The 116,363-nt window shown below is 42.8% G+C and overlaps 11 protein-coding genes across 21 annotated transcripts; 6 read left to right on the plus strand and 5 right to left on the minus strand.

The window, feature by feature from the left end:
* Window positions 1-10,912: 10,912 nt before the first annotated feature.
* LOC118116843 lies at window positions 10,913-13,492 on the plus strand. Its single transcript, XM_035168774.2, has 3 exons — window positions 10,913-11,852; window positions 12,021-12,106; window positions 12,554-13,492. Exons 1-3 carry the CDS (start codon window positions 11,346-11,348, stop codon window positions 12,654-12,656), a joined length of 696 nt encoding a protein of 231 aa, XP_035024665.1. The 5' UTR covers window positions 10,913-11,345; the 3' UTR covers window positions 12,657-13,492.
* Window positions 13,493-13,573: 81 nt separating this feature from the next.
* LOC118116842 (kelch domain-containing protein 1) lies at window positions 13,574-17,885 on the minus strand. 3 transcript variants are annotated; one of them, XM_035168770.2, is made up of 14 exons: window positions 17,746-17,885; window positions 17,395-17,504; window positions 16,816-16,886; window positions 16,577-16,694; window positions 16,183-16,295; window positions 15,773-15,860; window positions 15,590-15,673; window positions 15,366-15,446; window positions 15,198-15,256; window positions 14,916-15,025; window positions 14,760-14,832; window positions 14,524-14,608; window positions 14,104-14,156; window positions 13,574-13,915 (listed from the first exon to the last, which is right to left on the minus strand). In XM_035168770.2, the coding sequence occupies exons 2-14, from the start codon at window positions 17,500-17,502 to the stop codon at window positions 13,771-13,773; spliced, it is 1,188 nt and encodes a 395-aa protein (XP_035024661.1). In that variant the 5' UTR covers window positions 17,503-17,504; window positions 17,746-17,885; the 3' UTR covers window positions 13,574-13,770. The 3 variants fall into 3 exon arrangements, with proteins under 3 accessions (XP_035024661.1, XP_035024662.1, XP_047197712.1); XM_035168771.2 differs by having other exon boundaries at window positions 17,395-17,578; window positions 17,746-17,884; XM_047341756.1 differs by having other exon boundaries at window positions 17,395-17,882.
* Window positions 17,886-19,706: 1,821 nt separating this feature from the next.
* pole2 (polymerase (DNA directed), epsilon 2) lies at window positions 19,707-24,731 on the plus strand. The gene is made up of 19 exons (XM_035168186.1): window positions 19,707-19,828; window positions 20,568-20,668; window positions 20,791-20,866; window positions 21,069-21,146; window positions 21,259-21,352; window positions 21,436-21,510; window positions 21,601-21,684; window positions 21,832-21,888; window positions 21,994-22,042; window positions 22,160-22,232; window positions 22,603-22,775; window positions 22,860-22,949; window positions 23,045-23,099; window positions 23,186-23,245; window positions 23,344-23,421; window positions 23,612-23,720; window positions 24,051-24,227; window positions 24,384-24,451; window positions 24,548-24,731. Exons 1-19 carry the CDS (start codon window positions 19,758-19,760, stop codon window positions 24,564-24,566), a joined length of 1,587 nt encoding a protein of 528 aa, XP_035024077.1. The 5' UTR covers window positions 19,707-19,757; the 3' UTR covers window positions 24,567-24,731.
* A 2,506-nt stretch (window positions 24,732-27,237) lies between these two features.
* Window positions 27,238-35,229, plus strand: klhdc2 (kelch domain containing 2). Its single transcript, XM_035167723.2, has 14 exons — window positions 27,238-27,390; window positions 28,000-28,305; window positions 29,205-29,284; window positions 29,375-29,492; window positions 29,599-29,711; window positions 30,166-30,250; window positions 32,071-32,154; window positions 32,317-32,397; window positions 32,515-32,573; window positions 32,778-32,887; window positions 32,983-33,055; window positions 33,140-33,227; window positions 33,303-33,355; window positions 33,477-35,229. Exons 2-14 carry the CDS (start codon window positions 28,021-28,023, stop codon window positions 33,598-33,600), a joined length of 1,353 nt encoding a protein of 450 aa, XP_035023614.1. The 5' UTR covers window positions 27,238-27,390; window positions 28,000-28,020; the 3' UTR covers window positions 33,601-35,229.
* On the minus strand, window positions 35,228-45,564 carry LOC118116241 (ribosome quality control complex subunit NEMF). 2 transcript variants are annotated; one of them, XM_035167719.2, is made up of 32 exons: window positions 45,362-45,564; window positions 45,158-45,226; window positions 44,379-44,481; window positions 43,908-44,033; window positions 43,668-43,816; window positions 43,506-43,573; window positions 42,978-43,067; window positions 42,783-42,856; window positions 42,623-42,693; window positions 42,430-42,505; window positions 42,167-42,307; window positions 41,811-42,019; window positions 41,561-41,734; window positions 41,401-41,464; window positions 41,157-41,245; window positions 40,957-41,060; window positions 40,796-40,858; window positions 40,549-40,661; window positions 39,536-39,593; window positions 39,370-39,428; window positions 39,178-39,298; window positions 38,905-39,097; window positions 38,761-38,800; window positions 38,616-38,665; window positions 37,713-37,875; window positions 37,279-37,356; window positions 36,967-37,164; window positions 36,686-36,721; window positions 36,490-36,596; window positions 36,369-36,412; window positions 36,203-36,282; window positions 35,228-35,532 (listed from the first exon to the last, which is right to left on the minus strand). In XM_035167719.2, exons 1-32 carry the CDS (start codon window positions 45,418-45,420, stop codon window positions 35,455-35,457), a joined length of 3,147 nt encoding a protein of 1,048 aa, XP_035023610.1. In that variant the 5' UTR covers window positions 45,421-45,564; the 3' UTR covers window positions 35,228-35,454. The 2 variants fall into 2 exon arrangements, with proteins under 2 accessions (XP_035023610.1, XP_035023609.1); XM_035167718.2 differs by having other exon boundaries at window positions 38,761-38,803.
* Window positions 45,565-45,585: 21 nt separating this feature from the next.
* On the plus strand, window positions 45,586-50,896 carry LOC118116242 (MAPK/MAK/MRK overlapping kinase). Of its 3 annotated transcripts, none has more exons than XM_035167722.2 (12): window positions 45,586-45,923; window positions 47,444-47,558; window positions 47,927-48,016; window positions 48,094-48,164; window positions 48,260-48,338; window positions 48,615-48,663; window positions 48,760-48,938; window positions 49,083-49,184; window positions 49,297-49,470; window positions 49,615-49,771; window positions 49,964-50,100; window positions 50,350-50,896. In XM_035167722.2, exons 1-11 carry the CDS (start codon window positions 45,767-45,769, stop codon window positions 50,093-50,095), a joined length of 1,305 nt encoding a protein of 434 aa, XP_035023613.1. In that variant the 5' UTR covers window positions 45,586-45,766; the 3' UTR covers window positions 50,096-50,100; window positions 50,350-50,896. The 3 variants fall into 3 exon arrangements, with proteins under 3 accessions (XP_035023613.1, XP_035023611.1, XP_035023612.1); XM_035167720.2 differs by having other exon boundaries at window positions 45,590-45,923; window positions 49,903-50,100; XM_035167721.2 differs by lacking the exon at window positions 45,586-45,923 and adding an exon at window positions 46,178-46,348 and having other exon boundaries at window positions 49,903-50,100.
* Window positions 50,897-52,498: 1,602 nt separating this feature from the next.
* wdr20a (WD repeat domain 20a) lies at window positions 52,499-59,614 on the minus strand. The gene is made up of 4 exons (XM_035168177.2): window positions 59,237-59,614; window positions 57,198-57,380; window positions 55,416-56,780; window positions 52,499-53,612 (listed from the first exon to the last, which is right to left on the minus strand). The coding sequence occupies exons 1-4, from the start codon at window positions 59,498-59,500 to the stop codon at window positions 53,559-53,561; spliced, it is 1,866 nt and encodes a 621-aa protein (XP_035024068.2). The 5' UTR covers window positions 59,501-59,614; the 3' UTR covers window positions 52,499-53,558.
* A 30-nt stretch (window positions 59,615-59,644) lies between these two features.
* LOC124852599 lies at window positions 59,645-63,005 on the plus strand. The gene is made up of 5 exons (XM_047341686.1): window positions 59,645-60,254; window positions 60,447-60,504; window positions 60,584-60,658; window positions 61,110-61,199; window positions 61,608-63,005. Exons 2-5 carry the CDS (start codon window positions 60,478-60,480, stop codon window positions 62,247-62,249), a joined length of 834 nt encoding a protein of 277 aa, XP_047197642.1. The 5' UTR covers window positions 59,645-60,254; window positions 60,447-60,477; the 3' UTR covers window positions 62,250-63,005.
* A 537-nt stretch (window positions 63,006-63,542) lies between these two features.
* On the minus strand, window positions 63,543-90,226 carry dync1h1 (dynein, cytoplasmic 1, heavy chain 1). The gene is made up of 78 exons (XM_035167264.2): window positions 89,841-90,226; window positions 88,503-88,590; window positions 88,225-88,398; window positions 87,838-88,093; window positions 87,537-87,723; window positions 87,178-87,449; window positions 86,858-87,085; window positions 86,067-86,720; window positions 85,537-85,959; window positions 85,223-85,402; window positions 84,929-85,078; window positions 84,647-84,793; window positions 84,387-84,527; window positions 84,064-84,240; window positions 83,809-83,919; window positions 83,602-83,721; window positions 83,252-83,491; window positions 82,950-83,105; window positions 82,696-82,809; window positions 82,486-82,596; window positions 82,173-82,382; window positions 81,879-82,025; window positions 81,627-81,793; window positions 81,358-81,531; window positions 80,886-81,240; window positions 80,606-80,800; window positions 80,238-80,520; window positions 80,049-80,149; window positions 79,766-79,925; window positions 79,315-79,555; window positions 79,052-79,235; window positions 78,685-78,897; window positions 78,296-78,534; window positions 78,024-78,180; window positions 77,702-77,926; window positions 77,385-77,615; window positions 77,135-77,275; window positions 76,793-77,026; window positions 76,479-76,685; window positions 76,262-76,383; window positions 75,969-76,134; window positions 75,674-75,837; window positions 75,403-75,532; window positions 75,165-75,298; window positions 74,932-75,046; window positions 74,683-74,844; window positions 74,339-74,553; window positions 74,035-74,239; window positions 73,753-73,926; window positions 73,508-73,627; window positions 73,241-73,361; window positions 72,776-72,971; window positions 71,907-72,024; window positions 71,602-71,817; window positions 71,304-71,516; window positions 70,875-71,002; window positions 70,630-70,783; window positions 70,368-70,514; window positions 70,105-70,255; window positions 69,682-69,935; window positions 69,456-69,590; window positions 69,270-69,364; window positions 68,979-69,153; window positions 68,801-68,876; window positions 68,558-68,718; window positions 68,360-68,471; window positions 68,207-68,267; window positions 68,000-68,123; window positions 67,768-67,881; window positions 67,487-67,657; window positions 67,153-67,370; window positions 66,949-67,052; window positions 65,792-66,000; window positions 65,424-65,577; window positions 65,096-65,238; window positions 64,793-64,961; window positions 64,132-64,256; window positions 63,543-63,991 (listed from the first exon to the last, which is right to left on the minus strand). Exons 1-78 carry the CDS (start codon window positions 90,088-90,090, stop codon window positions 63,863-63,865), a joined length of 13,923 nt encoding a protein of 4,640 aa, XP_035023155.2. The 5' UTR covers window positions 90,091-90,226; the 3' UTR covers window positions 63,543-63,862.
* Window positions 90,227-91,367: 1,141 nt separating this feature from the next.
* tmem30b (transmembrane protein 30B) lies at window positions 91,368-96,668 on the minus strand. 2 transcript variants are annotated; one of them, XM_035169001.2, is made up of 8 exons: window positions 96,537-96,668; window positions 95,909-96,104; window positions 95,375-95,482; window positions 95,165-95,272; window positions 94,793-94,880; window positions 94,261-94,398; window positions 93,819-94,025; window positions 91,368-92,428 (listed from the first exon to the last, which is right to left on the minus strand). In XM_035169001.2, exons 2-8 carry the CDS (start codon window positions 96,095-96,097, stop codon window positions 92,250-92,252), a joined length of 1,017 nt encoding a protein of 338 aa, XP_035024892.1. In that variant the 5' UTR covers window positions 96,098-96,104; window positions 96,537-96,668; the 3' UTR covers window positions 91,368-92,249. The 2 variants fall into 2 exon arrangements, with proteins under 2 accessions (XP_035024892.1, XP_035024893.1); XM_035169002.2 differs by having other exon boundaries at window positions 95,909-96,110; window positions 96,537-96,656.
* Window positions 96,669-97,024: 356 nt separating this feature from the next.
* Window positions 97,025-109,387, plus strand: kdm1a (lysine (K)-specific demethylase 1a). 5 transcript variants are annotated; one of them, XM_035168293.2, is made up of 22 exons: window positions 97,025-97,112; window positions 97,848-97,899; window positions 98,337-98,633; window positions 99,260-99,446; window positions 99,643-99,776; window positions 99,885-99,963; window positions 100,070-100,162; window positions 100,345-100,451; window positions 100,721-100,802; window positions 101,127-101,221; window positions 102,255-102,272; window positions 102,881-103,023; window positions 103,117-103,207; window positions 103,451-103,585; window positions 104,870-104,943; window positions 105,312-105,423; window positions 105,625-105,757; window positions 105,856-106,043; window positions 106,966-107,080; window positions 107,238-107,365; window positions 107,872-108,018; window positions 108,380-109,387. In XM_035168293.2, the coding sequence occupies exons 2-22, from the start codon at window positions 97,855-97,857 to the stop codon at window positions 108,578-108,580; spliced, it is 2,604 nt and encodes an 867-aa protein (XP_035024184.1). In that variant the 5' UTR covers window positions 97,025-97,112; window positions 97,848-97,854; the 3' UTR covers window positions 108,581-109,387. The 5 variants fall into 5 exon arrangements, with proteins under 5 accessions (XP_035024184.1, XP_035024185.1, XP_035024186.1 ...); XM_035168294.2 differs by having other exon boundaries at window positions 99,649-99,776; XM_035168295.2 differs by having other exon boundaries at window positions 99,260-99,428.
* Window positions 109,388-116,363: the final 6,976 nt, after the last annotated feature.

Genomic DNA, 116,363 nt, shown 5'->3' on the forward strand with positions numbered 1-116,363 from the left:
TTTGCACCGACACAGACTGCACTCTGTTTGATCTCTGTTTCCCTCTGTGTTCCCCGCATGTTGAAAAATCTGACCTGTCTTCCACACAGCAGCATGAGGACATTAATGAGGAGCACAGTATTGATTTTCTATGAAAACACTACACTGCTTTTGTTGCATTTCCTTAACCTTGGCTCCCGTGAACCCGGGGCTGTCCAATTCAATTTTTGTTTGTTGGATTTCTCATCTCTCTCTCTCAAGGGGAAATTCCATTAACTCTTTACTATGGTGCTTGGCGTATGTTGTTCCAGCCTTAGTTTAGTGGAATGTGAGACGGACAACGTGACTGAAGCCAAAAGTGAAGTCAAAGCATCTCGACCGCCATCTGGTGGCCGGCTGCAGTATAGGTCATAAATCCCGCCTCCTCCATGCTAATAGATGAGACATGAGTCGTGTCTCAATTCAGGGGCTGCATCCTTCGGAGAATTCGAGGAAGGAGGCGGTCTTCGTGGGCCGTGTAGACCAAATGAGATGGTCTCGTCCACAGAGGCTTCTCCAGCTCGTCTTATTGCTGTTGCCTAGCAACAGAGCTTAAGTTGGACACGCAGAGAAAGTTTAATGCCCACCGTGTTTTTTTGACGTATGTACAGTACCATTTGCTGTTCAGTTTAGTTGAAGCGTGATACTCAACCGTTGGACATCTTGTCCCTGGCCGGTGCCATTACTTCTTTAAAAAAAGGTTTCATCACTGAAGTGCAATGAATCCTGGGATAGGTTGAGCCAGGAAGGATCCACATCCAATAACATTTTCTCTAATATGTTTTTTCTAGTTTTAGGTAGTTCACCTGCATGTTTGTTTGAGCGCAAACTTTTCCAGTAATTTTGGTTTCAATCATTTATTTAATTCTATAAAAACTCATCATGTTTAACAGCTGAGACTGACTCGACTCCCCCCACCACAAATAGGCAAGATGGCAGCATTTGTATCCAGGATGATTTAGCTGATTTTCCTGGATAGCGGAAGGAAGTGAGACGTGTCGTCCATCTTTATATAGAGCCTTTGGTCAATGCTCAGAGGGAAAGATGTCATCCGCACATTTACAATTCCAAAACCTCTGTGTTCCAAGACTTGACAGATCTGTACTGTCAACTCTAAAACAACCCTCCGTTCCAAAGCTTGTGGCAAACAGACACCCACTCACAGATGAGTATCAACAGCCAGCGTTTCATGCTGCGTTTTAAGCTCGTTTGAGCTCAACTATCTTGGCAGGTCAACGCAGCGCTGTGAGCACCATCAGGCTTGTCACTGAGCTGAGGTTTTGGATGGTTGGAGGTCTGTTTAATAGGCGTAACATTTCTCCTCTGTCGGCCTGGCAGGTGGTTGAACTAACTCTGTGCCTCTGGATGCAGCTTAAAGTTAAGTCCTACGACCTGTTTGGCTTGTGTCGCTGCGACTGTTGTCTATCGCTCTGAGGACAGACTAGAAACTGTGTGACACGGACATGAAAAAATTCAACATCTAATAATACATCCCAACTTGAATTTCCAATGCTGTCAAAGCCCGGACCAAGTTTTTGTCTTTTTCTTTTTGATAGCCAAGGCTACACGACTACAATTCTCCAGCCCCCTGCCCAACCTGTAAACTCCTGATGTAAACTAGGTCGGTGCAAAGAGAGCGAGCGAGAGAGCGAGCGAGAGAGAGAGAGAGAGAGATAGGGGGGTGCTTCTGGGAGCATTGAATTATTCAGCCCAGTCCACTGAGCTCTGATAACACAAGCAGCACAACAGCAGCATATGAGCTCTGCGCAAGACAGCCGGAGAACCAATCACTTCATATGGGCAATACCTCACAACCCTGTTTGGAGTCCGAATTGGCTTCACTCGCTTTCTCCACAATCCGAGGAAGGTGAAAAGAGAGAAAGGCCACGAACGGCTGAGCGTTTAGAGCGGCTGCAGATCGAGGGCCTCTTGTGCTGACATTAAATAAAAACCCTTTCATAAACACACGTCATCACATTTCTTTCCAATTACACATAGCATCCAGATTTCTTAGACAAGAAAATATCATAGCGTGAAGAAACGCTGGAAATCTCCCTCCCCTCTGCTTGGCCCCCATCTAAACCCCATTGTCAGGCTTTGATCAGCATAACCTGCCATATGTCAGAGTATGTTTACTGCATTCCTATTATATGCAGAGGTTGTTAACTTTTACAACCTCTTTTGAATGACGGGGGAAGTGCACACGTCTTCACAAAAAACTGTTGAGAAAATCTCTTTTTTTTTTTTCTTCCCCCCCGTCCTCATCACGGACTTTCTGCCGTGTCTGCCAGATCCGAGTGAATTAGATGTGGATGCAGTCGAGCTCATAAATCTTACAAACACTGAGGTAACGTGTTTCAGACTTGCTTACCAGGTGTAATTTGTCAAGAATGGGTAACTCTATTCCACACAGAGCGCGCCCTTATGCTTCAGTGGCTCACTACAGCCGTCAGGGTTTGGTGTTCCGCGTGGCATCGCTGCATCAGGCCACGGCAGAGCTGTTATCAAGACAAGACAACGGAGGGTGTCTCAGAGGCAATATCACAACAACACAACATGCCATTATTCTTTATTTTGTGTTATCATACCGTGAATAATTATGAATAATTTAATGTTGCACAGGTTTACACATCAGTACAAATCTCCAAATCTATCAATTACTATATTTATATACTTTGAATTGTAATCCCTAAGTAGAAGAAAGCACATTTAATCAATCAGTTTACTTGGAGAGGAACATTGTATTTTTATTTCAGTGTATTTACTTTACACTTTGCTCATCAAATTTATAGTAAAAAATATATATAATTTAGGATATTGACAGGCACATGCCTAATGAACATTTTAAATACGTTATGCAAATGTTGTCTATATTTTTGTATTTTTATTTAGGCACCATTTTTTTTATTATCAACCTTACTCAGGCAATGGATCTGAACACTGCCACTGGGGCTGCAGATAATAATAAACTCCAAGGTAAGTCTGGTCCATTGACAGTATTTAAAGATGGACGACATGGCTGCTCTCCAAAAGTGGAGCCAATTACCACCTGGTGGCTGGCTGCAGCGTTGGTCATAAATCCTCTATGTAAATGGTTGGGACATGATGCTATAAGAATAGGGGCTAAACGTCGTGATTGACAGCTGAGACGGACTCACAATTGGTCGAGTGACTTTGTTGCTACTAGGGCTCCACCCCCTGATTGTCGCTGTGCAGACTCTGGCTCCAAATGTACAAGATCAGGGATATTTTAGCTGTATTTCTGGAGAGTGGGAAAAAGTGGAGACACGTCCATTTTTTATATACAGTCTGTGGTCTGGTCCAATATAATGAATAACAAAGTTTAATGGCAATATTACATATGCTCCTATGTCCATCACTATTTACAGCACTAATGTCCTCTGTGAGTCAATTAAGAGCTCATTGTCTAAAACAAGTTTTATGTCCTGCAGACAAACCTAATGACAAACATCTATAAAATGTATTTCTATTGACAGGAGGGTGTGTGAGGCAAGGTTTATGGATGCTGCAAATAACAATATGGTGGTAGCGTCGACTTTAACAGCATGTTAATTAGGAGAAACGTTTAGTCAATAATGCTGCTCTAAACATAATTGAGTAGATTCCCTCCCCCGAGTCCCGAGTCTGTGCGAGCTCCAGAATGTCACTCTCAGTTTCCTCAGTTCTAACAGATGCTGCTACATGATGCACAATTGCTCTGTTGCTGTTATGATTCAGTTGCACGATGTACAGGTGAAACGATTGGTATTCCCACCAGTTGTTAATAAGTTGTATTGCAGAGTCAAGCCATTTCCCTGAAGTATTAGAAGAATAAAAATCAATGTACAGGTTAAAAGGTTCATCAAATGTTTGCTTTAGAAAAACATGCAGCAGCTGGAGGTTAGACTTAACTCCAGGGTCATTTTTCACATTATATCCTGTATTTCCTTAAATTAACTAAGTTATCAAATAATGTGCTTTTAGGATGGGGTTGCTTTTAATTCAATTCATTTTTATTTGTATAGAAGGTCAAGACCTTGCTTTGGAAGCATTGCTGTGTTTTGTACTGTTAGTAGCTAATAATTGCAGTTTATATTTGATTATATTATATGTACTTATATTCAACAAACATCATTGCTGTGATTTTCTTGTATTTTATCTTTTGAAAATTATATATATATATACAGGACCTGTATACAATAATCTCACATCAAGGTCCTTTCACTAGCTTAAACATGAGCAAAATGCATCAAGTTCTTTATTAACTTAAAAGATTAAATAACAAATGAATTTAGTTCTTTCAATTTCAAGTTCTCAACTGTGTTTACATAACTAAGCTTTATTCATTTGTGTGTTAAAGTAATGTTTTAAGTTGATTCAACTAATTTCTTTTTTCATCAAAGAGTCAGTAAAGACTGTAACATTCATAACTCAGATATTCTGTTACGGTGCGGTTTATTCAGATGTAAAAGACAGGGGACTTCCAGCATAAACAAACAGGCACACAACTGTCAGGTTGGAAATGCTGCTAAATTCTGATTGGTGCACTGAAGTATGTGACACCGTTTTCCAACTTCAGACCACTGAGAAGAGGAAAAACTAAAAACAAATACACTGAATTTCTTTTGTCGAAAAATTGTTTGGCATTAAATTGTGCTTCATGCAGAGGCTGACTGAGGAAACTATGTTTCAAACCAAAGTATAAATTCTACTGGGATTGTCCTCACACTGACCTGTGACTTTAATTTGCTGAATTCTCTCTACAAGATGAAATTAATTTAATTTCTGCTTTCAGTTGGCAGTTTAAAGAAATATCCAGCAGACGAGTTAAAGTTTCTTTGTAGGCGGCCGCTGCGGGAAGACATGTTAAAATGTGAGCTGCAGACACCTTCACCTCCTCCACACCTCTGCCACTACTTTCTCAGTCTTACTCCACACACACACACACACACACACACACACATAATTCCCTCCCGCTCTCTTTTTGCTCAAGTTTGAATCTTTCCTCCTCGCCCGCCCTTTCTGTCACACACACACATTTTCTGTCACAGGAACAGCTTGTGATCCAAACCCCTCTCCTGTTCTCTTCAGCTACATAAATGCCACATACTGTTGGAGTCCTAAACAGTATTTTTAGACCGGCACAGACAGGGCCGATAATGATGCCAGCCATCAACAGTGCCATTACATAACAAGGAGGGAAGAGAAAGGGGGGAGCAACCGCATGGCACTTTTTCCCCTTGTCTGTCAGGCTCACTTCAGGACATGTTGGAGCTTACAAACACTGAGCTGTGTTACTGTACGTCATGTAGGGCATCCACTGTTGTTGTTGTGGGAAGCAACACACTGTGAAAAGTGATCTTTCTGCAAACCCGTCACATGCTCTGTTGTCTGGCAACAGAAACCAACATGGACGTTACTTTTTGGTTCCGTCACCTATGGATGTTTTATTTTCACAAATCAGTTTTAAAGAAATTGATTTTTTTGAACACAACCTTTGAAAAGCTGCTGCAGAAGGTTCCCGAATCCACATCAATTTGAAAGAACTTGCCGTAGCTGCTAACCCACCAAGACTTTATCAATTAAATAGTGAGGATTTTAGTGCAGCTGTCCATTCAACGTCACCTGTGGCCTGTCAGACATCAGACCGGTGCAGCTTTTCTTCTGGACCCCCTGTACTTTTCCTCCACCTTCAAAATGTTTTGAAAGAGAAATACCAAGGGAAGGAATCAGTTCAAGTTTTCTGCGTGTTGCTCTGACAGAGAGTAAAAGAGAATAGACAGAAAATCACTGACTAAAACCGTCTGAGGTGCTGTTCAGCAGCTTGTTGTGTCGTTGTAGGGACACTATCTTAGCAGAATGTCTTGCTCTATGTATTTATTTAGTTTAATTTGAACCATTTCATTTATGATCAAGATAATTATGATTGTTTGAATTTAATAATAGGTTTCTTTGGATGTGATGATACATCTAGAGTGCAGCATGCTCATAATGACAATGTTTAGCTGGTGTAATGTTACTTGGTTTGCAGGTTAGACAAAATTAAATGTTGGCCTGGTGGTGGCGCTAGAGGAGAAATGAAGGGATCAAGTAAATTATGACGATTCATCCTCAGGGACATTCCAGGTTGCAATCCACAGAGTAGCTGTGGAGATATTTCACTCAAAACCACAATTTACTGGTGTTGCCATAAGAATAGTCAGGGGATCGGCTGATCCTCTGGAGAACATGAATGTCTGTACATAACTTCATGGCAATGTTACCCAGTAGGTTTCCGCCCCTTAACGTCATACCACTCGCATAGTCATAGTTAAAAAGAAGCAAAACTTGTTTGTAAATATATTCAACTCATCTTGAAACATTCGTATCCAGTATTTTATGTTTTTTAAGGTTTTTAAATTGTTTCCAACACACTATTGCAAACGCACAAAGTCACTCACAGCAGCAACATAAGGGATTTCTGGAGACAGGGTGCGCTACGGCTTTATCATCGCATATTGCTTCCACGTCAGCGCTGGAGCCAGGGCTTGACTGAGGCAATGCTTCACAGGAACTTGCTCTAATCCACATGACACACTGTCTGCCAAAGGGGGTATCTGGAATTCCTGCAGAAAAAAAGGCCCTAAACAAAGGAGAGGCATTTAAAACAGAGTGCTGTGAGGGCAGAAGCAGGTTAGCACATGGCCTGTGGGGAAAACACTGGTGAAATGAGCCCGAGGAGTGAACCCTGATTTACTGCCAGGTTACGAGTTTGGATAAAAATAGAGGCGAAAGCATAAATAATGGGCCACACAAATAAAATGCAAGTAGAGGAAAAGTTAATCAGTAGAGCAGACCTGACACTTCCAATCTGACACATTAGGATGCTGACGAACAAGCCAAGTATAATGCAAGGATTGATTGCTGTGAGTTTCTCTCCAAATGAAGCCTCTTACCTAGTAGGTAATTAGGAAGTGAGCAGATGCTGGTATTGAGCGCTCTGAGTGCCGGAGAGAGGCAGTAATTGTTTTCTGTTGATTACATGGCCTTTTGACAGAAAAATGGGTCACTGCAGTGGTGACCACAACCTTGGTTGAGTAGAGCTTCCACTACACGTTGTTACAACAAATACGTCAGCAAGTGAAAGTGTGGGGAAGTGGATGGAAATCCAATCAAAGGCCTGAGACTGTTCTTCGGGTTCACCTTCGATCCAAAGGTTTTATTTGTGGTAAATTCAACGGTTATAGCCCCTAGAAGGTGAGGACAGTGCTTGTTAGTTGAAATTTAAAATAATAACAATGTGAAAGGAGTTGCTCCCAGTGATGAAGCTGTGAATCATCACCTCAATCTGCAGCTTCCCGTAGCTTTACAGAGCTTCATATAACAAGTTACAGCTCACTGCTTCACTGTGTGTGGGCTCCCTCTGCCCTCATAGTGTTGTTTTCAGCCACAAGAAATGTCTAGAAATATATATTTTACATCATATTTTACCACCAATTATCAGACAGCCACTGTTGGCAAGTTCTTGGTGAATCTAGTGGAGCTTTTAGCAGCTAAACAACCATATATTTCCTTCATTAGAATGTAGAGACCAAACATGGAGCTAGAAGAGAGTAAACACTGGATCTATTTATCTATTTTTACATATACGTCAGTTTATTGATTGCCAGTCCTCATTGGCTGCCAGCAGTTACAGTTGTTAAGGTTCCTCTCAGGTCATTGGTTTTTAATTTAAATTTTGAATTGGTTTTACATAAGTCAAGATGTTTTACAAATTGTTTAACATACTGTGAAGTGTTGCTTCTATGTTATAAAAAAAATAGAAACACTATAAAAATACTTAATATTTTAGCATAAACAAAACCTCATAGAAGCATTTTGATTCAAATTGGCTTAGCAGATCTGTCCTCACATATTCATCATACAAATTAAAGTCATCGTTGAAGAGTGTCCCTGTTGTCCTGTAGGAGAACCCTTCAGTTTCTCTATTGGCTGAAATCAATAGGGAAGATTCAGTGTAATGTACTTGTATTGAACACTGGCGCCATCTCCTGGTGACATTAACACTCCCTTCACCACATGCTGTGAATCATGAGGCAGGTCAGAACCTTATATCTGCTACAACAAACTGTAAGTCTCAATGAGAGATGTATAAAGTAGCCTATGTCATTGTTCGTGTGATGACAGGGAACAAAAGATTTGCGGTGCGAGGTCACAAGTTCGTCTCTGTGACGTAGTTTCAACGTCAACACAACGGCAAAGGCCTTAATTTACATTTGGTAATCTAGCAGATTAAGAGGGATAGCTCAAAGATAAATAGGGCTGCCCCCGGTTCTCTTTCTACGGGTGAACTCCTCTTGGCTGTACTGAATGTTGCCCCGACAACCTTATGTCACTGTGTCAGAGTTACAATATCCCTCTGTCTCCGCTCCGCTCATCTGTTCGGTCGCTCAGGTCTCGATGGATCTTCTCTCTGAAGATGTTTGTGTTTTGTAGTTCAGTATGTAAATGTTACGTTGTTTTTGTGGCTGGTAAATTTGTAAAAGAGAAAGGAACTATATCCTCCAATTCACACACACACACACACACACACACACTCTCTCTCTCTCTCTCTCTCTCTCTCTCTCTCTCTCTCTCTCTCTCTCTCTCTCACACACACTCTTTATGACAGGTTTTACGCTGCATGCATTCATGTACTGACTGATCGAATATCTCTTACTTTGATCATCTTTAAATTAAGCCTGGTGGTTTTATGAACAGATTCAATTAGTTATCATTAGTTTAAAAAGTTTTAATGTTCAACAAGTGATTGAACACATTTTTACTGTATTGTTAAACTCATACGACCTTTATCCACTAGAACAAAAGTTGGTTTCAACAGTAACATAGACACTAAAGAAAAATACATATTTCTTGTTAAAGTTAACCAAGAATTAACATTTTACATATTCTTATGTTATTTATATACTGGTTCGTCAAAATGTGTGTGTGTGTGTGTGTGTGTGTGTGTGTGTGTGTGTGTGTTCCTGTACTTATATCTTTGTAAGGACTATTTTAAGCATAGACCCTGAGGACACTTTTTGAAAGTGAGGACATTTTGACCGGTCCTCACTTTTTCAGAGGGCTGTTTGAGGGTTAAGACTTAGTTTTAGGGTTAGGTTTAGAATTAGGGTTAGGTTAGGGTAAGGGGCTAGGCAATGTATTATGTCAATGAGTGTCCTCACTAAGATAGAAGTAAAACCATGTGTGTGTGTGTGTGTCTTTTCCCTCTTGACCCTGTCGCGCTGCATGTTTGTGTACCTGACAGACTAAGAGGCCCAGACAGTTTTACTGGAATGCCTATGCCCAGTGGGCAGCTGTCTTGTTAAATACTCTCCAGAGATTTGGTTTCACCGGACGTACAGGAGAAACGTTTTTTGGCTCCAAAGCGGCCACTAAAGTTTGATCTGTTGCCTTTTAAGCGGAGCAGTTGAGTCATGATAATTAATCTGACTCATGCTCTCCTGCTGTTAGGAGGAAATAAAAGTATCCACAGCCCACTAATCATTGTACAGAAAACAATATGATTCAAATAGTTGTTGAAGATATGATGCAAAACACAAAACCCGACGGTCGTACAGAGCTTTCACTGAGTCTTTCAAGCCTCGGCCCATGCTGGAGGAATATTCTTGCAGCGGGGAGAAACTCAGAGAAACCACAGATATGTAGAGAGCTGGGCTGTGGCCTTCGTCCTGCAGCAGATCCTCCTCCCCCTCGTCTGGAAGCTGTTGAGTTCTTCTCCAGATGTGGCCGCCTGATCTTTTTAATGATACACTGGCGCAGGCAGAGCGTGACAGAAATGGGGGCCGAGAAAACAACACAAACAAGGCTGCAGGAGAAGCGGTGAGGCAAGCTCGCTCGTGTGCTTGAACTTTTATGTACAAGCTATAATGAGCAATTCAACTTTCAACTATAAGTGGGATTTATTGCACTTATGGAGGGGGGGGGGGGACTGCAGGATACAATTATCCAGTTATTGCACAAACAGGAGGCTGTTATCCAAGATGATTCCATCCTTGACACACATGTAACTGCAGATGAGAGTTGCTGCAAAACAGCTACTTTTGTAGTTTCACATGAACATGTTCCGCTTCAGCATGTCAAGGAGAAGAAGCCTTGACTTTTCCTCTTTGATGACAACATAACATCCACAAATGTTCTCTAAAACTCAGCCAGTAAAGCAGGAATGTTCTTGATGGGACATCTGGATCTTGCAGGCTGAGCCGCCCCCCCCCTCTACAGTTAGAAACTTGCCGGTTGCTCAACCAGCAGGTGTCTTTGACTTGGTCATCCTCCAGAGAGAACAGGTTGCACAGCTGTCTGCCGCACACACAAATGTTTGCACTCACATGCGAGGGAAAGAGGGGCGAAGGACCTGCTTAATGAACGATGGCAAACAAGGTCTTTGCTCGGGTTGGACTCTGGGGTTTCTTGTTGGGACAGCTCTGGCAGGGAGATGCCCCTGCTCCGTCTTTTGTACGTGCAAGTGGACCAGACAAAAGCTTATTGAGGAATCTCTGGGAAGCCCGGGCTGTTGGAAAGGAATGCCCCCTCTGTCTTGTGACTCAGTGCTTCAGTCTTAATCAGTCACCGGAGGGGCTGGTGAGCTGGGGGCCTCTCGGGCCCCGGGCGGGCGGACAGGAACTCACTCACTCTTGACCTCTCTTGGCACAATAAAACGTGTTAGCTGTGCACAGACGGGCAAAAGGCTGGTGATTGTTGCTGATAAATCAAACTAACTGCCCCTATTAGCCTTTTCATCCTCATACTGTCTCAATCCTTATGTAACCTCTTTGTCAGGCCAGGGAATGACTACGGATCTTGTTTCAGTTTTCTTTTCTTCAAACAGAAATCATTAAAACTCACATGAGAGACTCAACAGTCCCGCTTCGACAGAGAAAGTTGCTTTTGTTCAGTAGAAATAATGGAAACATAAAGGGTGAGTGTTTCCCACTATATGAAGGCGGAGTTTTCTCCCTGAGGTCCTGAGCCAAACTGGTGTTATGTAACTGATTCACCGCTTCTCATCCTGATGTTGAGTTACTCCAAAGTTTACAGCCAGTCAGAGCATTGGAATAATGTCACCAGAGCTCAGTTCTGCAGATGAGGAGAAGAGGAGTTTAGGGAAATTGGCCTTTAGAGCTGATTTCTAGCCAAAGATCTGTCTCACTAATTGAGAACTGACCTTAAACACAGCCAAGGATCAAGTTATTGTTGGTTAATATTCAACTCTGGCAGCTTCTCGCTGTGCCTGAAGGGGGATTTGGAAATGGCACTTTAGATTTTGGGAGCAGCCAGACACACTGAACATGGGCAGCGGTCCGAGCCGAGGGAAGAAAGTCGCTCCTGCGTGTATCAGCGAGGTGAACGTGACCAAAACAACCGCCGGGGTCCCGTCACCCAAACAGGACAGCCGCATATTCAAGCCCCTGAAGATCCACGCGGTTTTACGCAACGCGCGCAACCGTGCGCAACCGGACTGCCACAGCCAGGGGCCCGACTCCGACTTCTCCGGGGAGGACGAGGACATCGATGCAGAGCTGGACACGGTCCTCGCGGACTATGAGGAGCGAGAGAGGATCACGGCGAAGAAACAACCTCCCAAGAAGACTTTTATGAAATCCAAAACGTACGGACTGTGCCACCTCGGCCGGGAGGACACGGAGGACGAAGTGAGCGCGGCTCCTCGGCTCAGCGCGTCTGGAGGAGCCGAGGAGCCACGTGTCCCCCGCGGAGGATCTGAAGATGTAAACAAGAGGAGCAATGATGCCTTCACACACTTAAAAAAACCCACAGTGTGCACCAGTCAGCACAATGTAAGGACTTTTATTTTTCTAGTATTTTGATTGTGTTTATTATTGGAATACGCACAACTTCTAAGATTTTAATCCCAGTTTGTCTGTTTTTGAATTTTAAATTTTAAATGAACAACGTTCCTGGATAAACGATCAGGTTGTTTTCTTTCTGTCTCTGGTTTATGTCAGTCCTCTTCCTCCTCCTCTTCCTCCTCACGGGGCTTTTTGAAAAGAGGGTCTCCGCTGGACTCTGTGCCCACATCAGAAAAACAATCGTAAGTAGAAAAACTCTGATCAATAATTAAATGATGGAGCTCAGTGGAGTTGTAAAAACCGAGCAGGGCCCAGATCGAGTTTAACTCAGAGGGATCCAAATACCAAGTCTTTGTTGTCAGTGCAGATCAGATTAGTCAGATGTCTGCAAACAGGACAGAAACAAGCAAGAGCGTTGCTGTGTTGGAGCTGGGTGTGAAAACTGGAAGCACGACTGTGAAATATGAAATTTATAAAGCCTTGACCACAAAAACATGTATTTCATACCACAGGCCTTTTCTCCACGATGCCTTTCTTACCATATCCAGTGGGGAATCTTCATTTGATTGTTTAAATGTTGTTTAACTCAATAAATGAGGCCATATCTGGTTTGAAAGATAACAAATATGTCATTTAGATTCCCTATCCTTATTCGGCATCCTGTTGACATGCTTCCAAACTCTCCCCAGGACTTTTGGCAGCTGCCACAGCTCTTCTCTCACCATGCCAGTCATCCTGTACGATGGATCTGAAGAGAAGCTGATGGACACTATTGAGCGAGAGTTTAGTTGACCCCCCCTCCCCCCCAGCTGATGAGCTACTGTCCCTGGGATTATGTCTTTATATGGGATACAACAGTTTGAGAGAGGGGACCAGGGTTGATTCAGACAAACTCCCTGCGACACGGGGAAGGCTACACTTCACTGTATTCATGCAGGGTCTTAAGTCTTACTTAACAACAAGAGACAGTGTAATTCCAGAGTTAATACAGCAGCAGCCTGAGCAGATGGCAGGAGGTTTTTCCTCTCAGACACCAGAGCTGTGGACTGACAGAGGCCTGCTTGGTTTGTTGTCTGCAGTGGTGAGGTTTCACCCTCTCAGTCCTGCCGACCTCCCACAGAGCATGCACCTTATTACTTAACCTTACTTTAACTTGTCTGTTAATAGGTGAAGGAGTGAACGCAGACATTTCTCTAATAGCCGGAGCTGCACTTTCTGCACATTTCGGCACATTCTTAAGGGCGTTATATATGCAAAGATAACATTTTCCACCAGCAGCACATCATAAGGTTATATGTTCTCATGAGTGGCAGCAACCGTGCAGAGGTATGAGCTGACATCGTTTATTTAAGGTTTCCTTCCTGACCACAGTTCTTGCTTTTCTCCACCCTGGAGAAGAAGGAATGTGTGGCAACACAGAGACTTTGAGTCAGACCCAGGTTGACACATTCAAGCATAAGGGCCTGCTGCCGCCTAGTGGTGGAACCGAGTAGCTGACATGCATGAAAGATTCTGTAAATTCTTCATCAACAAAACTTGTCACTGTTCGAGGAAAAGTACATTTCAAACAGGAGGATTTTGTAATTTTTTGGTTTATATTGCAATTAAAAATGGACTAGATCATGTGATCGTGGTGGAGAGAAACTGTGTCTGTGTGTGCGTCCGTGTGTGTGTGTGTGTCCTTTCCAAAAATGCACATCAGGCAAAACCAAACTTCCCACTGTGTTATTTGATCATCACAGTCATCACATGAACACAATAAACAATAACATATAACACTATAAAATATTTTAAACTACTACCCTGCAGTGTGAGATAGATATTCTCACTGAAGGGGAGAACCATTCATAAATAAAAATTGTAACGATATTGCATTGTTGTTGGCATTTAGGTGAATGTTGGTCGTTTAGGTCAGTTTTTGCTTCTTTGAAGTCCTGTAGAACGACATCCTCTTCTTTACTGCTGCCAGGAGTTTAGGAGGCAGGAGTGGAAACTGGTTTCTGAGTATCTCATGGCTCTTCACGTTCTTTGCAATGAAATCCTCACAGATCCTGTCAAAAGATTTAAAAAAAACAGACGTCATTATTACATCATTGGATTATTTATAACATGAGCTATAAATAAAGAGCCAGCTATTTTTAGCTTTTTGCCAGAGCAGGAGAAGTACAGGTGCAACTATAACATCGTTAAAAGTAAAATTGTCTTTTTCATGAAAGAAAAAATACAGAAAAAAAATTACCTGAATAGAGGATACGGCTGCATCTGGAAAACGAGTGCATCATTGCAGTGACCCTGAAGCGAAATATAACGTAATAAGGTTTGATTTGAGACAATGAATAGTGAACACAGTTTGTTAAAGGGAGATACTTTTTTTTTTAATTTACAGGGTTTTTGAGTATTGATTTATTTTTGATATTGTTGATTTGAATGGTAAAGAATACAACCTGCATAAAATGTGCATCAAAAACGTTTAATTGTCTCTTAACATAGTTTTGTGCCTGTGCTCATGTGAAGTCAGAAAGGCTTTCGATATTTGTTTTTGTTGAGAAAACAGCAACTTAATTTCTCGGGACGATTTTTCCAAAAGTGTGAAAAATTTCGAAATTTTTTCCCATCTGTTTTTTTAAGGTTGTGTTGTTTTTCTCTCAGTGATACTCACAGTATCAACAAGGAGGATGTAGTCACAACTTCCACCAAACACAATGACGTCAGAGTCTTTCCCTGGACACGCTGTGTGCCACAACCTGGAGTCGGAGAAAACGGAAAAGACACAAACTTAAAATCTGCTCATATTCTTACAAAAAGACCATCTTACCATCTGTCAACAAGCGATAAATAAACCAGACAGCACATTCATAAATGCACCGTGACAACAAAGTACTGAAGTGTTGCTACCTTGGCTTATCCTTATAGGGATGTTCGACTTCTCTCCATGTTTTGGTTTCAACATCAAGCAGCCACCCGTCACCTGATGGAGGAAAGTGGTTTTTTTTTTTAAACAACGGAAGAGAGGCAATAAACATAAAAAAACAAACAGGTGCATTTTCTTACTCATTGGTTTGCAGTCCAAGCTGAGACCCCCGAACAGGAACAAGGTGCTGTCTGATACCGCTGTGAGTGTGTGCCACGACCTGCCCACCGGAGCATTGGACACCGGATGTCTGGAAAACATGTTTTACACGATGTTGTCAAGGAAAAACTTGGCAAAAACATAATACACACCATACATTTAAAAACAAGTTAGAATGAGAAAATAAATAATAATAAATAAGCCAGTACGGGATGGAAATGTCTCATGATTTAATAGTTTCCTTGGTTACACTACACACTCACATTTCTGACCAGGTCCATGATTCAAAGTCCAGACAGTGAATGTCAGTTGTTCTGGTTTCCTGTATTTAAACAAAGTACAGTTACAAATGGCAGACTTTGACGTTTTGTGTGTATCAATAACTGAATGCAGATAAGAGAGAAGAAGTCAGTAGCATGTAGAGATCTCACCATGACTCTGCCTCCACACACGTATCCTCTGTGACCAGCGGTGGCGCAGGCGTGGGCAGCCCTGGGGGCGGGAGCACGGCCCTGCCACACACAAGCTGTCATTAGAAATCCTGTAGCGTATTTCATTTCATTTTTATTTTTATATAAAATACTGCTTACTCCTCTGTGTCGTACATAAATGTTGCGAAACCAAATCATTGCATACAAGCATGTGACTGACTTACATGGGTTTGTGGTTCACTCCAACCCTCTTGCCTGGGGTCAAATATATGAACCTCATTGTTCCATCCCCAGAAGACGTCCTCCACCTGACAACAACAACAACAACAAGAGAGCTACGTGATACGAGGGAGAACAATTTGATTTGTACCATTTTCTTATCGAGGCCAATAAAACCAAAATGTTACCCAAGCTGCTTCATCTACAATGAAGCTTCTGTTCCTGCTGTCGACATCAGTCAGGAGTTTGTGACCATATCCTCCAAAGTAGATTAACCTGGATTATGATGAAAGAAAGATAATCAGAATTTAAAGTGGAATAACCATAACAAATACACAAATAGAAATACACAACTTTATTATTTTGAAATTACTTGAAAATAGAAAAATATGGGGGAACAAAATATTGAAAAAGAAAAGACATGAATTAATACTGAGCTCCCTAAAACTGACATGTATCAAACTGTTTCCAATCTGTGAGGTATTAGACACGTTACCAATTATTGGATTTAAGCATTAGCTGATGAACTTTACAGTGCTATTTTCCAACAGTACTGGAATCACCGATCTGTTGAAGTTGACGTCCTCGCTCTGCTTACCGTCCTTTATAAACCCAGCAGGAGAATTTGTCTCGAGGTGACGGAGCGGAGCCCGTCTCGTGGACCATCTTCCTCCACCTGTATTTACCGTCTGTCAGGTTGACACAGTAGAGCTGTTGGGAGGCAAACACAGCCGTGACCTCTGGGAGACAGCAGCGTTTATATACATCTGTTTCTGTTTTTGCAATTTATTTTGGAGGACAGAACAAGTTAGAGGCTAAACTTTAAATATGCTTTAAAATGTTGACAACAACTTTAGAGAAAAAGCTACTGACACATACCTTAGTGTAAACAAATTGCAATATTCATTCATTAACCACAAATAAATACATATTTAAAAACATGTTCATCAAAATCGAGGTGAGTCGGGCAGAGCACCAGTTACCAGCCTCACCTCATTGGTCTGTCTGTTGTCGTCACACCCTCCAAATATGTACATGTGTCCATTGAGGGAGCAGCCGCAGCTCCCAGACATGGAGGGAGGCACGTCGCCTGTCATGTGAAACACTCTCCTTCAAAAACAAGACAAAAAATATATAAGATACACGACGACTCAGATTCACACATGCCGTCACACAGTTTCCAACAATAGAGGCGACAGCAGAACGCTCTGATGGTGATGCTTTTTCTTACCAGACACCTTGTTGTAAGTCATACACCCAGATTTCATCGCTGGGTAGGAAAACTTCATCATTAGCAATTGACTGTAGAGAAAGAAATGTGTCTATTACAGTGAAATATGGATGTACTTACAGCAGGATTATGTCTCAAGTCTTTCATTGCAATGTTATTAACGTGAATCTTTGATATAAGATGAAATAACATGTAGTCCATGATGGGAGCATGTAGGTCTACTGGGAGCAGAGCTGGTTGTACCGTCTTACTGACTTGGATATCCCCCACGCTCACACTAATCATATAGCACCGGCTAATTAATATGTATTAAATGTTTTGAAGTGTGGCTTTGTATGAGATGTCCTGTGTGATCAGTGCTTGTAATAGCACTTTGCTTTGGGACTAGTTTATTACACAACTTGAGGTTTAGGGTTAGGGGTGTTTAAGTTTGTTTTTTGTTAACACTGATCAGAAAATATCCTTGAGCACACACAGACAAACAAACAAACAAACAAACATCAAAGAACCTGTGTGTTTGTTTATCTGACTGTTTTGTTTGTTTGTCTGTGTGCTTCTGTGTCTGTCTGTTTTTCTCACCACGTAGCCCCCCCACACATACAGCAGGTTGTCCTCCACCACCGCCGTGTGTCCGCTCCTCTCTCGGGCCACCAGCTCCGACCGGTGGGTCTCGAACTCCGGATCCATGACTGTTAAAAGAAAAAGAAAAGACGGAGACGTGTCCTCGAGGCTGAGATGAAACAGACGAAACTAAACGTCTCACCTGTGAAATCAAACGTGCATGTTGTTGTTGTTGTTGTTGTGTGGGGGGGTTAGTGTTGCTGTTACATGTTTTGCAGCCTGTGTTCGTAATGTGACGTTGCGCTGAGGTTCAGACACAGAAACATCTTTACACAGATGATCACGTAAAACAAAGTGAAACACACTCACAGGCTGCAGGACGATGTCCAGTCGCTCCGAGCTTCTTCCTCTGTTGTGAAATCCAAAACTAAATTGTCCATTTGACGTAAAAACGGCAGGAGGACGTCGCTCCTCCTGACGTGAAGCTGCTAAAGGGACCCTAGAATACACTTCCGGTTCTCGGTGTTTCAAGATAAAATAAACCCATTACCACCAGCCCACTGAATGGTGTGTTTAATAGCTAAATTAAATATGATGAGTCTAAATAGAGGAATACAATTAGATCAAATATACTATACAACCATGACAAATCCGATATGTTTACATTTTTTTAACACACCACCTGTCTGTGGGAAGTGGTCAAAACATTTTCAGATCTGTACATGACTGGACTGTTTGGTTCCGATCACGTGGTGTTCACCCAAATGGTCAAACTACAGAGCCTATTTCCCTCATTTAAAAATAGTCACCTTATACATGGGTTTCCTTTTGGTTTGGTACCTCTTTTATTTATTATGGCTTTTTTGGCTGTAAGACTTTAACTTACCTTTCAAATCAGAACAGGGTTATGGCTGAAATCAGAAGGGTTGAGGAAGTAATCTTTTTAGTTTGGGTGCATGCTCTTCAGACAAAATGGAATGTGTCCTTTTAAAATATTGCTCATTATCATGTAATTATACTCAGTGACCACTGTATTAGGTATCCCAGTACAATCTAATGCAAACTAATCCTGCCCTGACATTACATCGTCTTTATAAACCAGGTTTAATTGTGTAAATGTTTATTATTAAGGTCATAGTTAAAGGTGGTGTTGTACTGTACTTCATGGTTTGAAAGGTGTTTCGAGTTTATCATGGGCTTCACATACACGAGGAGGTAGAACCTAATGGTGTAACAGTGTAAATTATATATTATATATTTAATTCAGTTCATACTTTTTATTTTTGTCTTGATTTATAGATGTAGACTGTGTGTCAAGCTTTGTCCTAAAATATAAATAAAATACATAAACAAAAAAAATTCACTTCATAAATACATACTTATCAGTTCTTTCTGTGTCAGATAAGAAATCGTGTAAAACACTGGTTAAAATGTACGGCATTAAATGTATGATGCTTATTGTTCCAATTCAAGAGAGCATTGTCTAAACAGTAGTCTACAACTGAGAACAACAAGAAACACACAGGAGCAAACAGGGACCTGCAGGACTGGATGAACCTGTCAGATGACCCAGGGTCAATAAAAACCCTGTTGTCCCTTCAAGGACCCCTGACCATTAAGTTACTGCAGACTAGGTATCATGTTCTTTAAAACTTCCCAGTAAATTCAGTGCATAAAGCAGATTATTCACATTAGTTTAAACCACAGATCCACAAACCAACAAGTATGGCAGAATGAAATCCTTGGATCTGTTTGTGGGTTAGTTTGTGGTAAATGTAATAGAATACATTTATTAGGTAAAATAAACTTCATGAACAAAATGCAAGTGGAAAAGTAAAGGTCCAAAAGCTAAATGTTGACAAAGAACTCATCTAAAAAACTGAGACAAAATATCTGTTTATCATATAATTTATTTATTATTATACTTTACTGGTACAAATTCTTACACTTAATATATCAGATATTACAATTATTACAATATGATTTTTTTACAATTTGATGGTGATTCATTCATTTATAGATTCTATTTAATATTATTATTTTATAAATAGAATACTGATACTTGTTTTCTCATCATTCTGTATTTATGTGAGCTTTTACACGATTTTACAGAAATACAGTACATCTTTTATAACTTTACCACATTCTATTTCATTTTATTTTACTTTAAAAGTGCTATGTATTATGCTTGTAAATTGGATCATGATTATTATTATTGTTATGTTATTATTATTACAGTAATCATTGCTAAAAAGAAAAAAAAAAAAACTGTTTTCATTTTCGCTGTTTTTCCGCGAGTCTTCAGCGGAAGTGATGAAATACATGCGGAAGTAGCCATTTAGCGCCAAAGCTTGAGTCGGACAGAGAGACAGAAAACAAAAATGGATGTTGCTCGCAAAATAAAGACCAAAGTGTCCGCTGGCTTCAAGATGCGGGGACTCATGCTGCGACCGTATGTATTGTTGTTATGTTTTAAACGTTGTTTTAAAAGTTTGAAAGTTAAAGCTGCTGCTGCTCGACGCGTTGAGCTCCCGGTACATCTGTCAGCTGGGAGAACGTGGATCGATACGTTCTGCTTTGTTTTGTATGAGTGGAAACAGGAAATAAACAATAACAGCGGCAGGTTTTAATGAACTTATGTTGTGAAGACGAGGACTTTACACTTTACCTGTGAACTGAAGTGCTCTGTGTTCATAATTACACTCGTTTCATCCCCTTATCTTTAAAGTAGCTCCCATCAATTTCACCTCAACCAGCACTTCAGCTGGTTTCAGCATTTTCACTTCAACGTCAGCTCCTTTCAATGGTGGAACATGTTGATTCACTTATTTTCTTAAAACAAAACTAACAGTGTCCCAGTGCTGAATGTGAGTAAATACAGATAAAGATATGAACATCAGAATTTAAATCTGCAGAATGGCCCTCAGCAGAATGATGAATATTCTATAACTGCATTATAAGCAGTGTTGTGTCCTCATCAATTTAATGGTTCAGCATTTTAACTTTAGCTAAAACTGTATCTCCTGTAAACCCATTTCAATACATGTCTATTGTTGTTTACAAGTTAAGTTAAGTACAGAAGCTAACACACACACACACATTTTCTTTAAGTGTTGTTATAGTTTGTGGTTTTATAGTATTAGTAAAAAAAAAAGAAATGATAACAATATTTCCATGTTTTCTTGCACCAGTGACGCCAGCAAATACTTCGTAGAGGCGCTGGAGTCCGTCGATCCTGCTGAGCTGGATGATGTCATTGAAAGGGTCCTGGATTCGGTGGAGAAGCAGCCATGTATGTAAAGTACAGTAATACAGTCGGCAACTACAGATCGCAGTGTGTTTAATGCACAATTGGTGATCATGTGTTTTAACCGCAGTGTTCATGTTGTGACGGCAGTGTGTGTTTCCCAACAGTGTCCTCTAGTATGATAGAGCTGCCTGTGATGGAAATTGCCGTACAGGACTGCACTCAGTCTTGTGATGAAAGCATGTAAGTGCGGCAACAACCAATTCATGTTTCATGTGGTATATTATTTCATTTCTATATTCGTAATAATGTTATCCTGACGCAAGTTACAGTATGTTGTCAATTACAAAATAGAAGTAGTATGCACTAATATCCGCTAGACATTTTAAAATGAATCTGAAAACATGCACAAACATGGCACATGAAGTGTTTCCTTGTCTTCCAGAGATAACGTCTTCAACATCATCGGAGCCTTCCATGTGCCCAGATACATTTACAGTTTGGAGCGGAAGAAATTCGTACCGTGAGTAAAGGGACAGCTCCTTTTATCTTTGGCACCAAAATGAAACTAAAATATTTCTCCATGCTGCTCATGTACTGCAGACCTTGTTTATTTATTTTATATGTCCATTCAGTATCAGTATGACCAGACATCCAACCCCCAGTCTATGTGGTTTGGCCAAAGACAAAGCTGAACTCTTCAGGGAGCGCTACACAATCCTACAACAGGTCAGTATTGATGGGCTGCTCTCGCTGCTGTTTACAATCTGTGCAGTTCGTACGTTGTATTTATTAAGACGTATTTTTTGTAGCGCACACATCGGCACGAGCTGTTCACCCCACCTGCGATCGGAGCTGCTGTTGACGAGGGACAAAACAAATTTCAGGTATCAGATAGTCATCATTTTAATCATCATCATCACTTTAGAGCGAAAATGATTTCACTTACAGATCGTTTTGCTGTGATTTGTCTTTAGCTGAAGACAATTGAAGCATTGCTTGGTAGCACAGCTAAACTTGGAGAGGTGATTGTACTCGGGATGATCACACAGCTGAAAGAGGTGAGTTAGAGACGCAGAGTTTATACATTTCTGTTTAAGTTCACGCAGAGAAAAACATCTTTGACTTTTTCTAGCTCCTTGATAAGATCTCAATATTCCCGTCTGTCCGATTTACCAAAACAAGGTTGTTTCTTAAATATTTTTTAGGGTAAATTCTACCTGGAGGACCCAAGTGGAACAGTGCAACTGGAAATGTCCAAAGCAATATCCTTTAACCTGTTTGTGGGAGCCTGTCAACAAAAAGTAATTTGTATTCTCTCTATAATTCGTGGCTTTTAAAAAGGATGAATTCCTTAACGACGTTCTCACCAGTTTCATAATGGCCTGTACACAGAATCCTGCTTTGTGCTGGCAGAGGGTAAGAAAAACTACTCCTAGTTAATAAAGTGGAGAATAGACAAAACATGCAATAAGATTTAAAAAATAAAATGTCATGTGACGTATCTTATCAGAAGCTTTGCCTTTTCTGCTGTAGGTTGGTACGAGGACTCGGTTTTCCACGTCAATGGTTTTGGGTTTCCGCCCACAGAGCCGTCGTCAGCCACAAGGTCAGTGGGTTTGAAGAGAGGTGTTGAGGCAAACTCATGGGAAGTTGAAGTAGTGAGCTGTCTGTGGTTATTGATCCAGCCTCATGTTAGATAATGGGGTGAGTCAGAGGCTGTGAAGTAATTTGACTTTTCCTGTTGTTTGGTTTGCAGTGAAATTGTCACTGAAGTCATTTTGTTCCTGTTTTAAATCTCTTTCAATAGCTGAGTATGGAGACTGTCTTTAGTAACAGGATGCTGATTTCATTAAATACATTATTTGTATTTCAGGTTTAAGTTTAGTATTTAGTTGGGTTGTTCAGTATCTTAAGGTGACTCCTGCATTGATACATGAGCTTGTTCCCTCACAACACGACCCTTGCCTCATGTCCAGGGCGTACTATGGCAACATTAACTTCTTCGGGGGCCCGTCCACCACGTCGGTGAAGGCTTCTGCCAAGCTGAAGCAGCTCGAGGAGGAGAACGAGGATGCCATGATGGTAATTGCTTCTGACGTGTGGCTGGACAGTGTTGAAGTGATGGAAAAGCTCAACCTCATGTTCTCAGGTCTGCTCTTGCACCATGGTCATAAACTTTAAAGGGGTTATCCATGAGAAAGCAGTCACATTCATTTTCACTTTGTTTTTTCAGGCTATGCAGCGATGCCTCCTACCTGTTTTATTTTCTGTGGGAACTTTTCTTCTGCTCCATATGGAAAAACACAGATCAAATCACTCAAAGGTGAAACTCACCACTCATAACCTATTGTACTTCTTAAGATCTCTGTGTGGGATAAATTACTGCATTTCAGAATGTCATCATCTTTCTCTTTTTAGAGTCACTGAAAGCTCTCGCTGACGCCATATGTTCATACCCCAGCATTCACAGCAAGTAAGATCTGATTCATACTCTGTTCTATTGTTAACTACTCTAGTTTCCATACGTTTGACTGAAGTCTATTCATCCTAAACCTGCAGAAGTCGCTTTGTGTTTGTTCCTGGTCCTGAAGACCCTGGTCCAGGCTCCATCCTGCCGAGGTAAACACAAACTACACATCTGGTATTTGACATGATGATGTGAGATATGTTCATTGTTTTTGGATCAATGAGGATAAACTAGTGTCTGTTTCCCACAGGCCTCCCTTGGCAGACCACATCACAGATGAGTTCAGAGAGAGGGTGCCGTTTTCTGTGTTCACGACTAACCCATGCAGGTGAGAACCAATATGTGACTTTTATCACATGTGGACATGTTGTCTGATCAGGGTTTTAATTGTTGAAGACAACACATTATTTTACAAGTGACATACTTTGATATGTAAGGTGTTATGAGAAGTGTTGCAAGACTCGTGACAGAAACCACAGTGACTGACCTTCACTGCCATGGTGTGTTTTTCCTGTCAGGATCCAGTACTGCAGCCAGGAAATCGTCATTATCAGAGAAGACCTGGTCAATAAGATGTGCAGGAACTGCGTGAGGTTGCCCAACAACAACCTTGACATTCCAAACCATGTGAGCTTCAGCTTCTCTACGGCTAAACAAACCTGTTCTTACTTGAGTGGAATTTCTGTCTTGTACACACACACACACACACACACACACACACACACACACACACACACACACACACACACACACACACACACACACACACACACACACACACACACACACACAGGCAGAAAAGTACATGTTATGTTGTTGAAAGTGTTGTTTCTCTTCATACACAGTGTTCAAAAGTCAGTAATTATCTCTAGGTGTTATCAGAGCAATGAGTTGTTGCTGCAAAGATTTCTTAACACAACATGTAAATTCTTGTTATTCTTTTTCCTCTTTCCCCAGTTTGTTAAGACCATCCTATCTCAGGGTCACCTGACTCCTCTGCCTCTGTATGTCAGTCCTGTTTTCTGGGCGTATGACTATTCCCTGCGTGTCTACCCGGTCCCTGACGTCATCGTCTTCGCAGACAAATACGACCCCTTCAGCATCACTAACACAGACTGCCTCTGCGTTAACCCGGTATGAAACAGATGTAGCTTAAATGAGTTTATCTTATCTTTGGAGTCTGATAGAATGTGTTTTTTACAAGTGGTAGTGGTTTAATTTATATATTTTTGTTCTTATAGCCGAATAGCCTCACTTACGTGTTTTGTAAACGATTTGTGATTTTGACAGGGCTCATTCCCAAAAAGTGGCTTCACATTTAAGGTGTACTACCCATCCAACAAAACCGTTGAGGACAGGTACGATGCGTTCTCCTTAAATTTTCAATATGACATGATTCATTAGAGATAACTGTGCTTTCAACATTCACTAATGTGCACACTAATCTGTTACAGCAAACTTCAAGGGCTCTAAAGAAAATCATGGATCTACAAGTGCTGCTGTTTTCATTCGTCTTTGTACATTGTCTTTGTATAATACTGTGTGTTTAAATGGACTCGTAATAAACCCTTTGATTTTTTTTTTACTTGTGTCTGTATGTATGTGTTCTGTTATGAATAATAAAGATTTTACTCTTGATACTGAACATTGTGACATATTTGTGTTTGCACAACAATCAGCTCAGGTTTGAAAATGCATTTTATCAGAAGGTGTACACATACTAGGAATTTGCTGTGGGGTGTTTGAGCTGAGCATAAATAAAGAAATAGCAAACCCTATAGAAATATAATAAAGACTGGAAAAAAGATTTGTGCAATATGAACGAAAGATATTTACAATTTGACGTATGTACAGTATGACCATTATCGGCCATGAAGGTTTTGGTTTGACAGCACTGTACAACTTGCTCGAGATAGACTGGATTTTTTTGGGGGAAGGAAATTACACTCAGAATAAAGTTTTAGAAATAAGTATTATTAACAAGTAGGGCTACGTTGTAGCACTAACGGGCCCGAGCACAGGCATTTTGAAGCCTGTTGCGGTTAGTGGAGAGAGCGATCAATAGGGCCTCCCACCGTTCGGTGCTCGGGCCCTAATTAGTTGCTTTTAATTGATAAGTGGTTTTATATCATTATAAACAGTAAGATAGATGAAATATTGCTGCCAATTCACGAAAGTACTAAAAAGTAACTAAAAGTACAAAGTAACTAAAAGTACAAAAGTAACTTAAATGTAACTAAAAGTACAAAAGTAACTTAAATGTAACTAAAAGTACAAAAGTAACTAAAAGTACAAAAGTAACTAAAAAGTAACTAAAAGTACCAAAGTAACTAAAAGTAACTAAAAATTCAAAGTAACTAAAAGTACAAAAGTAACTAAAAAGTAACTAAAAGTACAAGAGACTATAAAGTAACTAAAAATTACCAAGTAACTAAAAAGTAACTAAAAGTACCAAAGTAACTAAAAGTACCAAAGTAACTAAAAGTAACTAAAAGTACCAAAGTAACTAAAAGTACAAAAGTAACTAAAAGTAACTAGAAAAGTACAAAGTAACTAAAAGTACTGAAAGTAACTAAAGTGAAAGTAACTAAAAGTGCGAAGTGAAATGTGAAGGAGCGAAAGGCGACAGTGAAAGTAACTAAAAGTACGAAAATACGAAAAGTAACTAAAAGTAACAAAGTAACATAGAAGCTGTAAAGTTACAAAGTAAACAAATGGAAACTTACAAAGTAACGACAAATGTAAACCAATAAGTCAGCTGCAAACTGAAAATGTGAAAAGTAGAAAAGTAACGAAAAGTAACTAAAAGTAAAAGTACCATGAAGTAACTAAAATAACTGGTGGCGTATGACCCTGAACTAATATTAATATAGGGCACCCGGTTGATTCAGAGTGGATTTAAAACTTCGAACAGTAGTGGCGCTATGACACTGAGGAAATAGACACATAGGCTGTTCAGGTGCTTAATGACATCAGTTTGCTGATAGACAATGCACACTGGACTTATGGATGACCACTCATTTGGTTTGAGGAAATGTCACAATTCTGACCATGATCCAATGACTTGACTGAGCTCTTGAGCTGTATATTGTAAAGCAGCCAGGAGCAGTTCATCAAAGTAAAAACATGTCACTTCCTGTGGTCAGCAGGTGCGCTGTGATTTTAAGTCAAGATTTCTGTGTAGATGTCACCAGGCCGGACTCTGTCTAATGTCTAGTTTGGAACACGATTGGAACAAATATGTCAGAGATACAGAACCTCATGTTTTGATGGCGTGTAATCAAACTTTGATGCCACGCCACGGTCACACCGTGTGACGAAAAATCAATCTTTGAGTTAGTTTTTATCTCCATCTTGTTTAAATGACACTCATCTCAATATGAAGTTGATCTGATGAAAGCCCTACGACAAGTTCGTCAAAGTAAAAATGTGGAAAATGGCCAATATGGCCACTAAAGTCAAAATGGCGGGCTTCCTGTTGCTTTTTTCCAATTGCACCTCTGACCATTTTTGTTTGTCTTGTCATGATACACCTGGGCTACGATTTTTGTGAAGATCGGTGAAAGCTAACTGAGGGGCTTTTCCTTAGATGGCGCTGTTGAGCCATTTTTCTACGCCCATTTCAAATTACTCCAGAATACAATTACCTTTTGGGGTTTTGAATTCCCTGCAAACTTTGGTAACAATTTGAGCAAGTCTAGGCCCTGAAAAAGCCCCAAAAGGGAAATACAAATCCTTCGAAATACAATAGGGCCTCCCACCGGAGGTGCTCGGGCCCTAATTAGCAGGCAAGGATCGACATCGTGTGACGGACGCAGGAAGTGAAGCGTTTATCCTTGCCGCAGTGCGCAAAACGCGTGCAACGCGGAGACGTGCGCTTGGTCATTGATCGCTGTCTCCACTAAACGCAACAGGCTTCAAAATGCCTGTGCTCGGGCCCGTTAGTGCTACAACGTAGCCCTAGTTATAAATATTTGCCAGTAATGGGGTATTTCTCTTTCCAAACTTGATAATGAAAATAGTTTAACAGATGTGTTCGTATACATTTTATTTATTTAGGCGAGCTATGCTAACGTTGTAATTATAAATATTTATATGTTTTATTGTTTACAACCAACAGGCCGGAAATGAAAACTGGCGTGTACCGCTTTAATTTTGACCTTATCAAGATGGCGGATGTGACAAGTCTCCAGTTTCCGGTCGTGCCCCCAGAATTCTTGTGATGACCTCACACGAATGGCGAACTACTTTTGAAATTAACAGCAAACAAACATCTGACGAGGGGAAATAACGACAGGTACGAACACATTTCCTTCGTGGCTTCGCGTCCATGTTTGTGATCCGAGTTACCGACGTGTCGACAGAGATTTGACGCGTCTTCCTCCGAGTCGCTGGCTTGTTTTTAAGTTTACAAAGGCTCTGCAGCTAATGGGCACATTCACATCTGTTAGCTTGGGGAGCAGCTAAGTAATTCAAGGCTTTATAATCAGATGTATTTGTGCAGTTAAGTCTTTAGTTCGTCTCCGTTTTGATGCAGATGCTAAGCTAACGGCTGACGGTGGTTTACTAACCTAAATAGTTAAGTTAGCAAAGTAGGTCAACAGTAATCGTGCTGCGAGCTATGCTAACGTTGCCTGGGCCTGAATTCACTGAAAGGAAAGTGAAGTGGACTGAACAGTTTAAGGTTTAACTCCATGAAAAACTGCACATTACAGAGATATAAACAAATACTGTGATGGTGATGTGTCCTGTTGTCTTAGCTGGGACCGTCACTTCCGGTGTTCTGAGCGTGGGTTGTTTTCTTAGCCTATTTTTATTTTTATTTATTGCTAAAACTAATCTGCTAATAAATAAAACCCATCAGCACCAACCAACGGGATTTCTCTCCCTCTCCCTGCCTGGACAGGAGGAGACAGGAGACAGTGACATGGCCGAGATGGAGGAAGACGTTGCGGACCTGCCAGCCAGGGAGGATGACAACGACTCAGACAGAGATGAAGACGACAGGCTGTTTGCTTGGATGGTCAATGACGACATGGATGAGGAGGAAGAAGAGGAGGAGGAGGAAGAAGAGGAGGTGGAGGAGGTGGAGGACGAGCAGCCCTTAGACATTGAGGCGTCTGAGTCGTTTGAGCTGGACACACCGGCTGAGCGCAGCGGTCACATAGCAGTTGTTGACAGAAATGTCATGTACGTGTGGGGTGGATACAAGGTAAGACCTGTCCTAAAACTCCACTCCATTAAATCAAATTTTAGTTCTGTAGCTCATATTCACAGATCACAATTTGCCTCACGGGGCTTAACAAGGTGCAACATCCTCTGTCCTAACCCCTTCACAAAAGTGAGGAAGTACTACCAAAAACAAAAAGCAGGGGGGAACAAACGTAGAAACTTCAGAGAGAGCCGGGAGTGATGGATCCCCAGGATGGACAGAAGTGCATTAGATGTTGTGTGTAACAGACCACATCAACAAAATAACAGTATTTACAACATTCATGAGAAAAGAGAGGTGTATCACTGCTCAAAGTATTTATACAAAAGAAGGAGAGATGAAGGGAGCAACAGTGACATAGTAATAACAGAGGTATTGTCAGTAATGGCAGTTCATGTCAGTAGGTATATTGTATATCTAAGCAATCGAGTTGCGTGAAGTAATTACAGGGTTAATTACTTTCTTCACTCTCTCCCTCCCAACTAGTTCAGAACGCTGCAGCTCCGCTTCTTACTAGTTTTAATATATGACATCACATCACTCAATCCTGGCTTCTCTCTATTGGCTCCCTGCTCTGTTTAGAATTGATTTTAAGATTTTCACTCAAAGCTTTGGGTCCCAAACTACATAGCACAAATGTTGACCCTACACGAGCCCCTCGCGGCCTTAGACCCTCAGGTGGGGCCCTTCTGGGCGTCTCAAAGTTGAGGGGAACGTCCAAGGTGACTTTTGCCATCATGGCCCCTCGACTTTAGAAGCCTGAGGAGATGAGACCGGCAGATGTAGTGACTTCTTTTAAACCACTTGTTAAAACCCATACACACACTTTGTAAACCTTATTTTCAAATATGCTACACAAAAGAAGTGATTAATCATATTAATCACCCCCCCCCCTATAGAATGCACAAAACCACGGATTCTTTGACTTGTATCTGCCGAGAAGTGAAATCTGGACATACAACATGGAGTCAGGTGTATGGTGAGTATTTGCATATAAATTGCATATAGTATGCCTAAAGTAGCTTTGCATAAAGTAGTCAGATTTCAACAAAACATCATATGTTCACAGGACAAAGCATGTAGCCGGAGGTAACCTACACACATCCATGTCAGGCAGCTGCGGGGTGTGTGTCGATGGAGTCCTCTACCTATTTGGAGGTCATCATGCCAGGGGAAACACAAACAGGGTACAACAGTTTGTGTGTTTCCCACAATCTTCTGTTGTTTTCAAGTGATTTGCGTGATGCCTGTTCATCAGAGCTTGAAGAATGTCGGCCTGCTGTTTCTTCTCAGATCTACCGCCTGCCTCTGAGAGCTCCCAGCCTTGTGTGGGAGGAAATGACAGATCTTAAAGGCTTCCCTCCGTCGTCCAAGGACAAGTTAGGCTGCTGGGTTCAGAAGAACAGGTGAAGGATGACTGCATTTCTTTTCTTTTTTTCAGGGTTCTGATGTGAAACATGGTGATTAACAGCTTATTCAAATTGTAATATTCAAGTTCCGGGTATTAATGTTACTGAGGGATGAATCTTAGAAAGTTCGTCTTCATTGATAAACATGAGCTCCCAGATCCCCAGCAGGAAGCTTCAAGATCCTTTTTTATTTTTTCATTTTAATTACATGGCTAATTATTACATTGGTGAGAAGGGAAACCTTAGACACAAAATAGTATTTTAAATGTTTTCTATCTAAAGAAACAACAATTTGCTGTTCTCCTCTAGAAGTAGATCAGCAGGACACACCACATTGTTCGTGATTTGGTTTTTCTATAGTTTGAGTAGTTAATACACAAGAATAAATGAGAGACAATCGTAGTTTTCTTTGAAGTGATATTTTACAAACGTTTGTTCATTGCTTTCACAGGCTCATATTCTTTGGGGGCTATGGCTACGTCGTACAGGGACCTCATCGAGGGACGTTTGAATACGATGAATCCTCTTCTCTCGTGGTTTGTAGTTACTGAAGATACTTGTCCCTCTAAACCAGGGGTATTCAACTAAAATTTAAAGAGGTCCAGTTAGAGAAACTTTCTTGAAGCAAAGGTCCGGAAGATCATAATGTCTAACTATTTAGTGTGATATATATTTAAGTAGCCTAGTAGTTCTATCAACATCTGCATGTACTAAATACCTGACTGTCAAATCAATTGAATTCAGTACGATTCAAAAACTTTTTGACAATATTTATTGTCACGTAACATAGAACTGAACATATATGTATGATTGCAGATATGTATAATGTTCTCTCATTAACTAAATAAAAGTAGGGCTGCATTTAAAATGTGAAAATTGTGCATGTTCAAATAAAGGGCTTAACTTCAGAAAAATAAAATAAAGGGAGCAAAAGCTTGAATTTCCCTTTTTCTGTTTCACATCTTGACTCAAAAGTCTCAACCAATTTTACAGATAATAAATCTCAACACATCTTAACAATTGAACAGTTTTAGAATCACTTTCTTCCCCTCTTATATCCCTTTCTCCGTCTCACTCCTATTTCTCCACATTCTCCGTCTCACTCCTGTTTCTCCACTTCTCCGTCTCACTCCTGTTTCTCCACATTCTCCGTCTCACTCCTGTTTCTCCACTTTCTCCGTCTCACTCCTGTTTCTCCACTTTCTCCGTCTCACTCCTGTTTCTCCACTTTCTCCGTCTCACTCCTGTTTCTCTCCCTTTCTCCGTCTCACTCCTGTTTCTCCACTTTTTCTCCATCTCACTCCTGTTTCTCTCCCTTTCTCCATCTCACTCCTGTTTCTCTCCCTTTCTCCGTCTCACTCCTGTTTCTCTCCCTTTCTCCGTCTCACTCCTGTTTCTCTCCCTTTCTCCATCTCACTCCTGTTTCTCTCCCTTTCTCCGTCTCACTCCTGTTTCTCTCCCTTTCTCCGTCTCACTCCTCTGTTTCTCCACTTTCTCCATCTCACTCCTGTTTCTCTCCCTTTCTCCATCTCACTCCTGTTTCTCTCCCTTTCTCCGTCTCCTGTTTTCTCCCGTTTTCTTCTCCATCTCACTCCTGTTTCTTTCCCTTTCTCCATCTCACTCCTGTTTCTCTCCCTTTCTCCGTCTCACTCCTCTGTTTCTCTCCCTTTCTCCGTCTCAGTTGTCTGTATCTCTCCCTTTGTTTTCTCTACCTGTATCGCTATCTTTCTTTTTCTTTCTACTGTCTTTTCGTGTGTAACTTGCCTCTAACTCTCTCATCTGTCTGCACTGTAGAGTCGCAATGTTTACCGCCTGGAATGCACAGACTTGATTGGCTGAGTAGTATCACGTGGGATGGCTTAACTCGCATGCAATTGGTCTGTGCGTTTCTCATCCGCTAAACCACTACCGTAAAGACTACAAAAGCTGCGCTGATTACAAATAGAAGCGCCCCGTCAGGTTTTAAATCATAACCTTCTGTTTTGGCTGTAGGTCCGGGTCCGTACGGGACGGCTTCTGGGTCCGGACCCGGACCGTGGTCCGCCTGTTAGTGACCTCTGCTCTAAACAATGAACATACATGTTTCATGGTTTAATTTGTGTATATTCTGAAATTCTGTTAGATTAAAGTAAAACATTGTTCTGACGGAGTGAAGAAAAATATAGTTTGTGAAGGAGGCAGAACTTCAGCTTTGTTTTAGAAACTTCATTTTCTCCTAAAGGTCAACGTGCATGTTGCAGTTTACCCGAGAATCTGATTCTTTATATGAACAACACAACAAAGCCAGTAAGATTTTACAACAGTGACTTCCACTGGTCTTTCTCTGAATGTATTCCCCTGTGTATGTTTGCTGCAGTGGGACAGCCCCGGGCGAGGTTGGAACAATCACATTCATATCTTGGACCTGGAGACATTGACATGGAGTCAGCCCATAACCACGGTAAACAAACATACTTCAGCTTTACACACACAGGGCCATTGTTCAGGTCAGGTTACACCCCCCACATTCATTTTTTTTTTTTTCAGGAATATGTGAAATCCTTTGAATATTTACCAGAGCAAAATATTTGACATGATTCTTTTCCTGTCTGGCCCGATGTAGGGGAACGCTCCATCACCCAGAGCCGCTCATGCCTGTGCCACAGTTGGTAACAGAGGTTATGTGTTCGGGGGACGATTCAAGGTAAATAATCTCCGTCATAAACACTATATTGTTCAGGAGTCACAGGTTTGCCAAATGCAACATATGGATATATTTTGCCACGTCATCCAATCATAACTAATTTTCTGTGTTCAACAGAACTACCGACTAAACGACCTGCACTACATTGACCTGGACACGTGGGAGTGGCATGAAATGTGAGTGTTGTCCTTTTATTCTCATGCTTAGCCCTAATACTAATAATTGAGCCTGATATTGACCGTTATGACTCATTGTGCGACAAAAGTAATACAGTTTTTCCACTCCCCAGTATGAATGTGGTTCCTCTACCTTCCAGAATTCTCTCAATTGTCCCGTTCTTGTTCAAATATTCCCGACTGACTCCCCCTTCCGTCCTGCAGGAACGTTCCCCAGCAGTGTCCCGTGGGCCGCTCCTGGCACTCCTTCACTCCTGTGTCATCGGACCACATCTTCCTATTCGGAGGCTTTACCACAGAGAGAGAGACACTGAGTAAAATCTGACTCTTGACTTTCAGTAGGGAGATCATAATGATTACCTGAAAACGATGCCTGATCTCACTGAGCTGCTCATATCTTGATTTTCAGGTGACGCCTGGCTTTACTCTGTGAGCAAGAACGAGTGGAAGCCTTTCAAACACGGTCACGCACAGAGTCCCAGGTGATTAGCTCCTCTGAACTGTGATCATGTGGTTGTGTGTTTGGGAGAATGTGAAGCACTGAAGGTATACTGTGTTCGTTTCAGGCTGTGGCACACGGCTTGCTCGGGTCCTGATGGGGAGGTGTTTGTGTTTGGAGGTTGTGCCAACAACCTGTTGTCTCATCACAGAGCTGTAAGCTATTTTCTCCTCAAATATCTCAGTTTATTAACAGTTTGTCCTACTAATTTCCTGATTTTCACTTGACAGGCTCACAGCAACGAGCTACTGGTTTTCAATGTTCAACCCAAATCGCTAGTTGGGTGAGTTTATACAGAAAAAAAAAACAATACTCTATGATGTACATTTTTTAAATATCTGAAACTGATACGTGAATCTTCTCATTGTTTCGTGCTCACGTGCACATCTCTCCCCACTGTGCAGGTTCTGTATGGAGGCCATTCTGCAGCACAGGGAGCGCTTATCCAGTTACTGGGACTGTCTCCCCAAACCCATCCTGCACAGCCTCAAACAGAGAATGGCACGCGTCAACACACTGGGCTCTTAGACGAAGAGGAGGCTTACAATCGAACCCTGAGCATTGCAAGAGGAAGTGTATGTATGTATGAAAGAGATGCTTGTTTCTCTCAGAGCAGGTAGTCCTACCTGAACATTAGTTTAATGTGTGTTTGGACACTTGCGTACATGAAACTAAATCTTAAAGCAATAGTGAGCAGCTGTGGACTTGCACACTAAGGTTGAAGCTTCTTCTGTTTATTACCCTGTAACTGTCATGAAGCCAGTAGAACCGTCAGTGGAGGAGCAGAGCTCGTGAGGTTCAGCCTGTCAGTGCAGCATGAACGGTTCTGCTTTCTTTGGACAGCAACATTTTCCAGAAGGATTTTTCACCACTTCAACAAGAGGCTAAATATTGGCATAATATTCTGTCCATATTATTACATAAATGTCTCTACTACTGTAGTGGATGAGTAAATGATACACAGGTAATTCTATTGTAGCCAAGCACTACAATGAGCAGGTTTCTACGGAGGTGTTAAATATTAAGAAAAATCATGAGTTTATCTTAAAATATGAGGTGTTTTTAGCCCGATCGAGATTTTTGGGGGTTGATGGAGATACTGATATGTGGGAGAGAAAAAATGACAATATTTGGGCAAAAAACTTAGATGACATTATCCAACCCTTATAACAAAGCAATTTAACCAAGGCTTGTTTGATCATGAACGTTATTATAAATATAAAGACATGTAAAATATAAAATTATTTTCTGCATTCAGTTAAACTAAAGTTTTCATATAACAAACACACATAGCAATGTGTCTAAAAGGCTCATATCAGCCTATGTTATTGGCCAGCTGATAAACCAGTCTGGCTTTGTAGTAGTAGATACCGTTTTATCTTATAATAAGGACAGAAAACACCAATCATGTATTAACAATTTCAGAGAGACCACTGGAAGAAAGAGGAAAATGCATTGTTCTGACGGAGTGAAGAAAAATATAGTTTGTGAAGGAGGCAGAACTTCAGCTTTGTTTTTAGAAACTTCATTTTCTCCTGAAGGTCAACGTGCATGTTGCAGTTTACCCGAGAATCTGATTCTTTTTACGAACAACACAACAAAGCCAGTAAGATTTTACAACAGTGACTTCCACTGGTCTTTCTCTGAAGCCAACTTAAAGTCTCCATCGTCTAAACACTACTTTCTGTGGTGCAAAGGCCGAACCAGTTGCTTTGAGTTTTATTTTTAAAAAGGTCTGTTTCTGAAATGATTCCTATAACTAATGTCTGTCACAGTGTGGAGTTCTTACAGACCTAAAACTACTGCTTTGTGCTACACGAGCTCATCTACTCTGGGTGTTAACTTTTAGTTTTTATTTGTATATACAGTTATTTATATAATTGTGAGGAAGTGTGTTGGTTCTGTGGTCTGAAAATGGCTTTTAAAAGCCTTTCAATCAAGTGGCTCCTGTAGCGTTGAATCTTATTAAAATCAATAAATTAATATACCGAAAGTACAGTGGATGTTTGGCCACGATGCACTGAAATGCCTCTTGTCAGTCGGGCTGTGTATTCGCCCAGTTTGCACAATGTTCCCTTTTGTGTGTTTTTTTTAATTGTAGGATTCAATGAAGAGTGTTAACTTTGTATTCAAAGAAATAAACACATACAAACGGTTGGTTTCTGTTACTCGTCTTTGTTAATTTACAGGTTTTCATTTCAAACATTGATGGGCAACAAATACAATCAATTTAAAAAATAAAATTATTCATTTTGAAACAAGGTCACTGCAGATTTTAACCAGCAGAACCTCACGACGATGACTTTGGCAGAGTTTAACTGAAATGGGTCAAAGTGTGAAGTTCTGTGTCGATGAAATACTTCAAGTCTGTTCACCCATCTCTTATTTCTTCTTAGCAGCCAACAGGTTAGGAGCAGACACTTTAACTTTCCCAGGCATGTTTCTGAAGAGGTCACAGTCCTGCAGCACAGAATAAGAGTTTGAATTGTAAGAAAGATAAAGCTACTATATGATTAATAGTGAAACTAATGACTTGATACAAAAAAGAAAATAAAGCAAGGCACTGCAGAAAAAAATAAAAAGACTCACAATGGCTGACGACAAGTGTGCCGCAATGCATAGATACATTTTTTGTATCTTTGCCTTGATTTAGCCTCACCGATAGTTTTTTAGATTTTTTTCCAAAGCAAGATTGTCTTGATTTTCTTCCTTATTTTAAAATCAAATATCTTTTCCAAACAAATGCTCCTTTTCCTTGTTTTGCCTTTCCTCATTGATGACTATTGATTACAGCATTAACATTAATACATTTAGTCCATAAAATGCTGAAGAATCACTCAAGCGCAGCTTCAGAGCTCAAGGTGACAACTTAAACAAGCTCATTTTGTCTGATCAACTGTCAAAATCTATAAGTTATAATAATATAAAACAAAAGCTCATCCAGATACTGAAAGTTGATCATTTCTTAATAAATTAGTTATTTGATTATCAAGAGTGAAGATTGTTTTTGTAATTGCTTTAAATCAACTTGATGTAACGATCCATGTGTTCAACCCTACAAATGATTTATTTAGCTAAGAATCTGGAGTTACTTTTAAACCGATCACTAAAGTACAGTCAATGCTTTTACCTTGACGCTGCGGAACAGGTCCTTTTCTCTTGTTGAGGCCTCTTTGGCTTTCATGAAGCTCAGAACAGCCGTACGTGCAGCTGGTAGGAACAGAACAACACCACTGTTATTTCTAAAAGCACTAGTTCTCTCTAAAGAAGTATGAGAATAGATCATTGCTTGTTACCTTTTCCTTTCTTCTGAGAACCTGGTGTCAATTTAACCTTGTGTCTGTGGAAAAAACAAATGACTCATTATTCCGTGCGCTCGTCACACTTTTACCTGCTCAAAGATTTAATAGCACATACTTGTAGTTGGAGAGGGCAGTGTACGGAGCACAGACGGGCACAGCAAACAGCAGCACGTCCTCAGAATGAGGCTGCCCTGACAGAGAGGTGAGCAGATTCTCTGCTTCCTGCGCAACACAGAAATAAAGGATTTGAAAGTAACCGAGGATGTTGAAAGACTCTTATCTACAGTTAGAGTTTTACTTTAAGAACCCACCTCAGCTCCAGGGTTGTCCTGGTCTGCCTCGTCCTCCTGAAAGAAAGGACAGCATAGATGTGTAAAATGCATTCAAATACACAAACAGCACATCATGGCAGATGAATTGGGACAAGTCCAACTCAGCAAGTGCAAAGACCAGCGACAATTTACACATCATTCAAATCCACATCCCATTCTGTACAAAAGCCAAACTGGGACGGAGGCGCATTTTAAAAAGGTTTCTTTTGGCAGGTGACTGTAACCATCAGATTTTGTCAGCAGGCAGAGTGGTCATCTACCTTGTCTTCCTGTTCGGCAGGACCTCCGTCCCCGCCCTCCTCTCCTTCCACCTGCTCTGGTTTGTTTGCTGCCGTTTCCGTGTTACGAGGTTTCTGAGGTTGTTTCTGAGGCGGGGGTCTCCTGATGGGTTCGTCTTTACCTTTCCCCTTCTTTCCTTTCTTCCCTTTATCCTTCTCCTCCTTGGTGGAACCGGCGGACTAAAGGAGAAACAATGTTATTTATTGTGAAACTCTGAAAACTACAGCAGATGTTGTCATGGCAATGTCAGTGTACAGCAGGTACAGTAACAACCATGTGTTTTTCATCCTCACCCCGAGCAGCTGCATCATCAGCTCCCTGTCCTCTTCATCCTGGTCTTTGTACTTTTCTTTTATCTTCTTCAGTTTGTTCTAAAGGAGGAACACACACACACACACACGAACAGCCAAAAAAAGAAGAATCAGTTGAGGTTCAAGATTCATCCATCAAATAATAAAAATCCTCATCAAAATACTGTTTTACCGAATAATTCAGATTTTGTTGAACCATCATATACACATTGACGACAGTTCTCTTTCCGTTGCTGATCATGGAAAAGTTTTTACTGAATTCTGTGTAGGTTTTGTTTTGGGTAGAGTTGTATTTTCTCGTAAATTTGGATTTGTAAACTCATGATTATATATTTATATATTTTAAACATTTAATGATTTCAAGCCAAATTTCACCGTTAGCTCAACAAAGACTTCCAGACTTCTCTCTTCCTCACCTTCTGACCTCTCTTCAGCGGCTGCTGTGAGGGGCCTCCTGCGGGGCCCACTGAGGGGCCTACCACACCTTTGGGCCCCTGGTCGGCTGCCGATCCACCGGGTGAAATGTCGGTCTTTTCCTCGGCGTCACAACCCTCCTGTTTCGGTTTCTTCTTCTCTTCTCTATGGGTGAAGTCAGAAATACCGGAGAACTTAACTAATGCTTTTATAAAAATTAAAAACATTATAGACATATTCATCCATTTCCCAGAGCCCTGTTCGAAAGTGACAATCCTTAAATTAATAGTTCTGATTTTACAGGGTCTATATGAATAATCTTGGTGTCTATATAAAGGTAACACTTGTGAGATTACTGCAGAGGTGTTAGCGTCAGTATAGATGTTAATGGGTCAGATTAAATGAAGACAGGATGTGAAATAAATGACAAATTTAGGATGAATGTCCCCTGTGAAATCATGCAAATGTAACGCAAAGACCTCCAGCAACCCATAGAACAACATCTGAACGTTATCTGTGACACATTCTACTCTAATAAAGATAGAGAGGTTGTAGAAGAGATATGTTTAGGCATCATCTCCAACTTATTTACTTAAATGTCACTATAGATTTTCATTTAAACCGTACCTTACCCTAATACTCAAATCAAAGAAAAATAAAATACTCAAGAAACTTTGAAGGAAAGAAGAACAAACTTCCACTAAAGTACATTCATATTTAATTAATTAGTTAATTCTGTTACTATATCAACAACCATCAGCACATGTCTCATACTTGTAATTGGTTTGTAAAACTTTCTTTTTACAGTCTACAAATGTGTGACATGTTTACGTCAGTTGAAATCAATCAACTTTTTTAATTCTACATCTTTATGTTGAGAAGGTCGGATTTATCCATCCACTCACCTCCTCTGCTTGGCAGGCATGTGTTTCTTCAGCTGTGAGTCCACCTCCGCCTGAATAGAAATGAATGAATTAACGCGAGTAAAAACAATTGTTAAAAATGTATCTGACTCGGATGGAATTGTTTAAAATGACGAAGACGATTTACCCGAGTGGTTGTTTCCTTTTTGAAGCCTGGGTTCTGAACACTTCTAGAAATAAGGAGGGATTTGATTTAATCAAGCAGCAGCTACAGAATGATTAAGTAGAAAGTGGAGAAAGGAGTTTTCACTCCAAACGTGGGTAACGTTACCTGCTGGGCTGTAAGTGAGTGAGGGAGATGGTCGTATCCGGAAAGCTGAATTCTTCACTGTCTCCGTCCTCTGTCTCCTTTTCCCTCCCACTCTCCTCTTCGTCTGCTTCTCCCTCCTCCTTTTTCACCTCCTTGTTCTCTCCGTCTCCTTCCGCTCTTTCCTCCCCCGGATCTTCGTTGCTGCTGTCGTCACCTGCGAAAGGCAACAGAAATTTAGTTTCAACACTTTTGAACATCATCGTTACAAACGTCTGTCACCTTGTGTCCTCCCACCTATCAGCTCCTCTCCCTCCTCTAACAGCTCGGCAGTTCTGGACCTGACGTCATCCATATCTTCCTCTACAGTTTTCACCTTTCTCTCGCCTTTGTGCCGAAACACGCTCTGTTCATCCACCTGCAAGAATTAAACATTAGTATCAGAGGATGACAAAGAGTTTAAATGTTACAGCTCTGGAAGGTTTTCACCTTGAAGAGGAATCCAAAGCCCATGATCAAGTACGAAGGAGGCAGGAAGTTTTTCTTCCCTGGAGAGAAACATAACAAATGTTAAATTCTCACAACAGTTACACTTCTTATATATTGTACTGATGCCAAATAAAAATCATATGCTTTAAATGATAGTGTTAGATACCTCTGATCATGAAACTTCCAGTGGTCAGGTATTCTCCAGATGGAGCCGTCTTAGACACCTGAATTATAAAAAAATATATATTTATATTTGACATAACTCTCTTTATTTTTATTTCCTCATGTTTGACGACACTCTGAACCTAAACCTGCTGAGTTCTTCACCATTAATCAGCAATGTTTTAGTGAGTCAGCATTTTTATTAAAGACCTTTTTAAAACCCTAATGAATAAAATGTAAGACCTATGTCATGTGCGACAGATATGATGGAATATCAATCTTACACTTCTGCATAACTGAAGATTAGGTGAGGCAGCCAAGTAGAGAATAAACCTTCTAACGCCATGTTATCTCACAACTGACAGTAGGTATCCAAAGTCTTTCCCCGAAGCCAAGTGTGCAGAGATAAATCAGTTATCAGTTCCACATTGAGCTTGTTTGTACTTTTATTACAGCGTGCTAAAATCGGTATCATTGAGATAGAACTAAAACACACACAGATATTACAAACTATACATGCTGCAAAACATTTCTCTTGAAAAAAAACTATTTTTAAAGCACAGCGGCAGCGGCGTTAAATGAACTTTAACATAATCAAGACCTACCTAAACACATTTAAGACTTGGTACTTAATATATGAGCATATTTAAGACTTATTAGGTCAAACATTTTTATTTAATTTTGGACTTTTTTAGACTTTTAAAGACCCTGCAGAAACCCCGTATATAACATGTCTAGAAATGTCAAAGTGCACCACCAAAGATTAAGTTATGTAAAATTAATTGTACTTAATAATAATAATAGTAATGATCACATCATGTAAAAAACATAATTCCCAATGTTTTATCAAATTACAAAGACTGGTGTCTGAGAAATGAAACTAACAGAAAAAAAAAAGAGAAAAATCCAAAGAGATGAGAGAAGACAGATGCAGATTAATCCCATGAACTCGAAAATTTGTATTCAGTAACATACAAAATACCAGTAAAAAGACGAGAAAGAATGTTGATGACCAACCTGATGATGATGGACCCACCAAGCGCTGGTGATGATCTTGGCGTCCCAGGCAGCGCTGTAGCACACGGACATGGTGCCGGCCTCTGTCAGGGTGCGAGGAGGGATGGGAACACCTGGAGCGGGAGGAAGGAGATGTGCAGGTAATAAATTATTTAAAAAGTCAAATTAACCAATATCACAAAACAGGACAAATGAAGTTAAACAGGGGAGAGAGAGGAAAAGAGAAAAACCACACGTGCAGATGTACCTGTAGTGTTTTTGATGACGCAGCTAGTGGCTCCGTGGAGGTCAGCGTGAACGTAGACGTCACCTGATAAAGTAAAGACACACATGATGAACCAGCTCAGTTAAAAAAAATATTCATCTTTTTTTAGTGTAAGAGCTTGTGTGTGGGAGTTTCTCCATTACCGGCCCGGAGGTAGCGTTTGACGATGATCTCGTTTTGCTGCTGGTCCCTTCCTGCGATGATGAGGTAATTCTCCGAGCTGATGAACCAGAGGAACTTCTCAAACCTGCCACAAGGGGAAAAGGGCACCAGTACTTAGAACGCACACTGAATCAAAACAAAGTCTGGATATGTGCCTAACACGCGGTGACGGGTGACTCACCAGTAGACTTTCCTGGCCTTCTGAATGGTGGTCACCGTCTGGACCTCCTTCAGGGTTTGCTGCGTTTTCTTCTCTGCAGATTTCATGGCCTGGAACAATTTCAACAGCAGATTCTTCATCAAAGTGCAAAAAGCCTCCCAACTTCTGTCTTGTGTTAATAGATCATCTTCAGAATTATGGTTACAAAGAGCGTAAACTATGTTCTGAGACACAAATATATAAATAGATGTCACAGCTTTCTCACCTTGCCCACTGCTTCCATGGTTTTCTGTTCTTTCTTTTCAGCGGTGCGTTTGAAGTCGTAGTACCTAAGAAAAGCACGAAGACGCAATCCATCAACTGTAAGAACAACAATGGCAGCTCTCATCATATAACGTCTAATTCTATGTTCCATGTACATTTACCGTTTGGCATTGGCGTACGCCGACAGGCCGAGGTCCACGTCCACCAACATGGGCTTGTTCCTCTGCAGCTTCTTGCCCTGTCCTTTGTCTTTGTTCCTGTTTCTCTTCCCTTTCTCCTCCACCACATCTTTCTTTACTTCCTCTTCCTGGTCTTCCTCAGAAATATATGGATTCCTAAAGGGGAAAAAATACACATGAGCCAAATTGCGCAATGGTGGGCAGAATGTTTCTGTACGAGCGATGGTCTCACTTTAAAAGCATGGTGATATGGTTGGTCTGCAGCTTCAGCTCCTTGATGGCGGACGCCACGGGGTCTCCAGCATCCTGCGCTTCCTTGACGATAGTGCCGATCTCAGTCCAGTCCACCTGATTGGCCAAAGCACTGCGCACCACCTGCAGCGCCCTCTCCACCATGGGCAGGTTCATCTCCACCAGTTCACCTTTTACTCTGTCCACCTCCTGCAACACATCGGATAAGGTCGCTTCAAGTTTCCTGCTAATTCTTCTCAACAAGGCAAAGTCACATGCAGACATGAGGACGAGCAGGTTTCATTATGTGCAACATTGATTTATGGCAGAAAAAGGTCAAAGCTGCATGCTGCTAACCTGCACTTGGTGCAAAGCCTCCAGCCTCTGCTCGTGGTCTCGTTTCACATTTTCCAACTTCTTCATGGCCTGTTTCTCCTGGTGTAAGGCCTTCACGTCGATCTTCTGGCTCTCCATCTTAGAGAAGAACTCGTCCACTGCCTGAGCGAGAGGATCACACCGCATTGATATCACATTCTTGCAAAAAAGTCTTAATCTATATTGAAATTGAGAAAAATTTGCAGTAAGAGATAAAGCGAATGAGCAGTGATGCAGCTTTTCACCTTGTCAAACGTGTCAAACTCCAAGTAATGGCTCTTTGCATGCTGGGCGAAGAGGAATGGATGGAATTCATCATATCTGTGAGCAGACAACATCCTCATATATTAATAAACCATATTATAAATGACCAAGTAAAAAAGCATGTATAATATTCATCTATTTTATGAATCGTGCATTACACTAAACAGGACATACGTGAGCAGTTCTTCAATGGGTTTGCCAGGAGTTAAGCTTGGTTTCTTGTCACACTTTTGAATGATGTAACCCTGGAATTAAACAAAAAGCAACTTGTGAATGTACCACATGTATAACTGGACCTCAAACGCACTGTCTCCTCTAAATAAAGATTCTTTACTTTGCCGCTAAAGTTCGCCGTTTTTTCCATGTAGGTTTCTGCAACCTGCATGGCCTCCAGGATTTTCGGTGCAACTGAAAAGCAGAAAACACAAAACACAACATAACGTTACAGCCATTATCAAAGAAAATCTCAAACTTTAAACTATCACCAAACCACATGACAGCAAACTTGTCTCCAGCTGCTCCACTTTACCTTGGGCAGCGTCAACTTGGCTGTCAACTTTGACGGAGCCCGACAGTCCCACTTCTATCAAGCTGTGTTCTATCAGAGTGGCTCCGTAAGCTGGAGAGGAGATTGGAAAAGAGACAAAACACAGTTCAGTGTAGGATGTCACTCAGTAGAGCCCATTCCATCACAGAGTCCAAACAATACTACACATGATTATCTACTTGTTATAGTAGAAATATAAAACAAAAAAGAAGTCATCTGAAAACCAAAATGACAATGTAATATATATTTACTCTTAACTACGTGTATCTGGTATTGGTAATAGTATTAAATCAATGTCCTATGTTGCAATGTTCAAGACAGCTAAAATAAATTACTGGATCCACCCCTTAATTCACATACACCCCAAAATGTAATGGCTTCTTCCCAGGTCCCATCCCTCCCTTGGTGAAAATCTGTTTAGTGGTTCCTGCGTATTCCTGCTAACTAATTAACAAACAAATAAATAAACAGATGCATGTGACACAGACTATTTGCTGCCTGGTTACTTACGGAGAAGAGGATTCAGGACCCTTTTCACTTGGTCCCCATTTGGTGCATTGCTGAGAATTTCAGTGAGTCTATACAAAAAAGAATATATATATATATATATCACTGACACAGTAATGATAAATGTTCACTGAAATCAACATGCAGGTGTAAAGACGCGGTTACCGCTCCAGACTGATGAGGGGCTCAGGAGGCCTGGCATTCTCCACAGGGTACCGCTCTCTCACAGCAATCTTGACATCTTCTACCTCGGCGGTGCGAAAGCGCAGCAGGTTCAGGATGGTGTACTCATGGTCTGTAAGTATGACGTTTCCCTGAAAACGGATACAGACAGGTTTACATTCAACTTGTGCACAAAGCGATAGCATCTGAAAAGGAAAAAGGCTGAAGGGGGAATATTCTGACCCTGTCGTATAGTTCAACAATCAGGTGGTAGGCGGCTTCATCTGAACCAAACTGGATGTCCACGATCCTGTCGATGCCGAGCTGCTTAACCTCGGTCAGCCGACGTGACTTCAGGTGTTTTCGACACTACAGAGAAAAAGGCAGTTGCTTTAACTTCATCACGACAACCAACCAATAAATGAGTGAGTTTAAAACTGCTGTGGGGGTTTTGCTTTTTAAAAATCAGCGATTACAAATAACCAGTAGCCTCAACACTGACATGTATTATATGATGAAATTAACATATCAAAGTCTCTGTGTGATGTTCAATAACAACAATTTTGGAAGATAATTCAATAGAAGGGTATTAAAAGGATATTAGCTATTATTTTTTTATAGTGACACTTTAGACAACAACATTTACTCCTCAATAATCAATAAACAAAACATCAATCAGATCTTTAGTCTAAGTTCAAAGATCAAAGTTCTTACTTTCATTGCGAAGCCTGAAGGCATCATGTTCTTGGGCCATTCGAAGTCTGTCGAGTGAATCCGAGTCCCAGATTCAATGAGAATAATAGCTTTGCTGTCGGGTCTGAACCAAAAACATCACAAACAGTTACACACTGACTGATTGTGGAATATATCTACATTTATTCATTCAAGAGCAATTATAGGTACTTGCACTTTACTTGAGGACGTCTCTTTCATTCTACTCTTTACATCTGAATGGATATGAGTGTTTGTGTGTGTATGTGTATATATGTGCACTATGACTAATTTTACTGATGCATGAGGTCAACAAAAAACATTCTATGGTCTAATTGTAATTGTTTTTGTTTGTTCTAGGGACAGGCATTGGAAATCATCTGTGCATGTATTGATTATCTATCATTATTAAATGAACATTAAAACACATTGTACAGTGTTATACAATACTTTCTACTCAACTACATTTATTTGTCAGCTGCAGTGTTACTATGCAGACTCCGATTTAGAGACTTAGAATGAGTTCAGCTTGGATAGCAATGCATCAGTGATCAATAAATAATACAATATTTACCAATTCTGCAAAAACAAATACTTAACTTTTAATACTTAATACTGCAGATAATATTTCCTTATTTATATTTACAATTTTGAATGCAGCACTTGTGTTTTGGAGGTTTGAGTATCGTTATCAGTAGTAGAGGTAGAGTAAGACGTGTTCATGCCCTATCAAAGGCCAATCTGGGGGAACTTTTGGAGACAACTTTTCAAACAGTGCTCACTTCTGCAGCCGGATGAGATACGTCTTGTTGTCGATGTCGTACACGTTGTTTACTCTCATGCCCATGTAGCTGCGAAGGAAGAGGACACAGCGAACGAATGAATGGATCCAACACAAGCAAAACACATCCACGATAGCATTAGCACAGCCAGAGGAGGCTAAAGTGAAGTTAGCACACCTAGCTGGAGGAAAACAAAACACCTACTTGGCGTTGATCTCGGCGATAACCGCTCGGATGTCCTGGGTGGTGAACCGTGTCTTCATGGCGACTTTGGGAAGAGGCTACGAATACAAAATAAAAAAAGAAAGAAATGGAAACACTGAATGTAAACGATCACATTTCTAGTGCAGCAACACCAGCAGTGAAGTGGGAAACATGCAGGGGGTGAGTGCGCATGCGCGGTAATGACAAGCCCTACGGAAGCCGAAGGGGAGCAGAAAGGAGCAGGTCCACGCCTTCTTTTCTCCCCCCCCCCCTACACACAACACAACACAGGGGGGAATAAAGTGCACAGAGTGTGTGTTGTGTGCAGTGAGAAGCAGAGGACCGGCGGCTCCATCCACACGTCGATCCGCTCATGTCCCGTCACTCAGACTCCATCGTGCACTCATGATGCGCTACTCAAGCTGGCTGATCGGCGTGAAACACAGAGCGAGCCTGCGAAATGGTTGTAAACCAGCGGCGCACACGGACTGTGGGAACAGAGGGCACCATGGGGAGGCGAAGATCAACAACCCGGAGCACATCATCCACATCTGGAAGAGAGGTAAACAAAAACAACAACAACAACATCAGGATGAATCAAACCAAACGCGTCAAACATCTGGGCCTTTGGCGATTAAATCTGCTCGACTGGCATGTTTTCAGGGCGTATCCAGCTGCATTGTTGTCGTCGAATGTGATCCTCTTGTGCGTTTTCTCGGTTTTCAAAGAGAGACAAACTGAGAGTTGCCGGTTTCCTCCGCAGGTCAGAGCGCAGGGCGAAGGCGTGCTCCGTTACCAAGGCGACGGTCAGCTAACAGGGCACGCTAGCGAGGCTAAGCTAGCAGCCGTAACAGGCGGTTCACTGACATCTCTCCCGCGACGCTTAAAATAAGACTTTGATTTTCCCAGCCGAAGATCCGTACGCGTCGTCCAGATGCTGTGGATCGTCTCTGCACATGCGACCGCGGAGAATCAGAGGAATGCGGCGTAAGTGGAGAGTTTAACGGCGGAGCGGGGACGAGACTTTGGACAGGAGGTCGTTGGTGTTTCCCTCACCAGGGTCCATTCGCTTTGTTCGCTGGTTTGAGCTTCAAATGCGCCTCGTCGAGTCCCAGAGCGGATAATAAGTGTTTTTTGACCTTAGTATCTTTCATGATCATGTTTTCTATCCATCGTCTTTTTCATTTACGCCTTTTTTCTGACGTAGTTTATTGCTTGATGTTGTTGAAAATGGTGACCATAACGATTTTGGACGGTTTTACAAGTTTGACCCAGACATCGGTTTATAAATGTGATTTAACTTTGGTTGAATTTACACAAATTATATACTCGTCAATGAATCGATTAGTCAATACACAAATGATTGATCGATTATAGAGCTGCACAGATTTATGTATAAACAATGAGTCCATCGACAGAAAAACATTTGTAAACATCAAGTAAACACAAAGTCAAACATTTTATGATTCCAGCTTATAAAGTAAGACGATTTGCTGCTTTTCTTTTTTCATATATAACAGGAAACTGAATATAGTTTCTAATATTTTTACACAAAATCGATTAATTTACTTAATAATTAAATTTTTCAATTCACAAGTAAATTAATCGATTATAAAATCATTGCTGGTTGCTGGCAGCCCTAAAAACTTCCTGTGGAATATTTTGTCCCGATGAGTTTTGTATGAATTTAAATATGAGAAGATCAGCTCAAGTCTTTACAAATTATTTTCTGCTTTTCTTTACTTGTCTATAATTGTAAACTGAATTTGGTTTTGAACTGAACTGAAAAACAAAACATTTGAATACATCAGATTGAGTTATTTCTATATTTTGTAGTGTAAACAAATAATTGAGAAAATTATTAGAAGACTAATCAATGTCAGGAAATCTCAATTAATCATCTGTAAAAATGATCGTGGTCTTTTATATCCAGTGGCTAATTGAGTTTTGTATTTTACACGCAGCACATGATTTCCCTCTAGATTATCCAGATTTGATATATTTAATTTCTACATATCTTCAATAGCAATATTACAGAGATGTTCCATTTGATGAGTCCTTGTCTTTGTTTTCGTTCTGCAGGCTACAAAACGATCAAGAAAATCGGGGAGGGCACTTTTTCAGAGGTGCTGAAAACCCAGAGCCTGAAAGATGGGAAGTTCTACGCATGTAAAACCATGAAGCAGACGATTAACAGGTAAAATCTTCCGCCACACACTGTTGTCCTGTACACAAACAATCAGCAGAGCAGTTTTCCTCTGGACCCTTAAAACTTGAGTCAGCGGCTTCACACCAGCTTTGACTTAAGGGCCCTATTAGATGTCAGCCGACTCTGCCTTTGACCTTGTAGTGATGAGGTAACAATGGATGTCAGAACTTGACATGTGTCCACACACTGTAGTGACATAATGCTGCTGTCAAATGAAGCTGCTGCACTCTTCAACAGCTTTAGACCACTTCCCTCAAAACTAATCACATAAAATCCTCGATATAGAAAGCAGATATTGTTATTATATACTGTGTCATGACATGATGTGTAAATCTGGTCTGTTCTCTGTTGTTAAGTCTGGAACAGGCGAACAACCTGCGGGAGGTCCAGGCGATGAAGAGACTGAGCCCTCATGCAAATATCATCCAGCTGCATGAACTGATTTTGTGAGTGCTGCAGTGTTTTTAATTGACTGTGCTGCCTCAAGCTAGCGTGGGGTCTTTACTCTGATTCAATGTTTCAGTGACAAAGAAACTGGGACAGTGCATCTGATTTGTGAGCTGATGGAGATGAACATCTATGAGTTCATACTAGGTAAGTCTTGTGTAATTATAAAGGTCAGTTAGAGCTTGAAGATGTGATGATTTGAGAAGAATTATTGGCTGATGTTGATTCTTAATTCTTTGCAGGGAGACATACTCCACTGCCGGACCACACAGTAAAGAATTACATGTACCAGTTGTGCAAATCACTTGAACATATGCACAGGTAATTATAAAGATAAAACGTATTTAACTAGTAGACTCAGTAGAGCGCATACCTCCGCCAAGGCCCAGTAATCATCAAGATCCATGAATTATTCTCTTTTTTTATTGGGTTATTGGGGAAATCTGTTAAGTAGTTTTTGTGTAATAATGCTAACAAGCAAAAAGAAACATTAGACAGGGTTGTAAACATAACCTCTTTGTCGGAGGTTATACTTAATCATAAAACAAAATTCTCCATCCAATAACTTTACTTTCTTTCCCTTTGTCTTTGTTACAGCTGTGGGATCTTTCACAGAGACGTGAAGCCAGAAAACATTCTCATCAAAGTGAGATCCGTCATTGTCATGAATTTGCCTTACAAATATCCAACTGTGTGAATTTTGAGTCACCCACAGTTTTGAAAATTCTTGTTCAACTTGCAGCATAACGTCCTGAAGCTCGGGGACTTTGGCTCCTGTCGGAGCGTGTACTCTAAGCCTCCGCACACCGAGTACATCTCCACGCGCTGGTACAGAGCCCCAGAGTGCCTCCTCACTGACGGATACTACAGCCTGAAGATGGACATCTGGAGCGTTGGCTGTGTCTTCTTCGAGATCATGAAGTATGATTTGTAAAATTTGAACAGTCATTTTAAAGTTTTTTAACATGCATGCATTCACTGTACTGTCTTTTTAATCTTGTCCACCACCAGACAAAAGTCAAACAAACGCTCTCAGGTTAATGTACTGTAAACCTGTGTTTTCAGCTTGAATCCACTCTTCCCTGGAGCAAATGAGTTGGACCAAGTTACCAAGATCCACGACGTGCTGGGAACGCCAGACCAAGATCTTCTCCAAAAGTTCAAGAAGTAGGTTTTTCCTCCTCGGGAAAATGTTGTTTGAAGAGTTTGTCTTGTGACTGCAGCAGCATGCATAGAATCTGAAAAAGAAGAATTTTCATGGTCTCTTCTTGTCTGGCAGGTCTAAAGCGATGCACTTCAACTTCCCTCCGAAAAAAGGCACAGGTATCTCCCGATTGATCCCTAACTGCCCGGCCCCGGCTCTGTCGCTGCTCTATCAGATGCTCGCATACGACCCCAATGAACGCATCTCCGCAGAAACAGCCCTGCGGCACACATACTTCAGAGAAGCCCGGTAACGATCTTAAATATAGGAAGAAAACCATTTTGCAACATCTGTGACCGTTTGTAGTGTCCACACAGATAGGAAACACTTACAACTTCAATTTTAAATAATTTATATTCAAGTTTTTGAATACACTTTGTTTTTTTCTACCAGGCTGGCAGAGAAGAATGGCGAGTCTCTCCACGGAGTTTCTGGGGCGATAGATGGAGAAGAGAGTGGGACACACGGCTTCATGGACCATGTCTGTCGCTCGAGCAAACTTGGCAAACAGCTGAGGGGAAGACACGTACGGCAAACCCCTTTAATGAGTGTAAGTCCAAACTCTACTCGACAAATTGATCCCTATGTTAAACACATCTCAAGTGAAATGTACAAGAACCACGATTCCAAATAACTGAGAATTCAGCTTCTTCCATCCACTGCTCTCTCTCTCTCCCACAGCACAACATGAAGTATGTAGCAGACCCCCTAATCAAACGCAACATCCCTCATTACTCCACAGAGCTGCCCAAGATCAACATGGTCGCACCGCGTCCACAGATCCCCTTCCCCGCGTCCACCATGCCTGCGTTCACCGTCACTCACCGAGGCACACTGCCAGCCCTCACGTCCAAGAAGTGCCAGTCACTGTTGACCAAGGTAAACGCAGGAGCGCTATACACAGACGTCAGGCTTTTTTCATTTTATGAATCATTCACATAAACCAAGGGCACAGAGGAAATGTAAACACTGCTGACAGGTTTGTTTGACATATCAGAAGATAAATCACAATGTTGTATAAAGGAAAAAGGAGGGATGCACAGTTTATATAGCCAAACAAGTGCCTTGTTATGTTTTCAACAACGGCCTTGATTTGGCATTGAGCCTGCGTTTCCTCTCTCTCTGCAGCCCCGGGATGAGTCACACCACGCAGCTTTGAAGACCTACTGCATGCCACCTCTGGACAGGAAACACCGAGGCTACTGAGCCCAAAACACGTCAGCTTCAGATTTAAACTCTGAGCCTCTTACTGTACTGAGGAAACGGAGGACAGTGTTTGGACGACCCTGATGTTGAGATGTGTAAAGCAACGCCAAGATGTTTGAGAAAGATATGCAACGAAGAACGAGTCCGTCAACTTACCAATAACGACACCGAACTATTCAGTGTAATCTCTACACAGACGGTACTAGACTATTATGTTGGACTGAGGATGAGTTTGTTTAGTTTCACTCAACCCCGTCAGGTCATTCATGTTTACAGCTGTGGACACTTCAAACTAAGCCTCTTACACAAGCGAAGCAATAAGATATTTGACAATAAGTAAAAGGAACTTAAAGGTCCAGTGTGTAAGATTCAGGTCAACGGGATCTATTGGCAGAAATTGAATATAAAATAATCCTAGTGATGTTTTCACTAGTGTGTTTCATCTAAATTGTACAAATTGTTTTCTTTACCCTAGAATGGGCCCTTTATTTTTAAATACTTTATATTTATATCAGGAGCGGGTCCTCTCTACGGAGGCCGCCATGTTTTTTTACAGTAGCCCAAATTGGACAAACTAAACACCTTTTGAGTTTTTATGACAACTGAAGGCTGCCACAGGTTCCCTTTTGTTTGGAAGGGGAGGATGAGGTAATGGGTATTCAGCTGCAACATGCAACTACACCACTAGGTGTCACTAAATTCTACACACTGAACCTTTAAATGGTGCAACATTTTGACAAGGAACATGATCAACTTATTGTAAAAAAATAAATAATAGCGACTTTAAATAGGTGTCATACCCTTTGGATTTGTCCCAGTTGTTATTTTAAACACAAACTATTAGATATGCATATCATGGCTGTAATCAACCAATCACTGAAATGTGTAGTCTTTACAATCTGATTCAAGTGTAAAAACACAAAATAAGTCCAAGTATTTATCACCTTTCGCTGTGACAAACCTAAAATACTCAGAATTTGAAGGAAGCATCACAAAAATAAAATTACACACAGCAGCTTTAATCAATAAGCTGTGATTCAAAGTTGTCAGGAAATGAAACATGAGGAAGTCCAAGGGCAGGGTTGAAAATGTGTCATTGGTAATATATGAGGCCATTTATATTGGAAGAGAGTCTCCTTGCAGTAACAGTGAATCATTTCCTCCAGAGAAACTGATTTGAGGGGCAGAAGTCTTCCTGTGCAAAAGCAAACAACAGAAACATTCACAGTAAGGGGTTCACAATTATTCCACACTATTAGAAGTAATTTAAAGGCACATTTTGTCACCCAGCTGTAAATAAAATAAAACAATGGAAACCACAAAAAAGACACAATTGGAAGTGAATAACAAAAACATTACTTTTTAGATCAGTTATGTACATGAAAAATGTATTTGTATATTCTAATATTGCAGGTTATTTTGTATTGCTATGTTCAGAATGTAGCTTCACTAATACCCTCATACCCCCCCACTTAAAACAATGTGGCTTTAAAAAGTCATATTTCCCTTTGGAGCTGTGGGCTCATAAATAATGAACCGTGACAAAATCTGCACTTTATTGTGATGGATTATCACAGTAAAAAAAAAAAGAAGGAATCTAGTATCGTTTGTATGTTGTTGTTATTAACCTGAAATTCGTAATAATTTAATCTCTGATGTGTCTGCACCTACTCCGGACACACGTGCTGAAATTGATGAAAACTGTGATTATTTTTTAATGTTTAATAAAGAGGGAAATGTAAAATGATTTCTACGTCAGAATGTCTTTGTGTCAAATGTGAAATACTCGTCAGTATCTGAAAATCTTTCATGTGGCTGCGGTTAAAATCCTTCAGAGACATGTTGGAGGATATCGAGCTCCATGTGTTTTCTTATTTTTGTGACTGAGGCACAGAGTCTTTTGGGATTCAGCCATTTTCTGTGAGACTTCCTGAGTCTTCCATACTTGACAGCTCATTTGCGTGCAACATTTTTCATGACCTCGTAAGCCGCTTTCACGCCAGAGGCATTACAGCTTTGTTGTGTCAACACAGTAAATGTGGGTGGAAAAAGAAAAGAACAGTAAACAGTGTATTCAAGATTATTTTAATATTATTAATATGTATACTTTAGGCTTTAGAAATATAACTATCAATGACAAAACTTCCACTGCCGTAATGGTAGTTTGCTTAGGCCCCCATCAGATCAATTTATTACAATATACACATTATGATACAGAGCAGATTTGAATCTGAAATAATATTAAAATAAATGCTAAATAGATAAAGGTTTTAATAGTTTTTTAAAAATCATTTTCATCACCTACTGTATTAGCCATCAGTGAGTTCTGAGCACACCCAAAAATGTAAAGCCATTTTCTCTTCTAATAAACTAATTTAAGTGCAAACAATTTTTTTTTCTTTAAAAAGACTATGATTGCAGCATCAAGCTTGATAGATTCAGATTTCATGATTGAGGATGTTAAAGCCGAGTGTAACAAGGCAGTCCTCAACCCTCTCTCTCTTTTTTTGTTCCATTAGAGTAGTTATAAAAACAAACAACGAAATAACTAACAAAATCAGTGCAAAGTCATCGAAGGGGGGATTCTACCCGAGAGCAGACAGAAGTGGGGGGTGAATGTGGATGGATGCAAAATTTTCAGATGCTCACGCACTTGGTCATAAAAGGATAGTTCACTCAAAAGTCCATAGGAGTCTGTGACCTCCCCTGAGCCCCGACTGGGCTACGTCACAAGGTTAACACCGATAATGAAAATGAAATGAACTATCCCTTTACTTTCAAGCCACAGTTTGTCTGGTTCGCATCTAGCAAAAGCCAAGCCTGAATTCCAGAGGGGACAACAGTCCGATGAGATCTGACGTGAAAGAAATACATTTTTTTTTAAAAGAATCTAAAATGCGTTAAAACTCCAGAAAAAAAAAAAAGTACATAGTCCACAAATGCACCACTTTTTTCTTCCTTCAATCCTCAAGTGAGTGATAAACGGAAAAAAAAACAACAGAAAAGCCATAAACAAAAAAATCGGGAGGTAGGAGGGGTATAAAAGAAAAGGAAAACTTGCAATGCTTGCAGGGTGAAGAGCAGCATCAGACTCTGGGTTGCAGGGTTCTTTAGCAGCAGAAATATTGTGGCTATACTACTGTTCCACTGGGAGAGCTGGCTTGGTTTTGGGATGACAATAAACCCTGGAAAAAGGAAAACAAGGAGATTTGCATTGGGAAAGTTCACATACTGTAGCAAAAAAAAGAAAAAAGAAAGAAAAGAAAAGAACCAAGCAACAAATAGCTCTTTGAAAAGGAAAGTCAGCCTCTAGCCTCCTCTTTCCCCATCACAGTCCCCTGCGCTTGATTAAAAGGCTGTGCACAGCAAAGTGGATGCAGAGTGTACGCTGGGAGACTAACGCCGCTTCTGAGAGGTTTGCTCGATCAAGGCACTTCTCTTGTACTCGGGATTGGACCATCGCCTTGTTTTTTAACGTCCTACTCTGACCTTTGAGGGTACTTTCGAGGGCACAACGACTTGAATCAGTTATTAAAGTTCTATCGCTTCTCTCCTCTTTAGCACCAAATCCTTAACGATATAAAATAAAGTTTGTTGGAATCTCTTTCTGATTGTTTAACACTCATCACACTTTTCTCAAGACTGAACTCAACCACTGCCTCTTCCACTTCACCTCTTGTTTGTGTTTAGTGGTTCGTATCCACCGATCAGCAGCAGCATTAAAACTGGTTTTCATGTTGTGGTTTATCTGAGTATTTTTGATGTAGCGAAGCCATAAAACCATGGGAAATAACAAACTATAAAATAAAGTTTCAAATCACATTACTGATTGTTTATCTCCAATATTCAGAGGAAACTTTTAATATATGAAGAATTCTAAACAGAGTTTGGTGTTTTTGTTAAACCGGCAGCTCTTCTGGTTCAGGAAGCTGGGGATCATGGGTATATCCACAGTCAGAACTCCGGTCATCACATTGATAGGCTTTTTTTCTCTCTACACGAAAAACCACTTCACTGCTCAGACATGGAGCCCAACAGCATTGATCACTGTGTGGCTACAGAGGTTTGTTGCTCGAAAACCAGTTTCATTGTTGTGGCTGAACTTTTTATTCAGCCCCAAACTGAATACGAGGTTATTTTGCATCATATTTGCTCCATTTTCTTTCCAATAAGACATTAAAAACAATACTCTAGTCCAAAAATTCCACTAGTGAGTGTGATCCTGATCCATAGACAATAGTCTTACAGGTTATTATTTGGCAAAACGTAAAAACACCATAATATCATGGTGTTGTTCTGAATTTCACTTCAGAGACATTTGCTGAATGCTCCAAGTGTCTGTCAATGTCCGACTGGTTAAAAGTGACCCTCTCACTGGACTAACTAACCTTCACACTGCTGGTTGGGTTCATAATGTGCGTCTCGTTCTGTCAAAAGCTCTTAAAACATAGACAAAAGCAAACAGTCTAGAGGGGTAAAGTATTCAGGGACTAGTACATATTAAGGTGTAAGCATGTGAGAGACTGCAGAGATTCTTAGGGCAAAGTAGCAATTTGCAGAAAAGCTGAAAACATGAGTGTAGCAGATGACTTCTCAGCTATGCTGCTATGCATTGTGGAATGATTATGATGAACCAATGAACACGCCTCTTATGGATTAACATATTTCCCCTCACAGGTCTACACAGGAAGTCTTTCTTATCAGAATGTATTAAATAGCCAGACTTTAAATTTGTCAAAGCGTTGGTTATATCTTTTAACTGGAAAGCAGCTGAACGCTAAAGTCTGATATGTTACTCGCCTGCCTGCAGAGACTCACATTCTGACTATCAAAGCTAAAAATGCTCTTCCAAATGTGTGTTTTAAGCTTTGAGAACACATCTCGACTTTCAGTTACAGCCCATCAATTGGTTTTAGGACGGCTAAAGATTGACAAACAACATCACCACTTCTAATTCCCCCACATTTCCTACGTTAAAAAGAACTTACCACTTTGCCTGGCCTCGCCCATGTGCAAATAAATCCCTCCTGACAAGCAGTCACTAAACAGTCCTCTAAAAATATGAGTACAGTCAGTCTCTCGTGTGCTATCTTTTTACAGATGAGGGGCTCGAGGAGGGGCACGTCCTCCATGCGCGGGCACAGCAGCGTGCCCAGAGTCTTTGCAGGGTCCGTTTTGGTTTTTGTCAGCAGGTTGAGCTTGTCGCTGCTCTTACTGCTGATGTGACCCATGCTGTGGTTGCGTTTGTGGTCCTTCTCTGGGTGCCGCTCCTTCCTATCGTGGAGGGACAGCGTGGCAAACTTGCTCACACCCGTGGCGATGGCACTGTCCATAATTCCACTGCCGATTCCACCACCGCTGCCGGCCTTGTTGGTATTGTTTGCCGTCGTCGTTGTGGTGGTGGTGGTGGTGGTGGTGGCGGCTGAGTGGGGTAGGCTGTTGGAGCGCGGTAATGCGGTCGAGAGAGAGTTAATGCCGGGAGTATTGGCACCACTGTTGTTTCCATTAGTAGCGTTACTAGAGGTGTTAGTGATTATTGTAGCACCCGCAGGAGGAGGGCTGGTAGCATTCATCACGTTCGTGTGTGTCCGTGTCCGTGAGAGCGGAAGATGCGGGAAAAGGATATCCTCAGTGAGGTCCCATAGGCACAGCTGAGTGTCCTGGCCCACGGAGCCAAACCGGTATGTCACACTAACAGGCCGGCTGTCCGTGGAGTTGCGCTTGGAGAGACGAGACTGCGTGCTGTTGGCCCGGTCTCGTCCGAAGTGGATCATCTGATCCTGGAAGTCCTCGTCGCTGCCACTGAACTCCATCGGGTCACTCTCTTCCACGCTGGTGGTGTAATGATCAAATGCCACCACACTCACCCACGACTTGTGCCCATGACCTCGGGCGATGACTCTACAGTCCAAGAACGACCACACAGTCACTAGATCGTCCTCTCCACCCGCAACTATGTACTTTCCATCGGGGCTCCAGCACACACACAACAAGCCACCGAAGTAGCTCTTCATGGTGCCGTGAAGCTCAACAGCGTCGAAGTTGAAGACCCGTAGGAAGCCGTCTTGGCTTACACAGGCCAAGAACTTCCCGTCTGGAGAGAAGGCAAACTCATTCAGAGCTCCCTCGCCCACTGTCCATTTGAGGAGAGGGTTCCGCGTGGATTTACTCTTACACGTGTGTACAGAGTAGTTCTCCCCCTGTTTGAGCAGCTGGTAGTGCGGTGCTGTGGTGCCACAGGTATGCTCCACGTTGTACAGGTACATATTTCCACTGGAGTGGGAGACGAGGAACAGGCTCTCGGAGCCCGGCACCCATTTCACACATGTTACTCTGGACTTGTCTATTAGTCTCTGGCAGGAGAGAGGGAAGGTTGAGGTTTTAGAGGCAGAAAGGGAGGGAGAGGGAAAGACAATGTCAGTAAAATATCATCTGGAAATATTTACAATTTCACATAGAAGTCTTACAACACTTATAATATTTGGTTTTAAAGCCCTCGTCAGGTAAAACACAAAAGTAGCTTTAAGTGCAAGAAAGGGTTCGAAAATTCTTTGAAGCCTTGAACTTTTTTATTCATTCACATTCTTTAAATTCAACATAAGAACAAGGAACACTTTTTAACAACATTAAGTAGAATTGACCTTTGAGATCAGGAGGAATACTCATACTAACTCCAAAGATCTTTTCCTCTATTGACGAGCACCAGCTACTTGTAGTAAACAATGTTCTCAAAACTCTTCTAATCCACCTTCTGTGCTTCAGAGACCCACCTCCTCGTTGAACAGCTTGCTCGTCTCCTTCTTGATGGGGTCAATGAGCTGTACCTGTCCCGCTGAGAAACCCACCAGCAGGGACACGCTCTCTGCCGTCGCCGTGAGGTGGTTGAAGTCATGGCAGGTGGGCTGCGTCCCCTTGTAGATGCGCTTGTCGATGGGCTTGCTCAGGTCAGCAGCCTGACAAGAAAAGACGTGAAAACACACACACGGGGTGAGTGTTGCACTCTTTGAAACCCAAAAACAAGTATATGCACTTTGTTGCACGACAAAAGCTGCTGTGGGTCAAACTGTCACATGACTGTGCAATCATGTTTTGTTCCTGTGCTTTATCTCAAACACAATGAAAGGGAATTCATAGCAGCTGAGCCATAGTTATTTACCTGATTTGTAAGAAGACCTTTATTAATTTAAATGTCTTGTAACCAAAGTGTGACAAATAACTTGAAGGTCACCCAATATCAGGAAGTACGGAGGTTTATATTTTTTCTCTGTTGATGGTTACGTACCAGCCATCATATGTTACGGTGTACCGTTACTTTTTACTGTCAGGGAAACAGTACTTTACAGCTGTGAACGAGACAACCTGAACATAGACCGCAGAGAACCAGTATAACAGTAGTTCCATCTGTTAATGAGTTACAGCTCACGCTGCGGGTAGAATGGAAAATTCTTTTGAGTGGAAGATGATGATTCAGTGGTTCCTCCTCCGCTGGTAGAGGTGACACTGAGTTGTTTATGTCTCACCTCGGAGACACAAAATGTCAAAGCAAGTAGGTTTTAGGTTTTAATAAAACTGCTCTTACGCCTGAAGATAGCAAGGACGGCATTGGCATTATCTCCTAAAGTCATGAATAACAAGCCTGTGATGACTCATTTTAAGTAAGAAAGTTGCAGACATGCACTAAAAAGAAAATGCAGCATCATCACAAGCTGTATGAGTCAGACTTGGTTTTTTTTTTTTAAGCTTTAAACCTGCAGCCACCTCCAGCAAAACACGTCAGAGAAAAGAAACAGCCACTCCAACCCAGGAATCAATAAGATGATGTATTGGGAATAAAAAGTATAACCTTCCATTTTTGGAACTGCGAAGATCGACAAGTCCGAGGTTGCTATTATTTCCACGCTCTGACTTGTGGCAGTTCCGGATTTGAACCCGTCTGTTGATGCGATCTCACACATGACAGCCACATGTTTGTGGGTCAGCTGTTTCCAGTCAAGACTGTGATGTGCACTCGGCTCAAAACCAGTTTGTGACAGAAGCCATGATTCTAATCAAGTGACAGACGCCAGTTTATTATCAGGATTCTGCAACATGGCAACTGGACGCTGGGGGCAACTCATCATAACAAGTCGTCACGTGATCCCCACTAGTCCACAAACCTCCTGTTTAGCTAGGAAACCATCAGACTGTCACGAGTCACGAGTTAGTGGATTCCATGACGTGCTGGTGACACAACAACCGCACAGAGCAGAGATGACACTGGGGAAAATGGAGGAGTTGCACCTGGTTGCACTTCCCCAACCAGCACAGGAAGTTAGCTCAGGTTGATCAGACGTGTTTTTAGAGCCAACTGTCGTTAAATGAACGGGGGGGACGTTAGCAATTAGCCTGTTAGCCACACGACTGTCCCGAGCACCATAAAACCGTGATGTGTCCACACCTGTCAGCCAGAGGGCGTCGACAGGTGTCAGTATACCCGCCATCCCCGCAGCACTCACAGCCCTGACAGCTTCAAATCAATCAAAATGACAGCTTCACCGAGAGGAGCCTCGCGACCCAGCCGGACTCAGACACTGTTGACGCGGCTCGGGAGCGGACTTTAGCCGCTGGCCTCGGTGCAGCCGCTGGCTCGCTAGCGTTAGCCAATAGCGCTGGTTAGCCGACACCCTAGCTTCGAGCTAACAAGCTAATTTGAAAGTCAAGCACCGGCCAGCGTCGCTTAACGCGGCCGACTGCGCCCCCGGACACCCGGACTAGCAGCCGGTGTGCCCCGGCATGTACCCCGGATCCCCCGCTGACGTTCGCACGCTACCTTCCGGACGCCTTTGTAGATGTAGAAGTAGAGCTCACGGCCCACATTGAAGCAGATCCGGTCGCCGTTGCCCGACTGGTCGTTGACGTTCACGAAGGAGACCTTGACGGGGTTGGAGCCCTGCGAGTTGAAAGGCACCCGGTTCGGGCGGCTGTACTCGGAGTGCGTGAGGAGCTTGTAGACGCCTTCCCGGGTGGTGAACTGAGTTTTGATCTCGTTCATCTCCTTCCCTCCTCCCTCCGCCGCCATCTTTGAAATTAACATTCATCCCTCTCCCCCCCCCCACCCAGGCCGGATCTTACGCACGGGCGGAGGGGGAGCGAGGAACCGAGCGGCCGGTGCTCCTCTCCCGGTCTCCCGGTCCCTCACCCTACGGTTCACCGGGGAAGTGGTGGTGGAGGAGGCTGTAATGAACTGTCCCAACTTTAAACTAGAACTATGTGGGATTACACGTTTTAAACACATGTTACTAATAGTCAATATATAAACAATACAAACCGGATAATTTCACTTATTTGTGATTATTTTGGTGATAATGGTTAAAATATTTCACTGTAAAAAAAACAAAAATGTTCTGCTTTTAAAACAACAGTGTAATACGAAGTGAAAAAAAAGAGAAACAGAAACAAGTATTATTTACAAACTGATGATGAAAACAAATAAAACGCTCAATGATTTAATATACAAATTCGGAAAAGGAGTACAAACTTCTCCATAAACCATTAATTACTAATTATATTATACTGAATCCAGCTTCCTATGTATCTTTAAATATGTTTTTTTGAACCTGTGCTCTATATTGTATATAATTCACAAAACATATATGTCATAATAAAGACAATATAAATAATAAAGAAATCGGGCTATAAATATATTTTATTTTGAAAAAGCAAACACCGGACGTTTTATTTTGTTAAAATGTCTAAACGAGTGTTTTTCAGCTCGTGCTCTCACCTGTGGAAACACATGGTCTCACATCAGGCACCTGGCAGGAGAAGAAGAAGACTCTCACTTCCAGGTGGGTATCAGGGTTTCTTTTAGTTGGAAATGTCCCCAAACTAATGTTAAATGCTGAAACATGAGCTGTGAGATATTTATTTCATTGGGATTTTGCTACTGCATCACTATGCTTTGATTTAACACCTTCTTCAGCAAAACATGCACCTGCAGTTTGTGTATTTGCTGCGTTTGAATGTGCTTATTATTGTAGATCACGCTGAGAGACACACACACCAAACAACATGGAGCAACTTGCTTTCAAGTACATGGTGAGATAAGTTCGGCTCATGTCAGAGAATCATTTCACCCACATGCATGTGCACTGTAGTGACCTGTGTTTCCTGTCAGGACATGTGCAAAGTGGAGTCCAGCACTGACACCGACTCAGAAATCAGTCCCAGATGGTCCGACACCAGCACCATGGTATGTTTTTTGTTTAGTCGAGCACAAGAGGAGAAGTGGTGATGTTTAAAAAGAGGTTAAGCCCAGTTCCAGAGATAACATTTTACATTGTACGTCTCCATCATATTTGATTTCCCTCCCCAGAGACTGACCCTGTATATCTGTAACCTCAGTACCAGCATGCACTGATCTTTTTTAATTTGAAAATGAGCCCAACAGTCTCCTTAAATTCAATCAAGCTGCACCAAATCTCACACAATCATAGATATCAGGTCCCCGTCCAGGCCTGGTGAAGCAGTGATAGTGTCAAAAAAGAAGTAAACAACATCCCTGGATCCACACCAAAATGATATGGCTTCTTTCCTGACCCTCACCACATCCTTCCACCAAGTTGCATGGTGATCCGTTCTGTTGTTTTTGTGCCATCTTGCTCACAAACAAACCAAAGATCTCTGACGTCCTCCCTGAACAGGGATGTGTGAGCAGCGCCCCGGAGAGTGGGACACTGCGTCGGACACTGAGGCCACTGAAACCTGCTGCAAGACATGGCTGCTCTTCTTTGGTAATTCAATTCACTTTATTTGCATTGCGCCAAATCCCGTACATACATTATCTCAAGCATTTTCACATAGTAAGTTGGTTCAGACCTCACAGTATTGTAGGTAAACCCAACACAAGGAGTAAAACCTTTGTGACTGTGGAGAGAAGAAAACTACATTATTAACAGGAAGACACCAGAACTGGACTCAGTGTGGGGCGGCCATCTGCCTCGACCGGTTGGGGTGAGGAGAGAAATGGGGGAGAGAGAGGAGAGGTGGAGGGAAGGGTAGAGAAAGACCAGGAGCACTTGTCAGACAGGTTGTTTAAATGACTACAGTTAGTATTAATATTATTACACTCCTTTCATGTATCAAAAATCCTGCTCCTCTCCTATGTGTTCATGTGATCGTCTGTGTGCTTATATTTGTAGTTTTTGGACCCGTACGACGGCAGCTCTGAGGATTCTGATGAGTCACACTTCGATGTTAGTGTCTCCAGGCGAACACGGCAACAGGGAGGAGGAGGAGGGGGGCGTCGGTTCCTGGGCCGCAGCAGGAGATTTATCCTCCACCACCCTGCTTCTGTTGCCCTCAGAGACGTGATGAAAGATGGGACGAGAGATCCTGCGACAGCGCAGCAGCTGCAGCATCCCGTGGACGTCCAGATGAAATGTGGGAGTGACTCCGAGCTGTGGGTCTATGAGCTCGACACTCTGCCCTCCCACAGCGACAGGGAAGTCTGTGGAGATCTTGCAGCAAAAAAGACAAACGATTCCCCAGCATGCGCCCAAACCATGGATATCGAGTTGCAACTTCATGATTCTGGCCTGCTCGCTTCGAGATCCTCAACGCCCCACATGCCAGGACCCCTCACCCCGGTGGGAAGGGGCTCGTCCTGGATGCTGGACAGCTCCTCGGAGAGATCTCCCAGCCCGTGTGACCTCAGATCCCTTTACAAGAGAAAGCTCGGCCTCCCTGGAGCTGAAGTGGTGGAAGTGGGGCAAAGGAAGAGGCAGTGTGTCGTCAACATGGGGGAGGAAGAGGCGGGGGACTCTGCATCCGAACCATGTTAGACCCATCCGATGATGGACTGACAGAATGAAGTTCTTCTGTGATATTAAAAGCTTTAAAATGAGGTTTAATGACATACTGTATATAGTTAATTTAAAAAGCATTTGGATTTATTTTTCTACCTTGAGTAATTTCACACACTCGCAGGTGATAGGTCTGTTTGAACACGTTTTTGTTTGGAGGAATTACCATGGTGACCTGGTCCTAATGACTGACCCGACATCCAAGACACACTCCGTCAATGAAGAAACATTCAGTATGAGCCCCTCCTGATTAAAACAGCAACAGCTCTCCCTGAAATTTAGTCAGAGATGCTGCTTTAAAATCCAGTGTTCTCAAAATTATATGCTTTACTTTCTACAATTTGACCCAAATATAGAAAAAAAAACTGAATATCGAATTATTCTCCAGCATCTCCATCTGGCTCAGTGGGTTTCTTCCGGGTGCCCTAGTTTTTCCTCCCACACTTCAAACACAAACAGGTCAGGATAATTGGTGTATTTATGTGAATGAAATGAATAAGAGTGCAGCAGTAAGAAAACAAGGCTGTGTCAGAGTGAAAAGTAGTTTTGAAGAAGCGCTCAAGAACCTACATTAGCCAGCCCCTTCTGACAAGTTCATTCTGAGAGGGAAGCTGAACTAAATGAGGACACACGTTCATCAATTTCAGACATTGTTCTAACACCATTTCTGTCATTCTGGATGCCTGTGTGTGGTTTCTTTCTGGAAAATAAATTGTTCATGTCAGTTCTCTTGCAGACTGGAGTCCTATAAATATATACAGCCAACTGTACTACTGTTAATTCCTCTTGGAAATAGATATTATCGATAAAAAGCTACAATTAGTCCTATTCAGTTTTGACAAACATAAGAGTGTGTTTGTTGTAGACAAGGTCTTAACTCTTATATCCTGTTATGCCAATCAAGTGTTGGGACTTCTGCTTTCAAAGTTCATCCTGACCAGCAGGTGGCAGCAACACATTGAATATGAAGTCAAGCTTTACCAGTGGAGCCTCCAGAATGTTTCCATAAATATTTGAATAATACTCATTGATCAAATGTTCCACAATCAAAGACAGTGTAGAACAGGAACTTGCATGAGGTCAATGGGTATACACTGAGATTTACAGAATATATAAATAACACAGCAATGGGATTCCCCCTATTATAAATCCCTTGTTCCCATCACAAGTACATTTTAAATTGGCTCCGGCTGTATTTTACTCCACTCTAGTTACTTAAAAAAATGAACACAGTAAATATTTCACTAATAAAAATGAAACTGAAGTCATCAATGCAGTTCATCTTCCTTCTATTGTGGCTTTATTCAATCTAAAAACATACAGATTCCTTCATAAAAACACATTTTTCTTTCAACTCTCTTTTCCCACATTTCATTTTCCTCATCATTTACCATCTGACAACATTCCCCTGACCTTCTGAGACACTTTCCAAAAACATTAAGAATGAGTACATGTGTGTTACTGCTCCACAAATGTCTTACTACATTTAATATTGACTACACACTACTTTATAAATGGTGGTTAATAGGTACGTGATTAAGTGTGGGGTAAATAAGCAAGACTCTCTGGTCTTTAGGAATGACTTGGGTTGTTTACTCGGTGCACAGGACAGCGACTCCACGCTCGTAGAAGCTATGTGGATCTTCCTTGGTGGCGATGTCGAAGTCGACGGTGAAGATGAGGTCAGACCTGGTGAAGTTCAGGTAAACGGGCAGAGTCACCTGTGGTGGGCAGAAGGAAAAAAAATTAGATGCAGACAGCAAAAAGAAAAAAATATAATTTAATGGCCTCGTGATTTTCTAAATGCTTTGAGAATATACATTTAATAGAAAGACATCTTGTTGTGTGTCTGTGTTCATACCATGTGTCTCTTCTCAGTGCTGCATTGCGTGATCCATCGGAGCTGAGTGAGAGGCAGCTCCGTGGAGATGGTGTTGGACAGAGACAGCTTGTTGTTGGCACAGGTAGATCCCTGCAGTTTCAGACCTGAGAGCAACAGTGAGCATGTTCGACATTAGAAACAATATAATAGAATAATACAACTCTCTTATCTTGTGGTGACAAACTGGATTCTTATCTTAAGAGTAATTATTGGGGATTTCCTTTCTTTAGTTACCTTCATGAGAAGAATGTTTTTTAGACCAATCTGTTTTTCAGCATGATTAGGCAAAAAAGTACTACACAGATTTCCTGGAAACTTGATGGGAGGGTGGGACATGGGCCAAGACAGCGCCCCTTCAATTTTAGCCACCCCCCACTATCATTAACATTGTGAGATAGGCAAGATAAACATTTTTTCCAGAAAAAAATGCATGGATCTTGGTGAAAAAAATCTGGCATATGTAAGGAACTGATATCTGTAAGTCTTTGAAAGTTGGTCCTGATTGAATTTAATGGGACTGCATGGAGGTGTGTGCTCTACTGAGTGCCATCTACTTTGATAGGTATTTATAAAGACAATTTGGAACCTCACTTAACAGCTGTGTAAAACTCTATATTACTTTGAGCTTTGTTTTTCTGACCTTTGATGCCGAAGCTGCAGGCGTCCAGTGGGGTGCCCTGGGCAGTGGTGACATTAACCTCGAGAGACAGCTCTTCCAGAGACCAGCTGTTTGCCTGTGCCACATACTGGCGCGTTGCGGTGATGTAAGCCTCTGGTACAAACAGGCTGCCGAGGCACACGTGGATGTTCTGGTGAAGTGGAGACGGAAAGAGAAGAGGGATATAACAGTACCGTGAGTGCCTCTGTCAGTTTTTGCAGAATCTATCGCACTATTTAAGACTCCGGTTTTGTGATCCTGTGGATGAACAGCGAACCAAACTACCTTCAGCTCCTTTGCACCCCCACTGGCAGCTCCCTGGGAGATGTGCTGCAGCTGTTTGATCCTCTCACTGAAGTCTGCCACCCACTGGATCACAGTCATGGCAGTTGGGACTGTGTAGCGACACCAGCTGCGAGGGAGGATGCCTACAGAGACAAACAAACATATATACACATTTGTTATTCACTCAAAGCATAATCTGTTTAGTAATAGCTCGCCTGTCAAGAAAAAGAAATTAGTGCAGTTATATCCCCATATTATAACATTTTTTAAAACAAGTTAAATCTATTTAAAAACATAAACAAAGCTGAGTGAAACTGTGAAAGTTTACCTTTAACAAGTTCGCTGATGAGTGTGCGCAGGTCGTTGGTCTGCTTCTTCTTGCCCTCGCACACTTGCACCACATCGGTCAGATCCTGGCGGACCTCCTGCAGCATCTTGCAGCCCATCTTCACCTCACGCTCAAAGAACCTGAACAGTGGGTCCTGGTGGAGGAAGAGGATAATTCATCAAATACAGAGGAACTAGTGACACACAAGGCCAAGTAAGTATGTAAACGTCTCATTACCTCACGAGTCAAGCACAAAAATCTATCAAACACAAGATATTTTCAATGATGTTGAGCAGCTTCCTGCTTATTTTAGGTTTGTCTCTAGAAGACTGTTCCCCAACCAACATTCCTCTTATTTCAGCCATTACCTTGATGTTCTCTACTGTGCGTTTGAGCAGATTGACTGTTTGCGGCATGAGCTGCAGCCAGTTGCAGGCAGTGGTGTGAAGGGTCCTCATCCAGGCGGGCTGGGTGTCAGACGTGGATGCAGAGCGCTCCTTCTTCTCCGTGTCATAGGCAAGGTCATCCTCATCCTCCAACATCTGCATTTTCAGCATCTTACCCATCATGTCAGTGCCTGCGCAGCCCGGCGGAGGGAGCATGTGAGTGGGGAGGGAGGTGGAAAAACAAGGCCATGGTGGGAGGTAGGAGGAAAAGAAATTAATTGTGGTACAAAGAAACATGAAGCTTACCTCAAGGATCCTTCAATTAAAAAAAGGCAAGAAAAAGAAATAGTGGCAGACAAAGAAATTAGGACTACACTGGGTCGGATTAAACACATAAGGAATAAGGCAGCATTTCCAACAAACACATAAATCCCAAATGCATAAATAACCGCATTCATTACTGGACCTGTAAAAGAAATGAATGTAACTAATGTAGGGAGTGAGGTTTTGAGGGTTAATTAAGGGACGGGAGTGAGGATAGAGGGAGTGTGGAGGGAGGTACAAGGGGAGTGTGTTGGAGGTGACGAAACAAAAATGGAGGATTTGATGGGGAGCAAAGGGGATGGGGAGATTTGTGGCAGGTTTGAATCCTGACATGGTGGTGGGATGGGAATGGTATCTTAGCAAAGCGACATGATGGCTGTGAAATACAGCTGCTGGAGGGTGAGGACACGCACACCCTTCCTTTGGGCAGAGCACCTTCTAAAGCATGATGGCTGTGAGCTAAAGCTAAACTGAAATGCAGGACTATGACACACAAAACTACAACTAGGAGATACTAGTGAAGTTAGCTGATGAGAAGATGAGATTAGCGGAAGAAGAACCCTGAACATTTTCTTTGCCACCACGAACAGTGTTCTGCCCAAAGCAGATGTAAATATGAGATCTCGACCATTTCACTGCACCGTGACAGCCTGTCAAAGTAAGAGTTAAAACACTAGAACAGAGAGAGGGACAGATTGTTAATGGTTCATCTGTCCAGCCGACTGAGGAAGAAGAGTGACGATGTGCTGGGTTCCACTCGCTGTGACAAAACACAACAGTACAGACGATGAAGACGACCAGTTGCAGCATCATACCCTGAGTGGTGAGCAGGACCTTCTCAGCATTGCTAGGCAATCCAAGCCAAGATGGAGTTTGAGTGTCGGGAAGCATCTCAACCCAGTGCATGAACTCCTCACGCCTGAAACAAAATCAACAAGACAAGGAATCTTTACTGGTTGAGTTCAGCGGGAACAGTCTTTCAATCTTACACCACAGGGAAAAGGTTAAATAAAACTGACCGAATGCCTTCAGGCATCTTGATATCGTTGTGTCCGTCAACCTTCAGAGCCAGTTTGAACTCGCTGTCGAAGCTTCTCTTGGTGAAGATGCGGTCGAGGAAGGTGATGAGCAGGCGCTGGTCAAACTCGTTGTCGATGCGGCCGCCATAGATGGACTGAGCCATCAGGGTTTTCAGAGCCGCCCAGGGGATCTTGTCTGGTGCGATGTTCTGACGACCCTGTGTGTTTGGAAAGTGGTTTTACATCAATGAGTAAAAAGTTTCCACTGACAGCAAATCATTTTCATGCCGACACATTTAAGGCAGTTTGTAGAATTTGTGCAATATTCCGCTACCTTAGCAGTGTCGTCCAGCCAGGTGTCAACGGTGTCACAGGCAGAGCGGAGGTCCGACTCTCCGAACTCGTATTTCTTGGACCATCCCAGAGGTGCATAGCGCAGACGCTCCTGAATGACTGCATGGAACCAAGCCAGCAGAAAGTACAGACGTGCACGCTCGTTGGGAGCCTGAAGAAACATGGGGGGGAAAGTTATTCAGGAAGTAAATGTATAGAGAACGCATGTAGGTGATTGACGATTTAACTTGTGAAATATATTGTGAGACAAATTCAATTCACCTTGCACATGCGAGCCACAGGGATGCCGCTGAAAGTCCTGAGCATGTTGGCCTTGACACCAGGAGGAGGCTCAAACACAAAGATCCGACCTGCACGGAGCAGATTCACAGGCACCTGGCAGGAAAACACAGTGATGAGAATTTAACGTAGGTAAAAGAACAAGGAGTTTGGGACTAGAGCTACATCAACATTATAAAATGTTTAAAATAACTTTATGAGTGATGTGGTTTACCTTGGGGTTGATCTCCATTGTCAGGAAAAGCCTGAAGCTGGTGTGAGGCTGCATAGAGTGGAGCTTCTTCTCCAGCTGCATGAGCCACCCAGGGGCAAGATGAACGTTCTCCAACATCACCCACCTAGAGGACGATAACAGACAGGCCATAAGTACAACAAAATACAGTGTACACCCTTACAAATACACATTAACAACATCACTCACCTGCCAGACTTGACAGCTGTGTTGATATCTCTGTCGGCCTTGTTGAAGCCCTCAGCAGAACCTGTGTGCAGTAGAAAAACAAAACATTTTATATCGTCACTTATGCCGTTGACTTAGCTTAACAACAAACCTCAGAGCGGATTCCTTCCTTACCAATAGAGATGGAAGTGATTTGTTTGTTCTGCTCAGCAGCGAGATCTCTGACCAATCCGCTGGCATCATAACCTGGTACAGAGCACATCAACACTGGGGTGCTGGGCTTCACCTACAGACACAAGAAAAACCATGTCAGCAACATGCAACAGCAAGTGCTCTGGACAAAAAAATATCAAAAGAAATATTTGACGTTACCTCACTGTCCACGATGTTACCCAGGTCAAGAGGCTGCTCGATGATGTTCATGAAGGTATCTCCCAGAACCTTTGAGACGAAGATGTGGGACATGGCCAACATACGGTCGGGACGGAAGCTCTCAATCAGCAGCAGCTGATGCACTGCCTGGCCAATGGGAGCTGAAACGGAAGATAAGACAGGTCAAAGAACAGCATGTTATTTATTCTTACTTGTCATTAAAATAATACTGTATACACTCACTGGACTGCTTCTCCTCTGCCCACAGATAAGGAACTGCCAGCTCTGGACTGTTGCTCTCAATCCACATGAAGAATTGCTAGAATATCAACACAAAGCCATAATGATCAGCAGGTTCTCTCAGATTATCAGTGAGCTCAGATTTTGTGTAAATGGACCAACAGAATCTGCAACTACTCACATCATCAGCCTCAACTTTGCCCACCAGGTCTTTGAATGCCGGAAGGCGGCTGAGACGGACCATGGCCTCACTCTGCTCAGTGGTCAAACCCTTCACCTTGGGCAGTGACATGCCCGTCAGAACAATCTCCTTACTGCGCAGGAAGTGCTGGAACTCTGTGTCATATGACGGCTCACTGAAAGAGATGGATTTCAAATGGTTCAGATTTGTGCTTGTGGATGTTAACTGAGACTACAGCTTTTATTTTGTTATAAGTTTTGCAATACTTTTGGTGTAATATTGGTGTATTACCTGGTTATGCCCTTCAGGCTGATCCTACCCAGCAGCATGGCAAAGGTAATGTGGTCGTGGTGCAGCATACCTCTGGCTACCCTGTTAAATGCCACCTACATTCAAGAAAACAGACAAATTTATGTCCATTGTATTCACATCAACAAAGAGAGCGGGCCTCTTGTTTTCAAAACGTGTGGTTCAAACCTGGAAGAGGTCCTTGGTGATGACAGCGAGTCTCTGTGAGTGGTCAGTGATGTTCTTGAGGTTGGAGTTCTCATACAGCACTGTGTGGTAGGTGTCCAGGAAAAACTTAAGAGAGTACTGGTACAGGAAGTGCATCTGGAACAAGACAGTAAAACAAAAGTTAGCTTTTATATTGAGATATGTTTGCAGATGAATGATACTGAAACAAGTCGACATGTATCCAGACCTGGTTGAGAGCCTCCATGGTGAAGTAGATGCTGCTGCAGGCTGACGACAGAGACAGGTACTGCTGTGACACAGCCTCCACCTCTGCCATAACGATGTCCGTCTCCTCCACCTTTCTCGTCACCTCGGCCGCCTCCTTCTTCAAGTTCTCCAGTGTGGTGATGATAGTGTCGTCGTCAAGGATACGGCCCTTGACCTCATTGAGGGCCTGCAGCAGAGATTTTTCCAGCTGACGCAGGCGAAGCTGGAACTCGCCTAAAAGGAGAGAGGAGTATTTGGTATTGGCAAGCAATTGGTATTCTGATTTCAGACCATTATTTTACCACAGAGACTCAAGTCTGAATTATCAATCTAAGGCTTAATAATCATTATCCCCAGATTTGTCCCATCAATGTGTTGGTGCCTCTACCCCTTAGTGTCTCACCTTGCAGTTTGAGGAGGTCAGAGCGTTTCTCATCCACATCAGGCCTCTCAGCCTTTAGGACCTCGTTGAGACACTGGCTCTGGAGGCTGCTGCGTGTCACCGTGAAGTTGACAAATGTCACACGAGAACACAAGTCTGGTGCGAACTCCACCTGCATACACAAGAAACACCATATTAAAAAAAACTGAACAACAAGGAAATGCCCTAAATTTACAGATGACTTTCTAATGAGGTTACCTAAGCTACAAAGGAACATTACTCACCGTTGGGTCTCTTGTGGAGAGGAAGATGACAAATGAAGGCGACAGATCGATGTCCTGGTCTCCGAGGGTGATGAGGACACGTCCTCCAGTTCTGCGGACCTCTCTGTTCAGCACTGGGTTCAGGATAGGGTCGTAACTTTCTACATCCTACAGAGCAACAAAAGCGTGAATCACGAAATTCATGAAACTAAAAGGGCAGGTGACCGTGATCAAGTAAAGAGTGCTCAATAACTGCAATTCAGTGTTAAGTAACTGCTCTTACCTGGACCAGCAGTGGGTTTCCAAAACGCAAGGCGCTCTCCAGGTTCTTCCTGAAGGCATCATCCAGGAAACTGGTTCTGGTGATCTTGCGATCTTTGTACTCGTTCATAATGAACTCTGTGGCTTGGCCTGATGGGTCGATGATGAGTGGGTACCTAAAAAGAACAATGGTATAGAACAATCAGCCTAATAGTAATAAGAAACACTGAAGACAACATTACAATTCCAGAAAATAAAGTTACTGACCTGTTGAAGCGCTTGAGCATGATGGCATTCTCAGTGCACAGGTCGTCAGCTGGGAGGGAGTTGGCCTGCCAACGCAGCCTCTCGTCAGCATTGGACAGGTACTCAGTTCTAGCGATATCCGTACGGAACTGTGGGAGAAATTTAGTCCGGATATTAGATTACAGGAAATGCAAAATGTGTGGTTGTGGCTGGTTGAAAGAAACATTGCTGAAAAAAGAACGATAAAAGAAAATACAATGTATGAATAATAACCTGTATTCTATAGCTAAAAACCTAACTTTGCCATAACCTCTTATATGATTGTAACATCTTCATTCTGAGGAATCAAAAAAAACTTTAATGTTTTATATCAACATCTATTATGTTTCTATTAACGTAAATATGAATGGTATTTGTAGATACACATGTGTCTTCAGCACTTCCAAGTACCTGAATGTTTGCCTGCTGCAGGTGATGAGACCAAGTAGTGAACAGGTTCTGTCTCATCTGCTGTTCAAAGTAGCCAGCGTAGGTAATGAATGCTGAAGAGAGTAAACAGTCTCCAGCGATGGTGGACATCTGGTTCTTGAAGGTCTCACTGGTCTTCTCCCAGCGTTCGCTTTCAGCTGACAGACTCTTCAGAAGGGCTGTGCTGCGATTCACCTGAGAGAGAAGATCAATATTTCAGTTTGAAGTGGAATAAAACAGAGCGAAAAAACCCAGAAGCAAAACATTTATCTGATGTTACCTTCGCCTCAACTGCAGCCAGGTCGGCCTTAATGGCCTGGGCCTCTGAGATGAGGACGGCGTACTCCTCCTTGTAGCGAGCGATGCTGGACTCCAGGTCTCTGATCATCTGCTCAACCTCCTCTGCCCTGTTCTTGTTGTCCGTGGCATCATCCTCAAGCTTTTGCAGTTCGCTGCGCAGAGGCTCCACACGCTTCAGCATGTCAGCATAATTGAGCTAAAGGAGTGGAAGAACATGGCATGCATTAAAAGGACAACCCTTTCCACCCTCTTATCATAATCTTCACATTATTTTTGTCTTCTTACTTGAGCAATTGCCCATTTCACCATAGGCCCACAGGCCAGAGAGGCTCTGTTGACACCTTCATAGTTGTAGCCTGGGTTGGAAAGATAGTTCTTCTTCATCTTGTCACGGATGGAATCACTGGATAAAGGAGAAACAGTCCAAGAAGTTAGAAAACGGCAGTACTATTAACAGTCTATATTTACTTATATGTAAGGGGTGGAGAAATTTTGTTAAATCAAAAGAAAGTTAATATTAATTAATAGTATTGGGCTACAGTAATGTAATTTTTGTTTGGCTTGGGGATTGGGATGTAAATTCTATCATCTTTCCAGGGAGAAATGCAAAATCAGGACACTGACAACGATCCAGGATTGATTCCAGTCAGTCAACCACACGTTACCATCAGTTCATGTTCTATTTCTACAAAATCAACCACTGAGACTGTTCCAGAAACCTACAATGAAAAAATAATCACAGATGTTGGTTGATTAATGTACTGATTAAATATAATTTGAGTTTCCATTAGATAAAGACTAAACAGACACTGTTGATGCCGGTACCTCATTTCCTCAGAGGAAAAGTTGATTATGCTGCTGATGAAATTGTCCCTGATAATAACTTGTCTGATTTTTTTCCAGTCATTGGTCTCCTCGCCCAGCATAAGGCAGATAGACTCCAGGGCCAGTTTGACTGCAGCTGGGGGATTGGTCATAGCCCGCACTTCTACTAGGTGCTGCCGCTTAATAGAACTCACCGCTAGTCAGGTGGAAGGAGGAAAGTGTTTGAAAGAGAGGAGGAGTAAGGGGGGGGGAGAAGTTTGGAGAAACAAGAAAGAGGGAGAGGGTGATCTTTAGTGAACAATTGCAGAGTGCATTCTCTCTCATTTCACCTGATCTCCTCTGCGGAGAAGTTAACAATGGTGGGGATGAAGTTCTCCCTCATGATGATGGATCGGATCTGCTTCCAGTCTGTCGTACTCTCCCCCAAGAGCAAGCAGATGGACTCCAGGGCCAACTTCACGGCTGCGGGGGGATTGGCCATGGAACGCACCTCCACCAGGTGCTGCTTCTTAATGGACTTAACAGCTATTAACATCAGGCGAAGAAGGATTATGATAAAGGAAGGGGCAGTGATGGAAGGAGGATGTAAGCAGAGATAGTTGTTAACAAAAATCACTTTGAAATAGCATTGTAATATAATAAAAATGGGGAAAAAACAAAAGAAAAGAAAACGAAAGGTATTTATAACTATTGGATAAAGAAGCTTGGAAAATAATCCTCTATCTTAACAGTACTATAATGCAAATCTCAATTAAACACTCAGAAAACAGAGGTGAGTAAACAAGCAACTGTACCATTCTGAGACTCAATAACAGCAGGCTCCACCTGCTCCAGGTCCTCTTGGACTCTCAGCTGTTTGTCCTTGATCACCACCTGCTGCTTGTACACGGATTCCTGGATCTCCTGGCTCATCACCTGGAATCACAGCAGTAACAGTACAAGTTAATAAATCTAAGTCTTTGCAATACAAAGCTAAATGGAGCTCGTCGGTAGCTGTACAACATGTTATAATACCAAAAAGCTATGTTTGTCTTCTTGGAAAAACATTTCTTCCTGCCTACCTTTTTCTTCTCAGCCTCCTGCTGGTCTTTGACCATCTTCTTCAGTTTGTCGTTGGCAGCAGCATTCTTTGCCTCCAACTCCTGGCTCTTGATTCTCAAGTCACGGCGAAGCTCCTCCACCTTATTGAGGAGTTATCAGAATAATCAGGAAGTGGGACAAGAACTGGCAAATTGACACCTGGTTTGTTAGGGACCAAGTCAAATCTTTACAGATCAAAATTAAGAATAATACTCCATAATTTTACCTGATCGACAGTCTCCTTGATTTTGCGGAGGCCGACGTTAAGGTGCATCTGCTGCTCCTCTAACTCACTGCGTTTCTCATTGAACAGGTTGGCATACTGGTTGATGAAGTCCAGGTAGTGGCGAGGAGTGATAGACATGGTATGACCACCTCGCTTGGCCAGTCGGTTGTTGGCCTGTAACGAGTGGATATCAAGTTTTAAGAACATATATGAAGTATTCATTAGTAGAAGATAAACTTAGACTTTACAATGCATCAATCACATCACTGCAAATATCTTTACCTGGTGAAGTGTCTGGTGCACAAACACACAGCCGTTGATGATAGCCTCGCGATGAGATGGCATCTGGGGCAGTTTGTCGTAGACGATGGGCATGTAGTCTGGCACCTTGTAGTTTGGTTTCTCCAGATCCATCTTGCTTGTGAACTCCTTACCCACCTGATAAAGGGCTCCTGTGGACCAGTCTCCAAACCAGTTCAGCACACACCTGGCATAGGGGAATAAGCGTTTTAATTTAACACAAACTCCACATTTTCCAGAATCCCCCTAGTTTCTCTGATGTCATGTATTAATAATGTTCCTCTACCTGTTGAATAGGGCAGGAGATGTGGCGGCCCTGTCCTTCAGGCCCTCTGATGAGGGGTTCATGGTGAAGACCACATGGAGGTTTCGGATGACCTGACTGGTGAACCACTTATAAAGCTCTTCGTGTGTGTCAAGCATCAGGCCCTCTTTCTGGGCTCCCTCCTTACACTGCGTCATCAGGGTGGCATACTCATCTCCCTCAAACAGACCAGGAACCTACAAAACAGGCGACATAAAAAATATTGAGAACCTGAAAAGTATGTGCCCACTACCCAATGACTACAGAGGGCCACAAAGATGTATCAAGTGGTGCTCTACATCATCCTACTGAGGTCGGCATGTTACCTCTCCATTGGCCAGCAGTGTGTTCATTCTCTCAAGGAAACCAGAATCCAGCACATTGGATTCATCCATGATAAAGGCAATCTTCTCATTCTTGCAGCCAGAGCGACGCAGCACAGTCCGCAGGTCCTCGTCAAAGTCGTCTCCAGTGTATTTCCTGTGTACCTGGAAAAACACACACAGAAGTCAATAAATGCATAAAGACAATTGTATGACTTCACTTCACATAGGTTTACATGCATTTTTACCAACCTTGATCTGGTAGACACTGAGTCCGTTCATCCAGGCTACAAAGCGAGATAGAGTGGTCTTTCCTGCTCCACTCACACCGATCAACAGGAGATGGCCCTGAGGCTGACGGAAAATTCTAGAGAAAAATATATCATCTTTAAAACCCTGCTGATAAAGCAAATACACCAATAAAAAAAATTCTTGGAGGTCAATGAGAACCACTGAACTATAAAATCTCAGAGGCTTTTACTTACCGGTCAATCCTGAGGACGTGGTCCAACACCTCGTTGAAGAGCACCAGAGGGACATCCAGCTCCTCTTCATAGAAGACCTTCAGACGGGCCTTCACATAGTCCCTCAGCTCCTCCTGTTCCACTGGGATGTAGTCCTGCAACCACATACAAGATACTCAGTGTCAATTAAAAGATTTTACAATTTCAGTATCATAACCAAAGCAGAAATCACAGTATAGTCAAAATATCTCAAATTTACCTTGGAGAGCCAGTTGCTGTAGAGGATAGGCCTGGTAAGAGCCTTTTCCTTATCGATGTTGGGAAAGTGTTTGACAGCAACCATGTCAATGTTTTCATCTGTCCACCTTCTCTCTTCATCATCAACCAGCCTGGAAAAGTACAAGACCAACCACTCAGTCACTAAAGGTCTCAAGTCTCAAATCAGTCTTCAATTCAGTTTGTTAATAAATTACATCTCATAATCCAAGCTGTGACTAATACAGCGTAACCTCTCAGTAACTAATGCTCACCTGTCCTGGAAGAGGCGGAGAGCCTCATGGGCCCAGATGCGGATGAGCCCCTCAACAGGCAGAGTCTCAAGTGGGCGCAGGGCCTCAAATATACCCCTCACCCAGCGGGTCATCTCTCTGGGAGAGTAGATGTAGTGAGGCTGGGTGTCCTGAGTGAACCGCTCCTGAGGGGTTAAAGAAACAAAATAAATGTAACTGTGAAAAAATTATATTAAAAAATACTCCTCTTCAGTCTGTACAATGTTTTCTGTGTAAATATGTAGTAAATTGTGTTTTCGTGATGTTGCTCCTTTACCTGAGACATGATGTAGAACTCAACCATAGCAGCAGTGAGAGGCTCAGCATATGTACGTAGGGAGGGAATGAGGCGCAGCATGGCCCGGTTGAAGGTTCCATAAATCTGGGTGAGAGAGGCTGGGCCTGGATAGTCCACATAGACCACAGGGACATGGCGCAGGAACCTAAAAACAGCACACCATGACTTCTCATATACAGTATATTTTTTGGTTATTTCAGGAGTTTTACAATAAAAATACAATTAATATTTTGATATGCAATGTTCTACTCTGTTAAGTCTAATTAATGTACCTGTGTGTAAGAGGCTTTCTGCCAGGATCAGTAGGAGGATTACAGGCACCAACAAACTGGATCCTCTCTAGTTTGACCCAAGTCTGGTCCGAGGTGCGATAGAAACCTCCATGTTCCACCATCTGCAAAGAAACAGGACAAGGGAGTTTTCACATACAATACAAAACCAAACAAATTCAATAATCCTGCAGTTAAAATTTGAAAACATGCATCATACCTGTCTGAGGAAAGAGATGACTCTCTGTGTGCCATATTTGTCCATGTCTGGCAGATTGATCTCATCACAGAACAACACCAGCCATTTGCCCAGCTGGACGGGGGCCAGGACCACACCGTTGGGGGTACGGCGGTACTCACAGTAGTGGTCAAAGGTCTTCAGCAGCAGCTCTGGAGTTGTGGCACTGGAGAAGTTCAGACCCACAACCTGATGGAGAGTAGGAGGAAATTTGGAAATTTAAAAAATGTAGTTTAAGTTGAACTGATTTTTATGATTTCCAATTAATTCTACAACACTTTGATTATGTCTCTTGCCTCCATATCAGGCAAAGCCCTGAGGGCGCTGAACAGGGTCATAGTTTTTCCAGAGCCAGGAGGTCCACACAGCACCAGTGGTTTGTGCTCTGCCAGCCATGTGTAAAGCAAAGCCTCGTGACGAACAGTGTCCAGAGTGGGAACCACGACATCGGGGGATGCCACTTTGTGGGTCTCTACCTCAATCTGGGGCACCTTGCCTTGCCAGGACTGCCATTCACCTGAGATGCACACCTGAGTGGAGAGGAAATATGTTTAGCTTGCCTCCTCGACTTTTAGATACAGAGTAACTTTTCCTTTACTCAGAACAATCAATAGTTGACAAACTCATAGAGGCTGTACCTCGTAGTCAATGATGGGAACATTGGGAGCGGAGGGGAGGGGAACAGTGGTGATACGACGAATATATTCTCCAAGCTCAGCCCTCATCTTCAGCCGTCCATCACCAGAGAAGGACCACAGCACGGCGTAGATTAGGTACCTCTGTAGAAAGATAACATCACAAAATTATTCAGTGTAAAAGTGGTGTACGGCACAAATTATAAGACGGCTGTGCTTCTTTAACGTACACTGAGAGAATACAGAATCTTACCTGCATGTATCTCTCCAGCTGATCAATGGGCATAGGGAAGTCAGGGTGGTTGTTGTTGTACAGAGCCACATTACGGCAGGCCTGGTGCAGCATAGAGCACAGGGAACCCAAACAGCGCAGGCGGGTGAAGTCCATGATGTGCTCCATCTTGGAGGCATGTTCCAAGGCCTTGATCACCAGGCCTGTAGAGGTGAAGTAGGGCTGAAGGATCGCTGCACTGTCACGCTGGATCTAGTGTGAAACACACAGCAGGAAATCAGTGAAGAAGAAATGTTTGAGTCTTACGTAGTTTATTTTTTGTACTTTCATCCTTTTACCTGTAACATCGGTGATGCAGTCTCGTCCTCATCCTCTATGCCCTTCCTCTTGCGCTGAGCTTCATCCTCTCCCTCATCCAGTGGGATACTGCGGATGCGAGCCAGGAAGTTGTTGAAGATCATGTCAGTGCTGAGGACATCCTCACTGAACCAGACCATACCACAGCGAGACACGGTGGCCAGGGTGGCGTACTTCAGGTCCTGTACTTCAAACATCACACGCACCTGTGAAGAAAGGGAGACACTCGGGGTAAATAAACAGTAACTCAGTACAGACAGGATTAAAAATGAGCCAATTGTGCTTGAAGTGCTGTGCTGTTACATTTGGTGGCAAGCTGAGACGCTCTCCGTTAGGCAGGGTAAGCAGTTTGTTGTCATCCAGGACAGAGTTGAGATTTTCAACCCACTCAGGGTCAACATCACCATCAAAGATGATCCACTGGCGCTTCTGCAGTTCACCTCGGACGTTATCAATGATCCTAGAATTGAAAGAATAAGCATCTTGCATGACTTATATCCATAAAGAAAGGGCCACATTGCATGATCAAGATCAGCTGAGTTGACTTTTACTCTTGATTACAAAATTTAACTCACTTCCTGAGGATGTGTGTGAACAAGCCATCAGTCCATTCACGAGTGTTAGGGTCCAGGGTTCCGTACAGGTGATCCTTGCTGATGGCCTTGGGGTCGATGATGTGGGCCATGCCCTCAACACCTTCCAGCCTCTCCAGGGCCTTGAGCAGCACCCTCCACGCCATGGTCTTTCCACTCCCTGAAGGTCCAACCATCATCAGGCCGTGGTTGATCTGTGTGATCTGATACAGCTGGAGCACCTGGAAGATGTTGAGACAAGGTTTCGGAATATTAAAGTCACCTGGATACTGTGGAATTTTATCCTAGAACTCAGGATCCTGAGAACGGAGGACTCAATGACCATCTCTAAAAGTAGCAAGTGAACATAAAAAGTATATGTAACTACATACCTTCTCCACCCACATGGTGCCCACATCATCACCATCTCCATAGGTGAGGTACATCTCCGCACAGACCTTCTTCAGCTCCTCCCTCAGTGCAGTCATCTCTCCTCTGTGGTACTGGACACCAGGGAAGACATCTGACAGAAGGCTGAACAGCAGAGGGATGTCCTCTGCCACCAGCTTGGGAACCATTGTCTCACACACACTCTGGATCAGAATCTACAGTAAACGGGACACAAACTAATTGAATCATTCGCGTTCATCAAGCTAGATTATAAAAATGTCAGGAGTAATGATTAAGCAATGATAAAGCAATACAGAAACTTAATTTTACTACTTTAATAATACTTAATATTAATGTATTTAACTATACCTCCTGTTCAGGAAGGTTCTCAGCGATATCATTTTCGTCAACGACCTCTCCACGCTCAAACTTCTCCCTCTTGATCCTCTGGATGCGCTCACGCTTGACATTACCAGCACTAATCAGCACACTCTTCAGAGCTCGAAGGCCAAAATCGTAGTGACTCTGAGATGACAGCTGCTCGTCGCACAGCCTGAAATAAAGACGAGGAGTAAGTCAGAGAGGATAAACTTAAAATCCTTCCAAAGCTATTTCAACTTTTCTGTACATACTTGAAGAAGGGCACAATCTTTTTAGCCAGGATCTCAGCAGTGCGGAAACCTTGAGAGTAGAGCATGACTTGTGCGATGAGTTGGCGGTCAGGCTTGGTCATGGCCAAGCTGCGGAACAGCTTCTTCAGATTGTCAGGCAGGTTGGAACGGCCAGCGTAGCCAGGGTTCATGGTGATGAAGATGGCCATGTCTGGGCTCACCTTCACCTGCTTGTTCAGGAGCTCTGTGGTGACTGGCACACCTGAGAAGGGGACAGAGGATAAGTCATTTACACTGCAGGTCTCATGTAGAATAATAATAATTTTATGCATCTCATCTAAATTACATGCTTTTAAAATGTTGCCCTGTACCGGGGATTTTTTCTTTTAACCATGCAGTAAGCCAATTTGTTAAATCATCATTATCTGGACATTCTCCTTAACATTCCTGGTTCCATTCATAAAACACTTACTCCTGTCTCTGTTTGGGTTGCTGTGCTCCCTCAAGGCCACCTGGATGTACTGGACCTGCTGGGAGACGGCAGACAGCATTCTCTCCTCCAGACGATTGAACTCATCGAAGCAGCCCCAGGCTCCAACCTGGCACAGACCCACGAAGATACGACCCATGGCCTGAAAAAAAGAAGATGAACAAAAGAGATGCGCAAGTTATATAACCATCATGAGAACCAAATCCTGAATCTGTATTGTCTTACAGCTACAGAGTGGACTAAAAACAAAGAAACACTTGTGCACCTGGAAGTCAAATGTCTCATCACAGTTGAAGACCAGTACAAAGCGGCCAAGCTGGTGACCAAGAGCTTTCACAGACTCAGTCTTTCCTGTGCCAGCAGGACCTAGATGAGAAGAAAAACTCAGTGAAGCTCAGTGTTTTCCATCTAATTTGTTTATTCTCCATTTCTTGTGTGCAATTAAATTTCATACCAAATGGTGATCCACCAAGACGGGCCTCCAGAGCCTGGGTCATGGTCAGATAGCAGCGGTCTGTCAGAGGTGTCTGGACAAGCTTGTCCTGGACACCCAAGTACTCAAAGCCGTAGTTGAACTTGGCATTGGCCATCTGAATGGATAGCTGTTGCAGGACGTCAGTCTGCTTGGGGTCAAAGTAGAAGCGCATCTGGCTGAGCCACTCAAAGGACTTGGAGTTGTCGATCTTGTTCTTGATCAGAGTCCTGCTCACATCACGCTGGTGCACCAGCTCGGTGATCTAAGCGAGAGGAGGAGGGATTTCAGAGAGTTTACATCAAACAAACATTCTTGAAAAAAAATACTGTGAAAAAAATTCCACTGACCAAATGTTCCAGTTTCCTCCTGCGGATGGGAGGCTGCTCCATCAGCACGGTGTCGGCCAACACATTGAGGGTGGCCTCCACATTTGACAGCACACCCTGCATGGGCGTCAGGTCCTCACCACCAGCGATGGTGGTCAATGCAGCCTCAGTGTTCTCAGACCAGGCAATCTGGGCGGAGAGGACGACCAGTTGGGCCTGTGGAAAGAGGACACAGATAAATGAAATTCTGCAACCATTTTTTAAATGTCTAGAATATCAAATGATTGCTCTCTCTGTCGACCTGGTAACGATCAATCCAGTCGATGTACTGGCTCAAGTCGATGGCTGTGCCCTTGTTAAAGGCTGTGACCTCCGTGACTGACTCAGCAAGCAGCTTCGCCAGCGTCACCCTCATCTCCTTCTCCACCAGCGTCAGCCACTCGTTGATCTTAGGGTGATCTGTGATGGAGACCGGTGTCTTGTAGACAATCTCTTCACCCTCGCGGGAGGAGATTCCCAGAACCACAGTGCTGTCCTCGTTCAGAAGGATGCTGGAGACACCAGCAAACATCTTTTTGAAGTGCTTCTGCAGTTTGGCCACATTCTTGCTGTTACCAATGATCTCAAGCAGGTCCTCGTCTCCCACAAAGTAGAACCTGTGAAGAAAAAAAGAATAAATCAATTAATTTAACTTTTGAAGATGCACTACTAAAACAAAGTATATTTCCATATTTCCTCTTTCAGCTCGCTCTGCCTTAGTGTTATCTTCATACCTGGGGAATGAGGATCTCTCTCTCTCCAGGTATTCTCCCAGGGCTTTCTGGATTTTCCCCAGAAGGTCAGCCAAGCGCTCCAGAGACCTCTGTACTCCCTGTATGTTCAGCACGTCCATTACTAAAGGAGACTTTGTTACCTTCTTCATCAGTGCCAAGAACTCTGTGCTGATACTGTGGGATAAAGACAGAGAGAGATTACATAAGGTTTATAGATATAAATAAAAAATGTATAAACTGTTTCCATAAAATGCGGGTCCTTCATTTACCTCGAGAATCTCTGGGTTTCTACTGGCAGCAGATGTTTGATGTCAGCACTGCCTGTGAAGATGCCTTCCAGGTAAACCCAGCGACGCTGGACGTCAATCCAAACATCAAACAGAGCCATGATACGATTCAGCTTGTCCTCCCAGCTCAAGGCATCTTCCTCAAACACCTGGAAGAAAGAACGCATTTAGAAAATGTAATATTCGTACAAAATTAAATTGTTGTAAGAATAAAGACAATATGTAACCGTTTACCTTGTAGTATGGAGACAACTTCATGGCAGACACGCTGTTTATGTGTTCTTTGACCTTGTTGAAGAGGTCATCCCAGCCTCTGATCAGACGACACTTGTTCTGATAGTTCACCAGGTCCAGCTCGTACGAGTTCCACACTTCACGGATCTGAGAACCAGCAAGCACAGACAATTATAGAGTTTTGAGAGACATTTAAAATTTCCTGTAAAGGAAGCTGTAGATAAAAAATATGTTAATCCCTCTGTAAGCATTACAAAAACACGGCATCAAGTCTAACGGATCCTCCCTCTTCACCTGTTTGAGGAACTCCTCCAAAGCCATCTCTCCCTGGGCGACCAGGAGAACATCCTTCACCACCATCTCATTCTTCTGCAGATCTATATCCCAGATCTGTCCCAGGGTCAGCTCAGAGAGGACCCAGTTCACATGCAGACGCTTCATCAGCTGCTTCCAGTGACGGTCCTTCAGAGCCTCTGATTTCAGCTCAATCACCAACATGTTGACCTGGAGAGAGAAAGTAAGACGCAAAGACTTTAATAACCCAGAATTTCATTTTCATCTTTTGGCTAACTTTGTGCTCAGTGGGGAGAAAAACTTGCTGCCTGACCTTCATGTATCCTTTAAGCAGCCTCTGGACGAACTCGTACGAGGCATACTGTCTCAGTCGTGCTTGGAAGTTCTTCAGCTGGTTCAGAAGACCATCTAGACTCTGACGAAGCTACAAACACACAAGAACAACATTAGAACTGTTAAATTAAAGACATTTTACGTATTAACGGAGAGCTTCACTAATCTGAATGATTACTGTGTATTTTACCTTGCGAGGCTGCACAGACACCCATGGCTGATCTTTCATCTGGTCGATTTGCTCCCAAACCCTTCCCAGCTCAGACCACACCTCCTTCAGGTCATGCAGCTCCTCCAGTGCCACCTACAAGTCCCCACAAAGACAGAAATGAGCCCAAATAAAAGTATTTATTTGGTCATCTATTTTGTCTTGGAATAAGTCTCTTCATAGTTTGATCTTCAACTTATGACTTCAACTTTTATGTGAATGTGTGCAGGAATTACCTGCACCCTCTCTTCACTGCCGCTGAGCAGGCCAGTGTCAGTGAGCTCCAGGGCCTCTTTGGCACGGGCGCACTTCTCCCTTTCAACCTTCAGACGGCCAAAGTTGCCTTCATAGATGGTCAAGGACTGAATAGCCTCCTCTGGACGCAGGTTACCCTGATGGAACAGGTTATCCATTACACATTAAAGACGTTTGATGAAATTATCTCTAGTGAATGAAGGTCACGTAAAGGTGTCTCTTCTTTTTACGAAAATGTATGAATCTCTTGGTATGATAATAATAACATGACTCTTTCTCTTACAGCAACTGGTTTGGTCTTTTCCCACTCGTTGAGCAAGTCAGTGGTGCGGTTTTCCACAGCTTTGTCCTCCTGAACAATCTTCAATTGCAGGTTGGCCACCTGCTGCTGGATAGCAGTATCTTTACGCTTCATGATGTCACTGAAGGCACCCCATTCACCTTCAATGTTGTCGATGTAGAGCCAAGATGGTGGGAACTGGAATCTCTGCTTCTCCAGCAAACGCTGCCCATTGCGGAACAACTGGAGGTAAAGGGGGAAGAACCTCATTAGATCTTATAATTGTCTTTGAAGCATGCCGTTATTTAAAAGGGATGTACGAAAAAGGATACTGAATGTTTTCGAGTACTTACGTCCACATTTTTCTCAAACTGTTTGATCTTGCGCTTCAAGGTCTGGACATATGTGATGAAGTTAACAGCATCTGAAGTGCTGGCTGTGTCCACAGAGTGTTGCTCCAGATCTTGACGGGACTTGGTGACGGAACAGAAAAGCGCGGTTAAATTGTAGTTCAGAGAATAACCTTTTAATTTTCTAATATAAATAATATTATTCATTACCTTGGAGATCTGGGCATGGAAGTCCTGCATGTTCTGGCCAAGCATCTGTCCAAACTTGCTGAGGACTTCTTTGTGCCAGGAGTCATACTTCAAGTTAACCTTGGACTGGACCTGTTTTCAGGGTCAAACAAAAATGCAGTAAAAATTAAATTTGATTATGATTGATTAAAAATAAAAATAACATTGCAGTGGGACAGTCATTTTTGTAAGAAACAGCTCTCAAATACAACACCTAGAACAGTTAGTCATCATTACCTTGCCATAGTCTATGACCGCAGGTCCAAACTCTTTCCGTGTCTCTGCATTGTCAAATGTTCCACGTGCTTTCCGGATTTGGACTAGCAGGGCCTGCCACTTGGTGAGATCTTCACCCAGACGGTTGTAGATGTTCTCTGCTTGCATGTCCCACAAGCACTGGTACTGCAGCCACACCTGGACAGGACCAACAAAGACAAGTCAAAGGTTAAAAGTGCTATGTTAAAAGGACACACAGTCATCAAGCTGTCCAATCAGAAGTAAGATTAAAGTGTGATGACGAGATTTTATTTCTTGTTATCTAAGGCCAATGAGGCTCTTACCTTGACATACTGCTCCACTTCACTGACAATGTCTTCAACTGCATTGTAGGACTCCTCTAAGGCTGCAGGGCCATCTGGCATTCTGGTCAGAGCATTTCTGTAGAACTTCTCCTCCTCTGACAACTCGTAGTGGACGCCCACCTGGAGAGGAAGATCAGACTTGTTTAGATAAAGATCTTTATGTCTCTCACTAACTCATATCTGAGCTATGGGATACCACGGACAAGCTGAGACTCATGTCTAGACCACACGGTGTATACCTGGTATCTCTGGCTCTGGATCCTGGGCAGAGAAAGGATGACCATCTTCCAGGCAAACATCTCCTGGTAAAGCTTGTAGCGACAGTCTTCAATCGGGGGATTCAGATAGATGACCTGGTTAGTTATCCTCAGCTCATGGACAACATTCTGGGGATAAAAAAAAAAATAAGAGGGTCAATTCTGCCCATGTATGCAACATGTCCTAGGTATTAAAATGAATCTATATACATTAAAACAAAACAGGGCATAAAGCAATACAAGGTCCACTGTTACAATGCTTACCTTAATCTTGGGCTCGCCTCCAGGTTTGTGGCTCACTTGTGGAGCCTCGGTGTCCATGTCCACATCAGCCTTGTCCTCTATCTGGCCACGGAGCACCTGAGTCCAGGCTTTAAGGCCGGCCTGCAGACGCACTCCCAGGATGCGTTCAATCTACGGAAACAGAACCAAAATAAATACATTAGTGCCAATTTCAAACCAACCACATGTGAAGAATAAGAATTTCAGCAACCCTTCATTTTGGTATCAAACTGAATGAGAGTGACAAATAGTATTTGGTTAATATGTGGTACCAACCTCAATGTCAAGCTTGTTGACCCAGATGGGCAGGTTGGAGTAGGAGTGCAAATTTAGGTCATCCACTGCCTTCTGGACTCGGTTGAGGATTTCAGAGAAGGTCTTGTGGTCAAACATGCACGTCTCCAGAGAGCGAACCTCCAAGTCTATTTTCTCCTCAATCAGTAAGAGGTCATCAACCTGGAAATCACATACAACAGAGACAAATATGTTTGTTAGTGATGATTTAACATCTGTCGTTTAAATCTTAAAAGACAACAAGTCAATATTCCTACAGAGTGTACACTTCTGAATATTAATGTCTCCACACTGACCTTTTCCTGGAAGTTGAACACTGTCTCAGCCAGCCTCTGAACATAAGGATCCAGCTTGTAGGACTCCCAGACCAGAGTGATGCCTTCAGTAACAAGAGCCTGAACCTCTTTCTTCAGCCCAGCCACCAGCAGGGAGATAGAAATCCTCTCCTCCACCTTCTCACAAGTGCGCTCGTAGGTGCGAACACTCTCGATCAAGGAGATGGCGAACGGGTACAGCTGGTTAGCTTGGTGGGCCTTGTTGACGATGGCCAAGGGAACACGGAAGCTCAGCCACTTGAGGTTGCGGACCTCTTTGGACAAGGTGATGATCTCTGGGAGGAAGTTGACTTTAAGCTTGAGCATGTTTCCTGTACGTCCACGGGCACGAGTACTCTCAATGGTGAAGATGCGGCCAGATACACCGAGGTTACGCTGCTGTACCTGAATTACAATAGAAAGAATTGACAATTAATACAAATATTGAGTAATATTTGACAAAGAAAATAAAAATTTGCAGTATTTAAGATTCATTATGATCAAATCCATACCTTACGAGCCCAATCATCAAATATCTCTTGAGTGTTGAGTTTGGCCCTGAAGCTATCTCCATCCTGCTTTAGCTTCAGCCCCTCCACGTGGTTCTCCCAGCCTTTTCCCAGAACATCCTCCACCCTCTTCATGTAGGCAGTCAGCTGACGGTCAATCTGCTTGGCCCAGATGATGGATCCAGACACAGGTGGCAGGTCGCGGACGTGGCTCATCTTACAGGCCTGGCTCTGAGGATACTGCACTTTGAACTTGTCGTGCAGAGACTCAATGTCGTCTTTCACGCGCTGGATGAGCTGCGTCTGGTACTCCCGGATGGCACCGCGGATGTGGGGGCGCACAAACAGAGCGTTGAAGCGGGAGAAGATGCGAAACATCTCGTTGGCATTCTTGGCAGTTCCCAGCTGATCACGCAGGCGGGCAGTGATGCGGGTCTCTACGCGGTCGATGCGCTCATCGTAACGCTTCATGGCAGCTTCCCAGGCTTCCATGCCTTCCTTAGACACATCCAGACCATCAACCTCTTTGACGTTCTCATATGCCAGGTTGACCTCCTCGATAGCGTTGGCATCGGCCGCATCAAAGAGAACTCCAGCTACCTTCATATCTTGAGGTTCAACTGTCTCCCCGGGAGCATGCTGGGGCAGAGCAGAGACCTGGAGACAAAAGTGCATAAAACAGACATTAATCTCTACAATGGAAGGCTCTACATAAAGAGAACAAGTTAAGTTAGTGAGGCAACTGTTAGGTAAGGCAACTGTGAACTGTATAAAACTTATAGTTTAAATTTTACCTGAGGCCTCAGCACACGGACGATGACAGCCCTCAGCTGCTCGTGCTGCCGTCTGAAACGTCTCATGTGGTCCAGTCGGGATTGGAGCTTCCTGTGGGCTGGGCTCAGACGCCACACCATCTTCAGGTTCTCCTCTCTCTTCCTCTTCACAATGTCCCTCAGAAGCACCTGGAGTTTCTCATACTCATCCTCCCAGGTCTGGAACACCTCGAAGCAAGCCACCATCACCTGCACACAGAATTTTAAAAGGACATTTAGTCATGATACATTACATTTCTTAGGAGCTGAAGTAAGCGTGTACTTCTAAAAACCACACTAACCTTTTCAAATTCCTCGTAGGCAACATGCATGAGCTTCCTGGTGCCCAAAACCTTGAGGAGCTGGGAGCTCAAGTCCCTGGAGATGGCCTCTACAAGACGCAGGGCTCTCTGGATAGGGTACTTGGTGTTTCTAATCTTTTTCAGGTGAGTGAAAATGGCCATCAGCGCCTGGCGGATCTTATCGAGCTCTGAGGCAGAGAGCAGGTCATTGAGAGGGAAATCCTTCATCAGAGGATTGTAGTCATTCACAGTCTCGACAGCCTGTTTCAGACCTGTGTGAAGTAGAGCAAGCAAAAAACAATTGTAAGCAAAAGGAATTTGAGTAAAACATTTAAACCTTCTGATTGGCTGTTACTCACCAGTGTCAGTGTCAAAGCTGACGGTAGCATGGAAACGTTTGCCATGTTTGAGGATGTCCAGTGTGAGCAGAACCTCCGGGCTCTCTCTCTTCTCTTGGATCCTGTTGAGGGCTCGTTCCAGGTTCAACCAGAAACTGATCTCCTGCAAAGCTGTGCCCGAAGCGGGGTCACGATCGAGCTTTGTCACCTGATAAAAGGATGTTGGCAGAGACAAATAGTCTTGGTGGTTGGTATCAGGCATAAATATTTCCCCGTACACCTTTGATTAAATTTGAGACAGAAACACAGGAAAGCCCCTCACCTTTTGGATCTCCCGAATCCAGCGGTTGACTCCAGATTGCAGCTGGTTAAGGAAGGTCGGGTCCTCCACTTTGTCGCCAAAGTCAGTGACCTTAGGCTTCTCTCCATGCTCATAGCACTGCTTGGCGATGTTTGCGATGATGGGGTGGATGAGCAGGCTGATCTCAGGGATCTCAATGTTCTGCTGCAGGTGGAGAAGTCCCATCTCCAGCTCTGCAATCTTTTTCTCAACCGAGGGAGCCATCTTATCGCCATCTCTAGAAGGTGAATACAGAGATTTAGGGGCTTTGGAGGAATTTGTCACCTATACTACTAGATTCAAAGTTTGTGATGCAGTTAATTTCATTGGTTTTGAAACCATCAAAAATGACACATCCTTAGAAATTACCTGTCAGCCTTGCCAGACTCGCGGATGTAAGACTTGAAGAAAGGCGCAACGGCATTGCTGATGAAAGAGTGGAGTGTCTCATAGGGAGAATCCTCACTCAAGGTCAGAACTCGAACTTGGGTGGAAATCGGCTTGTCTGCATCAATGACTACGGTCCTCTTGATCAAAGCCAAGCTGCAGGGGAAGAAAAACACATTCACAGAATTAACAGAAGTGAAAGCTGAGTGTCGTGCCTTTTCTCCATATAACAATTTTCATGATTTAGATGCATAATTTACCTGTTGGACTTGATCCCATAGTGTATATCAATGCTGATGTTATAGGTGATGCACTCTTTCTCCTCCTCACCTTCATCTCCAACATCCTCTGTGTGAAGAATAAATAGATATGAATGTGTTATGTGGACAAATAAGACATTTCAAGAAATCATATTCAATGCACAGATATTTTAAGTGATGATCAGTGTGTGTTCGCAGTTGCTGTCTAATATCCAGTTATTGAGGATCAGGATAATTATCTCCTAACGAGTAAAAAACATCATAACTATAACAATGTCATTTTTTTGTATTTCTACATTTAATAACCACCATATCATCAAGATAAGCTGCGTGCTGACGTGGTTTATAATGTACTAATCACCTTTTAGAGACGGGGTTAGGGTTAGAAAGCAATAACAGTTGTTTGCTCGAGGCCCAAAAACTGCTCAGCTACTCATGGTAGCTAAGGGCTAAGTTAGTGGGCCATTTCACAGCAGGATGACGGTGCAATCTGACTGTTCGGTCTGACTCCATCCATCTTTGTCCCCACCCTTCTTTTGCAAGCCAGCCTGTGGCGTGTAGGAAGAGATAGCCATCTGCAGACAACGCACTCTCTGCATGGCGGCATCAGTATTCTCAGTGCAAAAAAGTGATTATTGAGGGTGGGAATCCAAAACCTTCAGGCTCAGCCTCTGCGTCTGGCTGGTCATGTGCAGTATCAAGGGACCAAGGTTCAGTGCTCATGACACATTAATGAGGGCAGGAAGCTCTGGAGCTCAGGATGTATTGTCCCGAGGGGAAAGTGAACATAATGTGTTCATTGACACAAGCTGACTCACATGATAAAACCCCCAAGAAGGTGGATAAAACAGGACTGGTGCTTCTGACAATGGTTTCCTTGTGTTTTTAAATAGCACCTTGTGTTGGTTTTATTCTCTTCTGCGCACCCAGATATCAACTTTTGTCATCCTTCTTACAAATAAACTGCAGTTTTACATAAACGAAAATGCTACTGCTAACTTGCATTAAATTAAACATTACATTAGCAAAACCATTTGATCAACTAATGCTCAATTTAACAAGTATTACACCTTTAAAGGATCAGACAGTTGCCATTGAGCACATGACATCTGCAGTGGAAGGATACTGGGTTATGCTGAGCGGTTTTTTCCGTCCCCACCCATTGTGGCGTAGTTCCCTTTTCAATGAAGTGTAATGATGGAGGTAGCGAGCTAGCTCAGTGTTGTTATGGCTGTCAAATGACACCGGCCAGCCTTCAACGTGTATTTATGAAAACACTGTTGGTTTTAAAACTATCACTGTTGCGTTCATGATATTTAATGACGCTGCTGAATGTACCTTTGAGAGCGCTCCTCTCCACCAGGATGGTTTGAACTTGGGGATCGCCCAGGAACTTCCTCATCTGCTCCACGGCGCTCTTCTCCTCCAGGGCGCTTTCCAGAGAGGCCGGGGCCTCGCCGCCATCTTCCAGGAGCAGCGGTATCAGTTTGCGGATGTGCTTCTGCAGGACCGAGGTGTCGGCCACCGTCTGAACGGCGGACACCTCCATGGTGCCGGAGTTCTCCTCCGTCCCTCCGCCGTCAGACATTCTTTCCGAGGCGGCGGACGAGGTGGTGTCGCGGGGGTGAGACTGAACAAAGAGCCGGGACTGACGTTAAGTAGCAGGCTGCAGGGTCTGGGTGGACGCTGGCTGCTGCTCTGTCAAAACGCCGCAACCCTGCCCAATACAGATTTATCCGCGCAAGGGATTGTGGGACGCGAAGTTCAATGGATGGGTATCTCACTGGGCTGTAATCAGCTTGAAAACTGCAATTCCCAGGATGCATTTCTCTCATTCTATCTATCTATTTTCTTTCTGTCTGTCGATAGGGGGCGAAAGGGAGTCGTCTCCAATGATGCAGCTGAAAATCATCTGCAACTAAAACTTTCAAAAACCAAAGTGACAAAGTGGCAAAGCTTTAAATATAATATCACTTATTCATTGGTTGTATAATGGTATGAAATAAAAATTGCTATAAGATAATGATAATCACAATCTGACAGATATGAGCATAACAAGTAGACTTTTGCTGACTCATACAATCAATAATGAATGAGTTGCATGAATTCGTCACTCACCCTCTAAGTTATTTTTTATTACTTATTACTTTATTACTTACATATTTTCAAACCAAATCATCCAGATCCATCGAGAATTAAAGCCACTTTTTAAAAGAAAATGCACATTTTATTCTATTCTGTATATTTATCGTATTAAAAACATTTTACTATCATTATGAATGTTTTATTTTGTGTGTAACTTGGTCCCACAAGTTACACACAAAACTTTTTTATCCTACTCTCTTTATTTATTGAAATTAAAAATCTTTTTATAGCATTACAATATATGATCTGATTAGCTTTCTTTGGTTGCTGTTCTTTTATTCTCCTTTTTTCTGTGAGGTACTTTGTAACTTTGTTATATATAATGTTTAATAAATACAGTTTCTTGCTGTTATTATTATGTCTTTTATTGAATCACCCTGAATAGTGTGGTTTGAATTTGAGTCAGCTCAGGAGACACACCTATAAGGTCAATAACGCTTAAACTTTGAGCTCCAGCAGGAAACAGCCAGGATCCATTACAGTATGATTCATTTATTAATAAACACTGGATGTGGTGCATGGAATTGAGCTTTTAGGATAGGCCAATGTAGAAATGCATCCTTGGTTGGAACAATTAGAGCTTCGTCATATTAAAGTGGTTGGGGCTAAAAACAATTCTCATCAATGGGAAAACCCTACTTTTCCATAGGCGATTTTACAATTTTTAAAACAAAATAAGGCACTGTTGTGTCCTAATTAGAGAAGGAGTGGGACATAAGGTTTTGGTTCAATTTTATTAAATAAATACAAGCAAGAAGAGTAAAAATCTCAGATTCAAACGTTAGTTAAAAACTGAGCTGCACAGCCTGTAACCATTTCCCTGAGATAGCAGAGCAACATATACAACATTTTTACAGCAGTCACCTGCACGTTACATCACACATAGCACACACACACACAGTAAAATGTAAGTACTTTTCCAGAGCCAAGTAGCTTATCAAATGATTTATGGCTTTGATATTATTTTTGACATAAAATTTAGTTCTGAGGCAGCTCATTTTGTGATGATGAAAAACAAAGTTTTATGAAACACAATACATCACTACCTGAAAACACCCTGCTGTTCCCCTACCTTGTGGTCAAATAATCAACTAAAAGTTACATAAACTGAGCGGCTTAAACTGGAAAATGCTCATTTTATAATTTACACAGGAGCATATGTACAGTATGTCTTAATCTATCAGCCTGCGGACAGTGCTTTCTGCCTTCAGTCTGCTTCGACCTTCATCTCTTGGGATTAATGATGGAGGCTTTATTTTGGAATAAATGAGCACAAATCTTAATAGAATAATACCTGATATGTTTTTGTCAAATATGTGCCAACAGACAAGTATATGTACAAAGTAGAAATAATCCTGCATCGTCCACAAAGCCAGTTCCTAATATGCAGTCGATGGAGAAACTTAAGTCTTATCCCACAAAAATAAACAGCAGGTTCTTCTGCACTCCAGAGCAACATGTGGCTTCGGTTCATACGTGGAGCCTGTACTCCTCTGTATGTGAGCACTGAACTGTGCTGTCATCATTTTATAGAGTAAAAAAGGGTTGGAAAAAAACTCTTGGAAGAGTAGATAAACTTAACTACAGTCAATGACCAGGGGATTATTCCTCCTCGGGGAACTTGAATTTGGCGTAGACGATGAGCATGACTATGGACATGAAGACGCACAATGAGCCAATCACGAGGTAGGCAATACCCAGGAACTCGTTCTTGCCACCCATCCAGGACACGTTGCTGAACACCACCGTCTTTCTGCCACCAAAAGTCAGAACAGGATAATCTGAGGGAAAAGATGTTAAGGAAATGCACCAAGAAGGGAAATACAAAGGATTACAGAAAACGATTAGCTCACTGATGAGCATTAAAAACATGAAAACATGAATCATAAGACTGATTTTGCACATTTTAGCATATTTACTACAAATCATACCCAACTGCTGTTTTTCTGATCACCTATTAAAAATATGGCAACAACTCCTCATTAAAATGTCTATTTTAGTTTTTACTGGTAACTCGTAATGGATCGTGATTATTCATTGCTGCACTTTCTGTCATCTGTCAAGTAATGGTGGTGAAGACAACATCTCCCATGATCCCCCACTGCCTCACAAAATCATCACACACTGCAGTACGCATTGTATGTTTAACTTACATCAATTACCAAACTTTGACTATCAATTAGCAGTCTGAAAACTTTCTATATTGCTTGCACTGGTAATGATCTGCACAAACATACATGAGTTGTAGTTACACACTTTAAACGTGGGGACACCGTGCTATGTTCCTTTAAGTCAAATAAAAGACTTTAAGAACTTTACATAGGCCTTGCCAAGGGAATCTATCGTGAAAACAATTTGTCTCTCATTTACTTATGTCAGAAGATTTGCCTGTTTTGTTCCTTCTGCATCATTGTGTTGACTCTGCTCAGTTAAAAACAGAACCACACCTCGACTGGTAAAACAAGCTCGACCAAACTGCTGTGGCTGTAATCTGACACAGAACAGGAGGCCATTTCAAGGCCTGACCTCTTTTAGTTGATATGAAGGTCTGTAAATCCTAAAATATCACCTGAGGATTTGGTTTGTTGTGTAGATTTATGTACTATTTTAAACCAATGTTCTTCTTCATGGTCTCCCCATGTAATGGTATCAGTGTGTCTAACAATCAGACAAATACTGTGACAGTAATGTGTGTGGATTATTCATCAATCATCCCTTGCATGCACAACCTATAAGACTAAAGTGGATTTGGTCCCCCCTCTTTTATCCAAGATGCTGATCAAGATCAAGATCAATTAATTATTTTTAAAACATGGTTTTACGTATAATTAGCATCACTCAAGTTAAAAGAGATAGATGTTTTGGGTACAACTCACAGCTGCTGAAAGATCTTACATAAGAAGAATATTAAATGTATGAATTCTTTGTTACAGAATGAGCCTCAATATGTTGAAAATCATGTGTTTTGATTTTTGATGGTGGCGTTTAGTAGTTGAATTAAGCCTGGACCATTTTTTAAATGGAAAAGAATTCAATTGGTTCCCATATGAATGAAAAATATAAGTCATATTCTTTATGCTCAGGATTCAAACAAACTACACTAACATACATGCTTATACCTCCCAGCACTGCCATTCAACTCACAACTGCACCTGTAACATGTAAGGATACTGTAGGCAATTTCAAGAGAGTAGTTCCCGACTGGCAGTCCCTTTGCGTAGTCGCCCTCTGTGATACGTCGATACAGCTTCCTGAAATTTGGCAGGGCTGCCGCCCTCATCCACACCAGGAAGTCCTGGTTGATGAAGCCATTGTTGGCAGGGTCAGTGGGGTCCAGCTCGTAAGCAGGCTTGGGCCAAAACGGGGGTTTCACAGTACCTGAAAGTCAAACTTTGAGTCAGCTATCATGATTTCTAAATGTAACATTAATTACAATGCGAGTTACAATGTGAAGTTTCCTCTTGACGGCCCTGGAGCCCATTATTTACTATAGAAAGCTAAATTACTGCTTTTGTACACAATACTCCAATTCAGCTCTGCTAACACCTTATAAACATTCACTGAATTACTCCATCACAGACAGTGAACTCCAGTAAACTGAACAAGTTACTACCGTTGAAGGCGTCTTTCAGAGGGTTCACCGAGGGGTTTCTGTATTTGACGTTGTAATCCGTCCACCAAGCGATCCCCTTTCCATCCAGGGTCACCGGCTTTTTTGTCCCTTTGACAATCTGATACAGCTTGAAGGTGTCTTTAAAACAACAAAGAAAAAAATAAAGAATTACTACTTCCTTAAGCATATACAGTTTATTCCAGTTTGATCGCAGTCATTACCTCCGTCAAGAGGGTTATGTTTTCACCCCGGTCCATTTGTTGGGACTGCACGTTTGAACCCCTTAAATTTTGATCAGGAACAGGGGGCGGATCCAGTAATTTCTTTTATCAATGTATTTAACATTGTGACATTTTTTTGTTGTTGTTGTCATTTTGCCATGAAAACAAATCCAGTACGGTGATCAGGGGACGGACATCTATACGTTTGTGAAATTCCGTGCAACCTGTTTGAATCTAAGGGAACTGTTGGGCTTTGGCCCAGGTATGCGCTCTACTGAGTGCCATTCGAGTTTTAAATGTTTTTTACTTACCATTGAACATGCTGTTTGCTACTGATCCACATGGGACAATTGGTTTCTTGTCGCTGTAAGCATATGGAGAACAGTCATCACTGGTTTCCTTCAAGAGAGATAGAAAACAGTGATTTTGTTGAGTGAATCGTCTGAGATCTATTATTTGTATGTCAGATGTGAAAGTACATCTACTGCAGCTTTCATTTCTGAACGGTTTTCTAAAAAAAATTCCACTGATAAAGACATGAACTGCACCCATATGTTTGACAAAGGTGGCGCTACAGATCATTTTCAAAAGTGAGCACATATGGATTTAGCTTTACTTCTTAGTTAAAAACAGAGCGTTGGGTGTGTGTGTGTGTTTTTCAATACCCAATTCAGTTAACTCACCTTAAAATTGCCCAGGTCTCCGGACAGCTGGGCGAGATCTTTAGACACACTGTACTTTCTGTAGTTCTGGAAGTAGTTGGACAAACCATAATAAAAGAACAAGGGGCCCTGAGGAGGAAAAGAGAATCACAAAAACACAGCCGAGGGTCAGAGACAGGAGTCTGGCTCAACTTGAAATTTAAAATATTGTTTGTGTGCAATGGGTGCAACCTCAAAGAGAGTGTCAATGGGGAAGTCCATTTTGCACACACAGTCCTTGACATCTGTGTCGGTGCACTTGAAGCATGGCGAGTTTTTATCAAACCCAGTGTAGTCGATCTGTGTGGGAAAGGACAAGAAAGGTCATTATTAATTATTGATCAGCACAACACCTTTCTCTATTGTCTGTTAGAGACACCACACCTCTATAAAACCACAAGCACATATCACTTCCCAGATAGCATACAGAGGTGGGCCAATGCAGCACTTCTTGTGGCCCGGACAAAATGTGTGTGAGCCTGAAGGGGCCCACTTGGAAAATAGCAAATGTGGCCCAAATATGCCAAAACAAATGTGGGCCATTTTTAAGCAAACTTGAGATCATTCCACACGGTAGGTGGGCCCAAACTATTTTGCTATGTGGGTTAAAAGCAGCAATAACAATACACTGAAAAAACATTTTTGCCATTGATTGAAAGTTTGTCCTCTTCCTCTTTTATCTATTGCCATTTACTCTGATGTTTGACCCTCGGTGATCACTCATACCTCCAACACCGTGATGCTCCGCGAAGTGACGAAGAGGGCGACCCCGATGCCGATGAACACCAGGCCAATGACGACAAAACCCGGGATGACGATGCCAGCAGAGAGCATGGGCTGCCATGCCGGAAGCCTCTGCTGAGTGAAGGCGGTGTTGTCAGGCCGGTTGGGTGACTCCTCCTCTTCTTTCACCATTGTCCTTCTGTTTCTGGTCATAAAGTTCATCACGTCACTTGGTTTTTACTTGTTAATAGTATGAACTTTACCTCATTTCAAGATCTTTGTATCACAGCTATGCCAAACATGAGAAACACTCCCTAATATAGACGAATGAGATTTTATCTTTCCTTGCTCTGAAGATTCCCAACTTCTTTAATCTCATTTTTGATTTAATGCGGAATGATGAATACAGCTAGAACCATTATTAGCAAAATATCATATTTAAGGGCGCATATCACACGCGTCTCGAATCCTAACAAACCAGCAACACCCAGATCAGCCAAGAGCAAAAACATCGATCACAGATCAGATTCACTTCCCCACTTTTAAACCCTCTGTTTACACGAATGGCGAATAGATCAAGAGTGAAACGTTCATATTCTCATTTTAAATCAGATTGGTAGATGTTACTCACACGCAGTGGGATCACAAATGGAGAAAAACAAAGGGAGCCGCCGACACATCGGTTGGTTTCCTGAGGTGGAGGAGACGCGACGGAGCAGATCACCTTTACCTGTGCACCCCCCTCCCCCTTCCTACCCCGTCCTCCCCTGTCCTCCCCCAGCCTGCTCCTCTCCCGGACTGACGTCACCTCGTCTGCAGCACCGATCTGAGATCAGTTTTGCTTCGTAAAACAACGAATGAAGGAAAAAAATGGGCCGGAGACGCTGAACCTCGATCAGCAATGAATGACTAATTAACCCCCCCCCCTTTTTGTTTTACTTTATATTAGAAAACAATGTCGACATGCTTTTGAAAATCGTTCTGTAACACTAGACGAGGAGAGTAACAATAAAATGGACCAATCGCAGCGACAGAATGAGATAGAAATCCCCGCCCTCCCTCGGATTGACAGTTATCTGCGACCAATCGTTTTGCCGGGTGGTGTTCGGTAACGTTTCCTCATCCACCAATCACCACAGAGTTCATCGAGAAGGCGGGGTCCTGCTGCTGTGCCGTCTTTGTGTTGACATCTTCAGGGGATCGAGAGGTAATTTGTAATATTTATATATAATCTATTCTATCTTTTGTTCGCTAAAACAGTTGTTATCAATGTAGGAAAGTTACCCAACAGCTACAGAGTCTAATCTATTGAATATTTGTCTTTGCAAGCGAACCCGGCGCTTTCCTTTTCTCCAGGTCGCACCTGCTACTGTGTCACAGTTGGTGCTAGCTAGTCTATTGTTAGCGGCGCTAGCTAACGTAGCATGGTCTCGTAAGAAACATTTGAAAGGAGATATTTGTAGAAGCGACTCAGATCCACGTTTGCAGCACCGCGTATGTTACGGTTGTGTTAAAGCACCGTGTTAGTGTGTGGAGATGAGCTACATGCACGAGGCTGTTAGGAACAAACCGCTAGCTAGCGCAAAGCGTATGGTTGTAGCTTTAGCATGTTGCTGCTAGCGTTGTAGTCAATTAGCTAGTTGACGTTACTACATCTGGTTAAGATGGAAATGAAAGAAATGTTAATAGTATGTGTAAAATACAAGTTCCTGAATAAACATTCCGCCATTGTGTGTTTTCTCAAGCTTCCCCTTTGGCTAACTTGAGAAGCTATTAATTGAATGAGCCACAGTGAAGTATGTGTCATCAGATGATTCACTGGATATTTCTCAATGTGTGTCTGCGTTGAACTTCATTGGCTGCAAAGTCAATAACAGGCCGACGTGTCTGTTCGGCTGCTCCTGTTAGTAACTGTATTTCTGGTTGTGTCTTCATCTCTTAGTGTTTGAATGGATATTACCAGGTGCACGGAGAAATGGGTGAAACAAGAAAAGGTTACTGTCCCAAAGAGTCCTCATTCCATTAATACCATGACATTCATGCACAGTTGATATGATTTTCAGCATCCAGTGACACAGACGGGACATTTTTGGGGCGGTGCGGTTTGACGAAGAGGTTTTCATGCTCGTGATAGTTGTTGTTAATGTTTTAATCTGGTCTGTTGTAAACGATTTTTTGTATACACACTTGTGTTATTTAGTGGTCTTGACCCAAAGTGGACAACACATACATTTTTTTTCTTAGATATTTTTTTCCCAACACACACAACCCACACTTCATCATTCTCATCTGATGTTTAGCAAAATTCTTTTACCACTATTTTGAGCATTGAAATTTCAGCCATTTCATTTACAAGTTATTGTAACTTGGGCTTGTGTGTGTTAATTTTCCAAGGGTTTCATCTCCTCATTTCTCTTTCCCACCTGTGCAGGAGAGGCCTCCACAATCCTCCATAATGCTGTCTAGCAAGAAGTCAGATGCTGGCTCCTCTTCCTCCTCCTCTTCATCCTCTGCTGGTGCAGCAGCAGGGGGTGAAAGGGCTCCAATGTCGGATGCCCAGACTAGTACTTCAACCTCAGCTGCAGGAGCTATGGATGTAAAAAAGAAGGAGAGGTCATCCCCTAGTGGGGAAACTGGAGGAGCCCCTTTGCCCCACCAGGCAGGCCCTGGGGGGGCAGATCCGGACTCAGCTGAAGTCCGCAGGACAAGTCGACGGAAGCGAGCGAAAGTAAGCATCATATGAGTTTCGATGCTTCGTGTTCAAATAAATTTGGCACTGGTAGAAGTCACTTTGTTCATAATTTTAACTTTTAAGTCCAATATTACTCTGTATCTCTACACAGTGTTCAATCAGCACTGGTTGTCTGCAAGTTGACCAGATAGTCAAATATTTCAAGTTGCGATACTGATTTAGTTATTGGACGTCTGAATCTTAAATTAACAGAGAAACAAGCTGAGCAAACAGACCCTCTCAAAGCCTCAACTTCTGTCCTCGGATTTTTAATGTGTTATTCAGTGTTTTTACAGGTTTGAATCAACAGGTCCATTTGTTCTGGAGGGGTGGAGACCTCTCGAGCAATACGGGTCTCAGTAAAAGCCTCCAGAGCAATGAACAGTGAAGGACTCCCATTGTATCCACCAGTGGAAAACCCAGTCTTAAGTCACAGGTTCTCACATCCATGTGTGTCTTAGTTCAAGTTAGAAACAGTAATAATTTGTCATAGTTTGTGCAACATGACATTTTTTTCTTTCCTCCAGAAAGGTATTGGTGAGTTTAAATTGAAACGGGAGAACCCCAACGGTTCATTCACCGCAACGCAGGTTTTAATGATGCTTTTATTGTGCCTACCGTTGCAGGTGGAATACCGTGAGATGGACGAAAGTCTCGCCAATCTGTCGGAAGACGAATATTACTCTGAGGAGGAGAGAAACGCCAAGGCAGAGAAGGAGAGGAAGCAAGTGATCCCTCCTCCACCTCCACCAGTAGAGGAAGAGAATGAGAGTGAACCAGAGGAACCCTCTGGTGAGTCTGAAAACATAGGTAACACATCACTGCAGCGAAATCAGGTTGATATCTTTAAAGTGGAAAGATGCTTAAAATATGTGATTTTAAAAAGCCCTGTATAAAAGTGATATAAAGCAGTTTTTGAATATGTACCCTGTATCTAATTGGTTTTAAATTAACCCATTATGACTCCCATAATAGAGATATATTGCATATATTGCATTACTGTTAGGTGTAGAAGGAGCTGCTTTCCAGAGTCGCCATCCTCACGACCGCATGACATCCCAGGAGGCCGCCTGCTTCCCTGACATCATCAGTGGTCCCCAGCAGACTCAGAAGGTCTTCCTCTACATCCGCAACCGCACAGTAAGTGCCAATATAAACACAACATATTGTGATCAAAGACCACAGGCGACAAGATAATATTTAAAAACATATTTGTATAGTATCTTAATTCCTATCGACCTCATTCAGCTCCAACTGTGGCTGGACAACCCTAAGATCCAGCTGACCTTTGAGGCCACAGCACAGCAGCTTGAAGCTCCATACAACAGTGAGAGATTAAATTCAACCTTATCATCCCTTTGGTTTGTCTATAATTTGATTCCCTAATTGTAGTCGCATGTAAGTGGAGATTTAATGTACTTGTGTCTTTTTAGGTGATGCCGTGCTGGTTCACAGGATACACAGTTACCTGGAAAGGCATGGTCTCATCAACTTTGGCATTTACAAGAGGGTCAAGCCTTTACCTAGTGAGTTCACTCTATTCATTGCACTGGTAAAACAACAGTAGCCATTTGTCAAATAAATGCCATTTTGGTTGGAAACCCGAAAATATCTCTGATTTCCTCCCCTAATGTGTGTAGAACTTGACCTTGGGATGGTCAGTGGTGTACAGATAACTAATTAATGCACCTTATGCTTGTTGTTGCAGCTAAGAAGACTGGGAAGGTTATAGTAATTGGTGGTGGTGTGTCCGGCCTCGCTGCAGCCAGGCAGCTGCAGAGCTTTGGGATGGATGTTACAGTATTAGAGGCCAGGGTAAGTCTGTTATTTCAGTTATATTTGGTATTTTGTCACATTTCTGTTAGTCAGCTCTTAGCACAGATCATTTGAGGGTTGTAAAGCATGTACGGTGTTGTGAAACCGTGCCTCCACCTACCCTCTGTTTAGTATGGTATAAATGTTCCTTTTCTAAGAGTTAATTTCATATCTAATCAACTGAGTTTAACTAACCTTGCTTTTTATAATTTTAAAACTGCCACAAGTGTACAATGTTAGTATATATTGACTTAATTTTTTTTTTACAGGACCGTGTTGGAGGCAGAGTGGCCACGTTTAGGAAGGGAAACTATGTTGCTGATCTGGGAGCAATGGTGGTGACGGGCCTGGGTATGAATCCAATTCTTTCTTTTAATGTGAACACTCAAGTCAAAGTATCCTATAAATGTTAAGTATCCAGTTAGTTGCATTTTATTCCACATGAATACTACATCAGTTGATCTGTAGAAGTATAAGCTAAGTGCAGGATACAAGTGATTATTCTGTGTCATTTTTGGTTTCGATTGAGAACATTGCACTTTATTCACTGCATTAACAGCCAGATAATGGTCTTTTCTTATAGAGAATCTGCTGTTACTTCAATGTTCCTGTAGAGGGTGGTATTGCTCATGTATATGCTATGTCGCCTTCAATTTTGTGTGTTTGCTTGTCCAGGAGGGAATCCCATGGCAGTGATCAGCAAGCAGGTTAACATGGAGCTGGCCAAGATCAAGCAGAAGTGTCCACTGTATGAAGCCAATGGCCAGGCTGTGAGTATAATGAAATAACCTTCATGAGTAAACTGAGTTGCCTCTGGTCCATTATCCTGCCACAGCCAGGCTCCTTGGGGTATTCTCACATTTAACAAGTAGAATCCTGAGATACCTTATGGGTAATTAAATATTTACAGGAGTTGTAAAAAAAAAAAAAAGGCTCCACTTTCGGTTGATTTGTCGTTTTGTAACAATCCCAGGTTTTCTCATGAGGCTAAGAAATAACTTCACAGCTTGATAAATGGCAAAAGGCTAATGGCAGCAGAGGCGTGCATGGGATTGTGCAAGTGCTTCGGCAGCAGATGCTTGAAGAAACACGCGCTTGCTTCAGTCGCACCAACATTTTGAAGATCTCTTACAAACAGCATAGTAATAAGCATCCATCAGGGAAGTGTAGCCACATCTGCATTAGATACACACTATGTATCCCGATTACATTTATCAAACAAGGACCTCGTGTTGTTTACTTCCTTCAACAGGAGATGTTTATGTGTGTGCATGACTTTCCTCAGTGCTCTTGTATCTGGGTTTGCAGCTGCTCTCCGAGTGTGTTGTGGCCCCCGAGGCAGGAATCTGGCTTTCTATGATCCACTAAAACACAATGAGCAGTGGATGCATTTAACTGCTTACCATCGCGTGTCAGCAACACCAGCTCCTGTTCTTTCAGAGCAGAGCAGAGCAGAAAACGGATACAGCCTAATGTCCTCTAATTGGAGCCCCCCCACCCCCCCACCCCCGGCCTCCGTCCGTCAAGTGGCAGCAATAGTAGTAGGATGTTTAGGTTCATGTTCAGGGCATGTCCATTGAAGTAGAGACTCAACCAGTGGGACTCTTGAAACATCCACATCATGTGTAACTGGTTTCCTCCCCCTGCAGGAAAGGGCAGATTAAATGTACATGTTTTACTTTTGTGCAAACCTGTATGAGGTTAAAGTTGTGTTTACTTAATATTCTCTCTCTCTTTCTCTCCTCCCCTCCCCTGTTGTCTTCTCAACCTCTCCCATGTTCATCTTTTGGTGAACTACTAAAGGGGGAACGGTGCACAAGTGTATGTATTGGTTTATTTACATAATATATTCCTTACCTAACTTTGAATCCCTTTCAAGTTCCATTCATTATGATTTGACTCCATGTAAACTCACCATTTCACATTCATGAGCAGCCCAATGCTAATCTTTCTAATAAGAAGATGTAGTTTCCTTTTGAAAATGTTGGAGGGTAGATTTGTGTAAAAGTCTAACAAGACATTTCCGTCATAAATAGCACAATGTCCGGCTCTGTTTGAACTGTTGCTATGTTAGCATGGTGTCCATATTCAATGAAGCATGTTTTGAGTCTGTTACTGCATGTTCATCAAGACATGTAAATGTGTTTCTTTGGGGCAATGACTATCATTCATGCCTTTTCTGCTTTTATATAGTAAATCAATCAGTAACTTAAATGACTTAAAGTTTAAATAATGAGTTACAAGTTGATTTTGTAAAGTTAAAATGCAATCAAGGCAAAACATGAAAACGTTTTTAAAAATTAGTCAAAATGTGCCTTTATTTGTAGTTATTCATGTTTGGTTTTTTTTTAGCTTTATAGAAGATTCAGTCACTACTGTTTTAGTGTGACTTACAGCCAATTGTCCTTGTTGTCCAATCGTGTGTCCAGGTGCCAAAAGAAAAAGATGAGATGGTCGAGCAAGAGTTCAACCGACTGCTGGAGGCCACCTCCTACCTCAGCCACCAACTGGACTTCAACTTCCTCAACAACAAACCTGTTTCTCTGGGACAGGCCCTGGAGGTGGTCATACAGTGAGTAGGAAGTACACTGCACAAGCGTTCACATAAAGAAAAGATGTATAGAAATACACACAAACACTATTTCTTGTGTGTCTGTGTGTGCAGGCTGCAGGAGAAACACGTAAAAGACGAGCAAATCGAACACTGGAAGAAGATTGTAAAGACTCAGGAAGATCTCAGGGATCTTCTCAACAAGGTGAGACTAAGTTGTTTTTGTGACAGAGGAAGCCCTAAACATCTTTCAGACTGCTGTGCCACTTTTGAATTTACTTAACTTGCTAATCAAGCTGTCAAGACAATGACATTAATTATCATTTTATACTTTCTAGGTCGAAAAATGTGTATTTTAAAACTTCTCATGTTTGAATGAAAAATAGTTAAGTAAAGAATTCTAACTCAACAAGTTATTTATCCCTCTTTCACTGTCTTCTTCTTCAAGATGGTGTCGGCTAAGGAACGGGTGAAGGAGCTCCATCAGCAGTATAAAGAAGCCAGTGAAGTCAAACCACCCAGAGACATCACGGCGGAGTTCCTAGTGAAGAGCAAACACCGGGACCTCACCTCGCTCTGCAAAGTGAGTTCAACCGCTGTTTCAGAAAAAGAAAGAAACGTAGAAAGAAGAGTGACGTAGAACAAAGTTACGATTAAAAACCGATCTCCCTACAGAAAGTTTCAAGCTGCAGTTATCTAGATTGTTTGTTGTCCAGAACAGATTCCTATGTGACACTTTCATGACTTCTTTAGATGTCTTGGAACGGGCAGGAATCAGATTGCACGACTTAAAATAATCTTGCTACTGCAGTTAAGTTTTAAGAAGCTAACTGTTCCCACCTGCGTTTTTGTGGTGTGGTGGATAACGTATTGTCTCTGTCATTTACTTTGGTTTGAACCCCTTTGAAGCTCTATTCGATTTTCTAGGTTGATGATTAGCTGTATCAAAAGGTCCACCACTAAAATCTGAAGGACTGAAACACTCAAGAAATACAAAGATCAAGTATTAGTACGCTGAGGAAGTTCGAGCATGTAAAAGGGATGTTTAATGGACTGCGAGGTCAGGGCGCTGTGCAGAGATCCAATGCCGTGCGATCTAAGTAAACAAGACGGCCTGTGTTTAAGTGGTTTAATGCCTTGGTGGGATGTATTATTACGGCGAGTGCTGCTGTTTTATTTTTGGTGCGGACAAATCACCTCCACTGCTGCGATGTGTATATTTTAGTAGGAGGTTTTAGTTGGTTTAAACACAGCTGGTGTCTCGAGCTGGATTCGTCTGCAACTCATCCGCTGTCTGAGAAACCACTTCAAGGCTTTGAATCACGGTCTGACTGTCTGTATGTCTGCGGAGGCAAACGCACACATTTTCAGCATTACATTAAAGAGAGTGTGTGTGTGTGTGTGTGTGTGTGTGTACATGACATGCATGACTACACCATATAACAAGATTTTAAGGGTAATAAGGCGACGGCTGTAGCAGGCATAGATCAGATGTTATAGACTAGACTGAGTGTAGCTTGGTGCCTGGCGTGGTAGGTGGTATGGCCCGACTCTGCTTCGCTGTCATAGTTGATTCTGTTGTGGTGAACTGATGAATAGGTGGAGTCGGCCCTTTCTGTCAGGACTGCTTGTCCTTTCCGCATGACCTGAAACCCTCTGGGTGTGCACCTTGTACACACACACGTATGCCATGCACACTCTCACCTAGTTCAAATGTGACTCATGGACTCGAAGAGCTGGTTATATCTTCATATATTTAGAACTTAAAAGTCTAAAGAGATAACCAGCTCTTCGAGTCTATGAGCCAAAAGTAAAGCAGTATTGTTTTTTAAAATCTTTAATATGTCTTTCTGCCTCGTCTGTGTAGGAATACGATGAGTTGGTGGAGATGCAGGCTAAAATGGAGGAGAAGCTGCAGGAGCTGGAGGCCAATCCACCGAGGTAACTCATCCTGTGGAAGTTTCAGCACAATCTCTTTTAACTGCAACCAAAACAAAGAACGGAGGAGCTCCGATTACCAGACGCACAGAGGGCGTGTCCATTCATTCTCTGCCCAGGGTGGCGTTATTCCACTGTATCTTTACACAGAAAATATATTAATCTTGTGTAAAAACCTTTGAATGGTTACAAAACACACTTGTTATTATGCTGCAGCCTGTAGCAGCACATGCACACCCTGTCACAATGTTCCTATTTTAAAGGTGTTATTACGTTGGGAGCAGATTTTCTCACTTGTGCATGAGTAAACCTGTTTCAATGATGTCAACGTTCAACACCGTGTCTCTTTTCCCCCCCTTTGTTTCCCACAGTGATGTTTACCTGTCGTCCAGGGATCGGCAGATCCTTGACTGGCACTTTGCCAACCTGGAGTTTGCCAACGCTACACCCCTCTCCACCCTCTCTCTCAAGCACTGGGATCAGGTATGTACATGCACCCATTCAGAAATGTCATAACCGTGCAGTCCCGACAATGGACCTGTGAAGCAAAGACACTTGATCCTCTTATATTCTCATGTGTGTGATGTGTTTCACTAGTTTGATTATGGGATGTTCCTGCTGTGCTGCTTCATTACATTAGGAAGTTAATGCTGCTGGAATGATATATTTTTCCTTGATCCACAGGATGATGACTTTGAGTTCACCGGCAGCCACCTGACAGTGAGGAACGGCTACTCGTGTGTCCCCGTGGCCCTGGCCGAGGGCTTGGACATCAAACTGAACACAGCAGTGCGGCAGGTCCGGTACACAGCATCTGGTATGTGTTCACAACTGTGATTGTGTGTTTTCTTTTACAGATTTCAGACTTGAAATATGCAGTGTGTTTGACATGTTTTTCATCTGTTTGACCTCCAGGCTGTGAGGTGATAGCAGTCAACACTCGCTCCACGACCCAGACCTTCATCTACAAGTGCGACGCTGTTCTGTGCACCCTGCCCCTTGGAGTGTTGAAGCAGCAGCCCCCCGCTGTGCAGTTTGTTCCCCCGCTGCCTGAGTGGAAAACATCTGCCATACAGAGGATGGGCTTCGGCAACCTCAACAAGGTTGGGCTCCTCAACAGGCTAAGTGCCAATATGGTGCTTAAGGCTTTATTAGAACAGGCCTCCTTCATTCCCTCCTAAGCAAACTACTGGATCACATACACATTTTAGTGCGTTTTAGTGTTAACAGTAGAGATTTGAATCATAAACCCTCAATCACTACAGGATAGCATTTCTCCCCTGTCGAGTCAGCATGTGAAAAAAGTGAATCAGGTTGTAAATCGTGCAGTGGGTCCTCAGTGTGTTTTCCTGAGGGACTCCTCCTGCTGCTGTTTCTGCTGCAGTGTCCTTACGCTGGCCATCTGACCTTCAGCTTCTAGAGAGGCTCCTGCAGCCAAAACACAATGAGCTCAGCATTCAGAATCTGTTCAGTCATTTTACTTGCAGGTATACGTGTACGTTTCTTTTGGGCTTTTCCAATCGGCACCTTCTGTATTCAACTTGTTCGCTCCCTCCACTTGACTGTCGAATCTTCTTTGATAAAGTGTACAGTTGATAGCGTACAGCTTGGAGAACAAGGATTCCCCTCTTGATTCCCTCTTGGTTCTTTGCTCAGATGAAGAATTAGAGTTCGAGGCTGTTGCGTGCAAGCGGTCGATGCTTTTTGCCAGCGTGTCGGTAATCCGATCAGAGTGCTCATTCTGCATCGCTCCTGACCCACCAGCTCTCTCTCCCTCTGTAGCCGAGCATCATCTGCAGCAGAGCAGTTTATCTCCTAATTCTGCTGCAGCACAGACAGCACCGCATGATTATGCAATCTGAGCTGCTAGCAAACTTTATTACCAGCAGGGGGAGCTCTACCATTCACGCAGCAATGACTGGTGTTGCAGTCAATGTGCTGAATGTGAGTTGAGTTCTTGCCTCAAATATACAGTTTGATTGTTGTGTGACGGTTTTGGTTTCTGTGTTCCTCCCCCTCCTTCAGGTGGTGTTGTGTTTTGACCGTGTGTTCTGGGACCCGAGCGTCAACCTGTTCGGTCACGTCGGCTCCACCACAGCAAGTCGGGGCGAACTCTTCCTCTTCTGGAACCTTTACAAAGGTTATTTCAGTCACACTATTTGATTTGGATTATCCATGATTCTCAACTGTGCAGCACTTTCTTGAAAAGTATTACCGTCCATGTCTGCCCTTTATTTATCTAAGCTAATAAATAAAACAACAGTGTCTGAAACAGAGTGTTACATTTCCCCCGTCAGCCCCGATCCTACTCGCTCTGATGGCTGGCGAGGCCGCGGGCATCATGGAGAACATCAGTGATGACGTCATTGTCGGACGCTGCCTGGCCATTCTCAAAGGAATATTTGGAAGCAGCGCTGTGCCGCAGGTCTGTACATCCGTCTGTAAATCTCTCTGTTTGTCTGTATGTGGCTCGCATATATGGAACATGTTTGTCCATCTAGAACATTATTGTCCATTCATCTTTCACTTCTACCACCAAACTGTTTACTTCTGTCCAAAATCCTGGCAGTTTTGATCCAGTGCAGCTTCATTTTGTTTGTTGTTTACAGAGAAATAGGGCTGAATCTCAACCATTTGCGTTTTTCTCCGGTTTTTCCAGTACTTAAAGTGGAATGTCAGCTTAGTTCCTGAAGCGAGACCCCTGTAACCAGCACAGTGTGACAGCAAGCACATGTGAAAGGCCCTCGCTAGTGTAGTCGCATCCAAACCACCCGTCATTATAAATCATTTGCTTATGGTTTCAAATTGGATAAAATCATATGCATGAAGGCCAGATTTGGAGCCCGTCGCCATCCAGCTGTTTACAGGTTCTTCTTAATACCATCATGGAAACTCCCAACAAGTATGTGTTGTTGTTTGTCGCCATGGCAGCCGAAGGAGACTGTGGTCACTCGTTGGCGTGCCGACCCCTGGGCGCGAGGCTCCTACTCGTACGTTGCGGCAGGTTCCTCGGGTAACGACTACGACCTGATGGCACAACCCATCACACCGGGGCCGGCCATACCTGGAGCCTCACAGGTAAACAAACAGAGAGCTGGTGTTGGTGCTGGTCGGAGCGTCATGTTTATGTTTGGGTGAGAATGACAGTGTTTGTGTGTGAGAATGAGGAAGAGGAGGCCTCCCAGCTCGCCCGCAATATTCAACCAAACCAAACCAGAGCATTTTATTCCCGATGCAGTTGTTTTCTTGGCTCTTTTCATGTTGGCGTGCTGATTAATGTGAACAAGTCATATTTATGTGTTGACTGATGACTTCTGGCAGTTCGTTACCACAACCCCCTCCGTCTCTCGTTCTCTCCAGGCTCCCATTTTCCCTTTTTATTATGTTGAGACAATCCAACATCCCTCTCAGTGTGGTTTTTCTTTTTCCCCCTTCTCAGCCCGTCCCCCGTCTGTTCTTCGCCGGCGAGCACACCATCAGGAATTACCCGGCCACGGTTCACGGCGCCCTCCTCAGCGGGCTCCGGGAGGCCGGACGCATCGCAGACCAGTTCCTCGGTGCCATGTACACGCTTCCCCGACAGGCCACTCCGGCAGCCGCCAGCAACCCTCCGCAGGCTCAGCCCACCCCCAGCGTCTGAAATGGATCCTGCCGCCTCGGGACTGTTTGTGAAAATAAAAGATAAAGGTTTACCCATAAACTGTCGGATGTGAAAGATCTTGAAAGTCGAGGAAACAACTTTGCCTCTTTGCCTTCTGACTGAAATAACGACACTCCTACAGTTAATTTCCAGCTTGTATGTATAACGCGGAAATGAGATTCTTTCACTGGACCATTTCAATTCCTCAGACTGGTGATAATACATTCAGTTGACCTACATGTAACTAACAGAGGCAGATGTATCCCACTACAGAGACTGGGCTGTGAATAAATCTCAGTTTTTATTACACTCTGATGTAATAATCCATCTGAAACTCTTAAAAGTGAAGCATGGCATTACTTTCAGTCCTCAGAGTGTTTGTGATCCCATGTTAGAGTGCGCTTGCAGGAAGCAGCGTCTATTTATGTACCCCTGTCTGAACGTTTAAAGAATGTCTGGAAAGTATTTTACTACAACTTAAACCCAGATATTGTACAAGTTATAAATGACCAGTTCAGTAGCACTGTGTCCATCCTCTAAAACCTAAGCAAAATACATTCTTTCCAGGGGCCTTGTCTTGGTCGTCTTTTGCCATGAACCGTAGCTCGTACATTTGATTTCTGTCATTTAGGTTGCAGAGTAGAGAGGAAATAGTTTGTATTGAAAGCTAAAATATTGTTTATGTTTAAAGAATATTTGTGAATGTTACTTTTTGTTTTCTTATTTTGCCGTAGTATTTTATTATGGTTGTCATCACACTTTTATATTGTCAACTGTTTTTGTTATTAAAAGAAGAGAGAAATTTCAGCTTGAAGTCAGTGTGTTTTGTTTCTGGAAGAATTTTCAAGTACGTAAAGTTTCTTTAATGCAGCTTTTCTAGAAACAAAAATCCAAAAAGTTCACTGTGGCCTCACAAAATGTGTTTTAGCCTCTTGAACAAATCTCAAGTCGGCCTTTGGTGAATTTCTTCAAATGTAACCAGGTGTCACTTGGACTTTAAGGTGGAATAGATTTCAGAGGACAAAGGTCACAGGGATCTGTTGGAAAAAAAACGTATGTAGACTGAAACAGCAGCGCTGGGCACAAGCACACAACCGCAGGATGGTAATTTGAGTTATACTTGTGTACAAAACTATCATGGCTGCTGCTCTGACCCTTCACTGACCCTCCTTGATTTCAGGTCTGGCTGCTTCCCAGTGTCTGTGGTACTGCGTGAGGGGGGGTGGTAGACGAGGGTCCCTGGCAGCGACTCCTTCATAGTGGGGGATCCGATGAATGATTGAAGGGGGAAGGGGGGGCGGGGGATTAAAATGGTCAACCATGAGCTATGGGTTGTGTTCCAGGGCTCCGTGCCCCTCTGTGTTTCCATGCGCTCTCCAGCGTCACAGGCCCCGTTTTCCCCCGGAGCTGCGGTTATTATTATCGTGACCAGAGGAGATGTTTGATGTAACAACAGTAATTTGAGCCGGGGTTTTGGACGGCAGCACTCGGGTATTTTCACCTCCCTGGTAAACCATCGGCTCAGTGCAGCGTGTGGAGCTGTTGACTGGTGAGGTTCTTTTTCAGAAAGGCCTCCAGCCCACATCAACTGATGACTTTACAGACGCGGGACGTGGGATGGGGAGGGTTGTAAAGTGAAGCGGCGGCAGCGTGCCCCAGCACATCTCATGTGATTCACAGGTGTGGGGTGGAATGTGCACAGGTCCGCAGGTACAAACACCTCCCACGCGCTGCGATGTGTATTTAGGTAAACATCCATCCTAATCAGATGCACCGTGAATCCACAAATTATACATCACTGTACAACTAGACTCGGCAGAGCACGTACCTCCGCCAGGGCCCAGCAGTCGCCTTAAATTGAATCAAGCTGAGATTTAACACACTCAAGAGATTTCAGTCCTGTAAATTTGCCAGATCCATGAATTATTCCCTGGGAAAATGGTGTAAATGTCTCACAATGTTAAAGAAAGTGAAAATAAAACCTGTTTCGGATCTGCAGCAATATTTCAGTTGTTCTCTGACACATACGCATCCTCCCACCAAGTTCCCTGGTAGTTTGTTGTTTTTGTGCAATCATGGTCACAAACAAACTGTTAACACATTTCGTTGAAGTGAATCATTTCTCTAAATGATTAAAAACCACATCACTGAGCAGGTTCCTCCTCTGCACTTATTTAAAGCTTTATCTCTGACCTCAGGCACCCTCTGGCTGCTCTCACACATTCAACATATTAGTCAGTTTTCACCTGTCGTAGGCAGTGAAACCTCCTCCTCTTCCTCCCTCTCACTCCTCCATCCTCCTCCTGCAGTGCTGCTGACTCATTTCTCTGGTTGACTTCACAGCACATATTCAGGTCAGGCAGCAGCGGCACCGCGGCTCAGGGGTACCAGGGTCCACACAGGCACCAGTGTGTCAGGGCAGCAGCTTCCTGCATGTGAACTCAGGGCAGATTAAACAGCACAAGAGCAGGGGGACGCTGTTAACCCGTGAAGACCGTCACCAGCGAGAGGCCATTCCTCTCTTGTGGTTCATGGACAGAGACGATGGGACGATGGCACCACTCCTCAGACCCTCAGAAGCCAAACATTTGGTGACTTTTTTAAGTAATCAATAATGTGAGGGGAACTGGTTCAATCATCCAATCAGGGTGGAAAGGTAACATAAGACGACACCTCCTGTGTTTTCAGCATCATCTTTAGTTTTCTTTATTAATCTGAGTCTGTGTTATTCTCATATAAAACAAAATATACAGCAGGCACAGTTAGTAGACAGAATCTTGACAAGAACTTTTTTTTTAAAGAACTTCACTATATTTAAAAGAAAGTAAGTACTTTCACTCTAGTAGAAAAGTCAATGTGGTACTTTTACTTTCACTTGAGAACATGTTTGTCTTGTTGATTTGTACTTTTACTTGAGTAAAATGTTTCCTCCACCACTGGTTCCCAGTTCATTTTGGTCCAACGAATGTTTTAACCTTATTGGTAGAACATTTCAGTGTTAATGTTGCATCAGGAATCCAACTCTCCTTTTATTTGTAGTTTTCTAAAAGCCTTTATTGTTTCAAAATGAATTGTCAATAAAATAGTTGATAAGTGTAAGTGTGGAAAATAGCCTGAATGCAATGCAGGTAAGGACCGAGACTCATTTAACTCCCTACGTGAGCATTTCAATCTTTTGCTCTTAGTCTGCATCTAGAAATCAAAACCCTTCAGCTCAGCTCAACACGTTCAGACTCGTGAGGAAACTTCTTACCTGAGATGAACTGACGGACGAGAAAGGAACCAGTCTGGTTATTTTCACGTGAGGTTTATCAGACTGGCTTGTGCAGATTATCTGCAGGAGCAGAAGTTCTGTCGCACACAAGGTGAGGAGCAGCGAGGTGAAACCGTTTAAGAGGAAAGCTGCGTGTGCTGACTCCGCATTCCACAGCAGCTTGTGGTTTTCCTCTTTGTACCTGAACAATTTGCCTCATTTGTCTGCCTGCTTATTTCGCATACAGTCAGCTGTTGTTCCATTTCTCTCTTACACACACACTCACACACTCACACACTCACACACTCACACACTCACACACTCACACACTCCACCTCAAAATAAAAAAACTTGCTGAGCTTGTTCTGCAAAATGTATAAAAAGACACAGCTTCACCGACACAGGTTCCGACACGGAGGCGTGTTACAAACAGGTTGGTTTTTTATTTTTATTGGAATACATATGGTCTGCTGTACAGTTGGCAGCTTCGAGAGACCTACATGCAGAGTGCGCCAGCCACAGTAAGGTTAAAACATGCACAATGTATTAAGTCTAAAAACAGGAAAAAAAAAAAAAAAGATGAAGAAAAGAACAGCCTCCCCGACAACAACACAGTCCATCTGGCATCGCCGACACGCTGAGAGAAGCATTAACAAATCATATGTGACATACGTGTGTGTGTGTGTTTGACACCTCTGTCTGTCGGCCTCCTTCTTCTGCACGTACATTTATACACATTAAAAACGGTTGATTGTACAGGCCTCAAATTCCTCAGTCTGTGCATGTGTGTGTGAGAGATCCAGTTATACACGTCGTCTTGTCATTCCTATTAGATTACTCCTATTAGATTATTTATGTGTGTTTATATATATACACGTGAGTGAGTGAGTGAGTGTGTGTGTGTGTGTGAGTGTGTGGGGCCTGCATGTGTCTTTCTTTGGCAGCACGTACAAACATACAGCACAGACCGTGTACAAACCCTGAATTTATGAGCGAGGGAGAACAGAGCAGCGAAGAGGCCGGACCAATGAATGGCCCCCGATTAAAAAAAAAAGAAACACACACACACATGGTGAAGCACTCAGCACTGCGGACCTGTTCAGCTCTGATAAAACGCACATAGCTTCTCTCTTCAATGGCTATGACACAAACCTGGCTTCTCTCCTTCTCTCCCTCTCTCTCTCTCTCTCTCTCTCTCTCTCTCCCCCTCCCTCTATTTTAAATGGTCTCATCCCGTGGCGTCTCGTCGTGAGAAACATTAAAACAACAAAAACACAAAATGCAGGAAGAAGAAGAAGAACTCTCCAGGAGTGTAATAACAACGAGGAAGACAAAAAAAAAATACCATTCTTAAAATCAAGATGGACAAATACTTAATATATTTCAATAATAAGGCCCACTTTACAAAAGTACGAGATTTTCCTTAAATAAAATCTATCCGATATAGCTTCCAAAATAAGACATCTTTTGTTTAACAAAGAAATTAAAACATACATAAGCAGAAAACAACAACAAAAAAAACCCCTCAAATTGAATATTTCCCCTTTTATTTCAGTATTTTAGAAACACGCCGGCACCGTCTCTCACTGTAAACTGGGAATACTGTGGAATGATTTTGGCACTACGTTAGAAGGCGGAGATGCAGGCCATACCTCAACAAATATGATTCCATAATCGATTGCACGCCAATTTCCTTTTTCTTTAAGCCGCGAGATGATTCTTAAATCCTCTTGTAATCTGGCTGGTGCAAAAAACACATACCTGCCCGGTACGCCCAGCTCCTGAAAACAGATTTTAAATCCCGGGACACAGAGGAGGAAGCTTTTTGACAAAAGGGGGACTAAAGGGGGCATTAGTCGTTTGAGGTCTTAAAGTTAAGTGCTGGTTAAGTGCAGATTACAGCCTACGCCACCCAACGACACCATGACCCCGGCTTCACAATGGAGGCCTTTGAGGGAAACGGGCCTGTTTCGCTGCCCGGGAGCCATTTCTGCCGAGGCCACTCCAATCTCCACTAAGTACATTCTAGTCTACTTTACAAAAGGGAAAAAACAATGACTTGTAAATAACGGATGTTTATACAAACACCAGCGGAGCTTTAGAGGGTTTCTGTTAAGTCTGTCTCTGGTATTTCAGCCGGCGAGGAGAGAGCGGCCTCCTTCCTCTCCGCTGCCTAACCACCTCCTCCAAACCACATCCTCCGCAGCCGTGTCCGAAATACTCTGCTACTACTTCTGATTCTCTGATTCAACAAATGGTTTTTGAAACTGCCGTCATTCAGGGGTCAGAGCGACAGACGAACTCTGACACAGCACCCAGCTGCTTCTTTACAGCGCCACAAAAGCCTCACAAGTCTCGAGACCTGTAAAGTCTTCACTCGAGTCCCAGAGGACCAGTCAGTGGATTCCACCACGTCAACACGGGCTCTCGCCGCTGGAAGCAGCCACCAGCGACTGGTGGGTGGATTCCGGGGGAGTCCAGCTCGGTCAGTCGGGTTTGCAGTGGCGTTCATGTTCTTTCGGGCCTTGTGAGGAGGAAAGGCGTAGCGCGTAGCAGAGGATAGAGTTTCAACTTTGCCCTTTTAAAAAGCCCCACTTTCTTTGAAGCCCCCCAACAAGTCATAAAACCTTCAGGTTCCGACAGCTGGCCTTTACAGAGGACCCCCCCGACTCCAGTGCTCTCCAGTGGGAGGAGGGAGAAAGAAAGACAAGAGAGGTAGAAGAATGAAGGGAAGTTACAGAGACACAGAAATGGTGGAGGCTGCGCGGTTCGGATGTGACAGGGATGGATGAAACTGTTTGCGTCCGCATGGTGAAGAGTGATTTATCGGCTGGAGGGAAGGAAAGTGACACCAGATCATTTCTGGAGGCGTCGGGGGCAGGATGAGGGTCGACGGGGGCGTCGGTGTGAGAAGTTGCATTACCCAGCTGCCATGTACAGTAACACTAACCCACGGTGATGTCAGCCATGAAGATAAATCTAAAAAAAACCTAACAAACACATGTGCAGCTTACGACACACACACACGCGCGTTCACGTCGGGCTTTGAACAGGAGCGCTGGCGGACATATTAATAACAACACACGCCGACGGGCCACCACGTGCATCTCTGGCAGAGCCGGACATGCGATACCCTCGTCCGCTTGAATTATCCCTGAAGTGCACATCACCGCCGAGCCGCGTCCTCTTCCTCCCTCCTGTATTTAGACGCCCTGAGCCAAGACGGAGAGACGGGATTAGAGGCAGCCCTGACCTCTGACCTTTCAGCTACCCAGGGAGCTGCCCATCACTATCCTGTGACAGGCTGCTGGCCTTCAATAAAACGGTACCCCCCCGCCCCGTGAACAAAATGGCACATATCACTGCTGTTCGAGGGAAAATGAGATTCCAAAGAAGATGGAGAGAAACAGAGAAGGAAGAGAGGAAGGGGAGATTTGGAGTCTCTGGATATAGTAAAAGGAAAATTGGAAGAGAGATCGAGGGGGAAGAGCTGGCAATTCCTCGTGGTAAATGAGAAGAGTGGAAGTAGAAACAATAACAGAGAGCGCACAGAAGGACTATATGATCATCACGTCTTGGCATGAGCACCGAGAGCTCTGAACAGTGTGTCTGGTCTGGTTCTGCTCCATCATAAAGCCAGAGGAAGAGGCCACATGGCAGCCGACTGACAAATCTAGAGGATGTAGCTTTTTGGGGCCGTTGCGGTCTGTTTCTTTCGAATGGGACTTTAAAAGTCGGGTTAGAAAAAAGAATGGCTTCCTGGGGAACGTTGCGTTGACCTCAGTCGTCTTTTTCAATGTTCCGTGTCACAATCGCTCCGAATGTTAAAAAAATATATACGATCAGTTCTACACGTCATTTAACTGCTCAGCGAGTGGAGGAACATGACGTAAGTTTATACTCGTTAGAAGAATCTTCTTTTCTTATTATATCTCAAGGCACAGATGAACATACTGTTGATGTTTGTAGCTAAAGGTCAAAGTAATGTAAATTTAACCGTGGTGAAAATGGTAAACAACCATCTTAGTTTGGACTTATCACCAAATTATGATTTGCGTGATGATTTGCCGGGGAACAGTTTGACTGATCACCTCTCCTGCAGACCTCTTCACAATAAAAGCCGCTGCACACACAGGGAGTCATAAATATCACAGCTCTATGGTGGCTGGTGGAATAGAGGAGAACTCAGACGGATCATTCCCAGCAGGGTCCGACTCTGGAGATGTTCCGATACCAGCATCACAAATGCCTCCGATACAGCTGGAGGTACAACCCGATACCACCTGTTTAAAGTAAATTAGATTCATTCGATAAAACTGCAATTTTCTTTTTCCCGGGAATCAAGTCTTCTTCGCCGCTCCAAAACAGCAGTTGTGCTGTACTGCCACTGGCAAGTCTTGTTTTTTAGAGCGGCGAGGAAGAAGGGATTTCTGGATAGTGTCGCTAAAATGTCAGCAATTTGGCAATATTTCCGTCCCACAAGTGAAACGGCATCTGCACCGTCAGCAAGACCTCAGCTTCGAGGGATTG

Source organism: Hippoglossus stenolepis, chromosome 10 (genome assembly GCF_022539355.2).
Source record: "Hippoglossus stenolepis isolate QCI-W04-F060 chromosome 10, HSTE1.2, whole genome shotgun sequence".
Classification (NCBI taxonomy): Eukaryota; Metazoa; Chordata; class Actinopteri; order Pleuronectiformes; family Pleuronectidae; genus Hippoglossus; species Hippoglossus stenolepis.

Excerpts from the sequence above, each read along its gene's own strand:
- LOC118116242 (XM_035167720.2), top strand. The coding sequence starts at position 45,767 with ATGATGCGCTACTCAAGCTGGCTGATCGGCGTGAAACACAGAGCGAGC. Across the intron at positions 47,559-47,926 it reads ATGAAGCAGACGATTAACAG|TCTGGAACAGGCGAACAACC; the intron begins GTAAAATCTTCC and ends TCTGTTGTTAAG. Across the intron at positions 48,017-48,093 it reads CAGCTGCATGAACTGATTTT|TGACAAAGAAACTGGGACAG; the intron begins GTGAGTGCTGCA and ends TCAATGTTTCAG.
- LOC118116842 (XM_035168770.2), bottom strand. The coding sequence starts at position 17,502 with ATGGATCCGGAGTTCGAGACCCACCGGTCGGAGCTGGTGGCCCGAGAG. Across the intron at positions 14,157-14,523 it reads ACATCCTCCTTGTTGATACT|GGTCACTGCAATGATGCACT; the intron begins GTGAGTATCACT and ends ATTTCGCTTCAG. Across the intron at positions 13,916-14,103 it reads CAGCCGTATCCTCTATTCAG|GATCTGTGAGGATTTCATTG; the intron begins GTAATTTTTTTT and ends ATCTTTTGACAG.
- dync1h1 (XM_035167264.2), bottom strand. The coding sequence starts at position 90,090 with ATGTCTGACGGCGGAGGGACGGAGGAGAACTCCGGCACCATGGAGGTG. Across the intron at positions 87,450-87,536 it reads CAGCTTTGACACTGACACTG|GTCTGAAACAGGCTGTCGAG; the intron begins GTGAGTAACAGC and ends TACTTCACACAG. Across the intron at positions 76,686-76,792 it reads GGGCTTTGCCTGATATGGAG|GTTGTGGGTCTGAACTTCTC; the intron begins GCAAGAGACATA and ends ACTCTCCATCAG.
- pole2 (XM_035168186.1), top strand. The coding sequence starts at position 19,758 with ATGGATGTTGCTCGCAAAATAAAGACCAAAGTGTCCGCTGGCTTCAAG. Across the intron at positions 22,950-23,044 it reads ACAGATCAAATCACTCAAAG|AGTCACTGAAAGCTCTCGCT; the intron begins GTGAAACTCACC and ends TTCTCTTTTTAG. Across the intron at positions 24,228-24,383 it reads ACTGCCTCTGCGTTAACCCG|GGCTCATTCCCAAAAAGTGG; the intron begins GTATGAAACAGA and ends TGATTTTGACAG.
- LOC124852599 (XM_047341686.1), top strand. The coding sequence starts at position 60,478 with ATGGAGCAACTTGCTTTCAAGTACATG. Across the intron at positions 60,505-60,583 it reads AACTTGCTTTCAAGTACATG|GACATGTGCAAAGTGGAGTC; the intron begins GTGAGATAAGTT and ends GTTTCCTGTCAG. Across the intron at positions 61,200-61,607 it reads GACATGGCTGCTCTTCTTTG|TTTTTGGACCCGTACGACGG; the intron begins GTAATTCAATTC and ends TTATATTTGTAG.
- tmem30b (XM_035169001.2), bottom strand. The coding sequence starts at position 96,097 with ATGGTGAAAGAAGAGGAGGAGTCACCCAACCGGCCTGACAACACCGCC. Across the intron at positions 95,483-95,908 it reads GGAGCATCACGGTGTTGGAG|ATCGACTACACTGGGTTTGA; the intron begins GTATGAGTGATC and ends TTTCCCACACAG. Across the intron at positions 94,399-94,792 it reads AGCAAACAGCATGTTCAATG|ACACCTTCAAGCTGTATCAG; the intron begins GTAAGTAAAAAA and ends GTTGTTTTAAAG.
- LOC118116241 (XM_035167718.2), bottom strand. The coding sequence starts at position 45,420 with ATGAAGACACGGTTCACCACCCAGGACATCCGAGCGGTTATCGCCGAG. Across the intron at positions 44,482-45,157 it reads TATCTCATCCGGCTGCAGAA|ACCCGACAGCAAAGCTATTA; the intron begins GTGAGCACTGTT and ends TTTTTGGTTCAG. Across the intron at positions 43,817-43,907 it reads TTGTTGAACTATACGACAGG|GGAAACGTCATACTTACAGA; the intron begins GTCAGAATATTC and ends ATCCGTTTTCAG.
- LOC118116843 (XM_035168774.2), top strand. The coding sequence starts at position 11,346 with ATGGGCAGCGGTCCGAGCCGAGGGAAGAAAGTCGCTCCTGCGTGTATC. Across the intron at positions 11,853-12,020 it reads TGTGCACCAGTCAGCACAAT|TCCTCTTCCTCCTCCTCTTC; the intron begins GTAAGGACTTTT and ends GGTTTATGTCAG. Across the intron at positions 12,107-12,553 it reads CCCACATCAGAAAAACAATC|GACTTTTGGCAGCTGCCACA; the intron begins GTAAGTAGAAAA and ends AACTCTCCCCAG.
- wdr20a (XM_035168177.2), bottom strand. The coding sequence starts at position 59,500 with ATGTTAATTTCAAAGATGGCGGCGGAGGGAGGAGGGAAGGAGATGAAC. Across the intron at positions 57,381-59,236 it reads TCTACAAAGGCGTCCGGAAG|GCTGCTGACCTGAGCAAGCC; the intron begins GTAGCGTGCGAA and ends TTTTCTTGTCAG. Across the intron at positions 56,781-57,197 it reads GCAAGCTGTTCAACGAGGAG|AGACTAATAGACAAGTCCAG; the intron begins GTGGGTCTCTGA and ends CTCTCCTGCCAG.
- kdm1a (XM_035168293.2), top strand. The coding sequence starts at position 97,855 with ATGGATATTACCAGGTGCACGGAGAAATGGGTGAAACAAGAAAAG. Across the intron at positions 103,586-104,869 it reads ACCTCACCTCGCTCTGCAAA|GAATACGATGAGTTGGTGGA; the intron begins GTGAGTTCAACC and ends TCGTCTGTGTAG. Across the intron at positions 108,019-108,379 it reads CCATACCTGGAGCCTCACAG|CCCGTCCCCCGTCTGTTCTT; the intron begins GTAAACAAACAG and ends CCCCCTTCTCAG.
- klhdc2 (XM_035167723.2), top strand. The coding sequence starts at position 28,021 with ATGGCCGAGATGGAGGAAGACGTTGCGGACCTGCCAGCCAGGGAGGAT. Across the intron at positions 33,228-33,302 it reads TGTTGTCTCATCACAGAGCT|GCTCACAGCAACGAGCTACT; the intron begins GTAAGCTATTTT and ends TTCACTTGACAG. Across the intron at positions 33,356-33,476 it reads CAACCCAAATCGCTAGTTGG|GTTCTGTATGGAGGCCATTC; the intron begins GTGAGTTTATAC and ends CCCACTGTGCAG.